The sequence below is a fragment of the Staurois parvus genome, unplaced genomic scaffold (genome assembly GCF_062004578.1).
Source record: "Staurois parvus isolate SC_StPar_1 unplaced genomic scaffold, SC_StPar_1.0 ptg000209l, whole genome shotgun sequence".
Classification (NCBI taxonomy): domain Eukaryota; kingdom Metazoa; phylum Chordata; class Amphibia; order Anura; family Ranidae; genus Staurois; species Staurois parvus.
Window position 1 is genome coordinate 13,169,660 of NW_028318005.1, and position 119,847 is coordinate 13,289,506.

At 42.2% G+C, this 119,847-nt stretch overlaps 3 protein-coding genes and 1 long non-coding RNA gene across 6 annotated transcripts; all 4 read right to left on the reverse strand.

Annotated features, from left to right (window-relative positions):
- Positions 1-22,340: 22,340 nt before the first annotated feature.
- On the reverse strand, positions 22,341-51,943 carry LOC149461188 (monoacylglycerol lipase abhd6-A-like). The gene is given in 8 exon segments (XM_089678793.1): positions 22,341-25,788; positions 26,636-26,736; positions 28,404-28,458; positions 38,139-38,299; positions 41,944-42,076; positions 47,187-47,300; positions 48,831-48,987; positions 51,458-51,943. Coding segments are annotated over 8 exon segments (1,104 nt in total). The 5' UTR covers positions 51,664-51,943; the 3' UTR covers positions 22,341-25,611.
- Positions 51,944-53,286: 1,343 nt separating this feature from the next.
- LOC149461189 (hydroxyacyl-thioester dehydratase type 2, mitochondrial-like) lies at positions 53,287-53,963 on the reverse strand. Its single transcript, XM_089678794.1, has one exon. The coding sequence runs from the start codon at positions 53,961-53,963 to the stop codon at positions 53,469-53,471; it is 495 nt and encodes a 164-aa protein (XP_089534920.1). The 3' UTR covers positions 53,287-53,468.
- On the reverse strand, positions 53,894-62,856 carry LOC149461190 (ribonuclease P protein subunit p14-like). 3 transcript variants are annotated; one of them, XM_089678798.1, is made up of 6 exons: positions 62,730-62,856; positions 61,901-62,013; positions 61,471-61,555; positions 58,279-58,355; positions 54,615-54,660; positions 53,894-54,032 (listed from the first exon to the last, which is right to left on the reverse strand). In XM_089678798.1, the coding sequence occupies exons 2-6, from the start codon at positions 61,990-61,992 to the stop codon at positions 53,976-53,978; spliced, it is 357 nt and encodes a 118-aa protein (XP_089534924.1). In that variant the 5' UTR covers positions 61,993-62,013; positions 62,730-62,856; the 3' UTR covers positions 53,894-53,975. The 3 variants fall into 3 exon arrangements, with proteins under 3 accessions (XP_089534924.1, XP_089534921.1, XP_089534923.1); XM_089678795.1 differs by having other exon boundaries at positions 62,679-62,766; XM_089678797.1 differs by lacking the exon at positions 62,730-62,856 and adding an exon at positions 62,380-62,662.
- A 12,100-nt stretch (positions 62,857-74,956) lies between these two features.
- Positions 74,957-78,515, reverse strand: LOC149461191 (uncharacterized). The gene is made up of 2 exons (XR_016312950.1): positions 78,363-78,515; positions 74,957-75,151 (listed from the first exon to the last, which is right to left on the reverse strand). It is a non-coding gene; the product is annotated as an uncharacterized LOC149461191 (long non-coding RNA).
- Between the last annotated feature and the right edge of the window lie 41,332 nt (positions 78,516-119,847).

The window sequence follows — 119,847 nt, forward strand, 5'->3', positions numbered from 1 at the left end:
GCTGTATTGTCTTGGTCACAGTGCTGCAGCTCAGTTTCAGGGTCTTGGCAAGCTTCTTATAGCCTAGGCCATTTTTATGTAGAGCAACATTACTTTTTTTCAGATCCTCAGAGAGTTCTTTGTCATGAGGTGCCATGTTGAACTTCCAGTGACCAGTATGACAGAGTGAGAGCGATAACATCAAGTTTAACACACCTGCTCCCCATTCACACCTGAGACCTTGTAACACTAATGAGTCACATGACATCGGGGAGGGAAAATGGCTAATTGGGCCAAATTTGGACATTGTCCCTTAGGGGTGTACTCACTTTTGTTTCCAGCGGTTTAGACATTAATGGCTGTGTGTTGAGTTATTTTGAGTGGACACCAAATTTACAGTTATACAAGCTGTACACTGACTACTTTACATTGTAGCAAAGTGTCATTTCTTCAGTGTTGTCACATGAAAAGATATAATAAAATATTTACAAAAATGTGAGGGGTGTACTCACTTCTGTGAGATACTGTATGTATTTCAAATGTGTGGTTAGCTGTTTGCCAAGAGCAGAGCTGTAATATGTCAACTAACATCGTGCATAGAGATCAATAGCAAATGCCTCATTGTTTATGTTAAAAAGATTTAATCATAGATGAAAATGATTCGTCTTTTGACCCCTCTGTGTAAAAAGATGGAGCAAATTCTACTCCCGTAAATATTTATTTTTCCAGTTAGGTGCTAAGCCATAATTACAATTTTACCTTTAGCACCACCTACTGGTAAAATCTGGGACTATTACTAGTTTGGTCAGATGAAAATATGTCCTAAGAACATATTATATAGGATAGGGACACATTTTTGAGCACTGGGTTGAGAGTTTTACTTTCTTAGAAATAGGCTGATGGAAATGTGTATTCATCTTCCCTATATGGAAGGGGCCTTTAGCAAAATAAATATTACAAAAAATAATTTGATTGTTTCCTTTAGAACTCAATTGAGCCTTTGGTTTAAATCCACTAAATACATTCCTGGTGAATCAAAACAGAAGATGTTTAAAGTCTTACAGTTCATTTTCCTTGGGAGTAGCCACAGCTTGAGTAGTAAAGCCAGTCCCTTGCTAGCATGCTGCAGAAGAAGGACCCTTGATCTCTGCGTGGAAGCAATGATCTCTCTGCAGAGTTCCAACACATCCCCTTACATAGTCACACCGAGAGCCCTCCAGGTAGCAAGTCTTATGAACCTTGCTGACTGGACAGCTCTAGGTCTAACTTAGAAGGGGATGTGTTAGACCTCTGCAGAGAGACCTCTGCTTCCACACAGAGGACAGACTTTTCTTCTAAGGTTGTTCCTGCTTTGTAAAGAAAATTGCTTTGTAAAGCAAAACAAAACCCTCCTATCCTTTACAGCCAAGAAAGTTGATTCTGTTTGATCTGCAAATGCCGTGATGCTGCACATGTGATCAGTTATGACACCAGCCATTTGATGGTTTGACAGTTTGGTTGGGAGCAGAAGCAAATTTGGCATTCCTGGTATGCCTTGAATGTAACTGTTAAATGGATGGGTTTAGTTCCACTTTTACCGTAAGACTTTGCGCACCATTTTTTACATACTTGGAATATACAGTATTTAGCTGATTTTAGCTGAAAGTTCAGTTGAGCTTTAAACATGGCAGAAAGTTCTATTCAAAATCTAATTCAAGAGGAAGGTTTCAATTCAGTCCATGACTGCTAAAAGAAATACACAAAATACAAGCATCACCAAAATCTTACCTGCCCTCACTGTCATTCCTAGTCATATTGTGAAACAAATGAAACAGAAAAAAATAAATGAAGTGAATAATTAGATATTGATTTGTATTCTCATCCTGCTTCTATAGAACATCTCAGTACAAAAGTGGAATGACTATGAATGTAATGAATTTAGCATTTGTACATGAACAATACTACTGAATTCAAATGATACTGTTTTAACAAATTTTAGACACATAATAAGGGCTCGGTTCACCCTATTGCGAGCTGTGTTTTGTGCGTAAGCAGCCCCTTCAATGCAGTGGTGTAAAGCACGCTGCCACTTAACTCTAGAGCAGTGGAGACATGTTCTCTGGAGTGACAAATCACGTTTCTCTGTCTGGCAATCTGATGGACCAAGTGTAAAGTTTGGTGGAGGGGGGATTATAGTGTGGGGTTGTTTTTCAGGGGTTGGGCTTGGCCCCTTAGTTCCAGTGAAGGGAAATCTTAAGGCGGCAGCATACCAAGACAATTTGGACAATTTTGTGCTCTCAACTTTGTGAGAACAGTTTGGGGATGGCCCCTTTCCTGTTCCAACATGACTGCACACCAGTGCACAAAGCAAGGTCCATAAGGACATGGATGAGCGAGTTTGGGGTAGAGGAACATGACTGGCCTGCACAGTCCTGACCTCAACCCCATAGAACACCTTTGGGATGAATTAGAGCGGAGACTGCTAGCCAGACCTTCTCATCCGACACCAGTGCCTGACCTCGCAAATGCATTTCTGGAAGAATGGGCAAACATTCCCATAGACACACTCCTAAACCTTGTGGACGGCCTTCCCAGAAGAGTTGAAGCTGTTATAGCTGCTAAGGGTGGGCCAACTCAATATTGAACCCTACGGACTAAGACTGGGATGGCATTAAAGTTCATGTGCGTGTAAAGGCAGGCGTCCCAATACTTTTGGCAATATAGTATATGTGAACCTAGCCTTGAGAAGACCTCAATCTTGGCTAAAAAAACAAATTGCAACACAATCAGGTAGTTATATATTCTATTATATTTTTGGGCCCATGCACACTGGCTTACAAAAAGGCTGCTCCTAGAGGAATTTAGTGTTTTGCCTGTAGAAGCAACTAATGTGATCCTATGTGTCCATGCACGTTAGGTCGTTTTACAGGCATATTTTAAGCTCAGCGTTTAGAGGCAGAAAAAAAAACTTCTGTTTTGCGTTTTTGAGAGCAGTTTTCTGGCAGAAACAATGCTGAACGCTCCTAAATGCTAGTATAAAAAATGCTCAAAATTAGAGATTTATTTCTGCCAGGAGCACTGGCGTTTTTTTTTTAAGACAGTGTGTATGGACCCTTAATCTTTACAGACCTTAAGCTACCAAGGTTGCTTCTTTGTGATACTGTAACCAAGAGATGTTCTATGCATTGTTGGTGTACACAATGGCCCCAGAACTCTCATTTCCTGCTTGTGTGATTGGCTCACTGTTTTTGCCAGAAGCCTTCACAAATTTTAGGCATCTCACACTGTAAAGAGAGGGTTTCATTTAAAAAAAAATTGCTGCCTAAATATACAGCATTTGAATAGAAGTCAAATAAAATAAAATAATAAAAATAAATATAAATTAGAAATAATGGAAATTTTTTTTAAATAAATACAAATAAATATATACTTAATATATAATAATATATTATTTAAAGAAATATAAGCGAATGCATATAATGAGATCTAATAGTTAGTGTTATACCTAGTAGTCGTTAGTACTGTAGGGTATAGGTAATAATTTATATATTCATAAATTCACACAAAAAGAGAGTATAAAAACAAGTTCTAAAAAATTATATGTAAAATTATGTAAATAAATTAATTACGGATAAATTAAATAGCTGCTAGCAGTTAAGGTATCGCTAACTGTCCCAATGTAAACGTATATCATAAAAGTGCAGTGCTCTAAACTCATGAAACATAAATAACTTATATCATACTCGAATATATAAAGTGCAAACAAGTGCGTGAATAGTGCAATCAAATAAATAAATGAATCACTGAGAGTCCGTGACAACCACAAATATTATAGAGCAGGCAGTGAAAACTGCTAATGTCATTTATCCAAGTATGATATAAGATGTTTATGTTTCATGAGTTTACAGCACTACACGTTTATGATATACAATAATATATTATTAAATATTATAAAAAATAATAATAGAATATATAATATTAAAATATATAAAATATAAGTAAAAAATGGCCATAAAATAAATAATAAAAGTATTACCTTTGCAAATGTTTTTCATTTATGCAATTTTTTTTTTAACTTAACTTGTCTTGTCTTTGGGCTAAAAAAAGCCTAAAACAGTAGCTACAGTTCATTTGACCAGAAGAGAAAATACCTTTTGACCGCAGCCTAAGACCATTCAAGCAGAAATGACAATACCTTAAGAACATTCGATTTTGTCTCATTTGCAGAACAGGCACAGCTTTATACATTGTACAAAAAATCCCTAAAACTAATGATCCAATGCAGGTTAATTCACACAGAACATATGTACAGTACATGCAGTTTCAATGGACTACTCTTTTTTTTGATACACGCCTTCTGAGTGATGTCCAATGCCACCCACAGGTGTCAAACTGCATCCCTCCAGCTGTTGAGAAACTACAAGTCCCATCATGCCTCTGCTTTTGGGAGTCATGGTTTCCACTGTCAGCCCTGAAATGCCTCATGGGATTTGTAGTTCTGCAAAAGCTGGAGGGCTGCAGTTTGACACCAAAACCACTAGCATGATATAGAAGAAAATGGTCTTACCAGTCTCTACAGTCTCGTACAGCTAAGGGAGAGAAGGAATTGTTACATGATGGTATGTAAGAATAACATAAAATTTATTTTACAGATTATTTTCATTATTGTCTGCCTGTGTCCCCGTTGGGGAGATTTTCCCTCACTTCCTGGCCATACCCAGCCCAGCATTATTGCCTGCAGAAGGTTTTGCAAGAATCCAACCCTTAGGAATGTTACTAGACTAGAAATAATAATACATTTGTATTTGTAATAATTGAAGGTCTACATTACCAGCATCCACAGAGGGCCCACAGCCCATGGCTGCAGAGAATAATGGTCACTCTTTGAGTCACCTCCCAGCGACTGCTATTTCATTTAGAAGATTGGAAGATTATTTTCACAAAATATTTAATCTTCAAGGATTATGAATGGTTGGTATGATAAGAAGGCAGAAGCTGATGGTTTAGTGTTCTCATAAAAAGAAGGTTTAATTCTTGGGTCAGTCTGTCCAGAACTGATATTTCAGTTTTGTGTAGATGCTCCATACAAGATGCTTATTGTTGGAATACAGAGTTCATGTATTTTGTGCAATAACTACATCAGTATTCAGTAGAGATATACTCTTCAACCAGCAGGTGGCAGTGTTTATATGTTTGTAGCTGCATCTATGGTATACTCTATGTCTTTTCTCTGAATAAAGTTTCCTGCTTCCTTGTTGCAGTGAAGCACAAAAGCACATGTGCACTGTCTGTTCTGTAGGGCTATATACAGATTTATAACACCTATACAAGGTGGAGTGATAACCAACTTGGTCCTGGAAGCTTCTTGTCTCCTCTGTATCACCAGGTATAGTACAATTAGATTGCTCAGTGAGATACCAAGGCTGTGCTGAAAACATTGCAAAAGTGCTAACGGGAGAAAGTCACTTCATCCACATTCCAGAGAGAACCTCATATGTAGGGTGGGTGGGTCTGCTGGGTGAATCAGTGCTGTGTAAGGCTCCGTTCACACCTATGCAGTTTGCTTTTTGTCCATTTTGCAGTGCTTTTCGAAGCTTGTTTTGCATTTTTCTACACGCTTTTTTGATGTGTTTTTACAGCATTTTGCATTTTTTTCTCTGCTTTTTAAAGTGGATTTTTTGTTTAGCTGGGCAGAATATTTATTTATTTCAGGTACTTATATAGCGCTGTAAATTTACGCAGCGCTTTACATATATATTGTACATTCACATCAGTCCCTAACCCTCAAGGGGTGTACAATCTAAGGTCCCTAACTTACATTCATACATACACATACTAGGGCCAATTTAGACAGGAGCCAATTAACCTACTAGCATGTCTTCGGAGTGTGGGAGGAAACAGGAGTACCCGGAGGAAACCCACGCAGGCACAGGGAGAACATGCAAACTCCAGGCAGGTGGTGCCGTGGTTGGGATTCAAACCAACAACCCTAGTACTGCCAGGCGGATGTGCTAACCATTTAGCCACTGAGCTGCCCATATAAATGCAAAATGCAAAACGTGGCAAAAAAGCACTACCATGCATTTCAGAAGATTCTCCATTGAACTCTACTGTAGCAAAAATGCTGCTTTTTGCTTTTGAAAAAGTCCCTGACCCTTTCCAAAAACGCAGAAGCTCAAAAAAACGTAGATGTGAACATGTTCCATAGGAAACTATGTTAAATGGACTGCAGTGCATTTCTGCAAAAAGCACTAAAAAACGCATTGGTGTGAACGGAGCCTAATGCAGGCCATAGACGGGGAGAAAACCGGACTTTTTTTAACAAAAAAAATGAAAAATCGGTCGTTCTATAGGCCGACGTTACCACCAACAGTAAAAAAAAAATCGGCCGATTTTCTTCCCGTCTACAGCCGGCATTTAATTACTTCTGTCCCTGAAGAGAGCCCCGCTATTATATTTGACATTAAAAAGTATTGTGGTTGCAACATTGTATCTATTTATATCCATTTCGGATACAGATGGGGTTTTTTCCCCGGATACAAATAGACACATTGTTGCAACCGCAATACTTTTTGATGTCAAATATAATAGGTGTGGCAGTGCGGTGTCCTGCCACGGTCAAACTCACGTTGAAAACCCTGGATTCTCAACCAGGCAGGTTGAGGGGCTCCAGAGAGTTAATGTATTGCAGAGGAAACTGGCTTTTCCGTTTCCTCATTTATCCATTAAGTTTGTTTTGGGATCTGGAGCCTGGAGATTTCAAAGAGATCTGGGAGGGATGAAATCTCCAATCCGGGGTCCGGGTTTTGAGAACCCCCAGCACAGTGATTGCACAGGTGTGTGCAGGCCTTTTTATAGAGTCCTGACCATAGTTCTGGGCTCCACCCCGGCAGATAGGAGTCAGGCGGGCTCCACCCCGGCAGACAGGAGGTCTCTGCCGTGGAGTCAGGTGGGCTACACCTAGGAGAGGTGGAAGCCAAAAGCAGCAAGGGGCTGCTACAGAATAGCTGTGTGCTAAAGGTTCGCTGGGTGCCAAAAGAACCTTTTGGGAAGAGTCTGCAGGAGGCAGACTTAAAACTGCTTGCAAGCCAGGAGGCTGAATACTATTAATTTGCTTGATGATGGATACCCCTGCGTGGGAAGCATTCTTGTTTATTTGAACTTTCTTGTAAATAAAATTGGGCAAAAAGGCCCTTAAACAGATGCGAGTTGCTGTGTTTTGAAGAAGAGCTCTACCACTTGAAGCGAGCTCCCACATAGGGGACTGGAATTCTTCTTCTTTATCTTCTTCTTCTTCTTCTTCTCTCTTCTTCTTCTTCTTCTTCTTCTTCTTTCTTCTCTCTTTCTCTTCTTCTTTCTCTTCTTCTTTCTCTTCCTCTTCTTCTTATTTTTTTTCTTCTTATTATTTTTTTTCTTATTATTATTTTTTTTCTTCTTCTTTTTCTTCTTTCTCTTTTAATTTTCTTCTTCTTTTTCTTGCAGGTCATGGCTCATGATCAAATTTTTTATCGGTAAAAAGATCGGCCGATTTGCCCATCATTGCTGCGAAAATCGGCCGATCGGCAAAATTTTTTTCCAAAAAAAAATCGGCAAAATTTTTTTCCAAATTAACCAATCAAAAAAATCTGACAAAATCCAGAAAAACAGCCGACCAATTAACCCATTAACGGTGCAAAAATTGGCCGATTTTCAACCCATCTATGGCCTGCATAACTCTATATCTCTTACTCAATGACTGCTGTACAAAAGGAGTTGAGAATATTCACACAACAAATCAAGTGAATTTTCTCTTCAGCATATCCCTGTTCACATATTGCACCTGATTGGACCAGCGTTTCTCATCCTTTTCTCAGTCAGGGCACCCTTTCGAGGTGGTTGTGTGCATTGTTCCAGGCTCAGGTTACCCTTTGATTGGTAACATTTATTTTTTTTACATTTTAGACTGGGGTGCTGCGGCATTTTGCATACTTGTAGTATGCAAAATGCCGCAGCACCCCAGTCTAAAATGTAAAAAAAATAAATGTTACCAATCAAAGGGTAACCTGAGCCTGGAACAATGCACACAACCACCTCGATGAAAGTACCTTCACATCAGAAGCCCCATCATGGTGATTCACCAATCACATCAGAGCCCCCCCCCCATCATATCATCAGTGTTCTCCATATGTATTAGAGTAACCCTTAAATGTTAGTGTCCCCCCCATCATATGAGAGTACTCTGCATCTCAGAGTTCCCCCATCATGTCAGCGTACTCCCATAACGTCAGAGTCCCCCATCTCATCAGTGTTATCCCCATATATCAGAGCCCCCCCTATAAATCAGAGTCCCGCCATCAATCCCCTCATCTCATCAGAGCTTTCCCTATTTGTCAGAGTCCCCCCTATATGTCAGCGTCCCTCCATCACATCAGAATACCCCCATAAAACGCCAGAGTCCCCAGTCATATCAGAGTTTACCCCCATAACATAAGAGTGCCACGTCTCATCAGAGTTCTCCCTATTTGTCAGAGTCCTCCCTATATGTCCAAATCCCCCTATATATTAGTGTACCCCCATAACACCAGAGTCTCCCCATCTCATCAGAGTCCTCCCTATTAGTCAAAGTCCACCTTATACGTCAGAGTTCACCCTATACATCAGAGTCCCCCACATCATGCCAGAGTCCCCACATCTCATCAGAGTTCTCCCTATATATCAGAGTCCCCCCTATATGTTTAGAGTCCTCCATATGTCAGAGTCCCCCTATACATCAGAGTACCTCCATAAAGTCTGTAATAAATCTAAATTATGATTCGGCACTTATATTGATGGCAAGCTTGCAAAATATTTGGTTTTTATGATTAGTCATAATTAATATTAATATGTGTAAATGGTCTTTTGACAAATGGTAGTATTAGTATTCTTCAATTAAACTGAGACTGAAAAAGATATGAATAAGTTAAGCTGAACTAGCTAAATCAGTTGAAGGTTGAGTATACTATATTTAGGCATAAAGTATCTGGTAGTTACAGTATGTCAAGGTTATTAGAAGTGACTTACTATTACATTATGTATTTTAATAGTATCTGTGTGTATTTAGTATACGTTTCTAACATTGATACATATATAGTTTAGTGATTATACATTGATATGTTCTTAAGCTATATTATTCTTTAAATATATAGCTGAGGGTTACATCATTAGTACATCAGCATACATATGTTCCTGTCCATCAAACATCATATGTATAGCATCCCTTCCTTATATGAAATGGCTTTGCTAAGCAGTAATAATTTCCATAGAAGGTATTAAGATCACTAACTATGACGTACATTTGCCTCATAAAAGACAAGAAGGAACTCGCTCACACTCACGCTAACACGACACTCTTTCATACATAACACACACACACATGGCTGTTCATAAGAACTTTCTGAGATGCTGGAACAGGTGCTGCAAGACAAGAGATCATCATTATCGTCACGTCCGGCTTCTTCTTTCTCGGACTCTGTGTTGGACAAGGACATGGAGAATCGCACATGGCAAGGACAGCCATGACAGATAATGGTGACTTTATCTTTAAACGGTTGCCTTTTATTTCTACAGTAGTTTTATCTACATGGAACTGTTCATAATACGCTTTACATTGTTTATTTTACACCATTGTGTGATAGAATAAAATCACACTTCATTTTTTATTTCAATGGCTCTTTCATTCATTATCGCCTCAAGACACTAGAAGTATTATATGTGTCTAAAAATCCAACAAAGTCAGTGTACCCCCATCTGATTAGACTTCACCCTATAAGTCAGAGTCCCCCATCTCATCAGAGTTTTCCCTATATATCACAGTCCCCCCTATATGTTTAGAGCCCCCTATAATGTCATAGTACCCCCATAACATCTGTGTCCCCCATCTCAACAGAGTTTTTGTATACTTCAAATTTGCCCCTTCATGTCAGATTCCCCCATCACTTCTGAGTACCCCCACCATGACAGAGTATCCCCATCATGTCAGAGTACCCCCATAGCTTCAGAGTCTTCCGATCTCATCAGAGTTCTCCCTATACGTCAGAGCCCCGCATCACATCAGATTCACCTCATCATTGAGTCTTCTCATCACATCAGAGTCCCCCCATCACACAATCCCCTCTCCCCATCAGAGCACTACCATTTGGCTCCAGCAGGGCAAGCAGAGGGCAGAAGGTGGAATAGGTCTGGGGGAACCAGACTTCTATCCTCTCCTGAGTGCTGGGAGTTGGTCCTGTATGCCGCCTGCTCTGGATGAGTGTCATGAGTAGCCATGGAGCGGGTGGGTTGGTCACCTTAGCACCATATAACACTGTGTGTACTGTCCTAGATCATCATTGGTTGCTATGGTGCTGGTGGTGGGCCCCGTCTGCAACATGGCAACTCATTCCACTGCTCCAGGGCAAACTGCTTACGGCACCCAAGGGAACGTAAACAGCACCCCAGGGTGCCATGGCAGCCCAGTTGAGGAACACTGGATTGCATTGCATAACTCCAGAATAAGAAAATATTGTCTAAATATGAAATACATGTGTATTATTACTTGAATCGTGGTGTGTTTTGTGTATTTCTTCCGGATCTGTGCAGTAATTCAGTGTGACACTTTACCTCTGTGCAGGACCTTCCTGTAATAAAGACCAGTCACTGCTGCTCTTTCCTTGTGCAGGGTGTCTGGTCTTGTCTCCGCCCCCTCCTGTAGTTTTCCGCAGGCAGCCTGTAGTGGATGGGTTGTGCTGAACCCCACCCATAGCTCTGTTCTCTGCACAAGCTATGTACAGCACAGTGATAATGGCACCGCTACATTTACAAGGTAATACCTGGGTTTGTAAAGGCATTTAGTGCACAAAAAGTATATAACCTTTATGGCTATTGATGAATTTATTTACATGGAAAGTGTTCAGGATTTCAGCTTTAAATCAAGATGATTATTGTGTGTTTTGTAAAAAGAAAAGTGATTTTAACATATAATTGAATAAAAGGTTTTCTTTGGATATTATGAAATATTGTTATTGCATGACAGAAAAACAAAATTGTAATGCCACCTTTAACCCGCTAACAATATATGTGTAATAAACACTTGTCTTGGCTGCACACTCTGTAATATTGGTCAACATGTCCCACAAAGCTATTCTTGTAGTAGTTATTGCAGCATGAGATCCCAATCTCCAGTATGGGAAGTTACAAAAGTTATTTAAAAAATTAATCATTTGCACAGTCTGTGTAGGATTCAAAGAACAAATTCTGTGGAGGTCTTCTCTGCTCCCTGGGGCTCTAACAGGAAGACCCTCCATCCCCCTCCACCCCCTACCTATAGCACCATGATGGGCAGAAAACGTAGGCTATCTGGAAAAATGATTGGAATTATAACAAAGGCCCTGTGCATATTTTTTGCATATGAAACAAATAACCACTTGACTACCGGGCACTTCTACCCCCTTCCTGCCCAGGCCAATTTTCAGCTTTTGGCACTGTCGCACTTTGAGTGACAATTGCCCAGTCATGCAACACTGTACCCATATGAAATGTTTATCATTTTTTTCACACAAATAGCGCTTTCTTTTGGTGGTATGTACTCACCGCTGGGTGTTTTATTTTTTGCACTATAAACAAAAAAAGAGCAAAAATTTAAAAAAAAAAAGTTTCTCTTTTTTTCTATTATAAAATTTTGCAAACAGGTAATTTTTCTCCTTCACTGATGTGCGTTGATGAGGCTGCACTGATAGGCAGCACTGACGGGCACTGATAGGCAGCACTGACGGGCACTGATAGGCGGCACTGATGAGGTGGCACTGAAAGGCACAATTTATGAGCTGGCACTGATATGCAACAATGATGGGCACTGATAGGCGGCACTGATAGGTGGCATTGACTGATGGCACTGACTGGCGGCACTGCTGGGCACTGACTAGCAGCACTGCTGGGCACTGACTGGCAGCACTGCTGGGCATCACTGATGGGCACTAATGGGTGGCACTGCTGGGCACTTGTGGGTGGCACTGCTGGGCACAGATAGGCGGCACTGGTGGGTGGCACTGCCGGGCACCGATCATCAGGGCACTGATCATCAGTGCCCTGATGATCGGTGCTGATCCCTCCCCTGACAATTGTCGGTTATTGGCAGTACTTTCCTCATGCTGTGACAGTGTGAAGAAAGTGCAGCCGAGAACTGGCAACTGCATTTACCGGTGATCTGCTGTGTCATTGGACATGGCTGATCACGTGGTGAAAGGCCGCTGTGATTGGCCGTTTACCACCTCACATGATCAACTGTGTCCATAGGACACAGCATTCAAAGAGATTGCCGGGTGGGCACGTTCTAGGAGGACGTCATATGACACCCTCCCAGAACTGGCTGGCCGCAGCGAAGCCGTCATTCAGCTATCTGCTGTCGGCAAGTGGTTAATAAAAAAAAAAGACACAAATTAATGCAACTCTGTATTCATTACCATGTTATTATTTTATATGCAGGTGGGGTAAGTATTTGAATTTGAGTCAGTATCATTCTCATAAAATCCCCTGTACAGTATAGCTAAGACTGGTAGAGGGAGACGCAGCACAAGAAACCAATCAGTTGTGCTGTAGACCTTATGAGAGAGATAGAGAGATGAGCTCACCAGTTTTCCACTTCTCCTTTCACTGTCCAATTATAGGCTGGGGGAGGGACAAGACCAGGAAGTGTTACTGAACTTTAGCGGAGGGAAATCAGGTCTCCCGCCCTGGCAGACAGGAGTTTGTTGTATGATGGGAACAAATCTCAGGACTGGATGGGTAGAAGGTTATAAAAAAATATCTTTGGTCAGTAAACGTGATGGGTATGCATATTTGGATGACTATACTTACCTATGTTGAGCTTACCATACATCTGAAGAGCAGTACTGGTGAATAGTGCTGGGACTGATGTGGAGAGTTGCCTTTGAGGTTGAACGTATAGAGGGCTTAAAACCACTCTGAATATGGGGGTCTTTACATCTGGTAAGGCCGCATCTAATACAAACATTGGACAAACTTGGACTTAGCCCTTGGGTGGTTCAGTGGATATGCAGTTTACTAAAGCATAGATACCAGAGTGTGGCTGTAAATGGGGTTCACTCGGAACAAAGACCAGTCACTAGTGGTCTATATCAAGGCTCCGTACTAAGTCCTTGTCAGGGCAGGGCTGTGGAACGGACAGGTAGGCCTAGTGGCAGGGTAACGCACTGGCTGACGACAACCACCAGCAACAGACCGAAGTCCCTCAGGGCGCGGAGTCTAAGTCCCAGGCTGCCCTTCACCAGGGCCCCTGATGGTGGGGATGGACTTGACGCAGCCAGGAACCAGGTCGCGGCCCCCGAGACACCCCAGCTGCGGTAATGGCCGCCGCCAATGGCGTGTAGCTGGTGAGAATGACAATAGCGTAGTCAGGCAAGCCGGGTCAACAACAACGGGACAAAACAGTACAGAACAGTAGACAGAGAATCACAGGTCACGGGTCGGGTTCAGCAACGGAAGGTCAGATCGAAGGAAAACACAGAGAATGGTCTTAGTAACAAGCCGAGTCAGAATACCAGAAGAGTCACAAGCATATACACAGAGCTGTAGCAAGACCAAGACACAAGACACAAGTGCAAAGAGCATGTGCAGATCCCAGGCTTATATGTACTCAGCCACACCCCTCTGGGGGATGGACCTCAGAGACCTGAAGGCATGAAAGATTCCCATCATGCTCAGCAGAAATCCAAGATGGATGCCAGCACATGGAGTAACATAACCTCTGGGAAAAGGTAGGACCTTGACAATCCTGTTCTATTTAATCTATATGTAAGACTGGCCATACATTATACAATTTTCTTGAGCCAAAAACCATATAATATGAGGTCAAACCTAAATGACACTTTCAATTGTATGCAATTAGACAGGCCCTTGCATTACATAGTTGAAGGTAAATCTAAAGGAAATTGTAAGAAAATTGTAAGAAAATTGTATAGTGATAGAACTAAAGGTTTGTTGGGTAACGTTTGTCTTTTTGCTGATGACACAAAGGTGTGTGATAGGGTTGATATCCCTGGAGGTGTTTAACATGGAACATGATTTAGCATTGCTGGAAGATTAATCAAAAAAGTGGAAATTGCAGATCAATGTTTCTAAATGTAAAATAATGCACCTAGGGAGAAAGAATCCCTAGAGAGAGTACAACATGGGCCAGCACTACAGAGGAAAAGGACTTGGGGGTACTTATTTCAGATGATTGCAAAATGAGCAAACAGTGTGGCCAGGCAGTGGGGAAAGCAAATAGAATGCTAGAATTCATCACTAGAGGGGTCACCAGCAGGAGGAAAGAGGTCCTGATTCCCCTACATAGCTCTTTAATTAGACCTCATTTAGAATGCTGTGTCCAGTTGTGGAGACCTCACTTACATAAATATATTGATAAAATCAAGAGAACAAGTCCAGAGGGCAGCATTTTCACCAGGAAATCCAAATCAAGAACACGGGGACATGACCCTAAACTAACTGGAGGAAAGTTCAAAACTAATCTCAGAAAGTATTATTTTACTGAAAGAATAGTTGAGGCTTGGAATAAACTTCCAGCAGATGGAGTGAGCCAGTCAACAGTAAATAGCTTCAAACATGCTTGGGACAAACATATGTTTCTATCTAATCCTCACTGTGGTGGTGGGTGACAATGATGTTAGCGGATGAAGAGAGATGTTGTGGAGAACTAATACTTTTGATTCACTCAATGTGGACTAAATTTGTTTATAATAGTTTATAATACTATATTTGTTTTTTTTCAGAGGAGGCTTACATCCTTTTCATTTTCTGTGGACTTTCCTTTATGCACAATTTTTTTAAAATATTTCTGTAAACAATTTTGATCATTTTATTAGTTTTATCAGCGCAAAACGTATTATTGTATTGCATGTAATTAGAGAGGATATGCTCTTATGTGTTCGCTGCTGTCTTTTAATTTATGTACAGTTTTGCATAGTTTCCACCTTGTTTTATTGACTGACAAATAGTAGACCCTTTAAGATGACCCGCTTTATATAGTACAAAATAATTTGCCCTTAAACATCTGTCATTGAACTACTGCAAAGAGTCAACTGTCATTTGATTTAATTTCCCTCAATGTAAGGCTGCACAGAGTCTGCTATAACTGTCAGTTGACTTTATTTCCTCAGCAGGGGCGGACTGACAACTCATGGGGCCCTCGGGCAATAGGGGATCATGGGGCCCCTGTGTCCTTGCCAGGGGTGTATTTACCACAAGGCAAACAAGGCAGTTGTCTAGGGTGGCATTTTTCAGGGGGGCAGCGGCATTTTTCAGGGGGCCGTGGCATTTTTCAGGGGGGCAGTGCCATCCCCTGAAAGAAGGAAAGGAAGAAGGGACACGCGCAGCATGGGGACCATGTGGGATCTGAGAGAGGCTGCGGGCTGCTTGATGGTGTATGCAGAGCCCGACTCTTGTTCCCAGGGAGCTGTGAAGGTGGGTGTCTTATCTCTTGCCAAGGTGGGGGGGGGGTTTGCCAGTGTATGGGGGGCGGTGGTAGTGGAAGGCTCTCTCACCTGGGGATGGGCGGGGGACTGGGGTGTTGTTGGTCAATGTCAGGCTCTCTTCGTGGGGAAGGGGGGTGTTTGCTGGTGTCAAGGTCTCTCCATGGGGGTTGTGTTGCCTAGGGCAGCACAAAACTTAAATACACCACTAGTCCTTGCCCAAACTCAAAAAAGCCTATGAAAAAGGTACCAGGGGCATCTCACGCGGCCCCCTGCTGACCCTGGGCCCTTGGGCAGTGCCCGAGTTTCCAAATGGTCAGTACGCCCCTGTTCCTCAGTGATCTCTTGTAAAGAGTCTGTCAGTTGAGGTTAGTGGAACTATAGGCAAATTAAAAAATGACGCATGCTGCAGTCTAGCATTAGGCTCTGTTCACACCAATGTGTTTTTTAGTGCTTTTTGCAGAAACGCACTGCAGTCCATTCAACATGGTTTCCTATGGAACATGTTCACATCTACGCTTTTTTGAGCTGCTGCATTTTTGTAAAGGGTCAGGGACTTTTTTAAAAGCAAAAAGCAGCATTTTTGCTGCAATAGAGTTCAATGGAGAAGCTGCTGAAATGCATGGTAGTGCTTTTTTGCCGCATTTTGCATTTTTATTCTGCCCAGCAACAAAAAAAATTCCACTTCAACAAAAAAAAAAAGCTAAACAAAACGCAAAACTCTGTAAAAACACGTCAAAAATGCATGTAGAAAAACGCAAAACCAACTGCAAAAAACACTGGAGAGAGCGTCAAACGCAAAATGCATATGTGAACCAAGCCTTAAGGGGTCATTCACACTATGGTGTAGAGACGTCAGGTTTTCTGCAAGCGTTCTGCAAGGGCACAACAGAATTCATTGTTCTCTATGTGCCCTGTTCACACCACACTAGTATCACGTGCAGATTTTTACTGTGCAGAAATCTGCAACGTGTATAATACTCATTGCAGAGCGCATGAAAACTGATGTAAACTGATGTCTCTGCAAGTGAAATCTGCTTGTCAGTTTCCATCAGTTGGTTCCAATGGTCCAAGCCCGTTGGCATTGTTCCTGGCATCTTCCCCCTTGGTCCTTCTGGGTGCCAGTCTACAGCCATTATGAGTGGTTGGCTCAGGAATACAGTCAGCCCGGCACGCTGCCTGGACACGCACAGCACAGTGTACATTCTGCAGAGGATTGCGAATAGACAGGTAAGTGTACTTTACTGTAGAAGAGATATTGCATGTACTCTGCAATAAAAAGCCGACCTGTTTTTAGTTTTTTAAATACAGTTCTACTACTAATGCAACATTCTTTTTTCTACACCCCCTTCCCCAGAAACAGTCATATCACCTGCCAGTAGATCTGTTATTTTTCCATTTCCTTCACCAGGTGCCCACACTGTTCATTCTGCACTGAAAATGCACAGCATCGTTGTCACCCTGTGGACAGGAGCTAACATGAAACAATCTCCTACAGGGTCCCTCCCCTCGGCCGCTCCAGCTGTCTGTCCGATCAGCCACTCTTCCATCCCCAGCGACAGCATTGAATTCTTCCCTCCTATTGGCCAACATCTGGCTAGGTTCACACCTGGCATTTTGTAAATGTGCGGGTTTTTTTGTGGCACATTTTTATGCTACACGTATAAGGCAGCCCATTCATTTCAATGGACTCCCCTACATGCTGCAGACACGCCAGAGTAACTCATGTACCCTTTTGGGAGTTGAACTTCATGCGTTTTTAAACCATGCACTTTGACATATGTTTTATCACATATGAAAATGCACATCTGCTTGCTGTTTTTGGGGTGCTATTAACAATGAATGGCATCATGAGTGTGACATGTTTTCCCTGCGTGCAAAAATGCGCTTTTGCAAGCGTTCACAAAATGCTCCAGTGTGAATGCAGCCTTCCATGGAGTCTGACATTCCCTGTACCTTTTATGCATGCACTAGGCCTGGCTACAGAGAGTTTTGGTCATCCCAGGCACATGCCATGAGAAACCCATTGCTGTCTATGGCTGGGCCTGGCACATAATAATTACTGACAATGCCAAGGCCCTAGTCTTGGACAGGCTGTGCCGTGAGAATGTTTATTAATATGAAGTCTGTATTACAATGTATTCTGTATATTTCATACATGTTATGGCCTTAGAGGTCGGACTTTTTACACGAGCGATAAGATAATGGCACAGAGCACAGTGATCTAGACTATAGGTCAGGAATGTAGCCAGATTATAATTCTCTCTACACTGGGATAAAGGTTATGAGATGTGTGCAGGGTTCAATGCAGAGTCCTGCCAGTCTTGCTGGAAGAGATCTCTAAAATATACCTACACTGATCAGCTGGAAAATTATGAACACCAACCTAATGTTGAGGAAGTCCCCCTTTTGACCCCAAAAAAACCCTGACCTATGGAGGCATTGACTCCACTGGACCTCTGTAGGGATGCTGTGGTATCTGTCCAGTTTGATGCTCACATACCAAGTTGCGGTTTCTAAAGTGAGCAAAATCCTCTCTTGTATTAGGAGAGGTATAGACTCCAGAGAGAGGGATATCATTTTACCCCTGTACAAATCATTAGTAATACCTCATCTGGAATATGCAGTTCAGTTTTGGGCACCAATTCACAAAAAGAACATTGGGGAACTGGAGAAAGTGCAGAGAAGGCCAACCAAACTGGAAAGAGGCATGGAGGAGCTCAGTTATGAGGAAAGTTACATAGTTGCATAGTTAGTCTGGCTGAAAAAAAGACAAAAGACCATCCAGTTCAAAAAAAAAAAGTTATAATCCTATACCCACAATTGATCCAGAGAAAGGCAAAAAAAACCAGCAAAGCATGATCCAATTTAAAATATTAAAGGAATTTAATTTAAGGGGGGGATATGATCACCATGTATAAATACATCAGTGGTTCATATAGTGAATTCGGTGTAGATTTTTTTACCCTGAGGTCATCGCAGAGGACAAGGAGGCACTCTTTACATCTGGGGGAAAATTAATCTCCAAATACAGAAAGGTTTCTTTACAGTAAGAGCTGTGAAAATGTGAAATGGACTCAAGTGTTGGTTCTGGTCAGCTCAGTGGATTGCTTTAAAAAAGGCCTGTATTTTTTCTTAGATACACAGAATATAACTGGTTACTAACATGTTAACTTGATCCAGGGAATATCCGATTGGCTCTCGAGGGATCAGGAAGGATGTTTTTTCCCTGCAGGAGCAAATTGGATCATGCTTTGCTGGGTTTTTTCCACTTTTGACACATCAGCTTCAGGGACAATATGTACACTTGTTGCCTAATATATCTCACACACTTTCAGGTGCTATTGTGACAAGATAATCATTGTTCACTTTTCTTGTCAGTGGACAAAATGTTATGGCTGATTGGTGTGTCTTTTTGTCCCAGAAAAAAAACTTCCAATATCCTTGTGTAAATAAATGTGGAATATTTGAAAAATGAGAGTGCCACAACCCAACAAATGTTAGAGGTTTAAAACGCTCCCTTCACCAGCAACTAAGATGTCATTTCCCAGCCCTGATGAAGGGAGAGGAGTTTTGAGCCTTGGAAATGTGTTGACCTCTTCCTTTTCATGCCAAATAAAATTTCTCACTGGACTTATCAAACTTTTGTGATGCTCTCATCTTTCACATACCCCACAGACTACCCCCGAGATATCATTGTCATACCTCTGTCAACAGACAGCTGCCTTTCAAGACCTAACTTTGGACCACTGATTCTCATACACGCCGAAGGCCATTGGTCCTCCAATACATACTTTATTATACTGTGCTTACAGGAGCTAGTTGCTTTTTTTTTTATCAAGCCCCTGTGTGAATCCAGCTAAATGTACTGACTTTAGCTTTACACAAGCATTTACAAGACTTTTGGCTTGCTAAAATCTGGTTTAACCTCCCTGACGGTATTCCCGAGTGTAGCTCGGGGTAACATTTCAGTACCAAAAGCGGTAACCCCGAGCTACACTCGGGCTTACCCTGCGGCACTGCTCCGGCATGTGTTCTTCACTTACCTTACCCTGCGCTCCCACGATGTGTCCCCTGCAGCGTCCCCGGCCATCTCCTCCGGCCGATGCCGGCATCCAGCTTCTGTGTCCTGTCCCTGTGACGTCGGGACGTACAGGCGCCGCCGCCGGCGGGAAATTTAAAAATTTTAAAAAATGTCACTTTTTTTTTTTTACATTTTACACAGTAAAACATTGCTGTTTCAACCTATTTCACATACATATTGTCCCTAGTGCTTTGTCCTGCGCCCTGCCTGCATTTTGTCTGTTCTTTCTGCCTGGAAACTGAGAAATGTCCATGGCGTCCAAAAAGTGTCCCTTTAGGTCAAAAGCGGTTTAGATCAGCTAGAGAACAGCGATAGTAAATCAGAACCACTTGCAGAATTGAGTGATAATGATTCGTGGGGGAAATTCGTCATCAGAAACTGAAAACGATTTTGCGACTGAGCTCAGCAATGTGCGAACTTGGCGCTCTATTTCACATTTCAGTGTTTTTGGTTTGATTATATTATTGAATTAAATTTTTTATTATTTTTATATTATTTTTATGATTATTAAATTATAATTTATGATTTTGTGTTTCAAATTTTATCATACCCGGGATGTTTACTAGACTCTTGTTCGGACAGATTTCAGTGAGTTTTTCCTAAAAATTACAGCCTACAATAAAAAAAATACATATTTCCATGCAAAAAAATGGTACCGCTTTCAGCACCAAAAATCTGAAATAATCATACCGCCAGGGAGGTTAAAGCTACAGCCTGCACCCTTCTACAATCTGTGTTCAGATTGGTTCTGAACAAGTGGTTCTAAGCTTGTTAAATGTTTATTGTTGATGCTTTGAAGAACAGTGTGCAATGTGAGCAGTACAGGCAACACCTTGCACCTCTCTTCTAATCGTCAGCCTCTCCGCCTCCAGCTTCAGTGTGCCTTGGGTGGCACTGATGGTTAGGCATGAGGTGGATGGCACAAGACTGTTCACCCGGAACGGAAGAAAGTATAAATCTGAACCTGGTGATAACAGGACACAAGACCTTTCAATGCTTGTCCCATATCTAAATCCTTCCTTTATCTGACGGATAAGGAAGAGGAAGTAGAAGCTAACCATTACCCAGCATGTTTTTAAGGTGACACTTCTTTAGGTGTCTTGTTTATTTACCATTATTACATATTATTAAGGCAAGTCATAGACGGGTCATTTATCGGCCGAATTTTCGTCCGCACGAAAAATCGGTCAATAAGCACTCCAGCCCGTTTTTTTGCGGATCTCCACATTTATTTTTATTGTTTTTTGTGGACATTGGTGGCAGCATCGCTGCCAGCAATGACAGATCTTTTGTTTATCAGACGATTATGCCCTGATTATCAGTATAAGCAATGTACTCACTGTATCCTGTCAGACAAGCCTGTTTACATGTGACTAGCTGTGATTGGACACAGCTGATCTCATTGTATAGGGCTGCTGTGATTTCCCCAAAAGACATTTGGACATTTGTCCAAAAGACACAGCGGTCACAGAGTGCACTCAATGCATGCTCCAGGGGGAGGCGCACATGTCCATTGATGTCCTCCCAGAACTGGGGAGCAATGCCTATAGTACGGACGGGAAAAGGTTTAAAAACATTTGTTGCATGAATATCACAGATTTCAAATTTTAGCCATAATTGCTGTAATAGATTCATTTATATTATCTTCATCTCCATGTAGTGGCCAAAATGCAACATAGTTTTCTGAAATAATGAGAAAATATACCACATCCAGGCTACTAGACGGAGGTGACTATTATAGGAATAAATCTATTTCAGAATTTACAGCCAAAATTCATGTGACCTGCACAAATGGGTGGGCATTTGTCCAACAAATGTTTTATAAATAGATCCTTTGGAGCAGAGTCATTCTGAAATTGTTCAAAAATGTTTGCAGTCTGTCATGAGGCCTTCTCCTGGGGAACATCTAAACCAGCCTTTCTCTACCTTTTTTAACCAAGAGGAACCCTTGAAATAATTGTCACATCTCAGGGAACCCCTGCTAAGGTTAGTCCATTGCAGGTAACTCGAAAAATTTGACTCCTATGAACTTTTTTGCTGTTCTGCATAGACATTTATGTACACATGGCACTTTCATTACTATGGTAATTGAAAACATTTATCTTACATTGGTGGTCCGTGGATGAATGTCCCCCTTATAGTGGTGGTTAGAATGCCACCCTTGAAGTCAGCTTTAAAGATCATTGGTGTCATTCTACCTGGCTCTGTCAAGTGATGATGGACCTGGAACTTTGTAGGCACCATCAGATGGGAGACCAATTAACCACAGCTCAAGGAGCCCCTAACAACTTCTGGCGGAACCCTAGCTGAAAATGACTGATCTAAAGGGTAAAATGTATATATTTTTAGGTATGCTGTGTGAATGGGAACATATAACAAACATATAGTGGGGTTTTCTCAAATTCGAAAAGTGTCTGCTTTGACATTAAACACAATAATTCCAGACTAGGTAGGACTGGAGGACATGGCCTTGTTAGGAGGGATGAAAGCGGTTAGAAGGAAGATTGGAAGAAATCACTTGGCATATAAAGTACATTAGATAACAGTATTTTCTATGTCAGTGCTAATTATTATAGCATGATTGATGTATTTCTATCTTACGGTTTAATTTCTGATGGTAAGAAATGCCTAGTTACTAAGCAACCTGCTGTTTATTGAACAAATTTGGGTAGGCGTTGTGTGGAGATCATAATTTCATACCGAACGTCAATTGTGGGAAAATGTGCACAGTGCCAGGACTTAAATGCCAGACAATTTGTTGGGTCTTGTGTTCAGTCTCAATAAGAATTACACTGTTCATAAATAAGGCTGACAGGTGGAATTGTTCTGCTTTTTAATGCAAAAGGTAGTTTATTGTTCCATACATTCATTCACGTAGGGTGATGGTCCCCAGAAATTGTGACACACTCATAAGTTATGCTGTTGAGCGGCTGGTAATAACTCATTAGTGGTTGTTAATGTATTGCAGTCTTAAGGTGACTTCAAAATTCTTAAAAACAAAAGGATCAACCCTGCCGCCGATCAAACACCGCTCTCCTCCACCTACAACCAGTGTTTTACTGCTTTCAAATTGTCTTTATTTTCATCAAACTGATAGATGAATAACATATTAGAAAGTGGCAGGTCATCTTTATTGCTTTAGGCAGTAATACATACAGCCCCAACCCACATCATTGCCAACATTCCAAGCAATAACCCAGGTGGCTACAGTAGACATCAGGGGATGCAGGGACCTGGGAATCGACCACTGGCTCTGATCCATCAAGTAGATAAAGTGGGTGACATAATAAATTACATACTGTATATGATGAACATGTCACTAGCAACTAGCAGCAGTTTTGTTATTCAGGGTCCCCCCCGTAACAGTTTTATTACCTGATCATGGCAGTAGATCTGTTGTATTTTCACTTCCTATAATAGGACAACACAGTTCGCTCTGCAGTTAAATCACATAGAGTGTTGTCACCCTGCGATTGGGTAGTCTCAAACCATGTAATCCTACATTGACTGTAAAGTCCAACCACGGGCACATAAAAAACTGTTCCTTGCAGCAGGGCTGTGCCCACACTGCAAGGGTTAATTGCTCATTTATGTCTAGGGGAATAATAACAGAAAATATACTTACTCGATCCTCTGCTCCTTCCCCCCCTAGACTAGTCCTTGCAGCTTCTGCACCCCTACATTCCCTGAGGTCATGAAGACCAGAGTAGGGTCCATAGACCTGCTTTGGACGTGAGGATGCCGAAGGACAGTCCACCATGGCAGGGGAGCACTGTCTGCTGGAGGATCAGGTAAATAAAACTTTCCCCTTTTCCCTAGACAAAATGAGCTGTAAAGGGGGGGGTCTGGGGTGTACAGCACCACTGCAAGGGATCATTTTTTTATCTGCTTGAAGTTGGGCTTTAAGAAATGTCAACAAAATTAAAGCCAAACTGGTGATTACACTAAAAAGGCCATTACAACAGTTTTTTTTTTCTTGTGGAAAAATGGTTTAGGCTGGGTTCATACTCTTGCACTGTGGTAACACGTATTAGCCCTGGTTCACATATATGCAGCCGTGCGTGTCGCGTTTTGCGCGGGCACGAGAGCCCATTCATTTGAATGGATTCCCTTGCCCTACAGCACGCAGAGAAGAAATCCCTGCACTTCTCCTGAACGCGCAGCCCACACGGGAACCTCGGGTCCCAGTAAGGTTGCGTTTTCCAGTGCGGGCGGCGTGCCATTAGAACTAATGGCACCCGTCCACGGGTCCGCATTTCTCTGTGCGGGTGGTGCGGCTGCATGGATTTTCGTGCAGATCTGCAGAGGCACCACCTGCACAGATGTGAACCTAGCTTAAGTGTACATTAATGCAACATGCAAAAACGTGTTTTGTGATTTGATGCACTGTGATGCCATTCATTCTTAAAGGCACCGAAACGCACCTTAAAAACAAATGTACATTGCAGCGCAGCACAATGGACAGTAATATACTACTGTGCGGTGTGCAGCATTTCATGATACAAAAATAGTACAAGCACCTTTTTTTGGTGCAGTAAGCAGGCCATTCAAATGAATAGACTGTCTGAATGCAACGCATGTAATGATCAGGATCACAAGCAGCAACACACATGCACTAACTCAGTGCAACAGTGTGAACCCAGCCTAAATCATATGAATCAGTACCCCTCTCGATTTTACACAGCTTGTTCCAACCCCTACAACTGATACCTGTGCGGGACAGCTTGGCCTGTTAAAAGAAGTGAAAAAAAAAAAACAGCTATTGCCAGGATCAATAGGTAATAATTCTATGTTGGGGGGGGGAGGGGGGTGTAGCTGAGAAATACGTAAACAGCTGTGTTAATGCTAATACATACTGCATCACATATGTATTTTCTGATTTTGCCCATGGTACTATTAGGCATGCTAAAGTCACCTTTCAGGCACACGTGTTATAACTTGATAGGCCACTTTAGCTTTCTCTATGAACCATGGCAGTCATTTGAATTAAACTCCATGGAGTTGATTTACTAAAGGCAAATAGATGGCTCACTTTGCAAGGGAATTTGTCCCGGACTTCCATCATTCAATCATGTGCAAGCACAAAAAGCTGTTTGTTTGTTTTTTATTTTCCTTGTACAAGATTGGGTATTCTTTGCAAAGTGAAACTTCCTTTGCAAAGTGAACAGCCTATTTGCCTTTAGTAAATCAACCTCAATATTCTTATCCCACGTCTTGGTAAGAACATCCGATTGTAATATCTACATAACAAATAATATCCATATTATGAGACGTATACAAGATCATCAGTCTCAATGGCAAATACTAAAATACAGCTCTGTAAATTGTTCAGTCCTTTTTGTGGCTGATGTGAACATGAAAATTTGCATATCAGTTAAGGACATTAATTTGTATTTCTCTGAGTGTGATATTTCATGGAAGCAGGTGTGGCTTCTGATCATTTACATCATGCAGACCCTTAGATCACAGTGCGCATGTTATCAAAGCTGATTGGTGTATTGTGTTGTCTACACAATACTGCTTTGAAGGCACGGTACCAAAATATTCATATAGTATATTGCACACATTCCAAGCAGTGTGCTCATACTTGTATATCTCAGCAGCTTGAAGGACTGGTACTTCCATTGCACAATGACTCACCAGCATCACAGTAAGGGAAGTCTTCTACCTTTGAGGCCCTATCAACAAATATTTCTGCAACAGCAGTACATTGCATATAATAAACAGGTTCAAAAGATCATCCTGCATTTATAGTGGTTTTAAAGTGTTGGGTGGAGAGTTTCGGTGCATCACATTTGTGACTGGTTTCCGTTTGCACGCTTTAAATTTTAAAAGATCATGTTGACTTTGGAATCACCATCAGCATACCATACCATAATCATCCATGTCCGTCACATGCATTATCGTAAGCCTCTGACACATTGGAAGGGATCTGCATGTGGACTTTACAGGCAGATACTGAAGTCCCAGTCTTGTGTTCACAAGGAACTAAACTACTTTCCTAAGAGTTCTACAAGATCCCCTGAGAAACTCAGAGTGGTACAGTATACAGAGAGGAGCAGAGTTGTCCCAGGCATTTCCTGATTGTTAATCATGTTTTTTATTGTTCTCTGTGGTTTGAAGGGAGGATAAAAAGTCCATCATGAGCTTGGCTGTTTTTCTGGGTCTTTCCATCACTACTGAGTGACCACAGTTCTCTAGGATCTCCACCTGGCTTCCAGGTATGGCACTGGACAAGACTTCTGCTCCAGAAACATCCAAGACCTGTGACAGAGGAATAATGAATGAAACATATTAAAGATGCAGGGAAATCCATAAACTGGAAGCGGTGGTTAGCTTATGCACTGGTTATAGAACGTAGAACTAGTTTGGGATGCTTTGGAGTTTGGGAACATTGTTGGACATTCTAAAATTACTGTTAGTTTAGGAAGCTTTAGAGTTTGGGGGCATTGTTGAACATTATAAAATAGAATTTTACCCTGCGACATGATCTAACATGCTGTACACCCAGGTATGAAACAAAACTCACTTAAAGTGTTACTAAACCCGTAACAGTAAAATCAGTCTGTATATGCAGTAAAGCATGCGTGTTATATTCACTGTGGAACCTAAGGGGCTAATAATCTACATTGTGTAAAAAGGCTGTTTGATCCTGTATTCTCTGTTCCTCCCCTTCTTCAACTGTCCCCAATCCATGTGCTGATGGTACAGAGCCCTAGGAGTCACTCTGCACATGCTCAGTTTAGTGTGTATTGCAAGAGAGTTTTTTTCTTTGGGAGGGTGTATGTGATCGGCAAGGGGCCAATCAGCACTGTCCAGACAGAGGGTTAGGGGTTATGCAGCCTCATAGGACAGTCAGAGGAGAATGAAAAGTCCTCCTTCAAGCTCTAACCAGTGCTCAACTAGGCACTGATAGAAGTCACAAGACTGCTATATACTGCTGATGAGAAAAGGTATTTAGTAGTTTATATTTACTAAAATAATAACATTTCCATGTTCTGTGTTCTGTGGGAGACCAGATATAGTGAATTCAGGGTCCTGGATTTAGGAACACTTTTAACTATGTTTCTATATACTATACATATGTCACAAATAGAGCAAAGAGACCCACCTGGTCCTGTCGACCCCAGATGATCTGGGTGGGAACTGTAATTTTGTCCATGCTTTTTTGAAGAATGTGACGTGATTTTTCAGCAACCAAATCTAAAAACACTGAACAAAATATTGCTTGTTAGTTGTCACCATTATCAACTCAACAACAATATGCTCACAATTAAAACATAGCTAAACTCAAACACAAAAATGTAATAATTAGCAGCTTACTAAACCTTAGATGGTGGCTGCGATAGTTTCCTTTTTTCAAGATTTTTTTAACTTTATTTTTATATGGTATTCGTGCAAATAGCACAGTTCCTATCCCTGAGTGGGGTGATGGGATTAGTAGTTTACATTAGTAGTTTACATATGAAAGATAGCATTTTTCTTGGTCTTTGTCGAAGTACTGGTAAACTGTAAAATATTACATTTTTGTTCTTAGTTATGATTTAAATGGGGCCTTTTGTAGAGTAAAGCTGGATATACACTATTGGAAAAAGCTGATACAGTCTCCACTGTATACAGTGCAGATGGAGGAATCTTCATCATCTAATTGGATGTGGGCGCTGATTGGCCAACAATTTTCCACTCTATTCTATTTTATTTTCAGCTCTCTCCCTTTTTTATGTACTCTTAAAAGTATCAATGTCCTCATGCTTCACTATGGGATTCCCCCCCCCCCCTTTTTTTCCCTTTTTCTTTTATACGTCATGGATTTTGTGGACAACCTTTCTAATCTATTTTTTTTATGTTTTTGTGACTCTAATGTGTAATATATGTAAAATGATTTGATATAATTTTTTGCAGTCATATTATTCAGACTTCTGATTGGATTAATATGAATAAGCCCATATTTTAGTGCCTATCCCAAAGAAGCAACCACATATAACGAAACATGTTGAGTTTAAGCACTGTGTAAATCTGTAAGATTGTGGACTAGCGTAAAGCGGGCCATAGATGGATCAAAATTCAACTGGTTCAGCAGGGACCTGACAAATTTTGATTCATCTATGGGCAGGTTGCTGTACAGAAGCCTGTCTCTCAATGAACTTCTTTTGGAAGCCTGTTGACAAATTGTTGCTTGATCAGTGTTGCTGGCTATCGCCAGAGGTCCTGATGAGTGTATTCTGATGGTGCGGATGCCTTTGTGGATGGGGGAATTGATTTATTTTCTTTTGTTTAACCCGCTGATAGAACGAAAGAAAATGTATGCATGGCCAGCCTTATTTATTTTAGATGAAGTCTGTTTACTATATATATATATATATATATGTTAATTGCATTCATTGTTTACATACAATAATATATGTTTTTATTCTTTATAAATCACTGTGTTTGCGGAAAATAAAACCTTCCCTGGAGGTAAAAAGTAGCAACGTCTTTAGACCTTATTCAAACAGGCTGTTAATATGGGCGCTTCTGGTGCATTTTTCCGTTCCCCCAAAAGCCTAACAAGGCAGCAAGAGGGGATCATACACACTATTTAACTTGGCTTGTTGTATTGGCAGGTGGTGCTGCCTGTCAAACCTGTCCATTAAAGTTCATGGGACGGTGCTGCACCTGCAAGTCAAATAATGCTTGGCTTGTAGTTCTGGTGTGTTCGTTCCATGCAAAATTGACATTTGGCAAAAAAAAAAAAAATAAAAAAAATAAAAAAAAAAAAAAGGCATTCAGGACTGTACATATTTATCCAATATGGATCACTTTTTAAAGACTGCTGCCATGTGAACCTAGCCGAATACAGTAATTTTCTAATCTCTTACAGCAGATAGACTGTCACTTACACGTTCTGTAAAATTCATTATGAGGAATGCGAACATCAACGAGTCCTTGAAGCACCTAGGAATAAAAATGTTTCAATTGGATTAAACATTAAGGATGTGTTACTAATTCAACTTAGAAATAATTAAGTGCAGACTGGTTTCATGGCTTTCCTCTGCAGTTTTTCTCTTTTTACAACACTGGGGCTATGAATGTAGCAGACAGACACTCTCATAGCACTTCCTTGTAGTTGAACTAGGACCTTTCATTAAAGAATATAAATCACAGCAATTAATTATACTGTATGTGCATTCTTAGATTGTAAGCTCCAAGGATCAGGGCCCTCCTAACTCTCTTGTATTGAACTGTATTGTCTCCCGTTATATTGTAAAGCGCTGAGCAAACTGTTGGCGCTATATAATTCCTGTATAATAATCTGTATCTGCACTTACAGTTTTCTCTCAGTCCCCCTGCAAGGGCCCACAAATACCTGTTGAACCTACCAGTGAAATCAGCCAATGCAGCTTCCTGTGATGGTGTGGCAATGATGCTGCATTGCTCCTGAAATCAGGGCTGAGTTGCCACTCTCAGGTAGGCTGTGCCACCTTGCACTACAGTGGGTTGAAAAAAATGTTATAGACAGAGGGTCAGGGGTTATGCAGCCTCATAGGACAGTCCGAGCAGAATGAAAACTCGTTCTACAAGCTTTAACCAGTGCTCAGCTAGACACTGATAAAAGTCACAAGACTGCTATATACTGCTGATGAGAAAAGGTATTTATCAGTTTATATTTACTTAAATCATTGCATTTCCATGTTGTGTGTACTGTCGGAGACCAGATATAGTGAATGCAGGGTCATGGGTTAAGCAACGCTTTAAATTACAAGTAAAAAATTAAAGATTTGCCATCTTAAAGGAAAAGGTTAATTGTGCCTAAGCAGCACTTAGAAAATACTACCATTTTTAATTCCTTCTCCAAAATAGTGCACATCCTGACATGTGACTCTGCCTAGGCACTGCTGGATCTACAGCCTCATTGTTGCACATATGTGAGAATATTTAAGGTATATCCTACCCACACCTGCCTCTAATGACTGATCTAGTAATTATATTTGAATTGAGTTTGGTGATGTCACTACTGCTCCCTCATTGTTCACCTGATGGCCTACTGGAGAGAAAGCTGTAGGAAACCAGAGGATCTACAGTGCAAGGATCTCCCTGCTTCTGCTTCCCTCATTCTGCTGATCTGTGCTTCCTCCACCTCTGTTGCTGCTTCCTGAATATCCCCATCCCACACCAGTCATAAGATCACAGCCCTCAAAATGGCGGGAAACAAAGCCCTGTTCTACTACCAATTGCCCCCTCCAACAAGACACAAGAGAAAAAGGTATGGTAACACAGCCCTGGGAAAATTATCATCTTTTTTGTGCACAAAAAAGGATTAGGATGGATTAGAACTTTTGGCAAAATTGGAATAAGGATTAGGTAAAGGTTTAGATTTTCAGATGAAAACGTAGGTTAGGTCAATTGCTGAAGATTATAGATCACAACGAGGTTTGGGGTAAAATCACATGCATCATAAGCAGTAGTGCCAAATATATAGTGGCAAGGTACAGTTTATTTGTACAAAGATTTCAGGAGACGGAAATGTTTGCAAGGACTGCCAATGCTCCCCAGCAAAATTAACTGCATCTGTTTTAAGAAGCTAAAAATCAAAGCACATATGAAAACCACCAAACCCTTCAGTCATCTTTTTCACATACTGTCTAACTCAGTTGTTCTCAACCACAGGACATGGCTGCGGCCCACTGCTGGGCCCTTCCTTCCTTTCTCCCAAGCCTCCAGTCAGCTTTGGATCCCTTAACCTCCTACAGTGCCTCCCAGCTTCCATAGTGCCACCTAACTGCCCATAGTGGCCCACAGTGCCTTCAAGCCTACTATGAGCCCTCAGCCTCCACAGTGCCCCCCAACCTCCCACAGTGCCAACTAGCCTCCCACAGTGCCCACAGCCTGCTGTAGAGCTTCCAGACCTTCAGAGTGCCCTCATACCACATCAGTGTCCCACAGTGCCCCCCAGCTTCCTCCCGAAACCTCATCCCCATCACGGCCACCAAGTCTGCTGAAGAGTCCCCCTACCAACTCCAGAATTCCCATCCACAGTGACAACCAGCCCCATCCAGACCCTTCCAGACTTTCAATACATGTTTTGTATTCCCAGTCATAGTTTTGGCTACATTTACTGGGCCCTGATCTCAAGGTTAAGAACCACTGGACTAACCTATAATGAAACTCCTAGTGTCTGATGCAGTGGATCAAGTATATAACAATGATGTTTACCCAGAAGCCTCTTCCTCAGGGGTACAAACCTAGGTAACATTATTGGACAAACTGTCTGTCTCTCCTAAATACTTGATAGAGGGCATTTTGTAGGAAGCTTTGAAATAAACACAGTGAGTTAACTCTGGAATTGCTGGAATGCTAGCCTTGAAACAAAATCCTTCACCTTTATTTTAGTCTCTTTGTGTACATCTGATATTGTTCCCCTATAATTGGTGGATAGATCTACACACTTGGCGCAGCAATACATCCTATTATCCTGTGATCTTCACATTTTCTCAGCTGGATTAATTTCTTGGAAATATTCTCTTTTTATCTCACAACAATTAAGGTTATTTTCTGAGGGCTACAGATAATGCCATTGGCTTTTCATGGTTTAATAATATATGTATTTATTTCTGAATGCCAATAATATGTCTATTGTTGACTACAATACCCACATATTTTCTATGTGCCCTAGTGATGACTGGCATTCTTCCAATTTGAAAAATGTCAAATCACTGCTCTAGTGTGAATGGGCCCTAATATCATGGGAAACTGCTTGCTATGTATCTGTGCAAAATAAAAGTCCTGCTTTTAAGCAGACAAGTTTAACATAATTCAATGTTCCTTTAAAAGAAATCCAGGGCTACTTTGCCATCCTCACAACTCATCCCTGCACCAGGCATCAGTGACATATTTGGAGGTATTCAAATTAGAGCAAACAGCTACAGGTGTACAACTATACTTCTGGGAGCTGGAAATTAAGGCATGGAGGTTCCATTGTTGTAATATTCAAAACATATCGCCATCAGGTTCTGGCCCTAACTAAAATACATATGTAGTGCCCCCTATGGGTGCTAGAGAATTAAATTCAGTTTGGCTCACAGTAGTGAAGTAAGCAAGTCTGATTGTGTTACTTTAGGTCAGGCTAGAGGACTCTACTGGTCAGGTCTCTAGTACATCCCCAAGGTTCTGGAGTCTTCCAGGATATTCTTCAAGCTACTGGGCGGAGGGGTGGAGACTGAGATCTGCATATCCATGGGAGTCTGGCCAACCCCAGGCAGGAGGCCTGGCAGTGTGGCAGACAGACCCATAAGTATGGAAGAGCCTTGCTAGCAGCAGGAGTCTGGGAGTTGGATGAAAGATGGATTGTTGAGATGCTTTCGTATAGCCTGGGAAGGGACTACAGGGAACTGGGACCTGCACCACAAGTCCTATCCAGAGGGTACCTTGTTCAGCATGTAGGACTAGCACAGTTACAAGGCCTGAACAAGCAGTCTTATGCAAAACCATAGGATACAAGGGAGAGGGCTGCCAGGTGCCATACATGGAATTCCTTGCTCTGAGATACTCTTCAAGGCAGCCAGGTGGGTGGGTAGTTTCCAGCTGGGGTCTGAAGAGATTTACTTAAAGGGAACCAAGTGCTCCTTTAAAGAGACTTTGTAACTGATCCATTAAGAGACAAAAGTCACTTTGGAGGGAGTAGAGTCCAGGATCCATCCTTTTTGTACATAAAATAGGAAGTTTGTCATCTGAGTTGCTGTTTTTAAGTCAAATTTGGCGTCCCATATACCAGGGCCCAAAATTATCACTCACCTGCTCGCATTTGGCAAGTGAAAATAATGTGGGGCGAGTGTGTCCACTTAGGGCACCAGGATAGGAGCGGCTGCTGACATTCCTCCGGTGCCTCTTCCTCCCCCAATGTTTTGCTCTCTCTCCCTTCTCCCCCACAACTCCGCCTAAGCCCTCCATCTGCTTGTATTTCCTGCATGTCGGTACGGGACTCAATGCTCTTGTGGGTTCCTGATTGTGCACTGGCTGTGTGGCGGCTCCCTGCGGGAAAAGAGTGCTCTCCCCCGCCTAGGGACTTCACTCCTCTGAGACTCTGCTCCATCCCCAGCCCAGTCTTGTTTTATTATGTCTCCCCCCAGCAGCAAGAGCAGGAGAGGAGAAAGCCAAGACAAAGAGCTGCCAGCTGGATGTGTAATAATGGGCTGGCAAGGTAGCAAACAGGAATACAACTGAGCCTGCAGATCAGAATCGTCCCTCATGTAAGTGGATGCTTACCATTTGGAGACACCTGATGTAAAGGGGGGCTCTGATGGGACACCCAATGTAAAGAGGGACTCTGATGGGGACACCCGATGTAAAGGGGGACTCTGATGGGGACACCCGATGTAAAGGGGGACACCTGATGTAAAGGAGGACACTGATAGGGACACCTGATGTAACGGGGGGCTCTGATGGGGACACCCGATGTAAAGGGAGACTCTGATGGGGACACCTATGTAAAGGGGGACACCTATTTTTGTACCTTAATTCTGCATAAAACATTTAACAGTGTAATTTCATGAGATAATTTATGGGGGCATGTTTAGGGACGGAATTAGGAGCGGGGCAAGGTAGGGGTTTGGTAAGGCAACTGGTGGCGAGTAACTCTTAAGGCCTGGCTAGTAGTTTTGAGCCCTGCCATATACCCCTAGACATTATCCAAGTTGTTTACGTGAAATAAAACAACAAAAACAAGCCCAAAGGACTAGATACTGACTCTGAATGGAAGTTGAAAAATGTGTTTTGCCTAGCTGTGCAGCTATAGGGGACCAGAAAACTCAGTGGCTCCTTATGGGGTAGTGCCACACATATCACTGATGTGGATTATACCTTCAAAGTGGAACTAGACTCTCTCAATCCACATGAACTATTTTTAATCCTTTTTCTGCTAGCAATAGTAAATAGATAGGAAGGTATATCATGTTTACTCATTTTAAACTTTTTTTTTTAACGTCTTCAGTTGCTTCCTGGTTCCTGGCCTAGGCAAAAATCATTTCATGAATCCCAAGAGTCTTCATTGCCATTATATTATTCATCTGGAGGAGGGAAGCAATGAATTTCTCAACTAAGCACACCCTCCTGAATTCACACCTGAGCAAAGGATTCCAAGAACTAAATGCTGCTCCATGAATCATCTGCCCTTACTGATGATAGCTACAGCTAGAAATGCTGGGGGGTATTTTTCAGAGCAATTTCTCAACAAAATAAAGCATGGAGACATAGTTGGATGGGTGTTGTTTGCTTTTATATGAATATTAATTAATTATAGGTCAAGTTTTTAGGGTGGAACATGTAGAACGTTCCATCTCCTGCACCTTCTTTCCCCCGATCCTCTCCCTCCATGTGACATCAGACAGAGGATCCACTCCCTGCACCTGCTGTCACTTTTTAAATGTAGCACGGCTGTGCAGGGCTGCGCTCACACAACCATATCATTCATTCACAGTTTCCTGTGACTGAATAAACTACAAGTACTGTCACCCACTGTGGCAGACATCTTTGCAGTTTAAATGAACTGTGTGCTTGCTGATCAGCATGCCCATAGTTCATTCACACTGCATACAGAGGTACGGGCAACAGAGCTGCACAGTGTGTGCAGCAGCCTGGCACGGCACCTGCGATCAGCTCCCAGTTTTATAAACCATGTCCCATTTAAAAAAAAAATAATGCACATTTTTTACCTGCAAAAAAAATTTGCATTTATTATTTTTATGTAAAGGTGAACTTAGCCTTTAAAAAACATTTTCAGTTTAAGTTCTGCTTTAGGTTCGGAATTATGACAGGGAAGTTTCACTGCTGGAGTATCATTTTCATGACATTTTAGAAAAGAGTGGCTCATTGGGTCCAGCCCTAACCAAAATATCACATTTCAGTGGAATGGCCCTTTAAATGTTACTAAACCCAGGACCCCGCATTCACTATTTCTGGTCTCCCACAGTACACAGAACATGGAAGTGCAATTATTTATTTTAGTAAATATAAACTGCTAAATACCTTTTCTCATCAGCAGTTAGAGCAAACTTCTAGCAGTGTCCAGCCGAACACATGTTAAAGCTTGTAGTTTTCATTTTGCTCTAGGAGGATGCAGAACTCCTGACCTCTGTCTGGACAGTGTTGATTGGCCCTGTGCTGATCACATGCACTCTCAAAAGAAAAAATAAAAACCTCTCTAGCAATACGCACCAAACTGAACATGTGCAGAGTGTCTCCACACCATATGTCTTATCAGGAGATAAGAGGGGGAGACTGGAAGAAGGGGAGGATCAAGGGGAGGATCAAAGTCAGGATCAAACAGCGTTTTTATACAATGCAGAGGATTAACCCCTTAGGTTCCACAGTGAGTATAACAAGCATGCTTTACTGCATATACAGACTGATTTTACTGTTGTGGGTTTAGTAACACTAAATGTAAAAGGTGTAACTTCTATGTTTCCTATAGGAATTTCCCATACAGAAAAGTTCCAGATAAGGAAATGACCAGGTTTCCTAGATACAGTGTGCCTCCTTTCTACTCAGATAGACCAGAGTTATGTATTATGGCTGAGGCACTAGCTGAGAGCCCCCAGACGCACACATGGTTCTCACTGTCAATCCCTGCTACCCACTGCCATCTGTGCAGACCAGGCTGAAAATAGCTCAGATTATGCTGTATTATGAAATGAACATTAGCTCGGTCTACCCATACGAAGAGAGATTTTATCAGCAGCAGATCTGAAAAAAACGTCACGTGGTCAAATCTAACAAACAACAGCGTTTCCTGGACTGTCATAAATAAAAATGATGCTTGAAAAACTTTCTTGCCACCAGGTGCTTTGATGGGTCTCATTTATCAATATGTCTGTTATGTCTGGGGAACAACTAATCAGATTCAAACCAGGAACATTACATTTGGACAGTGGATGGTTCAATTACTGTCTCTGGGCAATACATAAAGTTCTCATTGCAAAGTCTATTAGGGGAATTCATAAAAGTGTCTAAGGTGTTCTTTAAAATTCTGATGTGACTCCACACAAATGTTGGTGCGGGCAACAGATTCATGTAGCTATTGTAAACAGGTTCTCCTGTACTGAGAATTACTTATTCTGATTTTACTGCACACTGTGAGCTTTCCACATGTGCACTAGAAGCTGCAGCAAGTCGTATCAAGTCAGCTTCATTTTCTGGCTGGAGGACATCAAGCATCACCTAGCACTTTTTTCCTCAGCCTGCCTGTCCTTAGCCCACCCCTTATTGGATTTCAAGTTTTTCAGTCAATGAGGCTCAGCATCACATGCAGGCATTAGCACCGCTTCCTGTTTTCAGGAAGCTATGCCTGCACCCTGTCAGCCCCTCCCACCTGTCATGATCTGCCAGATTGCATAGAGATACACAGAGACCAGTCATGTCACTGGGTCTAAAATAAGATATGTAATGAAAACAGAAATGTTTTATTTAAAAGAGTTTCTTAACCCCTTCACGCCTAAGGGTAAAACAAATCTAAATGCCTAAGCACAATTTTGCAACGTTGACATGTGTTAGTAAAGCTGTACATATCATCACAACTACTTTGTACATCCAGGTGAATTATACCTTGTTTTTTTCAGGACAAATTGGGCTTTCATTTGGTGGTAAATGGTAATGGAGATCTCCTGATTTTTTTTTTATTATCAAAGGAAAACTGGCCCAAAATAGTAAAAAAAAAAAATACTTTTTTTTTATTTAGCAGTGTGTTTCTTGCTACTACCATAACCTACCACCAAAGAACAACCCAAAAGAAATTCTCCAGCTCTTGACGATCGCAGCGATACCATATATGTGTTTGTTATTTGTTGTTTGTAGCCGTAGTACAGCCAAGAAACAATAGCGCACATTTTGTTTTTGTCTTTTTTTTTTTTACCTAAAACACACAGACACTGACATTAACACTAATCCTGACCTTTGACCCTGACCTTGACCCAAACACTAACCCTGGCACTGAACTAGATCAAACCTTGATCTAGGTATTTTTTCTTTTATTTTTTAATATTTATTTATATTTTTTTTTATTTTACAAACATTTTTTTCCCTCTATGCCAGGAGTTAGAGATACAATGTATCTCTATCCTCCATTCATAGAGAGAGAAAAAACAAGGGGGCCGTGCTGTACAGTGACTGATCACTGTGATAGCCAATCAGAGGCTATCACAGCGATCATGTGACCCAGAATCGAGAGTCCCGAGTCCCGATCATTAGAATGGGACCCGGTGCTCTCAGTGCGGTGCGCTCTCAGCACAAAGACAGGTGTGCAAATATGCGACCCCACCCTAAAAAGCCCAGTTCTGTGAGGCCACATATTTGTGTTACGTCGGTGCAAATAAAAATGTTGCTGAGGGGGGAAAAGGAGGTGCCAGAAAAGGCCAAAACTACTAGATTAAACTTCAGCTTTAAAGTGATTGTAAAGGCTGAAGGTTTTTTTACCTGAAGGTTTTTCGTGCAGCAGCCCCCCCCGCCCCCCCCCCCAGCCCTCTCAATACTTACCTGAGCCTTGCAATCCAGCAATGTGAATGACAGCCTCGGCTGTCCTGAGTCTCTGCCTCCTTATTGGCTGAGACAGCAAGCGGGAGCCATTGGCTCCTGTTGCTGTCAATCACGGCAAGTCAGCCAATGAGGAGAGGGTAGCTCCGTGTGTGATTGGACACACGGAGCAGCGGGTGTCCCCATAGCAAGCTGCTTGCTGTGGGGGCACCCGACAGACAGGAGGAGCCATGAGAGCCTGTAGGGGACCCAAGATGAGGAGGATCCAGGCTGCTGTGTGCAAAACCACTGCACACAGCAGGTAAGTACAGACATGTTTGTTATTTTACAAAAAAAAAAAACCCTTTAGAATTGCTTTAAATATTGTACTCAATAGTCACAAAGAATATAAATGCACTTTGTGTTCCTCAAATGCTTTTGCAAACCCAGTTATTACCTTATTAAAAGTAGCAGTGTCATCACTGCTGTGCTGTACGTGTGCAGGAGGGACCCAATAGACCTGATCACTTGTGTTTAGACAATATTTGCTTATCCCAAAGTTGCGTCTGTTTAGAATAAAAAACTGTCTTGTCTACAGTGATAAATCTGAATTTGTAAATCTGTCTCAGATGTTTTCCCAGTTTCATTGGTGCAGTGGAGGTCCGCAAATAAAACTATTGCACAGGCTAAATGAGAGGCAACCTGATCTGAGTCTATACGGGCTATACGGGCACAGTGGCTAAATGGTTAGCACTTCCTCCTGGCAGTACTAGGGTCAATGGTTCAAATCCCAGCCACGGCACCACCTGCCTGGAGTTTGCATGTTCTCCCTGTGCCTGCGTGGGTTTCCTCCGGGTACTCCGGTTTCCTCCCACACTCCAAAAGACATGCTGGTAGGTTAATTGGCTCCTGTCTAAATTGGCCCTAATATGTGTATGTATGAATGTAAGTTAGGGACCTTAGATTGTACACCCCTTGAGGGTTAGGGACTGATGTGAATGTACAATATTTGTATGTAAAGCGCTGTGTAAATTGACGGCGCTATATAAGTACCTGAAATAAATAAATAAATATTATATGTGTCACCAATTTACTCAATAAATGTCCCCCAGTTCTGTGTAGTCAGCACCATTTACCTGCTGTGGAATCTTAAAGCGGACATACGAGCACAGTTTCATCATCTGCTCCATCTCTTCTGCAGTGGATGGAATGAGGGGGATTTTTGGATTTTCTTCTCCAGATTCTTTTAAGTCCTGTAGCTGTTTCAGGAATTTGCTTTCTGTCGGATACTGTAGACCTAATCATTGAGAATTAAAAAAGACAAGAAAAATAAACAAGAAATGGCCACATTTCAATACATGTATGGCAATTCCTGTTCAGGAGAAGTCGATCTATCGATTGACTTTTCATAAACGAGATTGTTGGAAATTCCCTGCTTGATCAGCCATGCTGCCAATGGGCTGCAGCACTGATCAGTGTATTCTGATGAAGGGAGAGTCAGCTGTCAGATTACAAAGACACAAGGGGAGGATTTTTCCATTCACCTCGACTGTGTGGATGGGGAAACCAGCTCAGTTTTTTTCTGAGTAATGAATGGCCAGCCTTAGATAGCCTTTTATTTCATCAGGTTCGGTCAGCACCAACTCGCAGAGATTCATTACCCCGCGGAGTAATAAAAACCAAAAAACTGTCATATACAGTATTGACTTTTTTTGGTTAAACGTGCATTAATTTGACTAATATTGGCTTACTTGGGGGTTAAAGTGACACCATCAGCACAGACTCACTTATATAGAATTACATACCTGCTGAAGGAAATCACTGTACTTTGGGTAGACCCATTTGTTGAAAAGCCGTTTCTATGCTAGTTACTTGGCACTGCAGGTATTTGACCGGTCAGATGGGTGGAATACCTGGTTCCCCACAAGCTGTGGTTCTTCCTGTCAACTCATATGTCCTGTAGTGATGTATGAGACGACGGGAAATCCACAGCATGCGGTCAGGGAACAGGTATTTCACACACCTGGAACTGGCAGCGTTTTAACAAATGGGCCACTGAAAAGGTATAGTGACTCTTGTATTAACATGCTTGTTTAGAATTCTATAAAATGAGTCCTGTGTCGACAAGGTCACTTTAAAGAATAATTTGAAAAGCAGATTTACAGGTAGATATAAAAACCTCATAATAAATCAAATTCTGCAGTCATTAAAAAATCCTTAAAGCTGAACTTCAGCCGGCTTCCAAAAGAAAAAAAAAAAAAAAAAAAAAACACTCGATATTGCCTCTTCCCAGTCCCCCATTCCCCACACACACTCCTTGCTCATAAGCATTCTGTAGCTCATTTTCAAATATAAATAAAGTTTATAACACAAGCTATGGACACGGGATGCATAGGTGTTCTGTCCATCTGTATGCAGGCAGCCCAATTTATGGGCAGCACAGCGGCGTCAGACCCCCAGCCCTTCTCACCAACTTGTGACTGAAGGACTAGCCAATCTAAAACCGCGCTGTCACGTGCGTAACAATGCCACGCTCAGCTACAACCTGCACAAAGATTTTCCAGCTCACTGGACCACAATCCATGTGCCGCAGCCTGAGAGCGATTGTTACTGGGTCAGGTTAATTACGCAATTAATCCTTCACACTGCCACCACCGCCTTTTTGTACAGAGTAGGAGGAAACTGGCCAATCTTAGTAGTAACACTATGATGTTTGAATAAGCATCTGTATACACACTGCCACCGCAGGCAGATGTATGCAGAAGTTTAAATCACACAGTAGCGCTCTTCAGAGACAGGGATTCTTGGTTTGCATTAAAGAGCTTTAGAAACAGTTAAACACTTTTCAGAAAATAGGATTTATTACTAAAAAGGTCAAAATGGTGCAATAAAAATATTTACAGAAAAAGCTGTAGCATATATATATATATATATATATATATATATATATATATATATATATATATATATATATATATATATATATATATACAGAGAGCAATAACACAGCAGAGAAGTTTAGAGAGGTAGAATACTTGCCAGACTAATGGGTTTCAGCAGATTCAAGGGTCCTGAGCAAGAGGGTACCGTTTCTCCCAAAGTTGGTTCCTGATGTGAAGAAATCTCTTCATCTTTTTCCCCAGGCATACCAGCCTTTTTCTAGGAACCCAGCAGGGTGTCTCCTTAAAGCAGAGAACCAATTGCCTCATTTGGGGAGGGGTGTTTAGGCGGGGAACTCAGGCTATGACCAAATCCCTCTCAGTTTATATCATGGTCAATAACCTTCTATAGGTGCATGCAGCAGCCTAGCCACTGGCAAGATAATATTCAGAATGATATTCTGAACGTCCAGACACCAGATATGACATATCTGGCTGTGACGGTTAAAGAGATATAGCTTTCTGCTCCCGGGTAGACGAAATCTAGGGGTGTAAGGTATCAGGTGACTTGACCTCTCTGAATATATGCTTTGTATTCTTGTACGTATTTCTTACGAGAAATTATGAAAGTGTATGGTCTCCAAATGAGATGTTTTACTGCTATCCCGGAATGCTTTTGAAGTCCAGTGACTGACGGGTTTATAGCTTTACGATCAGCTTCAGAGCAAGGAGTGGGACAGACACCCTGGCATCAGCTAATTGGGTTTACAACCATGAAGGGTATCCAGCTGTGCCCTGTGCACTCCTGAACTCAGCCACACCAGACCACCTGCCACTCAACAGAAAGGGAGGGGGCTGGTTTTGTAGTGAGAATGACACAAGATGGAGGATCTTTAGCAACATGGACGTCCGCGTCCATATTTGTGCGCACGATTGCTACAGTTAGCACTTCCGCCTGGCAGTACTAAGGTCATTGGTTTGAATCCCAACCATGTCACCACCTGCCTGGAGTTTGCATGTTCTCCCTGTGCCTGCGTGGGTTTCTTTCGGGTACTCCGGTTTCCTCCTACACTCCAAAGACATCCTGGCAGGTTAATTGGATCCTGTCTAAATTTTCCCTAGTATGTGTATGAATGAATGTAAGTTAGGGACCTTAGACTGTACACCCCTTGAGGGTTAGGGACTGATGTGAATGTACAACATATATGTAAAGCGCTGCATAAATTGACGGCGCTATCCAAGTATCTGAAATAAATAAATAAAATAATATCTATTGGGATGCAGTGGCTGCCTGGACACAGCCACTAATACCTATTGTACATCAGTGTGGGTGCTGGTGCATTTGGGTGTGTGTCCCTGAACTCACACTGTCTGCATTCTGGGATACACATCTGCACCCGCATGGATGTCAAATTGGGCGCAGTGGCTGTGTCTGTTCAGCTGCTGCATCCCAGTTGACATGAAAGGGACTGCCTGCATGCAGATGCACAGTCCTGTGCAGGCAAACACACCCCTTTGCTTGGCTGCATGCTTAAGTACATAAGAAAGTCCTTTTCGTGTCACAGTGCTCTGATCTACAGAGTTGAAATGCTGGTACCTCTAGGATTTGGGTGGTGAATAGTGAAGGTAAAGTAAAGGCATCAGAAAGCAAGCAGTGAGATAACATTTAGGAACAAGTGGTGGTTATATAATCATTTTTATGCCTATGAGGATCTGTAAAAACATAATTAACAGTTTTTGTAATATAGCTACACTATTTTTTTTTGTTGGGGGGGGGGGGGGGGATTTAAAATTATATATTTATTTCATAATTTAGAAAAACAACTTGAAATGCTAAATAATTATGAAATACTTATACTTTTCTATTAAGTACACCCTGTTATTTTTATTAACATGTGCCTACAAAGTCGACAATAGCCTGTCAGCCTGTAGGTCATATACGTATCTGACATTCCAATTGATACTTTACATAATAACATGATTAAGGGTTACATTCATACATCACAGGAAAGCACAACTGATCCAGCCCAGAAGTGGTAAACATGTGATTATTGGGACTTACCTGCAGGACAAATTAGAGTCAAACTGCCAATGTCTTTTGGATACTGAGCAGCGTATACCCCGGCCACACTACCACCCATCGATGTACCAACAAGATGGAAAGGCCTCTTGTTCAGGTTTATGCTCTCAACAAACTGTCAAGGAAGAAAACGTGTTATCCTAAATATGACACATTAGCTTAATGCAAATCGGTTTTGCCGGTAGTTTTCTGGGGGAGGCTCCGACACCACAGAACAACACAATTGTAAGTAGCAGCAGTTGAAGAACATGGATGAGACTCTATAAGAGGCAGACAAATGGTACAGGTAGAAAAGAGGAGTAGCCAAACACAGAACACGGGGAGAAGAGATAGAAGGCAGAGTAGGAGCTGATCTTTAACCAGGAGGAAAGATGAAGAGGAAGAGAAAGAGCTTATCATAGATTGGAGACTAAAGAGAGGAGGAAGAGTGGGAGCTTATTGAGGAAGCAGGAAAGAGAGCGGAAGCAGAGTGAGAGCTTATTGTGAACAGAGGGAAAGAGAGAGGAGGCAGAGTGGGAGCTTATTGAGGATGGCTGGAGGCAGATTGGGAGCTTATTGAGGATGGCTGGAGGCAGATTGGGAGCTTATTGAGGACGGTGGAGAGGCAGAGTGGGAGCTTACTGTGGACCATGGGAATAAGAGAGGAGGCAGAGTGAGAGCTCATTATGGACTAGATAAAAATGAGAGGAGGCAGAGTAAGAGCTGAGCATGTTAAGAAGTAGGTGCTATGCCAAGAAATAATCCCCACAAAAGGTGGAATGTCGGTGCTCTGGCTCTGTGTGTTTTCCCAGCAGAGATGCAACTGAATGATTAAGATTGGTATAGCTGGCACTCGTCTTCCCGAATAATAAACTTTATTGAACAAGTAAAATGTGCATATAAAATGGCTTACGCATTTTGGCAATAAGCCTTAGTCATAGCCATGACTAAGGCTTATTGCCGAAGTGCGTAAGCCATTCCAGAGCCAGGAAAAAGAGGGGAGACAGAGTGGCAGCTTTTCATAGACCAGGAAGAAAGGGCAGAGGTAGGAGTAAAGAAAGGAATATGGGGAAAAAAAGAAATGAGGCAAAGTGGAAGCTGATCATGGACTTTCTGAGGAAAGCAGAGGAAACAGAGTGGGAGCTGATTATAGATTTGGGGAGGAAGAGGAAGGTGAAAGAGCTGGAGTCAATCTTTGACTGGGGAAGACAAAGATGGAAGATGGGAGCTGATCATGGACTGGGGGGGGGGGGGGGGGAGGGAAGGCAAAGTGGGAGCTGATCATGGATCAGGAAAAAGAAAATAGACCAAATGGGAGCAGATTATGAATCAGGAAAGAGATGAGAGAGAAGGCAGAGTGTTTGCTGCTCATGGAATAGGAGGTAAAGAAAAAAAGGCCGAGTGGGAGCTGATCAAGGCTCTTAATTTATGTTAAGTACATGTAAAAGTGCATTAAAAATGATCTGTCAGAGAGGAATAACCCATGAAGATTTTGGAAACATTTTCATTCACCATTTCCCATTGACAAACAACAATTGCTTTAAAGTGTACCTGTCAGCTTTACTTACGTTACCCATAAACAATACAGTGTGGTCGATTGTGTGAGCACTATCTAGAAGCCAAATTTTTATTCTCTTTTTGGAAGTTGGTTGCATAACATTAATCCTTGAAATCCTTTTCTAATGACCCATGCACACGATAAGAAAATTTTGTGTCAATTTCCGTACGAGGAACAATCGCCAATTATCTGATAGTTAGTATTGTGCTTTCAATAGCCAATTCCGACTTTTCGGACAACAAAAACTGAGGGTGCAAGCTATAAAACTTTTATTGTACGTAAACACAATGTCCGATTTTCATTTAATGTGTACAGTAATCATATGGAAATAATTGAATAGAAAAAAAATGAGCGTGATCAGAAGCAAAGAAGGACCCTACACTTCCTCTTCTACTAGTACGTAGCTACATTTGCCTACTTTTTCCTTTGTCAGGCTAGCATTTTCTCACAAGTCAATACCATTCCGACTACATCATGATTTGCGCTTTTATGAAAAATCAGACATTTGGTCGTCCAATTTTCTCATTAAGCTTTAGAACTACAGAGGGTGGTGCCCAGAGCCAGGAAACACTTGGCCTGATGTTCTGAGTGATCAGATTTTGGGTTTTTAACAAAACATGAATACTGACATTCAAAGGGATTTCATAAACATGGTAGCTAGCTGGACAAAATGAATGCCAAATGTAGGCAATAAAAGAAGTACTTCTGAGCTGTATTTTCTAAATTAAGAGGTAAATCTTGATGGCTTGGAGCATACCTTTGAATTAGTAACATTTTCAGGTAATTAGGTTACAATGGTAGTACATTCAAAGATGAAATGATAATTATGACATTAATTCACAAGGATGTGTTTTGTTAAATTCATCACAACTTTGCCTGAGCTTTTTGATTCTATTAAGTGAAAGATGAAGCAGATGGAATGTAATCATCTTAGACGTGGCATGACAGGGAAGATTTTAATCTGGGAAGAATTAGGGAGCAGTGGCAGATCTGTAGAAGAGAATGTGACGTGTTTATCAGCAAGAGCAATTTATCAGAGTGCTGTTAATGTGATTTTGTTGTTCTTCCTCACATCAGATTTACATTCACAAATACATTTATGGAACAGTTACGTAGTTGTGTTGAAGCTGGCTTCAAGGTTGAGCAGAGCTTAGGGGCTCACCAGTCCTCTGTTTTTAAATATCACATCAGATGATAATATTTTAGAAAGCCACAAACTAATTCATAGCTGTGAGCACTGCTGTCATCAGGGGAGAATTCTGACCAAATAATTACATTAGTTAGGCATTGCATGTGATGATCTTCAAATGAATCCTACAAAATAAACTTCAGCTCATGTAGGGTTCAGTATGAAGTACGTTTCGCATTTCAAGCCTAAGTTTGCATCTCTTCAAGAGTAGCTCTCGTCCATGCCTTACATTTTAGTTTTAAATAGACTGAAGAAGGATTACAATCTATGTCAGATTTTTTACTGCTGTCTTCTTTCAAGTTGAAAATGGTTGTAAACCCTTACATATACCCAGAGAAGAGAATAGCCTCAGATGATACACAGAGATGATATGTAAGCTGTACCTGTTTATCTGCAGCCCTCTGTCTTGTACAGCCTTCTAAAGTATACACTTTACACAGAATTTCTGATTGTCAGAAGTTGGGGGGCTTTGATGTCACGCTCCACAGCACAGAGGGAACAGCTGTGGAATGGACACCCCCCTCATCACAGTCTCATAAGGAAACATGGACAGCTGAGGCTGTCTATCACAGGCTGTGTCCTGGAGCATCCTTCCCTTCCCCCTGGATCCCTTGGAGTCGGCATCAACTGTCAGAAGTGCAGATAGCAGAGGAAGGAGAAAGGAGACAGAAATCACACTAAGTGTTTTGGATTGAGGCATGTACACACTATAGAATGGTTTGCTTTGTTCATTTTTTTATTTCGGCAGTGTACAACCACTTTTCTCATTATACCTTGTCTCTGGAATAGCAGTCACCAGAGAAAAGTCTTCAATAAAAACACAGAGACAGCAATATAAACCTGAGATAGGTATTAACTCTTCCTCCTTCTATCCAAAAGTAAAATAAAAGGGCCTCCTACCTAGACATTTGTTCATGTGAATATTGTTGAAGGAGAAAATCATCTCATTTAATTGTTATAGTTTCAACAGAAATCACATTACTAAATAACTAGGTAACTGGCCCCAAAGTAGGCAAAAGAGGATACCCAGAACAGCATTTTGTCCTGGATAGAACTTTATGTTAGCCCATCTTAATTCACCAATCCAATCCACCGAGAATGGTAACTTTTAAACAAAGAGTGATGCATTTTCATGGACACAGATTCCCATGACAGGCCAGATAGTAGGTGTTCCTATGGAGGTGGTTCACATACATGCAATTAAACTGCACTGCGTTTTGACTGCATTTCTAAAAGGAGTCCTGTGAGAGTTTGGAGCGATACACTACAAACTCACAGCTCATAGAGTATAGTGACCTTCTGAGATGAGAGGAATGGGTTTTTGCATAGAAGAGGGAAAACAGAGGAGGAAAACAAGAAAAAAAATATTCTGAACCAATGGACTGCAGACATAGTACAGGAGATGACCAGAGACTGCGGACGTACTACAGGAGATGACCAGAGACTGCGGACGTACTACAGGAGATGACCAGAGAATGCGGACATACTACAGGAGATGACCAGAGACTGCGGATATACTACAGGAGATGACCAAAGACTGCGGACGTACTACAGGAGATGACCAGAGACTGCGGACGTACTACAGGGGATGACCAGAGACTGCGGACCTACTACAGGAGATGACCAGAGACTGCGGACATAGTACAGGAGATGACCAGAGACTGCGGACATAGTACAGGAGATGACCAGAGACTGCGGACATAGTACAGGAGATGACCAGAGACTGCGGACATAGTACAGGAGATGACCAGAGACTGCGGACATAGTACAGGAGATGACCAGAGACTGCGGACACAGTACAGGAGATGACCAGAGACTGTGGATACAGTACAGGAGATGACCAGAGACTGCAGACCTTTGGGGAGGGGGGGGGGGCGGGTACCCGAATTTGACAGGTACCCACTACTACTTCCGTGTAGATGTCCTCCCCCCTCCCTCCCCGTAGTATTGTGGGACATGCGATAGGTCCCTGAAGACTATGGGGCCATTCAGAAAGTGCAGCGCTTCTCACGCATGCACAGTGGGCACCCGGCTGTGAAGCGCAAGCTGTTACAGCCGGGTGCCGGCACTGAAGATGCCGGCGTGAGGGAGAGAAGACGGCCGGTGAAAGCGGAACACCACTGGACCGCGGGACAGGTAGGACCAAGGAGCGGGTTCTTCTGCACAGTAGAGCCAAGCGGCCGGCCCGGTATTCTGACACAGCAGCGGCGGGAATACCAGGCCAGCCGCTCCATATTCGCTCCATAAGACGCACACACATTTCCCCCCATTTTTGAGGGGGAAAAAGTGCGTCTTGTGGAGCGAAAAATACGGTATGTGTTTTGGGTACAATGGCCTTTTTACTTTCAAGATGAACAGTAAAATATAATCTCAGAATATAAGAATGTTCCAAAATCTTATAACCTAAAACAACATGAAACACCCCCTCCATCCACCCCAATCATTATTAGTTAATTCACCCTATTCCATTTACAGACATAACATAGTATAAGCAAGTACCTGGTGTATCCGGTTCACCTGTCCGATGACTGAGTAGTCATCGAAGGGTGAGCGCGTGGTACCTTCATGACCGGGTAGATCCACACAAATCAGATGCAAGTTCTTAGGAAGGAACTGTAAATAAACAGCATTTCTAAACGGACTATATTCACATCAGCAATATACAGTATATATACAGTACTGTGCATAAGTCATAGGCAGGTGTAAGAAATATTGTAAAATAAGAATTATTTCAGAAAAAGTGTTAGTTCCACTTATCAAAATGGAAAGTAAATGAGCAGAAGAGAAATCCAAACCAAACAAAAGTTTGGTGTGACCACACTTTGCCTTCAAAACAGCATCAATTCTTCTAGGTTGTACGCTCTAACAAGAAGGGCCCTCTGTTTCTTCTGGTACCAAATTGTATTAGAACTGTAATGTCTGCCTTAATTTTGCAAAGCGCTGCAAAAACTGTTGGTGCTTTAGAAATCCTGTATAATAGTAATAGGTGCACTTGTACTCTTGTTTTTGAAGGACCTCGGCAGGTAGGTTGTTCCAAACATCTTGGAGAACTAACCTCAGATCTTCTGTGGATGTAGGCTGCCTCAAATCCTTCTGTCTCTTCATGTAATCCCAAACAGACTCCATGATGTTGAGATCAGGGCTCTGTGGGGGCCAAACCATCACTTCCAGGACTCTTTACACTTTGTTCTTCTTTACACTGATGGTAGTTCTTAATGACATTAGCTGTATGTCTGGGGTTGTTGACCTGCTGTAGAATACATTTGGGGCCAATCATACGCATCCCCGATGGTATGGCATGATAGAGAAGTATCTGCTTGTATTTTTCAGCATTAAGGACACCATTGGTCCTGACCAATTCTCCAACTCTATTTGCAGACAGGCAGCCCCAAACTTGCAAGGATCCTCCACCATGCTTCACAGTTGCCTGCAGACACTCATTGCACTGCTCTCCAGCTCTTCACAAGCAAACTGCTGCCTGCTACAGCCAAATATTTCAAATTTTGATTCATCAGTCCAGAGCACCGACTGACATTTTTCTGCACCCAGTTCCTATGTTTTCTTGCATAGTGGAGTCACTTAGCCTTGTTTTCATGTCCTATGCACAAGGAAATATAACTGCAGCAGCTTTCATTTACCCCTCTACACCTGAATTGGTCTCTTCTAAAAGGGAAGAGCTTCAACACCTCTACGTAGTGTCAGAGCTGGGCCCCTTCCTCACACAACATCTCTACACCCAATCCTACTATTATCTGGCTCGACAGCCAGCAGAAATATGGTAGAGACATGAGGGTGCTGGCAATCTCCTTCACCACTAGGAACTGCTGGAACTTTGTATAGTCACCAGCACTTCATATAGCTAGGCACCAAATAGGAGAAGGAAAAAATGTTTCTTGAACTATATTGAGCCTTAGGACTCCTCTCCTAATTTTGAGGATTGGTTCTGCACCCCTTACCATGCTACTCTAGGCACTGGCCTGCAAGTACCATTACGATGAATAAAGCCCTGAATATAGGGAACTGGTCCACTTCTGCTTCACATATGGTTTATCAGGTTTTTTTTTTTTTTCAATCAACTCACTTCCAATATATAGCTATGAGCAATTAAATATTCCAATAAACAAGGTTAATGTCCTCTCTCACCTTGGCTATAGCCAGCCACATGTCCTTATGGGCAGAAAATCCATGTAACATAAGGATGGATGGTTTGGGCCCCGGTCTACCTCAACATGTGTAGCAGAATCTGTAGTTTCCATAGTTGGCAAATTTTACTTGCATTCCCAAGGCCCTGCGCCAGTACCTGAAACAAAGAACACGTGTCAGCACTGGAAATCACAATCAGACAAATTAAAGTGTCACTAAACCCAGGACCCCGCATCCACTATATCCGGTCTCCCACAGTACACAGAACATGGAAATGCAATTATTTTAGTAAATATAAACTGCTAAATACCTTTTCTCAGCAGTGAGAGCAGTCTTGTGACTTCTATCAGTGTCCAGCCAAGCACTAGCTAAAGCTTGTAGGAGAAGTTTAGTATAGGTCAAGTTTTTAGGGTGGAACATGTAGCATGTTCCAGCTCCTGCACCTTCTTTCCCCCCATCCACTCCCTCCATGTGACATCTGGCAGGGGATCCACTCCCTGCACCCGCTGTCACTTTTTAAAATTAGCAAGGCTATGTGGGGCTCCGCCCAAATAGCCACATCATTCATTCACAGTTTCCTGTAAGTGTTAATAAACCCAGGACCCCGCATTCACTATTTCTGGTCTTCCACAGTACACATCACATGGAAGTGCAACCATTTTAGTGAATATAAACTGCTAAATACCTTTTCTCATCAGCAGTTACAGCAGTCTTGTGACTTCCAGCAGTGTCCAGCCGAGCACATGTTAAAGCTTGTAGGAGTTTTCATTCTGCTCTAGGAGGATGCAAAACCCCTGACCTGTGCTGATTGGCCCTGTGCTGATCACATGCACTCTCCCAAAAAAAAAAAAAAAACCTCTCTAGCAATACACACCAAATTGAGCATGTGCAAAATGTCTGTCTTCTCAGGAGATAAGAGCAGGTTGCTTGAAAAAGAGGAGGAACAGAGAAGAAAGGGTCAAAGGGCCTTTTTACACAATGCGGAGGATTAACCCCTTAGGTTCCACAGTGAGTATAACAAGCATGCTTTACTGCATATACAGACTGATTTTACTGTTGTGGGTTTAGTAACACTTTAATGAAATCAAATCAATTTTAGGGCTGAGCTATAATGAGAACTATGCCTATGACTGTACATTGATCTTGTCAAACTGTTAAATCTGTTAAAATAAATACTCATTTGGTAGTTAATTATCAAGGAGATTCCGGTTAGTCTCTTGGCAGTTTGTTTCAGAGTGATGGGCTTCAGAATGGGCACAACATATGGCAAAATATTGACAGGCAGAAATAACATAAGAATAGTATACAGAATCATCATATGCCTCGATATAGAGACACAGTGCAGATCAAGGTATGGGGAGTCAATCCCTGGGGTCAGCCCCCTGACCATGTTTATTGTGGTTCTCGACATCCTGAGTCCTGGCTCCCAGGAACTTTAGCTTAGTTTATACCATGCAAAGGGCAACCATGTGGTTGTGTAAAACAAAAGGTAACCTAATGCACATCCAAATCACAACCTCAGTGCATAAAGGGTTAATTCCATAGAACCACAGATTGGTTTTCCTCAAGAAAGACCCAGGAATCATACTTCCATAAATAAATAGTAGGCAGCACTCCAAACAGCTAACGTTTTGATTTTCATATATTTAAGAATGAAAGCATAGTATAAAAAACAGACAAGTACATCATTGTACATAGACAGGGAGGAGATCCAGGTTAAAAGAGTGCAGGGAGAAGAGGCTGTGGGGACTGGTCTAGCAGTGCTTAGGAGCCTGCAGGAGCAGAGGGTCGGGTAGGTAAAACTGCTTTAACAACCCCCTAGACATAAACAAACAGTTAAAGTATAACTAGGCAAACCTTCTTTTAGTTTTTGCATAGAGTGGAGAGGGATTAGAACCCCTGTCAGTTTTCTATTGAAGTCTGTGTCCCAGTTAGGGAGATTCACCTTCTCTGTTTGTTCGGTTTATCAGTGAAAGTACAAGAAAATCTCAAATTTTGGGCTGTCCCCAGAAAAGTAACAGAGGGGAAATCTTCCAATGGGGACATTAGTTCTGGTGACCTGGAAGTCCCCAAGGAATTCCCTTAATTTGCAGGGATTTCCAATCACTTCTTGTTTGACAATGGGACAAGAAGTGAAGGGAAATCTCCCCAATGGGACACAGATGGCATAAAATAAACTGAGAGGGGTTAATTTTGGGCTGTCCCCAGAAAAGGAATAGAGGGGAAATCTTCCAATGGGGACATTAGTTCTGGTGACCTGGACGTCCCCAAGGAATTCCTTTAATTTGCAGGGATTTCCGATCACTTCCTGTCTGACAATGGGACAAGAAGTGAAGGGAAATCTCCTCAATGGGACACAGATGGCAAAAAATAAACTGAGAGGGGTTAATAACCTCCCTTACTCTATCTAAAATGTAAAATAGTGTTGCCTGTAGTTCTACTTGAACCTTTGCAGTGTGCTACAAGGGATGATTTCAAGTTTCCTGGAGTTCAGCCTTTAAGAGAACAGTCACCAGTGGGCGTTTGTAATCATCAGAATCACTACTTTTGGGCTCCAGGTACCATATACTAGTGTCCTATATTACAGTGCGTGCATTTTCATCTCACATTCAATAGCGCAGCCTTACCAATAATAAATCTTGATGAGAGCGGCGGGCCACAGGAAAAAGGAAGTCACAAAAGCCAAAATCGGGATCAGCAAAGTACCTCCAGCTATTAGGAACATATTCAGTACATCCAGGTCCATGGTCCTTAGACCTTGTGCGGAAAGAGAGGAAACAGACTTTAGTGTGAAATTCAGCAGTGACAGTACAGCACTTCTTCCAATATCCATACATCTGTGTGCAGAGAATCAGCGCAGGTGTCTATAGTTCTGTAGAACATGAAATGAATGGGCAGACATATAATTTTTATGACAGAAGAATCATGAACAGCTAATTCTCAGAGCAATCATCCAGCATTAAAAAAAACAACACTATTACTCCACACTAGATTTATTCTTATATTCCTTACTTGGGCACATTTAATTTCCAATTGTTCTGTATTTTTATTGACTTACAGAAATATTTGAACACCCTGCGATTTTGAAAGTTCTACCACTTAGAAATCATGGAGGGGTCTGAAATTTACATTGTAGGTGCATTCCCACTCAGAGACAGAATTTAAAAAAAAAAAATTCAGAAAATCACATACAATCATAAAAATCATACAATGCGATTTCCTGAATTTTTTTTTAAATTCTGTCTCTCAGAGTGGGAATGCACCTACAATGTGAATTTCAGACCCCTCCATGATTTCTAAGTGGGAGAACTTGCAAAATCGCAGGGTGTTCAAATACTTCTGTTCCTCACTGTACATTGTATTGTGAATCGTTATCTTTTAGTCCTCATGCACATTGGACGTTTTACAGCGGCTGTTTTTGGCTTTGAGGGTTTTTTTCTACAGCCAGTAAACCCCCAGCATGTTATCCTATGTGTCCATGCACGAATAGACTGTAAATCAATGTTGTCTGGCAGAGGTGTTTTTTGGCTGGAAAACCCCTCAGAACTAGTTGGTTTCTAGAAGAGTTTTTTAGCTATAAAAACGCTTTAACGCTGAAAAATAGTAAATCGTGGTAAACCAGCGTTTTTGGACTTTTTTTTTTACCACAAAAAATTTTTTGCGCGGTAAAAAAAACCTCTAAAAAAAATGCAAACACGAAAAAATACAGCAAAATGCCACTAAACGCTAAAAAACGTTTTTAAACATGACTTTACATACCAGCATTATTAAAACACCCAGTGTGCATGAGCCTAATAAATCCAATTTACAGAAACTTGAAACAAATCAGCACAGCCAAGAATTATAAGAAATTAAAGAACTACATATTCCAAAGTTGTCTCCGTGCTGAACCTTCATTTCTTAGCCACTGTACCTAGGCAAAGCCTTGTACACACGGGCCGAATGTCAGGTGGCATTGGCCGGTTCAATAGAAACTGGCCGACATTCGGCCTGTGTGTATGGCAGCCCGTCTGACAGAAGCCAGCCAATCGACCAGCTTCTGTCAAAGGGGCATGGTTGTGGGGGCCTGCGGGCAGGGGGCTTATCGGAATCTGGAATCCCCCTTTAACAAGGGGGCCCCCAGATCCCGGCCCCCCCATGTGCATGAGGTACATAGTACCGATACTCATTCACAAAAAGTGTAGTGTGCTAAAAAGACAGGACATAAAATAAATGTTATGTGCAATTAAACCATGGCAACATCTAATGTTTGTGTAGTATTATGTTCAGCAGACTGTGTTCTTCTATTGTTGTGACTTAGATGACGTTCAGAGCACATTTTATGCCCAACTCATGCAAAACTCCACGTAATCCCAAGGGGTTCACATACTTTTTCTTGCAACTGTACACTTATTGGTATTTTTACAAAAATATGTAGCAGAATACATTTTGGCCTAAATTTCTGAACAAACTTGACTTTTTTTTACGTGAATTTTTTTTTTTTATTGGATATGGTTTAGAGCAGAAAGTAAAAAATATTGTTTCCAAAATGTTGACGCAAAGTCTGCCATCACAACACTCTATGCCTAGGCAAGATATGGTTTTGAACAGAATGGACACATTTCAGCTTTTTTCCTTCTTTGCTGTTGAACTACAGAATCAGTCTTCAGGCACAAGAGCTTTTACTGTCCCCTCCATTACAGTCTGTCCGCTTTGCGTTGCAACACAAGATACTCTAATAAAAGCCAAGGATTTCTTTAGAGATGTAATCTGTGCTCTTGCTACAACCTCTTCCCCAGCATGTAATGGAGCTGGAAAGTGAATGTCCTGGGAGAGAAGCACACAGCCTCCCCCAGGTAGTTTAGTGCCCAGGACCGCAGACACTAGGCCATTGAGTAGAACACCATGAACAACAGGTTTCCCAAATCTTGTCTTCTTGGCAAACTCCTCATCCAGGTGCAGTGGGTTCGTATCCCCAGTAAGTTCAGAGAACAGGGCGACGTCCTTCTGAGTGAAGATCCTAAGGAGCTCAGCACTATCACCAACCCGCAGGTGTAAAGGCCGCCACAATGCAAAGTTGTACCATTTGTATGATGATAATGGACAGCTGGAAATACCAAGTATTGTTCCTCGGGTGACCAAGTTGCGGAACATTTTTCAAAATAGCTAGTCAAGGACTAGTTCTCTGCTGTTACCTGCCAGTGCCAACAAGAAGGGAGAAACCTATATATATAGAGAAAAAATAATACTTTATTTAATAATCAACATGAATCAATATGTTTGTATATTTTATAAACACTGCTTGCGTTTATAGTTTTATATGTAATTTTATATGCTTTTGAGACCTGTCATGCCAGGATGCAATATAATGCATACTGCAGGGGTGAACAAATGTAGATGAATTCCAGTCTGTCTAACCCAGGAGCCAGATACACTAACTAGAGTGGACCTCAAAAGGTTAGAGACATGGTCTACCTGGTTCCTGGGATTTGTTCAGCCCTGGCATTCTATGATGAAAAAAAAAAAAAAAACCTGATATGTTTGTGATGGACTGATCCCTTAATATTTAAATGCTACTTTATAGCTGCATATAAATACCAGGTATGCTTTCTTGCAAACATGAACTTGAACAGTAACAATAAATCTGTGGTGTGTTAGGTTTTGTTTCCATTCCAGAAGCTCAGAAGGATCACAGAACAAGTCTGTCCAGTTAGAAAGTTCACTGGCAGGAGCTTCTGATCTCAGACCTGCATGAAAACCCAGTGTTATTGTTCTGTACAGTGACAGCTTGTCAGATAGGTTTACCTGTAAAACACGCAAAGAGCACTCCTGGTTCTGCTTCACAAATCCACTGCAAGAAAAGAATGTCAACTTAATCAGACATGCAATAAACCATTGACAATACATAATATGGAGTTCTGAAAATACATTTACAATAGTGTGCTGCTAGCAAGTATAGAACTTTAAACTAATCACACAATTCTCCATAGATAAGATCTCATGCTTAGTATGTAAAGACTCCTTTTCAATGAAAGACGAGACCCCCTTGGATTGTGCAATTTTTAAATGTTGGGAAAACGATTCTAATCCTACCTCTTTGCATTAAAGCAGTCTCCTAACTTACTCATCTGCAATTAGAGGTTTGTTTACATACAGTGAGGAAAATAAGTATTTGATCCTCTGCAGAATTTTTAGGTTTGCCCACTTACAAAGAAATGAAGGGTCTATAGCTTTTATCGTAGGTGTGTTTTAAAAGATACAGGCAAAATATCAACCAAAATTCCAGAAAAAACACATGATACAAAACGTTATAAATTGAGTTGCAATTCAGTGAGTAAAATAAGTATTTGATCCCCTACCGACCAACAATAATTCTGGATCCCACAGACTAATCTGTGTACCACATGAGCACATAGCCAGTCATGTCAATTTAAGAAGGCACTCCCAACGACAACTTGTTATGTGTATAAAAGACACCTGTCCACAGAATCTCTTTCTTCCATTCAAACTCACCATTAAACCTAAAGAGCTGTCAAAGGACATCAGGGAAAAGATTGTAGAGCTGCGCAAGGCTGGAATGGGCTACAAGACCATTAGCAAGAAGCTTGGTGAGAAGGATACTACTGTTGGAGCAATTATTCACAAATGGAAGAAATACAAAATAACTATCAATCGCCCTCAGTGTGGAGCTCCATGCAAGCTTTCACCTCATGGGGTAAGGATGATCATGAAAAAAGTGAGGGATCAGCCCAGACCTATATGGGAGGAGCTTGTGAATGATCTCAAGGCAGTTGGGACCACAGTCACCAGACAAACCATTGGTAACACAATACGCCGTAATGAAATCCTGCAGTCCCCGCAAGGTCCCCCTCCTTAAGAAGACACATGTACAGGCCTGTCTGAAGTTTGCCAATGAACATCTAAATGATTCAGAGAAGGATTGGGACAAAGTACTGTGGTCAGATGAGACCAAAATTGAGCTCTTTTGCCATTAACTCAATTTGCGGTGTTTGGAGGAAGAAAAATGCTGACTGTGACCCCAAGAACACCGTCCCTACAGTCAAGCACAGAGGTAGAAACATTATGCTTTAGGGGACATTTCTCTACTAAAGATACAGGTTGACTTTGCTGCATTAAGTGGCTCAAGAAGAAGCACATTAAGGTCATGGAGTGGCCTAGCCAGACTCCAGACCTCAATCCTACAGAACATTTTTGGAGGGAGCTGAAACTTCAAGTTGCCAAGCGACAGCCATGAAACCTGAAGAGAAGATCTGTAAAGAAGAGTGGATCAAAATTCCTCCCGAGATGTGTGCAAACCTGGTAACCAACTAAAAGAAACATCTTACCTCAATGTGCTTGCCAACAAGGGTTTCTCCACCAAGTACTAAGTCATGTTTTGCTTGGGGATCAAATAGTTATTTTACTCGCTGAACTGCAGCTCAATTTATAACATTTGTATCATGTGATTTTTCTGGGTTTTTTTTATTGATATTCTGTCTCTATCATTTAAAACACACCCATAATAAAAATTATAGACCATTTCTTTGTAAGTGGCCAAACGTCAAATATCTGCAGGGGATCAAAGAATTATTTTCCCCACTGTATGTGTTTAGTTTTGCAAATAGTATAAGACCTTTTGAAAAAAATTGCAAATGTATGATCCTATGTGCTTGCTTTATAAAAAACATCCATCTTTAGAATTTTAGTTTACAGATCTATCCCCTATGGCAGAAATTCTCAACCAATGGAAAGTACTGATAGCCGAGACAAGCTGCAGCAATGAATCAATCAACTCTTTTCTAGCTTTTGTTTATTCGGCTGCGGCAGGAAAGAAGGAGGGGTAGGTCGGACCTCATAACTAAGGTTAAAAAGCACCTAAAACATGGGACAAAGTACTACGTGTACTTTGACTCACCTGGGAAGTGGTTCCCAACCACTGGGTGATGGCCTCCCTCCTCCCAAATTTCCAGCCAGCTGTAGATTGCCTAACCAAAATAGTGCCCTCTACCTCCCATAATAACCACCTCCTGTCCAGCTGTTGTATATAAACGTCTGGACGGTGGCAGTGCAGGGTCAGGTGGCCATTTATAAACAGCCTCCCTGCCCCCTGCTTGTGCCCGCTCCCTGGGAGCGCGCAGCACTGCAACCCGGTGCCCGCTGTGTCCTCCGGGTACAGTGGAATACCGATCGTCAGACGGGACCTCTGTGCAAGGTCCCGATCATGTGATCACTGATTGGCCAATCAGTAATCACATGGAGAGTAGTAAGCAAGATGTAATTTCTGACACCTCTGCTTACTATGTGTGAAATCTATGAATGATCACAGAGGTCACATGGTACAAGGCTATTCACAACAGCCTTGTACCATGTGACAAGCTGTGATCAATCACAGCTCACACAGTAGTTCTCAATGGCTGCAACAATGCAGCCAGAGAGAAGGAGAAATGTTTGCTTTTACAGCCTTTATGGGTGTAAAAGCAATCAGTGTAAAATAAAAAAAAAAATAAATAATCTTCATCACCCCCCCCCCCCACACACAAGTAGTACAGTGTCACCATGTTGACACTGTACTGCTAGGGTGACAGTATGTATATAAAAATAAATATAAGAAAATAAAATAAAAATGTAAAAAAAAAAATGTTTAAACATTATAATTTTTGGTTATAGACTAATTTGGGTTTTTTTTTTTTACTAAAGAGATAATGGAATAAATTTTGGTCAAGATTTATTATGAAATATTTATTTGCAAAATTTTATAAGAAAAACAATTTTTTTCAAAATTTTTGGACATTTTCATTTACATAGCAAAAAAAATAAAAATCCGAGCGGTGAATAAATACCATCAAAATAAAGCTTTATCTGTCTCAAAAAAATGCTAAAAAATTCATATGGGTACAGTGTTGCATGACCGCACAATTGTCATTCAAAGTGTGATAGCGCTGAAAGCTGAAAATTGGCCTGGACAGGAAGGGGGTAAAAGTGCCCGGACTGGAAGTGGTTTTAATATGACTTTTTTTTTGTACACAAAGTTGTCACTTTAATGATATATTGCTCGCACATGCCATGGGTATATGTGGAATAACACCCCAAAACACATTATTCTACTTCTTACAAGTATGGCCATACCACATGTGAGAGACATTTTGGCAGCCTAGCTACATACATGCCCCCAAAAACCAATGACCACCTCCAGGCTTTCAAAGGGCATATTTCCTCATAGTACAAATGACCCCTTTTGGAAAGTAGACACCCAAGGAATTTGATAAGAGGCATGGGGAGTATTTTACAGATAAAATGTTTGTCACCAGGGTTTTGAAAAAAAAAGAAAATGTTTTGTTTTCTTTCTTCATTTTTCAGAAACATGTGGCAACAAATTAGATCTGAAAAACACTCGCCATGCCTCTTAGCAAATACCTTACACATACATACATACATACACACACACTTCCTTTACACGTTCTTCACATACCTGCTGTTGATTCTCAATATTGCACACAACGTCTTATCATCATATTTTAACAAGTCCAAGGGACAAGAGGCTCCCACCTAGAAACAAAAACACAAAGAAAAGGATAACTCAGTGGACTGAATAGCAGAAATTGTCATGAACTAAACTGTATATAAAGGATTTTTTTTAGCTAGTGTAGGGAAAAGTTAAAACCTCTGTCATGTTTTTATTGAGGTCTCTGACTATGATAGGTAGATTCACCCCTCTGTCATGACAATAAATGAGCAAAAATCCAAAATGTAAGTGTTGTCTCCAGAGAAAGAGGTGAGGAAAAGTCTTCCAATGGGGACAGCTGTTCCTGTGGCAAATTTCTAAATGGAATTTCTGTTCCCTGAAATGGATTTCCTCTCACTTTCTGTTGCATTTCCAGGACAGGAAGTAATGTCCCCAGATGAGCAAATGCAGCAAAATAACTGCAAAGGGGTTTTAGCTCTTGATACTCTTTCCAAAACAAAAAGTGTTGGCTTTACATATTATGGCCAGGGATGAAATATTTTATTCATAGGGGCTCATTCATACGAGTGATCAGACCTCATCCGTATAAACCCAAACACTTATTAATTACACAGGTTCTGTGGCTGATTAAGGAGGCAATTAAACTCACATAGTGCCTTGTCTGCATTAAATAAGCCTCAGAACCGGTGTAATTAATAAGTGTTCGGGTTTAAAAGGATGAGGTGGCAACCCTAGATCAGACCCATCCTCCGATCTAAGCTGCTGCCTGCTGCGTGTTATCCAACTTGGAACTTCATACAGACAGCCCACAGAGGTGGATGCACGTGCAGCGGCTTCACAGACACAATCACATGTCATAATTTCACATGCAAGCAGGTGCATGGATCCGAATGCACAGGTTCTGTGTTCGTGCAGCTACTGCGTGTGAATCCACTTCTATGAGCTGCCTACATGCAGCTCTGAGGTGGATTCACGCACAGAAAATGAGTCCTTAGTGTCTGTCTATTAGTTGCTCTTTACACCAGTTAATAATGAGACAGGCAATTATAACCAATCACAGAAAAATAAGATAAAATCACAGGTAACAATGGAGTATTCTGCATGTCACAATCAGTTAAAAAGGAAACTACAATGCACCCTCAGGCAGTTCTCAATTTGAGTTAAAGTGGTTGTAAACCTCTGACATGAAATATGAACAACATATATCCTTCTATATTGTGTATTTGTATCACCCAGGGCACTAAGCGTAATTTCTTTTTGCTGCCTTGTTCCTCTATCTGCAGTCACTTGTGACAAGTTTTCCTGACCCCAAGAGAAAAAAGATGACAGGAGAGGGCACATCCTGTAACTGACAGCCTTGGCAATGTTCCTGTGTGCTGTGTGAAGGAGGGTGTGTGTCCCTTCCCTCTAATCGGCTTTGGAAACGCTTCTCACTGAGTGTAACTTCAGCTCCCCGACCCCTGTAATTCAGAGCTGAGAGATCCTGTGTAAATTCTGCACTTTGAATGGATTTAGAGGACAGATAGCTGTAGATAAACAGGTCCAACTTATGAAGGAGGATTTGTTTCATCTCTGTGTATCACCTGAGGCTAGTCACTTCACTGGGTATGTGAAAGGGCCAATTCACACCATAGAAACGCAGTCCAGATGCGCTTTTTCACCCTTTTTTCTCTTCAATTTAAATAGGGACATGTGCAATTCAGTGCACTTTTGGTGCATTCCAGTGCGTTTTACTGCGTTCCAATACAGTTCTGTGCAGGAAAAATGCAATCTGTTCTACTTTTTTTCTGCAACTGGAACTGCAAGCACTGATGTGAACTATGACATTGACAACCATATAACCTACTTTCTGTGTAATGTGGAGGCAGAAAAAAAGCAACTGAAATGCATGTAGTGTGAACTGGCCCTAAGGGTTTACAACCACTTCAATTGTTAAGAGGACCATTTTTACTATGAGTTCACATATTTACATGTGTTGTGCCTGCTGTGCCACATTTTTATGCTTTTTTTTCATGTACAGATAGGGTGGCCTCTGATAGAGTGGTTTACTGATTAGCATCCACATTGAAGAACCAAAAGGGATAAAGACAATTATTCACAAACAGAATCAGTTGTCGTGAATCATTCCAACTGAATGATAGTCTTGCACTGAATACAACTGTAAAGCTAAGTTCACATTTGTGTGATGTGGTAATGCATGAAAAAAAATCACATGAATTCCCGCAATGAACAAAAAGCGTGCATCCTTTTTGCAGGCACATAGCGACACCCCAACACACCTTGCTAAAATGTGTGTGATGTGTTTTGGTGCAGTGGGATTAAGGGGAAAAAAAGTCAACTTTCGCACATGAGAAGCCAAACAAAATGAATGTATACCCTAAATGTGATGCACCAAAATACAGAAACACCTGCATAGGCGTGAACAGAGCCCTACACACACTGCACTGAGACTATGCACTACTAGATCCATGGAAACGTGGCTGCTATGCTGTATGCTTGAAATCAATTAAAAAAAAATACTAAAATCAGAAAAGTGAAAATAATTCCAATGATGGGCTCATGCACACAGCTGATTTGGGCCGTACACTGCCCAGACCAACATAGTTCTGCGGAGGTAACACAGGTGTTCCAATCAGCAGTGGAAGGGCAGGAAACCTGTATAAATCAATAACAGGCTGACAAGGTCTGTATCTGTTTGCATGTAATTGCACATGGAGTGGTTATCTGCTGTTCGGGATGGATGTGCGCTCCAGGACATGGACATTCTGGGGTTGATTTACTAAAACTGGAGAGTGCAATACCTGGTGCAGCAGTGCACGGTAGCCAATCAGCTTCTAAATTCAGCTTGTTCAGTTAAGCTTTGACAAAAACCCTGGAAGCCGATTGGTCTCTATGCAGAGCTGCACCAGATTTTGTCCTCTTCAGTTGCAGTAAATCAACCCCTCTGTGTCTATAGGCACGGATCCATCCCTGCACACATGACTGCTTTATATGTAATTACATCTGAACACCAGTGAACAGTGTCAGCCTAGTCGGCTGTGTGCTTTTTTTTTACTAAAGAGCATAGGAAGTTATGGTGATGGGAGATTAACAATTTTGTCATGTAGGGATGTGAAGAAAAATTCTCAGTCTTCTATCCTGGTACTGGAAGCCATAAAAGTGGACAGTCCATGAAGATCAGACACAACCGGTACTTACCTCTCCATGCAATTCCTTTACAGCAGACACAATCAGTGATTTGTACTGAGCTGCAGTCAGCTTGACACCTTCACGCTGAAATACTCTGCAGACCAAACACAAGTATATCAGTAAGTACACAGAGCTCCTATAATTAGGGATGAACACGGGCGTGGTTGGATCCTAGCCTGAACCCAGGTCAGCAAGCCCATCAGGAACTGTTACCTGTACTGGGCTAATCATCTGCAGCTAAGGCATTCCCCACTCCACAGCCAGATGTATACACGCCCCTGGTATATGTGCAGCTGCAGGGAATTACTCGGCCACCGATGATTGGACCAGTACAGGCGACAGCTTCCTGGCAGGCTCGCTCCTTGGGTTCAGACTAGGATCCAAATATGGCCAAGTTCATCTATAATTATATTTAGTGTATTGTGCCTGAGCAACTCACAGCTGGATCTTCAGGTACTGATACTCAGAGGGGTTCTTCAGCACAGTCCTTTCACATGAAACTGGTTCCGATGGAACGGGTCGCCCTTCCATGTTTACACAATCCAGTTATTTCTAGGAATATAAATCACAGGAAAATAAAATGCTTCCATTTAGATATATAGGCTCCCTAATAGAAACTAGTGGAAGTGCCCAAACGTGCCCCCTATGCTCCTTCATCCAGAGTGGGGGCACTCTAATACAGGAGGTGTGTTACTGGCCAGATCACCTGGTGAAAACAGAGGGGGAAAAAAGACTAATTTAGCACATCTAGTGAATGGTAAGCTGCAATATATTTCATGTTTGGGGATAATACCACCTTATTGACAGCTGGCATTATACAGCCCACTTCCTGTGAGCCCAGGTTGTCATGGACACACCACCCTTAGGGTGCATCATCATTGCCAGTCCTGAGCTCACAGTACACAGGATGGCGCTCACATTAGATCACTTCCGGGGACCTGGAATCTTTCTTCCATGAACCTGACTCATCTGTACAGGAGAGCGGGCCGCACTGACATCCTCATCCTTCTCTCAGCTCAGTCATCTGGGAAGTACTGCAGCCAGCCAGAGCCAGGAGATGTGTATTGTAGGAGGAGGTCAGCCATGGCAGCCCCTGGCTTTCCTCTATCACATGTACACCAGCCTTTCTTCTCAGCTGTATAATCCAGACAACCTATAAGAATCACCATAACCCTCTGTACTCTGTATGTCCTACACCCCGGAGCCACTACACTCACCATCCCTCCACCTGGACACCTCTCACACCGAACACCAGAGGAAAGACAAACCTGCACATGGCTAACCAAACATGTCTGCACTGCCGGGGCAGCGAGTTCTCCAGGATCCAAGGCGACCGCCATATGTAAGAGGACCAAAGAACCATTCATATTGGCTGCAATGTCCTCCGCAAAATGGCTCCGAAATGGAGACAAAATAAGAACTACGCATGACCTCTATGGACTGTGTCCTGCGGGCGTAACTTTGTAAATTGTCCCCCTAGAAACTGTGACTTGTGACTTCCTACAGCTAAAGTATATTCTATGCAGTACAAAACCTGGTGTGTTACTGCCATCTAGTGGACAAATAGGAATTTACACTAGCGATAGAAAACATCACAATGCTATAGTTTTCACTCCTTACATTTCAGAACCATGAAATAAACTGGTTCAATAACCGGCGTGTTACTGCCACCTGGTGGACAGATAGGAAGTTACACTAAAGTCATAATACTGAAATTTGTTCAATAAAAGGTGTGCTACTGCCACCTAATAGAAAAATGGGAAGTTACACTAACATTACTATTATTATTATTATTATACAGTATTTATAAAGCGCCAATAGTTCGCTCAGCGCTGTACATTACAAAGGGGGACAGAACATGTGACAGAACAATACCAATACAATGTGATACACGAGGGGTTCGAGGGCCCTGCTCTTTCGAGCTTACAATCTAGGAGGGAGGGGGTGGTGGCACAGGAGGAGATAGCTGTGGGGGATGGAGTGGTAGGAAGAGTGGAGGAGGTCGGCAAGTTAGCAGGGGGTGGGGTAGGCTTCCCTGAAGAGATGGGTTTTCAGGGTGCGCCTAAAGGAGAGGAGAGTAGGTGATAATCTGATGGGTTGGGGCAGGGAGTTCCAGAGGATGGGTGACACCCTGGAGAAGTCCTGGAGGCGGGCATGGGAGGAGGAGACCAGGGAACTAGAGAGAAGGAGGTCTTGTGAGGAGCGGAGTGTGCGTTCTGGGCGGTACTTGGTTATTAGGTCAGTGATGTAGTTCGGGGCAGTATGGTGGACAGCTTTGTACGTCAGCGTTAGGATTTTGAATTTGATCCGTTGCGCAATCGGAAGCCAGTGGAGGGATTGGCAGAGGGGGGTGGCGGAGACAGAGCGGTTGGAAAGGTGAATGAGTCTGGCAGCCGTATTCAGGATGGACTGAAGCGGGGATAGCCAGCGGCGAGGCAGGCCAGTGAGGAGGGAGTTGCAGTAGTCGAGTCGTGATATGATGAGGGAGTGGATGAGCTGTTTAGTGGTTTCTGGGGTTAGGAACGTGCGGATTTTGGCGATGTTGCGGAGGTGGAGTCTGCACGAGTTTGTTAAAGATTGGACTTGGGGCTGGAAGGATAGGTTGGAGTCCAGAATGACACCCAGTACTCTGGCCTGCAGGGCGGGTTTGATGGTAGCGTTGTTGCATGTGACGAAGAAATCAATGGGGGGTGGTGTCCGGGCTGGGGGGAAGAAAAGAAACTCGGTTTTGGAGAGGTTCAATTTAAGGAAGTGGAGCGACATCCAGTCTGATATGTCGCTCAAGAAAACAGAAAATAAGCGAGCGCTTGAAATAGATATAATGAGCAGCGGCTGTACACCAGAAAGGCACCGTATCAAACCTTCAGGGACATAAATATAAAAAGGGGGGGGTGCAGCGCTACATCTTAGCAAAATGATAAATCAAACACAGATAATAAACAATAAAACAGTGACTGTGTGCTAATAGAGCCACTGGATGGTGGCTATGAAGTGAAGGAAGTGAAACAGTCCAATGGAGGAGTGCTCTTAAGATCCAGGATGATCCTCAGACGTCCAATATTAGGAACCGTCAGGTGATAAAAAATGTAAAGACTGCGCACTCACCAGATACGCAATCTTTATGCGCATTTGTGTATAATATCACTGGACCTCCTGTGTCATCATCCTGGTCTGGTCAAATCTGGTCAGCATATCCTCCCTTGCCTGATATCCGGATAGATGCAGCTATTCCATGGATCTGGCTGGCTCCCACCAGAACTCAAATAAACAGAAAAGGCCACATAGTGTGATATCCTCAGGTATCTTTATTGTAGGCAAAGGATAGCAGGAAAACCAACATGTAAAAAATTACTGACCCAGATGCAAAATCAAAGATGGCCGCCGGGGCCCCTCGTGGTGCCGGCGGTGAAGCGTCCAACCTGCTGTAGCTCTCCCTGACGCGTTTCGAGCGAAGGCTCGTACTCATAGGGGTGCAGCTTACAGTGGTGGACGCAAATGACAATTTTAAATACGAGCGATGGCGCATGCGCAGTACGCCGTGCGCCATCTTTCCTATGCTGAATGTCCGCGCGACGGGCGCCATTTTATTGTAGCCCAACCCGATGGCGCATGCGCAAACGCCCTGTCGTCGGGTACGCAGAGACAACCAGCAGAAACGAATGCTATGAGCACCAGGGATGACTCACTCATATGCTATAAGCGCCAGAGATGATCAAATCAATAATTTGACGCTATAGATCACCTATGTGGAAACCAACCAAGATAATATAATTATGGGCAAGAACAAAGATGGATCTTAATGAACAGATCCAAATTCATGTTATATAGCCCGTGTTTATCACAACAACAGTAATGCAAATGTATAGATACTCCGTATGAAAAACTATATTCACATAAATGAATTAAAAAATTATTAAGTTAAAAAATTAAAAGATTATATTCATGTGAGAACCTGGTGGTCATACATATGTAAACGTTGGCAAAAAGTCTGCCAAACATAAGTACCCATATATATAAAGTTATACCTGAATACTAAAAATCCAAAAATACATAAATCCACAGTATATATAATCAATACAAATATAAAATAATACATACATCTGTAGACCCATCGGTCATTAGTGCATGTAGAAAGTTAGAATAATAAAACATTAAATATTAAAATTACCTGAATAACAAAAATATATCATCAGAATAACAAAGGAATAAAGTTATATAATATTAAGTGAAATACACACTAGGATCAATGGCAAAAATACATATGTGTATATAGAAAGATATCTAGATAGTCCCAATCAGCTGTTATCAATGAAACTATTGATATCCAATTCTATATTAAGTCCATTGGGGCGCATACAGTCCATCTGGAATATCCATTTCGTTTCCATTTGCGAGACTGCTCTTTTCTTATTTATGCCTCTCCAATGGGCTTGCACTGTGTCAATACCCACAAACTGCAATGAAGATGGGTCCCTGTTATGATGGGTCCTGTAGTGTAATGATAAAGAATGATCTTTAAAGCCCTTTTTTATGTTGTTAACGTGTTCACGGAGTCTATCCCTAAGTCTTCTAATGGTGCGCCCAACGTACTGTTTTTTGCACGGACATTGCAAAAGATACACGACATTTTTGCTGTAGCATGATATAAAGTTTTTAATTTTAAATGTCCTGCCAGTACTAGTTGATAGAAAATTGTCGACCCTCTTTTTCCTTTTGCCATTACAGGTGCATATAATACACTTGTTGCATGGGAAGAAACCAGTAATATTATTCAAAAAGGAAGTGTTCCTAGGAGGGTCGATAATATTTGGGGCTATAAGATTTCTCAGAGATTGTGCTCTTCTATAAGTAATCTCAGGTCTATCAGGAAGGATATTAGTTAGCACTGGATCCGCCTTCAAAATCTTCCAGTTCTGATTAATGATTCTAGAAATCGTCCTGTATTGTCTAGAAAAAGTAGTAACAAAGGGGCAGATTTTTTGTGACTTTTGTGAGGTATTGTTAACAAGCAGAGAATCTCTATCCATATTTCCTATCTCATGCATAGTGCGAGTAAGACATATCTCATCGTATCCCTTTTCCAAGAATCTATTTTTTAATATAGATGCCTGTGACAAAAAGGTATCAACAGAGGTACAGTTTCTTCTCAGCCTTAAGAATTGCCCTTTCGGTATGTTTGAAAGCCATAGTGGATGATGGCAACTGCTAATGGGAATGTATCCATTCCGATCTGTTCCTTTGAAGAAGGAGGAGGTTATTAGGGTGCCCTCTTGGTTCATTAATGTCAGATCCAAGAAATTCACACTAATCTTACTGTAGTCAAAGGTTAATTTAATATTTAAAGTGTTGTTATTAAGGGTACCGAAAAAGTTAACCAATGTTTGTTCATCCCCTTTCCAGATAAGCAGTATGTCATCAATATATCGTCTATAGAAGTATAATTCTGGCCAATCCCTGGCATATATAATGTCCTCCTCCCATCTAGCCATGAACAGATTTGCCAGGCTTGGAGCGAATTTCGCTCCCATAGCCACGCCCCTAGTTTGTAGGTAAAAATTACTGTCATACCAAAAATAGTTTCTAGTCATAGCGAAATCCAGAAGGGTAAGTATAAATTTTTTATGAAGAAGAGGCAAAGTAGATTCATTAAGATAAAAATCCACTGCTTGCATACCCTCTGTGTGGTCAATGCTCGTGTACAGAGAAGCCACATCAGCTGTAACTAGAAATGTATCCTTATCAACATAAAGACCTTGGATGTCTTGTAACACTTGTTTAGTGTCTCTCAGATAGGATGGCGTTTTCCGTACTAGCGGTTGTAGGAAATAATCTATGTATTGTCCTACTCGAGAGCACAGAGATCCAATACCGCTTATGATAGGTCTACCGGGAGGGTTCTCTAGGTTCTTATGTATTTTAGGGAGAATGTACATAACTGGTATCCTAGGAGCCGATGGACATAAAAACTCCTTCTCTTTCTTATTTATAACATTATCCGAATAGCCTTTGGCAATAATGTTTTTAAGTGATTTTTTATATGTACTCAAAGGATTCTTTGGTAAACGGCAGTATGTGTCTACATCTCCAAGAATATTATATACTTCCTTATTGTAGCTATCTTTATTCATTAGTACAACTCCTCCTCCCTTATCCGCAGGCCTTATGACTAGGTCTTTCTGGTCAAGGAGGGAGTTAATAGCTTTGGAAGTCCCATGCTGATTTTTATGGTTCTTTACCTTCACAGCAGCTAAATCCTTCAGTACCGTTTCTTTGAAGGCATTAATATAACTATAATTTTGTGGGGGAGGATTGAATAGGGAAGCATTCCTTAGGTTAGAATAAGTGTTCATGCTAGTGTTATTTCTAGCGATAGGGTTCGAGTGAAAATATTTTTTCAAAGATATTGATCTTACAAATCTATGTATGTCAATATATGTATGGAATTTGTCCAATTTGTTATTTGGTGCAAATTTTAATCCCCTATCTAATAAATCCAACTCTTGGGAAGTTAATATTTTCCCACTAAGATTAAAAATCCCTTTACCCTTTATAGTTTCCTCTTTTTTGGGTTTGTTGACCCTTTTGCCTCCCCTTTTTCCCCTGCTCGAACGTTTCTTTTGCGTGAGCTTTCCTGGTCTAAAAAATGAACCGGAGTGGGATTCCAATTCTCATTTTGATATGTGGAATGGTTAGTTGTAGGAGGATAGTAAGTATCATTTCTATATGGTGGGGCATATGGTGGTTGCCTAAATGACTGCTGAGGTGTTCTAGGTGTAGGTGTCCTGAACTCATCCTGTCTATATGAGGCTCCATAATTCCTTCTCGGGGAGTTATAATTGCCATACCCTCTGTTATAATTATTGTTGGGGGGTCCAGTACCCTGTTGTTGAAATGGTTTCTTGAATTGGTTATCCCTATAACCTTGATTGGGATACCAATCATAGTTTCTTGAGCCTATATTGTTGTCTGACATAGACCTCAGTGGTTCAAAACGGTTGGACGTGGGTATATTACTATTATAGGTGACCCTAGTTTCCCCAGATGGCTGAGATTGGTGATGATATGTATGACGAGAATGATTGGGGACCCTCCCGCCTTTATTATTTTTCTTTGGTTTAGATGTATATGAATTAGTCTCCATGGGTATAGGAGGCTCATTCATGGGTTCATCTAAGTCTGTTTGCCATTTAAAAACTTTATTTTCGGCATAGTCCCTATGATCACGTATGTATTTCTTACATTTTTTTGTCTTTTGTTCCTTTTCCGTGTGTTCTAAAAATTGTTTGAGTTTCTCAGATTCTGATTGATAGTCATTCCTATCTTTAAATGGAATGAGTTTCTCTCGTACTTTATTAATTTCCGTGTCTAGATAGATGATCTATAGCGTCAAATTATTGATTTGATCATCTCTGGCGCTTATAGCATATGAGTGAGTCATCCCTGGTGCTCATAGCATTCGTTTCTGCTGGTTGTCTCTGCGTACCCGACGACAGGGCGTTTGCGCATGCGCCATCGGGTTGGGCTACAATAAAATGGCGCCCGTCGCGCGGACATTCAGCATAGGAAAGATGGCGCACGGCGTACTGCGCATGCGCCATCGCTCGTATTTAAAATTGTCATTTGCGTCCACCACTGTAAGCTGCACCCCTATGAGTACGAGCCTTCGCTCGAAACGCGTCAGGGAGAGCTACAGCAGGTTGGACGCTTCACCGCCGGCACCACGAGGGGCCCCGGCGGCCATCTTTGATTTTGCATCTGGGTCAGTAATTTTTTACATGTTGGTTTTCCTGCTATCCTTTGCCTACAATAAAGATACCTGAGGATATCACACTATGTGGCCTTTTCTGTTTATTTGAGTTCTGGTGGGAGCCAGCCAGATCCATGGAATAGCTGCATCTATCCGGATATCAGGCAAGGGAGGATATGCTGACCAGATTTGACCAGACCAGGATGATGACACAGGAGGTCCAGTGATATTATACACAAATGCGCATAAAGATTGCGTATCTGGTGAGTGCGCAGTCTTTACATTTTTTATCACCTGACGGTTCCTAATATTGGACGTCTGAGGATCATCCTGGATCTTAAGAGCACTCCTCCATTGGACTGTTTCACTTCCTTCACTTCATAGCCACCATCCAGTGGCTCTATTAGCACACAGTCACTGTTTTATTGTTTATTATCTGTGTTTGATTGATATGTCGCTCAGTAGGTGTGTGATTCGGGCTGAGACCAAGGGGGTGAGGTGGGGGGTTGAGAGATAGATTTGTGTGTCGTCGGCATAGAGGTGGTAGTTGAAGCCGTGAGAGTGTATGAGTTGGCCAAGGGAGGAGGTATAGATGGAGAAGAGAAGGGGCCCGAGGACAGAGCCTTGAGGGACCCCAACAGAGAGGGGGAGTGAGGGGGAGGTGGTAGCATTATAGGTAACGCTGTAGGAGCGTTGTGACAGGTAGGATGAGAGCCAGGAGAGAGCAGAATCTCTGAGGCCGAGGGAGTGTAGTTTTTTGAGGAGGAGGGGGTGCTGTGTCGAAGGCCGCAGAGAGGTCAAGGAGTAGGAGCACTGAATAGTGGCCATTAGCTTTGGCGGTTAGCAGGTCGTTGGAGAGTTTGAGTAAGGCGGTTTCGGTGGAGTGTAGGGGATGGAAGCCGGACTGTAGGGGATCGAGGAGGTTGTTGTCGTTGAGGTGAGAGCATAGGCGGGTGTAGACTAGGCGCTCGAGGAGTTTAGATGTAAATGGGAGCAGGGAGATGGGTCTGAGGTTGTTCGGGTCATTGGGGTCCAGGGAGGGCTTTTTAAGTATGGGGGTGATGTGTGCATGTTTCAGAGGGGAGGGGAAAGTGCCTGAGGAGAGGGAGAGATTGAAGATGTGGGTGAGGGAGCGTAGGATGGAGGAGGAGGAAGGTTGTAGGAGTTGTGAGGGGATAGGGTCGAGGGGGCAGGTGGTGAGGTGGGCATCAGAGAGGATCTTGGAGACTTCCTCGATGGTAGTAAGGTCAAAGGTGCGGAGTGTGGGGGGAGCTTCAGTATGAGGAATGTAGGGTGGGGTGGAAGAGGAGGTCAGAGCAGTGGTGGGGCCATGGGAGAGGGGTGATGAGGGGGTAGCTGAGTGAGGGTGAAGGGGCTGGAGAGAGTTTGAGCAGCGACGAAGTCCCTGCGGGTTATGTCGAGGGGGAGGGGGGATAAGGGGGTAGCTGTGTGAGAGGGGACGGGTTGAGAGGGTGTGTGAGTTGCGGCAATGTCCTTGCGAATTGTGTCAATCTTGTTTTTGAAGTGATTGGCAATCTCAAGGGCAGTGAGTGAGGTGCTGGGTGGAGGTGGGGGTGGAGAGAGTAGAGAGTTGAAGGCAGAGAAGAGTCGGCGAGGATTGGAGGAGAGGGCCTTGATGAGGGTCAAGAAGTAGGCCTGTTTGGCAGCATGGAGGGAGGAGGTGTAGGTGCGGAAGGCAGATTTATAGCTGGTGAAGGCTTGTTGGGATTTGGTTTTGCGCCATAGTCGCTCCAGGGCATGACTTTGTCGTTTGAGGGTTTTGGTGTGATCAGTCTGCCAGGGCTGGAGCGGTCGGGGTCTGATGTTGCGTGTGGTTAAAGGCGCTAGTGAGTCAAGGGCTGTTGAGAGCGCATTGTTGTAGGCGGTCAAAGCCAAGTCGGGGCAGGACAGGGGGAGGATGCGGTCGTGGAGTTGATCAGCTGCAGAGTGGAGGGAGGCAGGGTTAAGGTTGCGGAGGTTACGGCTGGTAGTAGTGTGACATTTGGAGGGGTAGGCGTTGGAGGACGAGGAGATAGAGAAGGTGATCAGGTTGTGGTCAGAGAGAGGGAAGGGGGTGTTAGTGAGGTTGTGGGGAGCGCAGCGGTTGGAGAAGACAAGGTCCAGGATATTTCCGTCGGAGTGGGTGGTGGATTGTATGCACTGTGCAAGTGCAAAGGAGGAGGTTAGGTGGAGGAGACGGGCTGTGTCTGGGTTGTCGAGGTTGACAGGGATGTTGAAATCCCCAAGGATGATGGTGGGTAGCTCAGAGGAGAGGAAGAAGGGTAGCCAGGAGGAGAAGTCATCCAGGAAGCGGGGTATGGATCCAGGAGGCCGGTATATCACAGCAATCTTCAGGGGGGTTGGGGAGAATAGTCGGACGCAGTGGGCCTCGAAGGAGGAGAAGGATAGGGAGGGGGGGGTTTGGGAGGACTCGGAAGGTGCTCTGCGGTGACAGGAGCAGACCAACCCCACCACCTTTACGACCGTTAGGCCTGGGTGAGTGGGTCCAGGTGAGACCTCCGTAGGAGAGTGCAGCAGGGGAGGTAGAGTCAGTGGGCTGGATCCAGGTTTCCGTGATCGCTAGGAGGTTGAGGGAGCGGGAAACAAAGAGGTCGTGGATGGCGGTAAGCTTGTTGCACACCGAACGGGCGTTCAGGAGTGCACATGAAAACGGGGGGGAAGGAGATTTTAGGGAGCAGGGGGACAGATACTAAGTTGCGGGGGTTGCAGTAGGACGTGGACGTGGGAGGGTGTTGAGCGGGTGAGGGAGGTGGAGGGCCAGGATTCAGGGAGATGTCCCCCGCGGCTAGGAGGAGGAGAAGGGTGAGAAAGGTGGCATGGGAGCGGGATGTGCAGGAGCATGAGAAACTCCTAGTGGAGGTGTTGGGGTCAGTGGGAGAGCGGAGTAATAGGAGGAGGTGGTGGGTGCCATAGAGGGGCGAAGGAAGCAGTGAGGACACAATATACAATTGTTTGGGAGGGGCAGAGGGATATAGTGAATGGATTTTGGGAACGGAGGAGAGGAAAATGAGAAGGAGGAGTGGAAGAGGCATTTTGGGGAGGTGAAGAGAGCAATAGTAGGGAGATGATAGCAGTGAGGGGGAGATGTACAGGTTGTGGGGTGGAGCAGAGGGGTAAAGAAATGAGATTTGGGAACAGAGGATAGTAATATGATAAGGAGAAGAGGGGGTGTATTATATAAAGGTACACGGAGTGGGTCTCAGGCATGTAAGAGGTTTCCCAGGGTGATTGCTTGCAGTCTTCCAGCATGCAGTAGAGCTTCTTGCTGTTGTTGTGTCTTCCTGCTGCTTGAGTTCTCCTGCTTTAGTTCAACTGCTGCGTTTAACTGCTTCTTCTATGCACTCGTTCTAAGCCGCACTCAATCTGAAGCAGCACCCCCATCAGAGACTGTGCCCCCCATCAGATCATAATCATATACAGTACTGTATTTTTTTACTTTATAAGATCATTGAAATATTTAAACTAGTTCAATAACTGGTATGAGACTTCCACCTAGTGGAAGAATAGGACATTACACTAAGGGAATAATATGTCACAATCTTTATGTTTTTTCACTCCTTACATCAGCCTATTTCAACCTTTTTCAATGCAGAGGAACCCTTGACATAACTTTCCAGTCTCAGGGAACCCCTGCTAAAAAGGACTTTAGTTACAATTCATGATACATTAGTGTGATAGTCAGAGGTAAGAATGCTCCCTACACTTGTGGTCATTGGGAAGAGTTAAAAGAGTGAAAGGGTGCTGCCCTACTTAGTGGAGGATATTTTTGTATAGTTTTGCAGCACTGGATGTTTCACAGCGTGCACTGAAGATTTACTGTGTTTTTTTTCTGTGTTTTGGGACTGTCATATTTTTGGGACTGAGTCACTTTATTTATTGGTATTTTTTGGTATTTTTTATCCCATTATACACATCATCATTATTATTATGTTCACCCCTGTCACCAGCACATTATAGTGTGCTGCCGTTTTTGTCATTGTTTGCACCCATTCACATGCTTTTTGGATATGTTATGTTTACACTTGGATGAGGGGCATATCTGTATTCAGTACATATTCTATTTATGTTTTTATGGCGCATTGTTCATACACTAAGTAGCGCAGCACCCTTTCATTCTTTTATTTGTTTTCACTATTTGGGAATATAGTCAGGTGTTTGCGGCCACTTTTTTTGGGGTCATTGCAGGTAGGGCACAGGATGACCACCTCTATACCATTAGGAAGAATTACCCCCTTACAGATAGCTAAAAAGATCAATGGTGTCAGTGGGAACTTACCTGAGAGGCAGAAACTACTCATTGCGCAAGGAACCCCTTGTTGAGAAACCCTGCCTTACATAGTAGAACAGTGGTCTCTAAACTGCGGCCCAGGGGCCAGATGCGGCCCTTTGATTGCCCTTATCCAGCCCTTAGGGCACAATTTCTCCAACTGACCCCAACGATGGGGCATTTTTTTTCACACTGACATTGAAACCTTTTCTACTCCCAATGGTCGCAGTAGCTCCCCCCCCCCCCCCCCCTTAAAGTTTGAAGGCATGTAAACTGGCCCTTTGTTTAGAAGATTTGGAGACCTCTGTTTTAGAACATTTAAATAAATAGGTTCAATAAACAATGCGTTACTTCTGCACCTAGTGGAGGAATAAGAATTCACACTAAGGTTGCAATTCATCACAATTATATACTGTATTTTTCACACCTTTCATTTTAGTGGTCTCCAAACTGTGGTCTAGGGGTTGGATCCAACCCTTTGCTTGTTTTTTTCCAGCCCATGGGCCGTTATACCCCCCACTGTCAGCTACAGTGGGGACTAGTTCCTGCCCCTGACACATACAACAAGGTACTATTCCTCCCACTGACCCCATCGATGAGGCACTATTGCTCCCACTAATACCAATAATGAGGCACTATTCCTTCCACTGACACCAACAATGGAGTACTATTCCTCCCACTGACACCAACAATGAGGCACTATTCCTCCTACTGACACCATCAATGAGGCCCTATTCCTCCCACTAATACCAGTGATGGGGCATTATTCCTCCCACTGACACCAAAAATGCAGTACTATTCCTCCCCCTATTACCAAAAAGAAAACATTGTTTACTACCACTGGCACCAAGACAATTTCTACTCCTGCTGGCCACAGTCTGCCCCTCCTAAAATTTGAAGGACATTAAACTGCCCTTTGTTTATGCTGAAACAGTTTTATTCGGTGTTTAAACAGTAAAAGTTCATGTCTATGTCCAATAAATGTACAGAGATGCATAGAGGCCAGAGTAATGTAAGATGAGACATCACAAGGTTATGAGAAAGTAAAGGTCATTAAGACATGTGAAGATTAGGAAAGCATTTGCAGATATTGTCAGCTCTATAACCATAAATAATATAATGTGAGAGATCACAATGAAAAAGTTATACTGGCTTTTTGTTTAGAAAGTTTAAAGACCCCTGTTTAAGATCATTGAAATAAACTGGTCCAATAACTGGTGTGTTACTGCCAGCTAGTGGAGAAATAGAAATTTACACTGATTATAATAAGCCCAATCATATACAGTACAGTATGTTTTCACTGCTTACATTGTAGAACAGACTGGTTCAATAACTGGTGTGTCACTGCCAGCTAGTGGAGAAATGGAAATCCACACTGAGGTTTTAATCCATCACAAAAATACATTATTCAGTCTTTGCATTTTAGAAGAACATTGAAATAAACACAGCTATACACTTAATAAGAATCTTATTTTGTTTATTTATTTATTTTAGAATGGCATGGTGCGTAAAGAAAGTGTATTTAGGACAGTCTCAGTTGAATAAACATTTGTATGTATATTTGTAATACGTTGAATCTTGTTTTCTCATTCCATTGATACATTCTTTTCTCAAGTCTTCAAATAATAGAGTATTCCCCTAGGTGCCACCAGTATCTGCAATGTGATGTCAAATTATTTTTTTTAATAATTATATTACAATGATTTTTTTATCATAAACATTTGCCATTTTTAAATAAAGTACAGTTTTCACCCATTTTTTGTTGCTTTTTAGTGTTGCTGATTTTCTGCATCTTCTTTGCAGCCTCTACCTGTCTACGTGCACACCAGCGATAGCTGTATGGCATTTCTCAGGATGGTGACAGCAATGTACCATGCCTGTGCAATGTGCATTTGAACAGTTGCTTGTAGTTTCAATTGCATTGGCATGTGACAGGGTGACAGTGCAGCTGGGAGGTAGAGACAGCATGTTGTCACCCTGTACTAGGAAGTGTCTGAACAAGGACTGTCATGTCAGGATCACCAGATAGTATTTTAATAAAAGCTGCAAATTTAAAATGGTTTTAAAAACCCTCTTTTCGGTTGCTTTAATATGGTAAATCTTATATGAGATTGTAGTGATTGGGATACATATTCTTTAACAACAGGGATGTTTTTTCAAATTGGCCTAATGCGTTAAACTGTCTAAAGAAAAAGTATTGATTTTTTTTGTCCCCAATGAACTTTTTGGTCTGTTAAATATAACATTTAATTCATTTTGTTATATCTGTTTATTAAGTACTAAAAAATCTTGTTGATCCTGCCAGAAATCTTATGAGCTGATAACGTACTGAGCTCTCTCTCTCTGTGTGGACTGTTATCAGTTACAATGCTCACAGCCATCTTTGTGGACAACAGAACACCCCCATGTTATGGAGAAGAGGAGAGGGGGAGATGTTCCCTAGTCCCATCCTAGGGTGACAACACTGCTCTATTGATAAAGTACAGAAATAAGTGTTGTCACACTAGGAATAGAAAGTGAGTTACCAGCAGGATCAATAAGTGAAAAAAAGGAAAAAAAAGCCTGAAGGAAAAAAAAAATAATACAGCCACCACATCCAAGGAGCTGCAATATATTACATTTTTATTCCTGAATTTAGATAAACGTTAAAGATTTTCATTAGAATTAGTTACTAGTAAGCCACGAGTCCACTTATCTACCAACCTACCCACCTACCCAGCTGGGCGTACTCACCTTTCCTTCACTCTTCCGCCACTTCATTCATCCACCAGTATCAGGAGCTTCTGGTAAGGAAGGAGCATGTGACTCATTTCCCCTCCCCCCTGCCTCCCTTGTAGAATGCTAATACTAGATTGGGGCTCAGCAACCCGTAGATTGCCGTCTGGGCTTGCTGACCCGCCACCCCAGAGCATTAAACAGTGCAATGCAGAGGGATACTTGTAAGGTTGGAGCTGTAGCAAGAACCCCACAAGCCGATGCCTCTTCTGTAGTGCTGGCTCCTGTCCTATGCGGAATGATACCAATGCACTCCACCTCTTATCCCAGCTAGCGACTTCCAACCACCCCAACCGCACCTTCTTTAGGTGCAGTGGCCAGGGGTGTACACACATCGCAGGAGTTATGCACCGTCATGGTTGGTGGGTGTAGCACCTGCCAAGCATGACCCATTCATGTAAATGAGGCTGCTCTGCAAGTACCCTGCAACCATGTGCAGTACAGCAAACAAGGGGTTAAAGCAGGCAGTGTTGTGTTGCTTTCCTACCACCCGCTTTAACCCCCTGGACCCCGCAAAAGCATGCAGTTGCAGGGCATTTGCAGAATGGCCCCATTTACTTGAATGGGTTGCGATTGGCAGGCAGTAGCACCCACCAAAAGCAACAGGGGGCTTAATTCTAACTGTAGCATGTGTACATCTTTGGCTGCTGCCTCAGTAGCTAAAGGGGGGAGGGAATGGGGGTGATTCAATCACATCTTGTTTGTTGCATTTCAAATCCATTGTGGTGGTGTATAGAGCCAAAAATGTTAGAATTGTGTCGATGTCCCAATATTCATGGACCTGACTGTATACTCTCGCCACATGAGGCCGGGTATTGTCGTGCACCAGGAGGAACGCAGGACCCACTGCACTAGCGTAGGGTCTGACAATGGGTCCAAGGATTTCATCCCGATACCTAATGGCAGTCAGGGTGCCATTGTCTAGCCTGTAGAGGTCTGTGTGTCCCTCCATGGATATGCCTCCCCAGACCATCACTGACCCACCACCAAAACCGTCATGCTGAACGATGGTACAGGCAGCATAACGTTCTCCATGGCTTCTCCAGACCCTTTCACGTCTGTCACGTGCTCAGGGTGAACCTGCTCTCATCTGTGAAAAGCACAGGGCGCCAGTGGTGGACCTGCCAATTCTGATGTTCAATGGCAAATGCCAATCGAGCTCTATGGTGCCGGGCAGTGAGCACAGGGCCCACTAGAGGATGTCGGGTCCTTAGGCCACCTTCATGCTCATCCTGTTCCTCCTTGCACAAAGGAGCAGGTCCTGCTGATGGGTTAAGGACCTTCTACGGCCCTGTCCAGCTCTCGTAGAGTAACTGCCTGTCTTCTGGAATCTCCTCCATGCTCTTGAGACTGTGCTGGGAGACACAGCAAACCTTCTGGCAATGGCCCGTATTGATGTGCCATCCTGGAGGAGTTGGATTGCCTGTGCAACCTCTGTAGGGTCCAGGTATCGCCTCATGATACCAGCAGTGACACTGACAGAAAAAGATGAGTAGGGAAAAAAATGTCAGTGGTCTCCACCTGTAAAACTATTCCTGTTTTTGGGGGTCATCTCTTTGTTGCCCATCTAGTGCACCTGTTGTTAATTTCATTAACACCAAAGCAGCTGAAACTGAAAAACAACCCCCTCTGCTACTTAACTGACCAGATCAATATCCCAGGAGTTTCACTGACTTGATACTATACTCTGATTAAAAAATGTTCCTTCAATTTTTGTTTTGAGCAGTGTATAATAATATTAGCAGAAATCACTGTAACTATAAAATATTGAACACCGGACACACTGTTATAACAGAGGGAGGTTTATAACCCCTGTCAGGTTTTTTTTGCCATCTGTGTCCCATTGTGGAGATTTCCCTTCACTTCCTTTCCCATAGCCAAAATGAGAAATGAGAGGAACTAGTCTCCCCATTGGAAGATTTCCCCTCTGTCCCTTTTCTGGTGACAACCCAAAAATTGGGATTTTCTTTCACTCTCATCAATAATGGTAAACGGGACAAGAAGAGAGGGGGACACAGACAGCAATACAAAGCTGACAGGGGTTCTAGTCCCTCTCCACTCCATCAAAAACTAAAGAAAACAATGTTTTACCTTTAGTTATACTTTGATCTCCATGCTCTTGCTTACCTTTGGATCTTTTTAGGCAGCATATGTAAAATACAAGATGGGATGTATAGTGAGGAAGCTGTACAGGTAAATTCTCCCCACCCCCACCTCTCACGTGGTGCTCAGTGGCTCCATTCATTCTACTTACCTATTCATGCCATCTTCCATGTTGTCGACTCCAGGCTCACCTACATGCGTTGTCTGTGTTGGTGGTCTGTATTATAAGAAAGAGATTTCGAAAAACATTTATGAGTTTTTTTCATATATTGAAACAAACTTTTCAAATATATATTTGCCACCTGACATTTGGCTGCCTGCTTTTGCCTTCAGGTGGTTTAAGAATTTAGCTTTAGCTTTAAGAATTTTTTCCAAGGACAGATTTTCTTTAAAGACACCTGGATTTGGTTTGGTATCAGTCTCTAGTAATCCGCTGTGCATGAGAAGGAGAGCCAATCAGGTCTGCTGCAAACACGTGTGCTGACATGAACATGCTGACAGGAGGAGAGAGTACTGTAGTGACTTTTGAAATTATGTATCAAAAACATAACTTTATTTCAACAACAAACCAGCCTAGCCGCCCGTTAAGGGTTAACTCTTTTTGGTTGAAAATTTAAAGGACCCTCCAACTAAGACATGCAAATAATGGGTGAAGTGAGCTTTTTCTAAGACAATAGACTGTTTGACTATCCACAGGTGGTCTAAGACTAGGTTTATAAAAAGTTTAAATTGGAGACTATGAGAATAGCTAAAGTGTGGATATGTCAACAAATACTGTTTATATATTGGGGTTGAGTTGAAGACGTCTACAAAAGTTAAATAGACAGTCAAATAGGACTTCGACCTTCAAACATTAAGTCATAACAAGTGAACAATAATGAGACGGAAACTCAACTGGTTGAAAGTTTACCCAAAACCTTGCAGAGTGTGATGAACCAACAAACTTCTCGAACTGTCACAATATGCTATTATCCACTAAGGTTGAAAGTATAAATAGTTGTTTACTCTGACTCCAACACAATAGACAGGTAAACAGAGGGTCTTTTCTCCTCATGGGAATTTTGGTTCTAAAACAAAAAGGTTAAATTCAGGACATATAAGGCTAAGAACTGGATATATCTACCCACAGAGATATTACCAAAAAAGCATATTATCAATGGATGTTATAAAGAATATGTTTCACACACCACAAAATATTCAGCAGAATGGGGATTGTATATCACTAAATTGAGTATTGAGATGAGGAAAAGGAAGATATATTGTGAATTAGCAGCAGTTGTATGTCTTACCAGGAAACAAATGCTTTCACACAAGTTTGTATATCAGGGAGATGAATAACTGAATATACACATATATTCCATGGTTCCTATTTAGAACATTATAGCTATGATCACCTATATATATCTGGATAAGACGTATATTTAATACCTGAAATCACCTTGAGTTCCACCCGAGGTATGAGTCATCATAAATACTCAAATTGTTCTATGAGCTCTGACTGCCACTTAGTGGACAGGTGAGAGATAGCTTAAATACATACATTTCTCAACCAGCCAATCAAAAAGCCTGGTTGGAGGGTCTCTTAGAACAATAGTTTAGATGGTATAAAAACCCATGCACCTGATTTGAAGAAAAAACCTCATTGAAAAAAAACTCACTGAAGAACCTCACTGAAAAACAGCAAAGAGAGACAAGCTGAAGGAAATCTGACGAGGCTGAAATTCATCTGAAGAGCTACCGATTAACTCTTTTCAAACTTCTAAAACTTTACTAAATTTCTAAATCTCTGTACCTCTAACTTCCTACATTTTCCTACACTATTGAATTATATCTCACTTCCCCTTGTGGTCATCCCTGAAGGCGTTCCATTGCCAGCTGAATCCATTGGGAAAGTGTCATAGTCTGAATTCCGGGTGTGGTGAGACTGCCCATTTAATTTTGCATTGCATATTTTCTCTGTTGTGTAGAGTAATAAGAATTACCTTAGAGTGATCACAACTGTATTGGGTGGTTATATATAAATATAGAGAGATCCCGTATTATTGTTAGATATTGTCGGTGTCATATTACAAATTTTTCACATTTCATAAATTATTAAATATTAGTAATTAGAGTATAATTTATCAGGGAATATCTTCTTCCATTGCTATGGCCACGTGATGAGAGAAAATAACCTCTGAAATACTCTAAAATTATTAGTTATTACTAGATTTAAATTTTTATAATAATTATCATCTAGAAGATTGTTATATTGTTTCCCATTATTTAGAAACATTATATTGTGTATGATATTGGTATAGTATATCTTTGACCGTGTGTATCAGTATTCATTCATCACCAGTCTTTTGCGTTTTGTGTTAATATATATATAATTTTTGTACATAAATAAATTTTTATATTTATCTATTATAAGGCAAATTTTGTGTGTATGGTACGAAATCATACTGGCTAAAAGAATTCAAGGTCTAATAATAAGTGGTGATCAAATTATCAAGGTGTCCAAATTATTGGTTTACTAAATATTTGCCGTATTTTAACGGCTGGAGGCACTATAATATTTCATCTAAGGGAAAGGGACACCGCCCTTTACAAGTAGAATAAATCCTTACATAAACCACCACAGGATAAATTTGAAGGCACTGCTGAGATCCATAGAAATCGTACCATAATACAAAATGCACTGGTGATTGTATATTTGTACACTTTGTCAAACATATATTTTGTATCAAAATGGCATCCAGTAATCACGGATCCACCTCTTCCAAGCTATAAGCACATTTGAGGACCTGTTGAACCAAAAGGGTCGGGTTATTGAGTTTTTAGTAGCATTTGCTAGAGCAGAAAGTGATAAAAACCATGACAGACTTCTCTTAGAAGCCTGGCCTATGTTATGGTTTATGAGCACTGGAGCTGCCCAGCAAACCATAACTTTAAGGGAAGAGTTGTCAGAAGCCCGCCTCTTGTTGGAAAGCAGAAATCAGGACATTGAGTCTTTGAAAGGGAAGCTTGGTCATGCCGGTATTCGTTTAGACGAATCCAAGGAGTATCAAGATAGATTGGTCAGAGACTTTCAAAGTGCTCAAGACCTGTATGAAAGAAATTTTCAGGAATTGAAACGATTTCAAAAGAAATATCAGGATTTAAAAGATGAAGTGGAGTACTTCAGATCAGAAAGGTTATCTCCTGTTGAAATTAAAGTCCACCCAGGGGATAAGCATGACCAGTCAGAACTTGCGTTGATAAAATCTGAGCAGAAAACTCTGGAGGAGCAGATTGTGAGGTTAACGGCCCAAATAAATTCTGGAGTCCAAAACCGGACCAACCCAGTCAAGCAGGAGGCTGATGAGCGGGGATACCCATATCACAGTGAAGTACCTGATAGTGAGGCAGAGACAGAATATAGGTCGCCCCCTAGGCTCCCAAGATACACTCCAGAGCGCTCAGAAGAAAAGTATGAGGTTTTCATATAGGCAAGAAGCGAAATCCCAGGGGTCATTCAGAAGATATGACACCCCAAAGGTCATTAAGTTCCTGAAGGACACTGTTCCTATGTTTACTAAGAAAGGGTCCCTTGAGATCACCGAACACATGAAAACATACGAACAGACGTTAGAAATTCTGGGCATTAGAGATGACCACACCAAAATAGAATTGCTGCCATGGGTATTTGAAGAAAAGTACCGGCAATTTTTTGATACCTTGAGGACCTATTCCAATCAGTCCTGGAGAGAGGTTAAACATAAGTGCCACATGGAATTTGGGCCTTATAAAACTGTAACCTCTGCCAAGGCTGCGGCCTACAATTTAAAGTGTGGTCCTCACCAAAGTCCTGCAGAATTTCTGGCTGTCCTCAGAAATGCCTATTTCCTGGCTGAAAAGGATCCCAATCCTGACCAGCCAGAATTCAAGACCTTATTTTATGAAGCATTACCCGCTTACATAAAATTGGGACTTGCTCAGGATTACAGAAAGGGATGCTCTCTTGATTGGTTGGTGAGAGAGAGTGATCTGTTCTCAATCCAACAGTCCAGAGAGGGCGGGATAAAAAGAGAACCCAAAAATAGTCCCAGGATAGTAGCAGCCACTACCGTTTCCCCTCCAAATCCAAATTTGCAGGCAGAGAAGAAATCATATGCAGAAGTAGTCCGTGGGGGTAAAACCAATGGTTCCCCTAGATTTGTACCTCAAACCCAGCAAGTGAAGGAGGTCCATAACTTTGCACCCCAAAACCAGTGGGTGAGGAAGGATAGACAAAAGCAAGGGAACTACGGTAGTGGAAGTGAGAAGAATAAAAAGTATGGTAAGGGCCAGTATAGTGATGGGAATCAAAGGAGTCAATGGTATCCTCGGAGGTTCTACTATCCTCGCCAAGACCAACATGGAAATTTTTATGGGAACCCCAATTTCAATAGGAACCATAATTTCAATAAGAATCCCAATTTTGGTAGGAACTCTGACTTCCAAAGATTCCCTCCACGCCAAGAACACCCTCAAGCTCAAAGGGTGGATACAGTACCCCAGGCTCCCCTCAATGACAGGGAGAACCCGAAACCTCAGAGAGAAAAATGGCGTCGGGACCGGAGCAGTAGTTCTGACTCTGAGTCTCATTACCAGTCACGTCCAAAATACAAACGTAAGTACAGGAAAAGGGAGAATCAACAGAATGACTCCTCTAAGCGTATTGAGCAAATAGAGGCACAGGTCAGCAAAATGGCTGAACAAATAGACCGGCTTGTCACTAACAATTCTTCCAATCCTTTTTTAGGAACAACTCCTGTGACCAACCAAGGGTCACAGAATTAACAGGCAACCAAGCCTTAAACAAACAGGGGAGAACACTGAGTCAAATGACAGGAGATGTGTGTCCCGTCCCTGACACGCCTACTAATGGAGAATCTAGTTCTCAGGCAAAGGGGGACCAGTTGTTGGTTATTAACGATTCTCCTGTTTTTCGGTGTCCATCTATTGCCCCTAATATAGTCGCGGCATCGGAAGTCGTCGGGATTGACGAGCCAGACGGAGCACCAACTTCTAGTTGTGCTTCTGTCTTGAAACAGTCCAAGAATCCCACCAGGGAGGATAAGAGTGATGTGTCCACCACATGCGGTGAGATAAGAGCCAATCATATGTCATTGAAGGGCCCACAGATCTTCAACCACGCCAATTTCATGTGTGAGCTGACTGAATCTGATGGGAGATATTATGCCACGGTGCAGGTGCAGGATGCCAGTGATCTTTCTATTGTCGGCCTAATAGACACTGGATCCCAAGCAACCATCATGTCACAGGAACATTTTAATAAAGTGGCGAATGTCATGCCCACTAAGCCAAGACTTAAAAGCTTTGACAGCTCATTGATTGGTGTAGGTGGAGACCCTTTACAAGTTACGGGTACCGCCTGGCTTAAACTGAAACTGGGTAATAAGGAACTGAGACACCCCATCATCATTGCCAGTATCTCCCAGCACCACATGATTATTGGGATGGACTTTCTAAAAAGGCTGAACACAATAGTTGACTGTGTGAACCAAGTACTGTGGTCACAGGTAAATACCCCGATTAAATATGGGAAACTTAAAACTCCCCATTCCCGACAACACTGCCACCTGGTGGAAGAAAGGCCTGGATCATTAGAAATCCATTTCAGGAACAGTCAACTTCCTGATGTAACGGTTATCAAGCCTGATGACCATAACCCTATCAGAAGAGATGAGGATCACATTTTTAGAATTCCCCAAGATAAAATAAAAGATATTTCCCTCCAAGATGACATCCTTACGATATCTTTTCATCAGGAGGATAAACCAAGAAAAGGGGGAGATCACACCCAATTCTTGACAGGCATTGAAAGGGTTAACAGCGACTTGTTTATCCCCATCCGGATAAATGGTCTTAATAGGTCAAAATATGCCAAACTAGATTTGAGACAGGAACACAGCTTTGTAAGCCACGGGCTGATAAAACACCTGACTGAAATGGAAATGATCTGTTTCTCCACACCTCAGCGTCATTGGATTTCAGACTCCATTGATGACTCTGATGATTACAATTCAATAGCTAGGTGTCTCTTAAACGTCACTGTAGGAAACAAAACAGCCACCCATGTGTTCCTAGTCTTGGATAATCCCCAAACTAAAATGTATTTTGGCAACGATGTATTACATCGATTTGCAATGCAAGTCGACCTAATTAATGACTGTTTATGGAGTCGACTAAAGGGGGACCCCGAGAAATACCAAAATCTGGACTTAGCTTTAAAATCCCAGCAACAGATGCCTTATGCTGTTGAAGTCCAGGTAGCCCAAAAGATTACAATTCCTAAGGGCATAAATAATTTCATACTCCCCATCCAAGTTAAAAAGGGACATAGACTGAAGGGGTCAGATGCATTAGTATGCCTCTCCCATAAAATGCAGGGGGAAGGACTGAACATTACACACACGCCCCTAGTCAACACACATCAGTCCCCAATGTACATTTACATACATAATCTGTCCAACCAGGACATCGTCTTACCCAAAGAGACCCTTATTGGTCTAGCAGTAGAGACTGAATATTACACCTTTGGGGTCACTAACCAGGTGATTGGACTCATCCCCGATGAATATTTGTCGGAGGAACAATTAATTGAACAAACATTCCATTCATTACCAGAGGGTATTTTCACCATAGAGTCCATTTATCCTTTCGATTCTAAAGATGGTACCTGTCGAATCGAAGAGACATCAATTGTCTTTGATCACCCAATCAAAGAACAAGAGTACCCCAAAGGACACGAATGGCAGGAGAACACACACACACATCACATGCCCAATGACCTCACCACAAAACTTGAAGAGGCATATGAGATAGGTCAGCCGGAAAGCTTTCCTGGATTCAAGGAGTTAGTTGAAGAGATGGTGGCCCTCGCCGATGCGTGTTCCAATGATCTCGACCGACAATTGCTCCGAGAGCTTCTCCTTGAATTCCAAGAGATCTTTGCCAAGGATTCTTACGATTGTGGGACTACTGACCTACACATCGCTAGGATCCAAACAGATACAGATGCCCCACCAGTATTCGTAAGACAGTATAGGTTGCCATTAGCTTCCTATGAATCTCTAGCTGAGATTATCAGGAAGTTACATGAAAGGGGAATAATTAGGCCCATCCACAGCTCCTATAACCACCCGATCCTGGGTATTTTAAAACCCAATGGACAATGGCGGTTGTGCGCTGACCTCCGTCAGCTGAACAAACGTGTGTACATGTCAGGATGGCCTGTCCCATACATAGACCAATGTCTAGCCCAGCTCCAAGGATCCCAAGTTTTCACAGCCTTGGATTGTGCACAAGGGTATTGGACCATTAAGGTGAGTGAGGAAGACCAATACAAACTGGCCTTCAGTTTTGGAAATCGACAGTATTGTTGGGTGCGAATGCCTTTCGGATTCATAAATTCCGGACATGAATTTGCTGTGTTTATGCACAAGGCCATGCCAGACGCCTTCGAAAGGGGGACGTTGGCATATGTGGACGATATCTTGATCAAAAGTACTGATATGGCCAAGCACATTACAGAACTTCGGCATGTTTTGGGCCAATTGAAAGCAGCAGGAGTTAAACTGTCCTTACAAAAAGCCCAGTGGTGTCACACAAAGGTAAACTTCCTAGGCCATGAAGTTACTGCTGAAGGTTTGAACCCACAAAAGAAGAAGGTAGAGGCGGTTCTAAACTGTAAAGTCCCTACTAACCTTAAAGAATTGAGATCATTCCTAGGTATGGTAAACTACTCGCGTAAGTTTATTGATAATTACGCCGAGATAAGCAAGCCACTGCTTCACCTACTGAAGAAGGATGTCGAATGGTCGTGGGGTAAGAAACAGGAAGACGCCATGAAGGAGTTAAAGGAACGTCTTACACAAGCGCCGTGTCTCGGATATCCCAAAGGGGGTAAAAACTTCTATCTAGAGACAGGGTTTACGCAGGTAAGTATGAGTTCCGTTCTTTACCAGAAACGAGATGATGTCAGTAAAGTGATTGCCTATGCCAGTAAAACGTTGTCCCCGGTAGAGGTAAAATTCAGTGACTGTGAAAAAGCTCTATTGTCCACCGTGTGGGCATTACAGAATTTCCGCAGTTACATTCAAGGAGAGAGAATCATTGTTGAAACGGCACACCAGCCTTTACAGTATTTAAAGAGTGAACGTATCAGGGGAGGAAATGTGTCTAATAGCCGCATCACTGCTTGGACTTTGTCTTTGCAAGGGTGGCCTCTTGAAATTCGTTATAAACAGAACAAGGAAAGTCCAGTAGCCCAGGGCCTAGCCGAGCTCCATGATTGTTCCGCAACTACGCCTGCTATGGAGGCCCCGGACACTGACTTTTTGGAAGAACAACTGTTCTCTCCCTACAAGGTTTATGATGAAGAATACTGTAAACAGCTGCCGTGTGTATATGTAGATGGTTGTGCTTTTCATCATAAGGATGGGGAACAGCTCCAACTAGTGGCAGGTATTGGAATCGTTTGGACCCAAGGTGTCACCCCAATTTCTGTGGGATACAAACTTGGACCAAAAAGCAGTCAGGTTGCTGAACTCACTGCAATCCTTAGAGCAGTTGAGATGGCTATAGAGTTCAACATTAAAGAATGTGCCATCATAACCGATTCCAATTATGTCAGGAATAGTTTTGTGGAGTATTTCCCTAGGTGGAAGCGAAACAACATGACCAAGAGTAATCACAAACCCGTGAAACATGGTAAGCTCTTTTGTCACATCGATGAACTGGTAAGGTCCAATGATATCACCCTACACTTCAAGAAGACCAAAGGCCACTCCAAGGTTCTAGGTGCCGAGAAAGAAAGGAATGATCTGGCCGATTCTTTAGCCAAGGAAGGGGCAATCACCGGTAAATTGTTAGACATCGATCAATTTTTAGGTACCGTACAGGTTGAAGCCATCACCAGGCAACAGGCCAGAACAGCTGGTGATCCAAATACATTACAGTGGAGTCACGAATCTCCTAGTGAGGATTTAATTACTGCCCAAAAAGAAGACCCAATAATTGGCTTGTTTTATAGTCATATAGAAGATCCCAACCAAAATCCCATAAATAAGGAAGTATGTAGTGGGAAGGAGGATTTACGTATCTTAATGAAATCCAAATCCCAATTCACTTTGTACCAGGGATTGTTGATACGAACCTCAAAGGGTGGCGTACAACAATGGGTCGTCCCACTTAAATTTAGAGGTTTAATGCTACAGCATGCCCATGATGCTCCTACTTCCGGGCATCGTGGAGAGAAAATCACGTATGAGATCCTGCGGGATTATGCCTACTGGCCTCATATGTTACGTGATGTGAAGGAGTACTGCCAAGGTTGCCTAATATGTCCCCAATTTCAACCTACCAAACCAACTCACAGAGCACCTCTCCAGAAAAGGGGGATATGTATGCCTTGGTCAGACCTTCAAATGGATTTTATTGGGCCTGTAACAAAATCTTCACGAGGAAATCGGTATATGTGAACAGTTACATGTTTATTCACCAAGTATGTCGAATGTATACCAGCACCGAATAATAGCTCCGAGACATGTGCTGCATTATTAATAAATCATGTCTTTTCACGTTTTGGTCTCCCACAGAGGATAGAGTCTGACAGAGGATCACACTTCACTAGCGAAGTGATGGCCAAATTGTGGAAAATTTTGGGGGTTAAAAGGAAATTGCATATCGCCTATCGGCCAGCCTCTAGTGGTGGTGTAGAATGATACAATCAGACCATCGTTAACGTCCTTAAGAAATTTGTTAAGGAAACAGGCAAGGATTGGGATGTCAAACTTCCGCTGGTCCTGATGGCGTTGAGGGCTACTCCGAATACAGTTACAAAAATGTCATCCTTTGAACTGATGACAGGTAGACGGATGGTACTGCCCCAGCACTTATTGTATCACACTACAGATCAAAATTTGATCAATGCCACCACCACACACCAGTACATAGAGGATTTACGTAAACATTTGCAATATGCTTTTGCTTTTGCCCAGCGAAATTTGGAAAGAGCTGCAACTAGTGCTAAGACATACTATGATCTCAAAACCTCTAAGAAGGAATATGAGATTGGTGACAAGGTCTATCTATACAACTTCGCAAGAGACCAGATCAAGGAACGGAAATTCCTTCCATCTTGGAAAGGTCCGTTCTCTATCATTGATAAAATCTCTCCGGTCGCATATAAATTACAGATTCCCCGGTATGGTGAAATCAGTGATAGATGGGTGCACATCAATCAATTACGTGCTTGCCATCCGAAGTCTCAATTGCAGTTGTTGGAAGACTAACCCACCAGTTCCTATCTGGAGATATTGAGATCATTATTAAATTTCTTTTGAACATATATTATTTATCTTTTGCCTTACAGGATCCAGTAATATAATTTTATATATATCCAATACTTAAACTGTTCATTTTAATAATTTAGAAATGAAGGCCCAGACGATGACCAGACCGGCGATCGGAGGTGTCAATGACCAGACCCTAGAAGGAAGCTATAATGTCCTGTGGGAAAGACCAGATGCCAGAGATCGATCCGGAGACGATAACCTGATGTCCCAGGCCACCAAGGGCCAGTCCAGAGGAAAGGACCCGCCTAGGAGACCGTCTAAGAGACCTGTCGTGCGGAGGACCCATGGATCCCAAGGTGGATGTGCCAGGCCAGGCCGGCCTCATCGCAAAACCAGGATCGTCATCAGAAGTGTCCGTCTGAGAACGCCGAGTCAAGTTGAGGACCAAACCAGCATCACCGCTGCCACTTTTTCTATTAAAAATTCTTTATTTTCATTCACCCCATATGAGAAGACGAACGGTCACCCTAGTCAAAAGTCCCACTCATGGTTTGCAATACAGACACCCATCTATACGTGCCTGTACCCCAAAAAAGGGGGATTTTGTAGTGACTTTTGAAATTATGTATCAAAAACATAACTTTATTTCAAAAACAAACCAGCCTAGCTGCCCGTTAAGGGTTAACTCTTTTTGGTTGAAAATTCAAAGGACCCTCCAACTAAGACATGCAAATAATGGGTGAAGTGAGCTTTTTCCAAGACAATAGACTGTTTGACTATCCACAGGTGGTCTAAGACTAGGTTTATAAAAAGTTTAAATTGGAGACTATGAGAATAGCTAAAGTGTGGATATGTCAACAAATACTGTTTATATATTGGGGTTGAGTTGAAGACGTCTACAAAAGTTAAATAGACAGTCAAATAGGACTTAGACCTTCAAACATTAAGTCATAACAAGTGAACAATAATGAGACGGAAACTCAACTGGTTGAAAGTTTACCCAAAACCTTGCAGAGTGTGATGAACCAACAAACTTCTCGAACTGTCACAATATGCTATTATCCACTAAGGTTGAAAGTATAAATGGTTGTTTACTCTGACTCCAACACAATAGACAGGTAAACAGAGGGTCTTTTCTCCTCATGGGAATTTTGGTTCTAAAACAAAAAGGTTAAATTCAGGACATATAAGGCTAAGAACTGGATATATCTACCCACAGAGATATTACCAAAAAAGCATATTATCAATGGATGTTATAAAGAATATGTTTCACACACCACAAAATATTCAGCAGAATGGGGATTGTATATCACTAAATTGAGTATTGAGATGAGGAAAAGGAAGATATATTGTGAATTAGCAGCAGTTGTATGTCTTACCAGGAAACAAATGCTTTCACACAAGTTTGTATATCAGGGAGATGAATAACTGAATATACACATATATTCCATGGTTCCTATTTAGAACATTATAGCTATGATCACCTATATATATCTGGATAAGACGTATATTTAATACCTGAAATCACCTTGAGTTCCACCCGAGGTATGAGTCATCATAAATACTCAAATTGTTCTATGAGCTCTGACTGCCACTTAGTGGACAGGTGAGAGATAGCTTAAATACATACATTTCTCAACCAGCCAATCAAAAAGCCTGGTGGGAGGGTCTCTTAGAACAATAGTTTAGATGGTATAAAAACCCATGCACCTGATTTGAAGAAAAAACCTCATTGAAAAAAAACTCACTGAAGAACCTCACTGAAAAACAGCAAAGAGAGACAAGCTGAAGGAAATCTGACGAGGCTGAAATCCATCTGAAGAGCTACCGATTAACTCTTTTCAAACTTCTAAAACTTTACTAAATTTCTAAATCTCTGTACCTCTAACTTCCTACATTTTCCTACACTATTGAACTATATCTCACTTCCCCCTGTGGTCATCCCTGAAGGCGTTCCATTGCCAGCTGAATCCATTGGGAAAGTGTCATAGTCTGAATTCCGGGTGTGGTGAGACTGTCCATTTAATTTTGCATTGCATATTTTCTCTGTTGTGTAGAGTAATAAGAATTACCTTAGAGTGATCACAACTGTATTGGGTGGTTATATATAAATATAGAGAGATCCCGTATTATTGTTAGATATTGTCGGTGTCATATTACAAATTTTTCACATTTCATAAATTATTAAATATTAGTAATTAGAGTATAATTTATCAGGGAATATCTTCTTCCATTGCTATGGCCACGTGATGAGAGAAAATAACCTCTGAAATACTCTAAAATTATTAGTTATTACTAGATTTAAATTTTTATAATCATTATCATCTAGAAGATTGTTATATTGTTTCCCATTATTTAGAAACATTATATTGTGTATGATATTGGTATAGTATATCTTTGACCGTGTGTATCAGTATTCATTCATCACCAGTCTTTTGCGTTTTGTGTTAATATATATATAATTTTTGTACATAAATAAATTTTTATATTTATCTATTATAAGGCAAATTTTGTGTGTATGGTACGAAATCATACTGACTAAAAGAATTCAAGGTCTAATAATAAGTGGTGATCAAATTATCAAGGTGTCCAAATTATTGGTTTACTAAATATTTGCCGTATTTTAACGGCTGGAGGCACTATAATATTTCATCTAAGGGAAAGGGACACCGCCCTTTACAAGTAGAATAAATCCTTACATAAACCACCACAGTACAGTGAGCGGGGAAGGGGGGGGGGGAGTCTTGCTGCTCCTCCTTCACTGTCCAATCACAGGCCAAGGGAAAAGACCATATGTACAGTGTACAGTCTGGCAGGTCTGTTTAAAGCTCAGGAATGGATGGACAGAATCCAAACCCGTCATATATGACTCTCATATACAATATCTCACAGACGTGAGTGCACCCCTTACATTTTTGTAAATATTTTATTATCTTTTCATGTGACAACACTGAAGAAATTACACTTTGCTACAATGTAATGTAATGAGTGTACAGCTTGTATAACAGTGTAAATTTGCTGTCTCCTCAAAATAATTCAACACACAGCCATTAATGTCTAAACCGCTGGCAACAAAAGTGAGTACACCCCTAAGTGAAAATGTCCAAATTTGTCCCAAAGTGTCAATATTTTGTGTGGCCACCATTATTTTCCAGCACCGACTTAACCCTCTTGGGCATGGAGTTCACCAGAGCGTCACAGGTTGCCACTGGAGTCCTCTTCCACTCCTCCATGATGACATCACGGAGCTGGTGGATGTTAGAGACCTTGCGCTCCTCCACCTTCTGTTTGAGGATGCCGCACAAATGCTTTAATAGGGTTTAGGTCTGGAGACATGCTTGGCCAGTCCATCTCCTTTACCCTCAGCTTCTTTAGCAAGGCAGTGGTTGTCTTGAAGGTGTGTTTGGGATCATTATGTTGGAATACTGCCCTGTGGCCCAGTCTCCGAAGGGAGGGGATCATGCTCTGCTTCAGTATGTCACAGTATATGTTGGCATTCATGGTTCCCTCAATGAACTGTAGCTCCCCAGTGCCGGCAGCCCCTGACCATGACACTCCCACCACCATGCTTGTCTGTAGGCAAGACACTTGTCTTTGTACTCCTCACCTGGTTGCCGCCACACACACTTGACACCATCTAAACCAAATAAGTTGATCTTGGTGTCATCAGACCACAGGACATGGTTCCAGTAATCCATATCCTTAGTCTGCTTGTCTTCAGCAAACTGTTTGCAGGCTTTCTTGTGCATCATCTTTAGAAGAGGCTTCCTTCTGGGACGACAGCCATGCAGACCAATTGATGCAGTGTGCGGCGTATGATCTGAGCACTGACAGGCTGATCCCCCTCCCCTTCAAACTCTGCAGCAATGCTGGCAGCACTCATATGCAGAGGCATCCCTAGGGTTGGTGTCACCTGGTGCGGTAACACATGGTGTCACCCCTCCAGAGGTGGGCGGTCCCTTTCATGCACAAACAGCCTGGCTGGGCTCTTCCCCTCCCTGTGTCCCCGTTGCACCTCCTGGAGTCCCAATCCAGTAGTTGCAACTTGCAAAATCAGTTAACACTTCCTAACATCCTTCCTAACAGCATTTAAGAACTGCAATAAAATAATGTTATTTTTTATTTTTCTATAAATCTTCAGTGAAGCTGATTGGCTCTGACTCTGAGCCTCCAAGGCTCCGACTCATGACATGCGTAGTTTGGAACTGCCAGTTCCTTACCGTTCCTTAATCCCGGCGCCAGCACATGCTCTTATTATTCGTTTGAAATTAATTTGGTGCCATTGCCTTGCAAAAGCTCACGGAGAGGGCCAAAATATAATTTCTGCTATTTTTTTAATTTTGGTGTCAGTAAAACCGTGGGTGTCACCCCGTGCGATTGGTGTCACCCAGTGCGGCTCGCAGCCCCCGCACCCACCTAGAAACACCACTGCTCATATGTTTATTTTCCAAAGACAACCTCTGGATATGACTCTGAGCACGTGCACTCAACTTCTTTGGTCGACCTTGGCGAGGCCTGTTATGAGTGAAACCTGTCTTGTTAAACTGCTGTATGGTCTTGATCACAGTGCTGCAGCTCAGTTTCAGGGTCTTGGCAAACTTCTTATAGCCTAGGCCATTTTTATGTAGAGCAGCATTACTTTTTTTCAGATCCTCAGAGAGTTCTTTGCCATGAGGTGCCATGTTGAACTTCCAGTGACCAGTATGACAGAGTGAGAGCGATAACACCAAATTTAACACACCTGCTCCCCATTCACACCTGAGACCTTGTAACACTTACGAGTCACATGACACCTGGGAGGGAAAATGGCTAATTGGGCCCAATTTGGACATTGTCACTTAGGGGAGTACTCACTTTTGTTTCCAGCGGTTTAGACATTAATGGCTGTGTGTTGAGTTATTTTGAGAGGACAGCAAATTTACAGTTATACAAGCTGTACACTGACTACTTTCCATTGTAGCAAAGTGTCATTTCTTCAGTGTTGTCACATGAAAAGATATAATAAAATATTTATAAAAATGTGAGGGGTGTACTCACTTCTGTGAGATACTGTATGTATTTCAAATGTGTGGTTAGCTGTTTGCCAAGAGCAGAGCTGTAATATGTCAACTAACATCGTGCATAGAGATCAATAGCAAATGCCTCATTGTTTATGTTAAAAAGATTTAATCATAGATGAAAATGATTCGTCTTTTGACCCCTCTGTGTAAAAAGATAAAGCAAATTCTACTCCCGCAAATATTTATTTTTCCAGTTAGGTGCTAAGCCATAATTACAATTTTACCTTTAGCACCACCTACTGGTAAAATCTGGGACTATTACTAGTTTGGTCAGATGAAAATATGTCCTAAGAACATATTATATAGGATAGGGACACATTTTTGAGCACTGGGTTGAGAGTTTTACTTTCTTAGAAATAGGCTGATGGAAATGTGTATTTATGTTCCCTATATGGAAGGGACCTTTAGCAAAAGAAATATTACAAAAAATAATTTGATTGTTTCCTTTAGAACTCAATTGAGCCTTTGGTTTAAATCCACTAAATACATTCCAGGTGAATCAAAACAGAAGATCTTTAAAGTCTTACAGTTCATTTTCCTTGGGAGTAGCCACAGCTTGAGTAGTAAAGCCAGTCCCTTGCCAGCATGCTGCAGAAGAAGGACCCTTGATCTCTGCGTGGAAGCAATGATCTCTCTGCAGAGTTCCAACACATCCCCTTACATAGTCACACCGAGAGCCCTCCAGGTAGCAAGTCTTATGAACCTTGCTGACTGGACAGCTCTAGGTCTAACTTAGAAGGGGATGTGTTAGACCTCTGCAGAGAGACCTCTGCTTCCACACAGAGGACAGACTTTTCTTCTAAGGTTGTTCCTGCTTTGTAAAGAAAATTGCTTTGTAAAGCAAAACAAAACCCTCCTATCCTTTACAGCCAAGAAAGTTGATTCTGTTTGATCTGCAAATGCCGTGATGCTGCACATGTGATCAGTTATGACACCAGCCATTTGATGGTTTGACAGTTTGGTTGGGAGCAGAAGCAAATTTGGCATTCCTGGTATGCCTTGAATGTAACTGTTAAATGGATGGGTTTAGTTCCACTTTTACCGTAAGACTCTGCGCACCATTTTTTACATACTTGGAATATACAGTATTTAGCTGATTTTAACTGAAAGTTCAGTTGAGCTTTAAACATGGCAGAAAGTTCTATTCAAAATCTAATTCAAGAGGAAGGTTTCAATTCAGTCCATGACTGCTAATAGAAATACACAAAATACAAGCATCACCAAAATCTTACCTGCCCTCACTGTCATTCCTAGTCATATTGTGAAACAAATGAAACAGAAAAAAATAAATGAAGTTAATAATTAGATATTCGTTTGTATTCTCATCCTGCTTCTATAGAACATCTCAGTACAAAAGTGGAATGACTATGAATGTAATGAATTTAGCATTTGTACATGAACAATACTACTGAATTCAAATGATACTGTTTTAACAAATTTTAGACACATAATAAGGGCTCGGTTCACCCTATTGCGAGCTGTGTTTTGTGCGTAAGCAGCCCCTTCAATGCAGTGGTGTAAAGCACGCTGCCACTTAACTCTAGAGCAGTGGAGACATGTTCTCTGGAGTGACAAATCACGTCTCTCTGTCTGGCAATCTGATGGACCAAGTGGAAAGTTTGGTGGAGGGGGGATTATAGTGTGGGGTTGTTTTTCAGGGGTTGGGCTTGGCCCCTTAGTTCCAGTGAAGGGAACACTTAAGGCGGCAGCATACCAAGACATTTTAGACAATTTCATGCTCTCAACTTTGTGAGAACAGTTTGGGGATGGCCCTTTCCTGTTCCAACATGACTGCACACCAGTGAACAAAGCAAGGTCCATAAAGACATGGATGAGTGAGTTTGGGTAGAGCAGTGCTTCTCAAATAGTGGGGCGCGAGGCTCTGTCAAGGGGGGCGCGTTTGACCTCGGGGAACATACCGTATTTTCCGGCGTATAAGACGACTTTTTGACCCTTGAAAATCTTCTCAAAAGTCGGGGGTCGTCTTATACGCCGGTATACGTTAGGATGGAACTTTTTAGGGGGGCGGCACTGTGCCGCCGCCGCCCCCCCCCCCTTCCGACAGAAGGGACACTAAGTACAGGGGTGGGCAGAGGGCTGCTGTCTCTTACCTGGCTCCCACGATGATCCATCCAGGAAGCGCTGCTCCTTCCGTCACTCCGGCCACTCCCTCACTCCTGCCGCTCGGCTTTGCCTCCTCACCGGTGATTGGCTGCCAGAACTGTAGCTCAGGAAAGGTACACAAGCGGCCAATCACGGGCGAGGAGGCGGATTCGAGCGGACCCGCGAAAATCGAGTGAGGGAAAAGCCGGTAAGTGTGCAGTGCAGAGGTGCTGCTGCAACCACATATGCTGGCTGCAGCAGCACCATACTGCAACAGGGGTCAGCAAGTGTCATTGGTGTCAGTGGGAAGAATAGTGCCGCATCATTGGTGTCACTGATACTAATGATGGGGCATTATTCCTCCCACTGACACCAACGATGGGGCACTATTCCTCCCACTGACACAAACGATGGGGCACTATTCCCCCCCCCCCACTGACACCAACAATGGGGCACTATTCCTCTCCCCACTGATAGGGTACTATTCCTCCCACTGACACCAATGTTGGGACACTATTCCTCCCACTGACACCAATGTTGGGACACTATTCCACTGACACCAATGATGGGGCGCTATTCCTCCCACTGACACCAATGATGGGGCGCTATTCCTCCCACTGACACCAATGTTGGGACACTATTCCTGCCACTGACACCAATGATGGGACGCTATTCCTCCCACTGACACCAATGTTGGGACACTATTCCTCCCACTGACACCAATAATGAGGCACTATTCCTCCCACTGACACCAATGATGGGGCGCCAATGATTAGGTCCTAAGTAAATGTTGGTGATCGGTTTGAATTCATTATTATTTATTGATTTTATGTATTTTTTCAGTATCATATGGTTTGACATGTCCAATCAAAAAATGTTTATAGTTTAATTAAGGATTTAATTTTTTTTGAATTTCTAATGCACTTTAAATCTTTTCTGCTACAGTTAATAAAGCTATTCTTTGTTGTAAATTGATCTACATTTCTTTCTTTTTTTATTCTCTTATACGTTAATAAGGATACAGTGTTATGCAGAGGTGTACTTATAACAATTTTATAGACAAATGATACTATTTACAGTCGCGCGGGGGGCGCAAAATGTTTTCTTCTTCCTAGGGGGGGCATGACAGAAAATAATTGAGAAGCACTGGGGTAGAGGAACATGACTGACCTGCACAGAGTCCTGACCTCAACCCCATAGAACTCCCTTTGGGATGAATTAGAGCGCAGACTGCGAGCCAGGCCTTCTCATCGGACATCAGTGCCTGACCTCACAAATGCATTTCTGGAAGAATGGGCAAACATTCCTATGGACACACTCCTAAACCTTGTGGACGGCCTTCCCAGAAGAGTTGAAGCTGTTATAGCTGCAAAGGGTGGGCCAACTCAATATTGAACCCTACGGACTAAGACTGGCATGGCATTAAAGTTCATGTGCGTGTAAAGGCAGGCGTCCCAATACTTTTGGCAATATAGTATATGTGAACCTAGCCTTGAGAAAACCTCAATTTTGGCTAAAAAAAACGAATTGCAACACAATCAAGTAGTTATATATTCTATTATATTTTTGGGTCCATGCACACTGGCTTACAAAAAGGCTGCTCCTAGAGGAATTTAGTGTTTTGCCTGTAGAAGCAACTAATGTGATCCTATAGGGTAGATTTACTAACACTGGTTCCCTCAGATTCTGGTATAGCTGTGCATGGCAGCCAATCAGCTTCTAACTTCAGCTTCTTCAATGAAGCTTTGGCAATAAAACCTGGAAGCTGACTGGTTTGTATGCAGAAGTGCAACTAATTTTGTACTCTCCAGCTTTAGTAAATAAACCCCTATGTGTCCATGCACGTTAGGTCGTTTTACAGGCATATTTTAAGCTCAGCGTTTAGAGGCAGAAAAAAAAACTTCTGTTTTTCGTTTTTGAGAGCAGTTTTCTGGCAGAAACAATGCTGAACGCTCCTAAACGCTAGTATAAAAAATGCTCAAAATTAGAGATTTATTTCTGCCAAGAGCACTGGCGTTTTTTTTTTAAGACAGTGTGTATGGACCCTTAATCTTTACAGACCCTAATCTACCAAGGTTGCTTCTTTGTGATACTGTAACCAAGAGATGTTCTATGCATTGTTGGTGTACACAATGGCCCCAGAACTCTCATTTCCTGCTTGTGTGATTGGCTCACTGCTTTTGCCAGAAGCCTTCACAAATTTTAGGCATCTCACACTGTAAAGAGAGGGTTTCATTTAAAAAAAAATTGCTGCCTAAATATACAGCATTTGAATAGAAGTCAAATAAAATAAAATAATAAAAATAAATATAAATTAGAAATAATGGAATTTTTTAAAAAATAAATACAAATAAATATATACTTAATATATAATAATATATTATTTAATGAAATATAAGCGAATGCATATAATGAGATCTAATAGTTAGTGTTATACCTAGTAGTCGTTAGTACTGTAAGGTATAGGTAATAATTTAGATATTCATAAATTCACACAAAAAGAGAGTATAAAAGCAAGTTCTAAAAAAATATATGTAAAATTATGTAAATAAATTAATTACGGATAAATTAAATAGCTGCTAGCAGTTAAGGTATCGGTAACTGTCCCAATGTAAACGTATATCATAAAAGTGCAGCGCTGTAAACTCATGAAACATAAATAACTTATATCATACTCGAATATATAAAGTGCAAACAAGTGTGTAAATAGTGCAATCAAATAAATAAATGAATTACTGAGAGTCCGTGACAACCACAAATATTATAGAGCAGGCAGTGAAAACTGCTAATGTCATTTATCCAAGTATGAGATAAGATGTTTATGTTTCATGAGTTTACAGCGCTGCACGTTTATGATATACAACAATATATTATTAAATATTATAAAAAATAATAATAGAATATATAATATTAAAATATATAAAATATAAATAAAAAATGACCATAAAAAAATAATAAAGGTATTACCTTTGCAAATGTTTTTCATTTATGCTATTTTTTTTTTAACTTAACTTGTCTTGTCTTTGGGCTAAAAAAAGCCTAAAACAGTAGCTACAGTTCATTTGACCAGAAGAGAAAATACCTTTTGACCGCAGCCTAAGAACATTCAAGCAGAAATGACAATACCTTAAGAACATTCGATTTTGTCTCATTTGCAGAACAGGCACAGCTTTATACATTGTACAAAAAATCCCTAAAACTAATGATCCAATGCAGGTTAATTCACACAGAACATATGTACAGTACATGCAGTTTCAATGGACTACTCTTTTTTTTGATACACGCCTTCTGAGTGATGTCCAATGCCACCCACAGGTGTCAAACTGTGTCCCTCCAGCTGTTGAGCAACTACAAATCCCATCATGCCTCTGCCTTTGGGAGTCATGGTTTCCACTGTCAGCCCTGAAATGCCTCATGGGATTTGTAGTTCTGCAAAAGCTGGAGGGCTGCAGTTTGACACCAAAACCACTAGCATGATATAGAAGAAAATGGTCTTACCAGTCTCTACAGTCTCGTACAGCTAAGGGAGAGAAGGAATTGTTACATGATGGTATGTAAGAATAACATAAAATTTATTTTATGGATTATTTTCATTATTGTCTGCCTGTGTCCCTGTTGGGGAGCTTTTCCCTCACTTCCTGGCCATACCCAGCCCAGCATTATTGCTTGCAGAAATTCTTGCAAGAATCCAACCCTTAGGAATGTTACTAGACTAGAAATAATAATACATTTGTATTTGTAATAATTGAAGGTCTACATTACCAGCATCCATAGAGGGTCCACAGCCCATGGCTGCAGAGAATAATGGTCACTCTTTGAGTCACCTCCCAGCGGCTGCTATTTCATTTAGAAGATTGGAAGATTATTTTCACAAAATAATTAATCTTCAAGGATTATGAATGGTTGGTATGATAAGAAGGCAGAAGCTGATGGTTTAGTGTTCTCATAAAAAGAAGGTTTAATTCTTGGGTCAGTCTGTCCAGAACTGATATTTCAGTTTTGTGTAGATGCTCCATACAAGATGCTTATTGTTGGAATACAGAGTTCATGTATTTTGTGCAATAACTACATCAGTATTCAGTAGAGATATGCTCTTCAACCAGCAGATGGCAGTGTTTATACATTTGTAGCTGCATCTATGGTATACTCTATGTCTTTTCTCTGAATAAAGTTTCCTGCTTCCTTGTTGCAGTGAAGCACAAAAGCACATGTGCACTGTCTGTTCTGTAGGGCTATATACAGATTTATAACACCTATACAAGGTGGAGTGATAACCAACTTGGTCCTGGAAGCTTCTTGTCTCCTCTGTATCACCAGGTATAGTACAATTAGATTGCTCAGTGAGATACCAAGGCTGTGCTGAAAACATTGCAAAAGTGCTAACGGGAGAAAGTCACTTCATCCACATTCCAGAGAGAACCTCATATGTAGGGTGGGTGGGTCTGCTGGGTGAATCAGTGCTGTGTAAGGCTCCATTCACACCTATGCAGTTTGCTTTTTGTCCATTTTGCAGTGCTTTTCGAAGCTTGTTTTGCGTTTTTCTACAAGCTTTTTTGATGTGTTTTTACAGCATTTTGCATTTTTTTTCTCTGTTTTTTTAAAGTGGATTTTTTGTTTAGCTGGGCAGAATATTTATTTATTTCAGGTACTTATATAGCGCTGTAAATTTACGCAGCGCTTTACATATATATTGTACATTCACATCAGTCCCTAACCCTCAAGGGGTGTACAATCTAAGGTCCCTAACTCACATTCATACATACACATACTAGGGCCAATTTAGACAGGAGCCAATTAACCTACTAGCATGTCTTTGGAGTGTGGGAGGAAACCAGAGTACCCGGAGGAAACCCACGCAGGCACAGGGAGAACATGCAAACTTCAGGCAGTTGGGGCCGTGGTTGGGATTCAAACCAACGACCCTAGTACTGCCAGGCAGAAGTGCTAATCATTTAGCCACTGAGCTGCCCATATAAATGCAAAATGCAAAACACAAAACGTGGCAAAAAAGCACTACCATGCATTTCAGAAGATTCTCCATTGAACTCTACTGTAGCAAAAATTCTGCATTTTGCTTTTGAAAAATTCCCTGACCCTTTCCAAAAATGCAGCAGCTCAAAAAAGCGTAGATGTGAACATGTTCCACAGGAAACTATGTTAAATGGACTGCAGTGCGTTTCTGCAAAAAGCACTAAAAAACGCATTGGTGTGAACGGAGCCTAATGCAGGCCATAGACGGGGAGAAAACCGGACTTTTTTTAACAAAAAAACAAAAAATCGGTCGTTCAATAGGCTGACGTTACCACCAACAGTAAAAAAAAATCGGCCGATTTTCGTCCCATCTACGGCTGGCATTTAATTACTTCTGTCCCTGAAGAGAGCCCCGCTATTATATTTGACATTAAAAAGTATTGTGGTTGCAACATTGTATCTATTTATATCCATTTCAGATACAGATGGGGGTTTTTTCAGATACAAATAGATACATTGTTGCAACTGCAATATTTTTTAATGTCAAATATAATAGCGGACTGGAATTCTTCTTTCTCTTCTTCTTCTTTCTCTTCTTATTTTTTTCTTATTCTTCTTTTTCTTATTCTTCTTTTTCTTCTTTCTTTATATTTTTCTTCTTCTTTTTCTTGCAGGTCACGGCTCATGATCAAATTTTTTATCGGTAAAAAGATCGGCCGATTTGCCCATCATTTTTGCGAAAATCGGCCGATCGGCAAAATTGGCCAATTTTTTTCCAAATTAACCGATCAAAAAAATCTGACAAAATCCAGAAAAACAGCCGACCAATTAACCCATTAACGGAGCGAAAATCGGCCGATTTTCAACCCATCTATGGCCTGCATATCTCTATATCTCTTACTCAATGACTGCTGTACAAAAGGAGCTGAGAATATTCGCACAACAAATCGAGTGAATTTTCTCTTCAGCATATCCCTGTTCACATATTGCACCTGATTGGACCAGCATTTCTCATCCTTTTCTCAGTCAGGGACCTTTAGATACAAGTATGCAAAATGCCGCAGCACCCCAGTCTAAAATGTAAAAAAAATAAATGTTACCAATCAAAGGGTAACCTGAGCCTGGAACAATACACACAACCACCTCGACGAAAGTACCTTCACATCAGAAGCCCCATCATGGTGATTCACCAATCACATCAGAGCCCCCTCTCCCCCCCCCATCATATCATCAGTGTTCTCCATATGTATTAAAGTAACCCTTAAATGTTAGAGTCCCCCCCATCATATGAGAGTGCTCTGCATGTCAGAGTTCCCCCATCATGTCGGAGTACTCCCATAACGTCAGAGTCCCCCCATCTCATCAGAGTTATCCCCATATATCAGAGCCCCCCCTATAAATCAGAGTCCCGCCATCAATCCCCTCATCTCATCAGAGCTTTCCCTATTTGTCAGAGTCCCCCCTATATGTCAGCGTCCCTCCATCACGTCAGAATACCCCCATAAGTCCCCAGTCATATCAGAGTTTACCCCCATAACATAAGAGTGCCACGTCTCATCAGAGTTCTCCCTATTTGTCAGAGTCCTCCCTATATGTCCAAATCCCCCTGTATATTAGAGTACCCCCATAACACCAGAGTCTCCCCATCTCATCAGAGTCCTCTCCATTATTCAGAGTCCACCTTATACGTCAGAGTTCACCCTATACATCAGAGTCCCCCACATCATGCCGGAGTCCCCACATCTCATCAGAGTTCTCCCTATATATCAGAGTCCCCTCTATATGTTTAGAGTCCCCCATCATGTCAGAGTACCCCTATAATACTAGAGTCTCCCCATTTCATCAGAGTTCTCCCTATTTGTCAGAGTACCTCCATAAAGTCAGTGTACCCCCATCTGATTAGACTTCACCCTATAAGTCAGAGTCCCCCATCTCATCAGAGTTTTCCCTATATATCACAGTCCCCCCTATATGTTTAGAGTCCCCTATAATGTCATAGTACCCCCATAACATCTGTGTCCCCCATCTCAACAGAGTTTTTGTATACTTCAGATTTGCCCCTTCATGTCAGATTCCCCCATCACTTCTTAGTATCCCCATCACGTCAGAGTACCCCCATAGCTTCAGAGTCTTCCCATCTCATCAGAGTTCTCCCTATACGTCAGAGCCCCGCATCACATCAGATTCACCTCATCATTGAGTCTTCTCATCACATCAGAGTCCCCCCATCACAAATCCCCCCATCACACAATCCCCCCATCACACAATCCCCTCTCCCCAGCAGAGCACTACCATTTGGCTCCAGCAGGGCAAGCAGAGGGCAGAAGGTGGAACAGGTCTGGGGGAACCAGACTTCTATCCTCGCCTGAGTGCTGGGAGTTGGTCCTGTATGCCGCCTGCTCTGGATGAGTGTCATGAGTAGCCATGGAGCGGGTGGGTTGGTCACCTTAGCACCATATAACACTGTGTGTACTGTCCTAGATCATCATTGGTTGCTATGGTGCTGGTGGTGGGCCCCGTTTGCACCATGGCAACTCATTCCACTGTTCCAGGGCAAACTGCTTACGGCACCCAAGGGAACGTAAACAGCACCCCAGGGTGCCATGGCAGCCCAGTTGAGGAACACTGGATTGCATTGCATAACTCCAGAATAAGAAAATATTGTCTAAATATGAAATACATGTGTATTATTACTTGAATTGTGGTGTGTTTCGTGTATTTCTTCCGGATCTGTGCAGTAATTCAGTGTGACACTTTACCTCTGTGCAGGACCTTCCTGTAATAAAGACCAGTCACTGCTGCTCTTTCCTTGTGCAGGGTGACTGGTCTTGTCTCCGCCCCTCCTGTAGTTTTCTGCAGGCAGCCTGTAGTGGGTGGGTTGTGCTGAACCCCACCCACAGCTCTGTTCTCCGCACAAGCTATGTACAGCACAGTGATAATGTCACCGCTACATTTACAAGGTAATACCTGGGTTTGTAAAGGCATTTGGTGCACAAAAAGTATATAACCTTTATGGCTATTGATGAATTTATTTACATAGAAAGTGTTCAGGATTTCAGCTTTAAATCAAGATGATTATTGTGTGTTTTGTAAAAAGAAAAGTGCTTTTAACATATAATTGAATAAAAGGTTTTCTTTGGATATTATGAAATATTGTTATTGCATGACAGAAAAACAAAATTCTAATGCCACCTTTAACCCGCTAACAATATATGTGTAATAAACACTTGTCTTGGCTGCACACTCTGTAATATTGGTCAACATGTCCCACAAAGCTATTCTTGTAGTAGTTATTGCAGCATGAGATCCCAATCTCCAGTATGGGAAGTTACAAAAATAATAAAAAAAATTAATCATTTGCACAGTCTGTGTAGGATTCAACGCGAAAGAACAAATTCTGTGGAGGTCTTCTCTGCTCCCTGGGGCTCTAGCAGGAAGACCCTCCACCCCCTACCTATAGCACCATGATGGGCAGAAAACGTAGGCTATCTGGAAAAATGATTGTAATTATAACAAAGGCCCTGTGCATATTTTTTGCATATGAAACAAATAACCACTTGACTACCGGGCACTTCTACCCCCTTCCTGCCCAGGCCAATTTTCAGCTTTTAGCACTGTCGCACTTTGAGTGACAATTGCTTGGTCATGCAACACTGTACCCATATGAAATATTTATCATTTCTTTTCACACAAATAGAGCTTTCTTTTGGTGGTATGTACTCACCACTGGGTGTTTTATTTTTTGCACTATAAACAAAAAAAGAGCAAAAATTTTGAAAAAATAATGTTTTTCTCTTTGTTTCTATTATAAAATTTTGCAAACAGGTAATTTTTCTCCTTCACTGATGTGCGGTGATGAGGCTGCACTGATAGGCAGCACCGACGGGCACTGATAGGCGGCACTGATGAGGTGGCACTGAAAGGCGCAACTTATATTATATGGTTTTTGGTAAATCTATAGCAAAATTCTCAAGAAAATTGTATTGTCTTAGACTGGCCATACATTATACAATTTTCTTGAGATCTGTGCTATAGATTTACCAAAAACCATATAATATGAGGTCAAACCTAAACGACACTTTCAATTGTATATAATTAGGCAGGCCCTTGCATTACTAGTTGAAGGTAAATCTAAAGGAAATTGTAAGAAAATTGTATAGTGATAGAACTAAAGGTTTGTTGGGTAACGTTTGTCTTTTTGCTGATGACACAAAGGTGTGTGATAGGGTTGATATCCCTGGAGGTGTTTAACATGGAACATGATTTGGCATTGCTGGAAGATTGATCAAAAAAGTGGAAATTGCAGATGAATGTTTCTAAATGTAAAATAATGCATCTAGGGAGAAAGAATCCCTAGAGAGAGTACAACATGGGCCAGCACTACAGAGGAAAATAACTTGGGGGTACTTATTTCAGATGATTGCAAAATGAGCAAACAGTGTAGCCAGGCAGTGGGGAAAGCAAATATAATTCTAGAATTCATCACTAGAGGGGTCACCAGCAGGAGGAAAGAGGTCCTGATTCCCCTACATAGCTCTTTAATTAGACCTCATTTAGAATGCTGCGTCCAGTTCTGGAGACCTCACTTACATAAATATATTGATAAAATCAAGAGAACAAGTCCAGAGGGCAGCATTTTCACCAGGAAATCAAAATCAAGAACACGGGGACATGACCCTAAACTAACTGGAGGAAAGTTCAAAACTAATCTCAGAAAGTATTATTTTACTGAAAGAATAGTTGAGGCTTGGAATAAACTTCCAGCAGATGGAGTGAGCCAGTCAACAGTAAATAGCTTCAAACATGCTTGGGACAAACATATGTTTCTATCTAATCCTCACTGTGGTGGTGGGTGACAATGATGTTAGCGGATGAAGAGAGATGTTGTGGAGAACTAATACTTTTGATTCACTCAATGTGGACTAAATTTGTTTATAATAGTTTATAATACTATATTTGTTTTTTTTCAGAGGAGGCTTACATCCTTTTCATTTTCTGTGGACTTTCCTTTATGCACAATTTTTTTTAAATATTTCTGTTAACAATTATTGATCATTTTATTAGTTTTATCAGCGCAAAACGTATTATTGTATTGCATGTAATTAGAGAGGATATGCTCTTATGTGTTCGCTGCTGTCTTTTAATTTATGTACAGTTTTGCATAGTTTCCACCTTGTTTTATTGACTAACAAATAGTAGACCCTTTAAGATGACCCGCTTTATATAGTACAAAATAATTTGCCCTTAAACATCTGTCATTGAACTACTGCAAAGGGTCAACTGTCATTTGATTTAATTTCCCTCAATGTAAGGCTGCACAGAGTCTGCTATAACTGTCAGTTGACTTTTTTTCCTCAGCAGGGGCGGACTGACAACTCATGGGGCCCCTAGGCAATAGGGGATCATGGGGCCCCTGTGTCCTTGCCAGGGGTGTATTTACCACAAGGCAAACAAGGCAGTTGTCTAGGGCGGCATTTTTCAGGGGGGCAACAACATTTTTCAGGGGGGCAGTGGCATTTCTCAGTGGGGCAGTGCCATCCCCTGAAAGAAGGAAAGGAAGAAGGGACACGCGCAGCACGGGGACCAGGTGGGATCTGAGAGAGGCTGCGGGCTGCTTGATGGTGTCTGCAGAGCATGACTCTTGTTCCCAGGGAGCTGTGAAGGTGGGTGTCTTATCTCTTGCCAGGGTGGGGGGGGGGGGTTTGCCAGTGTATGGGGGGCGGTGGTAGTGGAAGGCTCTCTCACGTGGGGATGGGCGGGGGACTGGGGTGTTGTTGGTCAATGTCAGGCTCTCTTCGTGGGGAAGGGGGGTGTTGGCTGGTGTCAGGGTCTCTCCATGGGGGTTGTGTTGCCTAGGGCAGCACTAAACTTAAATACACCACTGGTCCTTGCCCAAACTCAAAAAAGCCTATGAAAAAGGTACCAGGGGCATCTCATGGGGCCCCCTACTGACCCCGGGCCCTCGGGCACTGCCCGAGTTTCCAAATGGTCAGTACGCCCCTGTTCCTCAGTGATCTCTTGTAAAGAGTCTGTCAGTTGAGGTTAGTGGAACTATAGGCAAATTAAAAAATGACGCATGCTGCAGTCTAGCATTAGGCTCTGTTCACAACAACGCATTTTTTAGTGCTTTTTGCAGAAACGCACTGCAGTTCATTCAACATGGTTTCCTATGGAACATGTTCACATCTATGCTTTTTTGAGCTGCTGCATTTTTGGAAAGGGTCAGGGACTTTTTTAAAAGCAAAAAGCAGCATTTTTGCTGCAATAGAGTTCAATGGAGAAGCTGCTGAAATGCATGGTAGTGCTTTTTTGCCGCATTTTGCATTTTAATTCTGCCCAGCAACAAAACAAATTCCACTTCAAAAAAAAAATAAAGAGCTGGCTTGTAAGCAAGGATTAGTACCTCTTTTAGCGAGACACCACCCCTGGGTGGGTACTGTGGATTGGGCCAGCTTATCTCTTTATAAGCAGGGTCCCGGAAGAACCATAGTGGGTTGACTGGAAGTCTGCAAAACAACACCATGTAGGTACACAGTCTGAGTGGAGCATGCCCCTCAGGGTAGGCCTAATATAGGCCCCAATGAGAACCCATCTCAGGAAACCAAAGGATGAGATAAATGGAAGCATTGTTAACTTTGAGTTTGAACTGAACAGTAATGCTAATGTCTGATGAAAAGAGGAAGAGGTGTACGTGTGTATGGGGAAGAACTGAGCATAGTAAAGCATTCAAAAGGCTGATTGTGTGGACATTCTTCTATTCCTGGAGGAGGGTATTTTGGCTGGGAGCATGTAGTTAATCAAAATGGCTGAACACATTTGTTGTACAGGTGAACGATACCCCATCTCGTTCGTGTTGCAGGAGTATGATGAGAGGTGCCCTGAGCCAACATGATTGTTGCTGGTGGCGAATCCGGTCCTTGATTATAAGCTAGGTACATTTGGCTCTGTCCTGGCTGCCTTGAGTTCTGGCCTGACTGGTTGGGCTGAGATTTGCTCTGGTTGGCTAGGATCGGCCCATCAGAGCAATATATTATTTAGTTAGGATAGCACAGCGGTCAGGAGTAAGTAATGCAGAGTGCAGAGCAGGGGCGGCTGACAACTCACGGGGCCCCCGGGCAATAGGGGATCATAGGGCCCCTGTGTCCTTGCCCACACTCAAAAAAAGCCTATAAAAGGTACCAGGGGAATTTCTTGGGCAGTGCCAGAGTACTCAAATGGTCAGTCCGCCCCTGGTGCAGAGTTGAGTAACAAGTAATGCAGAGTGCAGAGGTCAGTAGGAAGTAATACAAAGTGCAGAGGACAATAGGAAGTAATACCGTGTGCAGAGGTTTTCAAATCTGACAGATAGTACAGGGGGGACTTCTCCCCATATTATGTCAGAGAAATGGGGGGGGGGGCAGCGGGCGCAGCTACAGCTATAGGAACATGTTACATGTTTCACCCTAAAAACAGGTGGAACATGTAACAAGTAAAAGGTGAACCTATCCATTAAGCTCAATGCTACCTTTTTAACAACTACTTTCCTTTGCTTCAGCAGGCAAAACATTTAGTATAGTGTGACCTTTTTGTTAGATAAAGTGGATGTGAACTAGGTGCAAAAGCTGGCGTCCAGGGAGACCAGATATAGTGAATGCAGGGTCTGGGGAGACCGGATATAGTGAATGCGGGGTCCGGGGAGAACGGATATAGTGAATGCAGGGTCCGGGGAGAACGGATATAGTGAATGCAGGGTCTGGGGAGACCGGATATAGTGAATGCGGGGTCCGGGGAGAACGGATATAGTGAATGCGGGGTCCGGGGAGACCGGATATAGTGAATGCGGGGTCCGGGCAGACCGGATATAGTGAATGCGGGGTCCGGGGAGACGAAGCCGACCCTGATTCCTTTTTTCCTCGTTGCTACAGACTGGGGGCTGAAGATGAGAAGAGGACTTTCATTGGTAAGGCCTTTTATCACCTCTAAGACTTTGTGTACATGGGAAGTACAAGGAGGTTATATACATGTGGATGCAGTGCTACAAAACATCTCCTCCATATGTGATATATGATGGGTATGCAAAAAAATTATAAACTATAAAATTAACGCACAAAAACAAAACAAATAAAGATAAAAATCCACATGGTGTTAAAATTACCAAAATATATGTACTATTAAATCCTAATGTTTCACCATCCTCAGAACATATTTATTCAGTGTAAATCCAACCAAATATCATTAGTCATGCAACAACAAACAGTTAATAAACACAATTTTGTGTGGAACTACAACACACCTCCCCCCATTACAATATATGACATTATAAAAGTCCTATATGGTGTTAATTAAAAGTCCAATAAAGTGCTTAATAGTGACACGTTTGTTATGTTGATCTGTTTTGTTTTTGTGGGTTTATTTTATAGCTTAGAATTTTTTGCATACCCATCATATATCACATATGGGGGAGGTGTTTTGTAGCACATCCATGTGTACATAACTTTGATTGGTTGTATCTCTTTTTGGATATGATTTTTAGGTGCTGGCAGCCACATGTTAGGAGTTTGTACACCATAGCGCTGGACCTATTGCTATTTATCAATAAAAGGGGGTGCCCAAATTCCATTCTCTATGCCCTTTGAGCGCCCCTTCTACTTCTCCATGTCATAAGGATGGATCTCAGCAATTCTTAGTAGAGTGTTACATTTTGCAGTCTTCAATGTTACCTGTAATATGTGGCCAGAGAGAGAAGTCCCTTAAATATCATGTCTACCCTATTAAAGTGTTACTAAACCAACAACAGTAAAATCAGTCTGTATATGCAGTAAAGCATGCTTGTTATACTCACTGTGGAACCCAAGGGGTTAATCCTCCGCATTGCTTACAAAGGATGTTTGATCCTGTCTTCTCTGATCCTCCCCTTCTTCTACTGTCCCCAATCCATCTGCTGATAGTACAGATCCTTGGGGGCATGCTGCACATGCTCAGTTTGGTGAGTTTTATTTTCTCTGGGAGAGTGCATGTGATTAGCACAGGGCCAATCAGCACTCTCCAAACAGAGGGTTAGGGGTCATGCAGCCTCATAGGACAATCAAGGGTGAACTAAAACTCCTCCTACAAGCTTTAACCAGTGCTCAGTCGGACACTGATAGAAGTCACAAGACTGCTCTAACTACTGATGAGAAAAGGTATTTAGCAGTTTATATTTATTAAAATAATTGCATTTCTATGTTGTGTGTACTGTGGAAGACCAGATATAGTGAATGCAGGGTCTGGGAAGACCAGATATAGTGAATGTAGGGTCCTGGGAGACCAGATATAGTGAATGCAGGGTCCGGGAAGACCAGATATAGTGAATGCAGGGTCCGGGTAGAGCGGATATAGTGAATGCGGGGTCCGGGGAGACCAGATATAGTGAATGCAGGGTCCGGGGAGACCAGATATAGTGAATGTAGGGTCCTGGGAGACCAGATATAGTGAATGCAGGGTCCGGGAAGACCAGATATAGTGAATGCAGGGTCTGGGGAAACCAGATATAGTAAATGCAGGTTTCGGGGGAGACCAGATATAGTGAATGTAGGGTCCTGGGAGACCAGATATAGTGAATGCAGAGTCCAGGGAGACCAGATATAGTGAATGCAGGGTCCGTGGAGAGCGGATATAGTGAATGCGGGGTCCGGGGAGACCAGATATAGTGAATGCAGGGTCCGGGGAGACCAGATATAGTGAATGTAGGGTCCTGGGAGACCAGATATAGTGAATGCAGGGTCCGGGAAGACCAGATATAGTGAATGCAGGGTCTGGGGAAACCAGATATAGTAAATGCAGGTTCCGGGGGAGACCAGATATAGTGAATGTAGGGTCCTGGGAGACCAGATATAGTGAATGCAGAGTCCGGGGGAGACCAGATATAGTGAATGCAGGGTCCGGGGAGACCAGATATAGTGAATGCAGGGTCCGGGGAGACCAGATATAGTGAATGCAGGGTCCGGGGAGAGCGGATATAGTGAATGCAGGATCCGGGGAGACAGGATATACTGAATACAGGGTCTGGGGAAACCAGATATAGTGGATGCAGGTTCCAGGGAGACCAGATATAGTGAATGCAGGGTCCGGGGAGACCAGATAAAGTGAATGCAGGTGTTGGGTTTAGTAACACTTTAAGAGAGTGTTAGAAAGCCAGGTGGAATATTTCCACAAGCCACACAAGTGTTGAGGGGTTCTTGAGTCCAGCATAAGGTCTAGTTGCTGTGATATCCATTGTCCTCTGGGATGGACACCATCAGTCAGTAAACTCTGAGACAAACCCTAAATGGGTGACCATCAAGGCCCCTTATGTATAGTCCTTCTTTTTTCTTCAGCTGTCACTCTGTTTGGTCCAAAGTCAGGATCTGTAGACGTAATGGTCTGTTCTACAGCACAATACTACAGTATATGGGAAATATTTCTGTGTAAGATTTTATAACTACCAAATTACAAATAAAATAATTATAAAATCACAACACATTCTTTCTAAAATTTCACTTTGCACAATAAATATATCCATTTCCGTGGGAATTTTAACCTTTAGAAGATTTCTGGCTTACGGCTGCTCGGAGTATTCTCAAGAGAGTGTCGGGAAGAAGAAGCATTTCGGCTACAGATACAGAGATCATCGCGTTGATCCCGGAGAATGCAACTAATCCAAAGAATGAACTAGGTAAAAACAGATCCCAACATGTTGGCATTGGACTGATGTAAAACGTACCTGTCACCAGATAAATAAAAACAGAAGAACATATAAAAATAAAGAAGATGGTGGCCAAAAACAAGTGTTTTTCCGTACATTGCCTGAGAATAGACATGTTTATCTCGAGTATGGGAACTGCTGGGCCTGTTTTGAAAATATTGGTTCCTGGTGTCATTGAAGGGTCTCATTTATCCAGGCCATGGTATAACTAGTAGTAGTCACATTGCACCTGAATTGTTCTGTAATGTTGAAGACATTTGTAGCTTCTACAAGCCACTTCTTCAGTTCTACCGGATGTTAGGAAGATAACCCAGCATCCATACGCACAGACATATTAATCCAGGTAACAAAATCAAAACAGGGCACACTCTCTTAGTGCATTGACGTAGTACACCAAGAATTTAATATAAAGCATAAAAATGCATACTCACAAACCGATGGGGGATAAAAACAGACAAGAAGAGTCCATAATAACAGTCCAAAGTGACGATAGACCCTTAGTGAGGTAAGCTAACGCATTTCAGGAGACGAACTCCCTTCATCAGAGCCAGTTACCATGAAACGTGTAGATGTTGATTGACCAAGAACAGGATGGGAGGTGAGAAAAGATGTGATACTTAACTAGAACTTGGTGGTACCACAACTTTCCCATCTCCGATCCAGTTCTTGGACAATCAACATCTATATATTTCTTGGTAATTGGATTAAGGTGTCTGTGCTACTGATGTAGGATTAAATGTTGGGGTATCTTCCTGCTAACCATTGGAGCTGAAGAAGTGGCTTGTAGACGCTACGAAATGTCTTCAACATTGAAGTTCAGCTGAATATGACTTACTACTACTAGTTGTAGTTCCCTGGCTGTACCTGGTTCTAATACCTTTGAGTCACTGACCTGCTGTATAATGTTGGAATTCCTTATCTCTTGTTCCAGATCAGTGATTCAGAAAGTATTAAAATGCTTGTAAACCACAGACATGAACTATGAACAAAGCATATCCTTCTATAGTGTGTACTCATTTCAGAGCACTAAGTGTCATTTCTGTCTTCTGCATTGTTTTCTGCTATCAGCATGAATCGCTTCTGACAAATTTTCCTGACACCAAAAGAAAAATGGTGACAGGGGAGGGACCTTCAGTTGACAGCCTCAGCTCTGTTCCTTTGAGTTTTCTGGAGGGTGGTGTCTTTTCCGTCCAATCAGTTCTACAGAGCTCTCCTCACTGAGCTCTGCAGAGTGTAACTTCAACTCTGCACCCCCTTTTTTTATTTTTTTTTTAACTCAGGCTTTAAAAAAACTGGACTTTGAACTGATACAGAGAAGAGAATACTGCAGATAAACAGGTACAACTTATGTACAACATATGTAGGAGGATTTGTATCACCAGAGGCCAGTCACTTCACTGGGTATATGGAAGGGTTTACAACCACTTTAAAGATAATGTATCAACATGACAACTATTCTCAAGGAGATAGTCAACAAGGGGAGCCCCCATACTTTTCCCCTAACGAGGTCACTTTAGATTCACTTGCAGTTCAAACTCACAATTGACCTAAACACTGCATGCATATTTCTATTATGTTGCCATTCTGAATGAGGTAATTGAATTGTACTATAAACCATGTGATGACCCAGGTGGGACTTGAACCCACAATCTCCAGCTCTGGAGGCTGATGCCTTCTCCCAGGGGCGTATATACAAGGCAAACAAGGCATTTACCTAGGGCAGCATTTTTCAGGGGGGCAGCACTGTCCCCTGGAAGAAGGGACTGAAGAAGGGACACATGCGGCATGGGGATCAGGTGGGATCTGAAAGAGGCTGCGGGCTGGTTGACAGTATATGCAAAGCCCAACTCTCATTCTCAAGGATGTCCAGAGCTGTGAAGGCGAGCGTCTTTCTCTCTCTTGCCAGGTGGGGAAGGCGGTGTATGGGGGGCAATGGTAGTAGAAGGCTCTTTCAGGTAGGGGGGGCAGGGGTGTTGTTGGTCAAGGTCTCAGGCTCTCTCCACCACGGTGGTGGGGAAGTGGTGTTGGTTGGTGTCAGGCTCTCTATACAGGGGGGGGGGCGATTTTTGTGTTGCCTAGGGCAGTACAAAACCTACATACACCACTGCCTTCTCCATTAGGCCACTGGGCCAACTATAGGGAAGCTATGTAACGCCGCAGTATCTTTCTGCAGTTTCTGTGGACCCCTTGACGTGCTATAGGTAATCTAGGTCTATTGAGATTCTTGCTGTTAGGGAGATTGCTGAAAGATACCCTCTAAAAAAAATTGGAGCAAACAAAAAAAATGTCCTTTTGCCCATAGCAGCCAGAGAGGTTTCATCTCTTTTATCGTAGATAAGAAAATGAAAAGAGGAACTTGATTGGTTATTATCTTTCACACCCCTGCCCAAGCTCTACTTGTATTTTTCTCTAATGGAGAAAGCATGAGCTCTGGAGGCTCTTTTAGGCCACTGGGCCCACTATAGGGAACCTATGTAACTCAGCAGTATCTTTCTGCAGTTTCTGTGCACCCCCTGATGTGCTATAGGTAAGCTAGGTCCATTGAGTTTCTTGCTATGAGGGAGATTGCTGAAAGATACCCTCTAGAAAATGAAAGAAGGAACTTGATTGGTTATTATCGTTCACACCACTGCCCAAGCTCTACTTGTATTTTTCTCTAATGGAGAAAGCATGAGCTCTGGAGGCTGATGCCATCTCCATTAGGCCACTGTGCCCACTATAGGGAACCTATGTAACTCCGCAGTATCTTTCTGCAGTTTCTGTGGACCCCTTGACATGCTTTAGGTAAGCTAGGTCCATTGAGATTCATGCTATTAGGGAGATTTCTGAAAGATACCCTCTAGAAAATGAAAGAAGGAACTTGATTGGTTATTATCATTCATACCACTGCCCAAGCTCTACTTGTATTTTTCTTGTTTTCTTTTTGTCTGCAGATGCCAAAAGAACAAATAAACATGGAGGACGTTTGTCAGCTCAGGTGATCAGTACCGCCATCCAGGCCTGTGAGGCCTACCTGAACAGCCTGGAACATGATGACATTGACATGGAAACATGCTCAGCTTCCATCATGACAGATACAGCGTGGGAAGAATTTCTGCGTCATTATTATCAGGTCATCCAGTAAGTGAACACCCAAGGAATCATTTATGATGTAATTTTTTTTTTTACATCCAAACATGATGTCATTTTTATATTATCAGACATCTGGCGTGAACTCAAAATTCCAGGCAGATATAAAAAAAAACATTCAAAATAAAAATTATATTATTAATGAATAATAATATTTAGTGCTGTGCTCCCGTGCTAAATTAATTATATAAAAAAATTTGCAACAGTGATTATCAGTTCATAATCAAACTATATACTCAAAAACATATTAAAATAACAAAAACAATATAATATAATAGCCTTGATGCAAACAATTTGTGTGCTAAATGAACAGTCCTCTTGATAAATCCAAAAACTCGTGTCACCAAATGGGGAAAAACACCGATGAATATTAATATATATTGCGCTCACCTCCAATTTTTCCCTGATATATAAATAGGCAAAAAACACTTTTTGTCCTGACAGGACAGATGAAAACTACTCCTGCTCCAGATCTCTCACTCAGCTGGTTGCATGTTGTTGTATGCTAATGATCCACCTGGTGTCTCTCCACAATGCTGCTTAACCTCCCTGGCGGTTTTCCCGAGTGTAGCTGGGGGTAAAATTTCAGTACCACAAGCGTTATCCCCGAGCTACACTCGGGCTTACCATGCGGCGCTGCATAGGGAGTCCGTGCAGCACTTACCTTGTCCTTCGTTCCCTCGATGTGTCCCCTGTAGCGTCCCCGGCCATCTCCTCCGGCCGATGCCGGCATCCGGCTTCTGTGTTCCGGTTCCCGTGACGTCGGGACATACGGGCGCCGCCAGCGGAGGGAAATTTAAAAAATTTAAAAAACGTCATTTTATTTTTTTCAATTTTACATAGTAAAACATTGCTGTTTCATCCCATTTCACATACATATTGTCCCTAGTGCTTTGTCCTGTGCCCTGCCTGCATTTTCTCTGTTCTTTCTGCCTGGAAACTGAGAAACGTCCATGGCGTCCAAAAAGTGTCCCTTTACGTCAAAAGCGGTTTTAGATCAGCTAGAGAACAGCGATAGTAAATCAGAACCACTTGCAGAATTGAATGATAATGATTTGTGAGGAAATTTTCCTAAAAATTACAGCCTACAATAAAAAACTATTTCCATGCGAAAAAATGGTACCGCTTTCAGCACAAAAAATCGGAAAGAATCATACCGCTAGGGAGGTTAATAAGATGGATATGGAAGGATTCCTCACTCGCACCTCCAGGGCTCTATTTGTCTATATATCCCCTCCAGAATATTCTGATCACTGGAGCTGGGTGTAAGGTGCCACCATAGCATGACTTCTGTAGTACTGAAATGGAGCTGAGTAACTTCACCAAAAAAAAAAATATCACTTGATTTTTATAAAAAAAACATTGTTTAATTCTGGGAGGTATTCATTAATAAGTTAATACATTTTTTAAAATGCAACTAGTGTAACAACCTGAATATGACTTGGTAGCGGCCTCTTGCGGTCCTTGTTCAAACCTAGAGGTAGGAATAGCCGTAGGAACACTTCAGGTGTGCTGCATGCAAATATACTAAAAGGGAACAAGATGAGAGGAAGAGCAAGCAGGAGGATGATCTCAACAGTCTGCTGCTATCTTTATCCAATCAGTGGGATAGGAGTAGAAAGAGGACATCACTGTATTTCTGAACTGTAAGTGGCATATTCACCTGGCTGTGATGTATGATGGGGCTGTGTCAATCTTTGGACTGGACAGACAGATAATAAAAATGCATCAGAATGGAAGAGCAGGTTGAAGTGTTTCTTGACTAAATAAAGTTGTTTAGGAGATGAAGGTTTGCAGTATGTTGTCTTGCCTCGTAGAATATGCTAGCAGAACAAGGTAACAAGCCCCAATGCTTGGTCATGACTGGAATGTGTAGCTTGGGGGGATGGGTGAATGGAATCATGGAACCGGAAATACCTACCGTAACATTATAATAGTACAGTATGTTCTGGCTGTTAAATAATCACTTCCTATCTCATTGCAGTGATGGAGCTGTGATAGACCAATCGTCCTCCTATGTGGACCAGTGTGATCATGTTTTAAGACGATTGGCAGACATGAACCCACAGCTGGACATTGAAGGAGACAGAAACATCTGGATTGTTAAACCGGGTGCCAAATCCAGAGGTAGAGGTGAGAGAACAAGAATCACATGGCCTTATGTCCTACCATACCTTGCCATACTGGCGTACCCAATCCATTTTGTCTGGAAGTTTCGTTTTCTCTGCCACAATTCATTACATCAAAAGAGTCAGCCCACCTAAGACTAATTTATTGGTTAGGAATGGAGAGTGGTTGATGTTGGAGTATTATATGCAGCCAATTATTATCTAGCACCTCACAGACCCTGAAGAGCTAGTAGTCAACATGTGTCAAGCGCCTATGAATCTACTTTAGAGATACACTCACCAGCTACTTTATTACGTACACCTTGCTAGAACCAGGTTGGACTCCCTTTTGCCTTCAGATCTACCTCCATTCTTTGTGGCATAGATTTAACAAGATGTTGGAAACATTCCTCAGAGATTTTGGCCCATATTGACATGATAGCATTACGCAGTTGCTGCAGATTTGGCGGCTGCCCTTCCATGATGCGAATCTCCCGGTCCACCACATCCCCAAAGGTGCTTTATTGGATTGAGATTTGGTGATTGTGGAGGTCATTGGAGTACAGTGAACTCATTTTCATGTTCAAGAAACCAGTTTGAGATGATTTGAGCTTTGTGACGCGGTGCATTATCCTGCTGGAGATAGCCATCAGAAGATGGGGACACTGTAGTCATAAAGGGATGGACATGGTCAGCAACAATACTCGGGTAGGCCATGGCTTTTAAACGATGCACAGTTGGTACTAAGGGGCCCAAAGTGTGTGAAGAATATATCCCTCACACCATTACACCACCACCAACAGCCTGAACTGTTGATACAAGGCAGGATGGATCCATACTTTCATGTTATTTACACCAAATTCTGACCCTACCATCTGAATGTCGCAGCTGAAATCGAGACTCATTAGAACAGGCAACATTTTTCCAATCTTCGTTTGTCCAATTTTGGTGAGCCTGTGCGAATTGTAACCTCCGTTTCCTGTTCTTAGTTGACAGGAGTGGCACCCGGTGTGGTCGCCTGCTGCTGTAGCGCATCCGTTTTAAGGTTCAACGTATTGTGCATTCAGAGATGGTCTTCTGCATACCTTGGTTGTAACGAGTGGTTATCTTAGTTACTGTTGCCTTTCTATGATCTCAAACCCCAGTCTACCCATTCTCCTCAGACCTCTAACATCAACAAGGCATTTTCGTCCACACAACATCCGCTCACTGGATATTTTCTCTTTTTCGGACCATTCTCTGTAAACCCTAGAGATGGTTGTGCGTGATAATCCCAGTAGATCAGCAGTTATGAAATTCTCAGACCAGCTTGTCTGACACCAACAACCAGGCCACATCCAGAGTCACTTAAATCCCCTTTCTTCCCTATTCTGATGCTCGGTTTGAACTTCAGCAAATTGTCTTCACCACATCTAGATGCCTAAATGCATTGAGTTACTGCCATGTGATTGGCTGATTAGTAGTTTGTGTTACCACACAATTGAACAGGTGTACCTAATAAAGAGGCCGGTGGAGCACATGGAAGAAACACAGGAGCACATGGAAGAAAACTGTGCAAACACAGAGAGCAGATACAGACTCCATGCAGATGATTGGGACCTGATAAGAACTGCACCCTAGACCCTAGCATTGCAATACTGTACAACAAAATAGTTCTAGTTGTTCCATATGTGTTGAGATCATCCAAGTTACAGGCAGATGGATGCGGTTGGCGGAATCTCTAACATGGTTGAACTTCCTTGTCCTGTCATAATTATGAAATACCATCTTGACCTAAGGGCCAGGAACCCACCGCATGCTATGACAGAGAAAGAAAAAGCAGCCATGGAACAGGGTCCAGACCATGGCCCCTTCAGGCCTCATGCACACAGGGGCTTTTTGCAGCTACTTTTAGGGGCGTTTTCAGCCCTCCATGTTATCCTATGTATCCATGCACACAAACATTAGGAGCTTTTAGTGGCAGTAGTGTTTACCAGCAGGAAAAAAAACCCATGGCCAGTGCGTCCAGGAGCAGCAGCGTTTTGTCAGAAAAATGCTTGATGTGTCTAAACGCGTATTAATGATAGGCGCTTATAATTCTCGCCAATGAAATGGGTTATCGCCAAAGCACTTGACACCTGTAAACGCGCCTAAATGCCTGTAAAACTGTTAGACACTTTGATAAGAGTCAGGCGTTTTTTTTGCCAAAACGCAGCTGCCAAGAGGAGGAGCTTTTTTAAAACGTCCTGTGTGCATGAGGCCTTAACGTGTAATTTTAGATATACATAATGAGATGGCACCACTCCCACCCTGCTAAATTCCAGAAAGTTTTCAGGCCATCTAGGAGATTCAGTCACATACGTGAGTTTTTGGTCTTCCTCAGGATGTCATCCCCAGTGGAGTTGACTAGTAGTTACCTGATCTAGTTCCAAGAGAAACCTCCCACCTACAGTTCCTTGAAAAAGAATTCATACCCCTTGAAATTTTCCACATTTTGTCATGTTACAACCAAAAACGTAAATGTATTTTTAATTGGGATTTTATGTGATAGACCAACACAAAGTGGCACATAATTGTGAAGTGGAAGGAAAATGATAAATGGTTTTCACACTTTTTTACCTTTACTCTGATAACCCTAACTAAAATCTAGTGGAATCAATTGTCTTCAGAAGTCACCTAATTAGTAAATAGAGTCCACTTGTGTGTGATTTAATCTCAGTGTAAATACAGCTGTTCTGTGAAGCCCTCAGAAGTTTGTTAGAGAACATTAGTGAACAAACAGCATCATGAAGGCCAAGGAACACATCACACAGGTCAGGGATAAAGTTGTGGAGAAGTTTAAAGCAGGGTTAGGTTATAAAAAAATATCCCCAGCTTTGAACATCTCACGGAACACTGTTCAATCCATCATCCAAAAATGGAAAGAGTATGGCACAACTGCCAACCTACCAAGACATGGAAGTCCACCTAAACTGAAAGGCTGGGCAAGGAGAGTAATAATCATAGAAGCAGCCAAGAAGCCTATGGTAACTCTGGTGGAGCTGCAGGGATCCACAGCTCAGGTGGGAGAATCTGTCCACAGGACAACTAATAATC

What these genes read in the sequence shown, in the direction of transcription:
- LOC149461189 (XM_089678794.1), bottom strand. Translation starts at nt 53,963, where the DNA reads ATGTTCCGCAACTTGGTCACCCGAGGAACAATACTTGGTATTTCCAGC.
- LOC149461190 (XM_089678798.1), bottom strand. Translation starts at nt 61,992, where the DNA reads ATGGAAGGGCGACCCGTTCCATCGGAACCAGTTTCATGTGAAAGGACT. An exon ending in CAGTACCTGAAGATCCAGCT is followed by an intron (nt 61,556 to 61,900) that starts GTGAGTTGCTCA and finishes TTTGGTCTGCAG; the next exon opens with AGTATTTCAGCGTGAAGGTG. An exon ending in GCTCTTTGCGTGTTTTACAG is followed by an intron (nt 54,033 to 54,614) that starts GTAAACCTATCT and finishes CTATATATATAG; the next exon opens with GTTTCTCCCTTCTTGTTGGC.